The sequence below is a fragment of the Osmerus eperlanus genome, chromosome 25, assembly GCF_963692335.1.
Source record: "Osmerus eperlanus chromosome 25, fOsmEpe2.1, whole genome shotgun sequence".
Taxonomy (NCBI): Eukaryota; Metazoa; Chordata; class Actinopteri; order Osmeriformes; family Osmeridae; genus Osmerus; species Osmerus eperlanus.
The window spans coordinates 7,682,574-7,826,752 of record NC_085042.1 but is presented as its reverse complement, the minus strand read 5'-3'; the positions used below and the strand labels follow the sequence as shown (position 1 = coordinate 7,826,752).

The following is a 144,179-nucleotide window of genomic DNA, read 5'->3' as shown; positions in this document are numbered from 1 at the left end:
GCTGAAAATGCCAATACCTCATTTGTATGCGTCTGTGGAGCCTTCAAAATAACAGTCGATTGCGCAATATGGTTGACAGAATCAGTGTTCTTTGTGCGCCAATCCTTGGAATCAGATAAAGCACTCCAATGTGTTCATGCTTCAGTTTTTGTGTTTCAGTATTACTAATTAGGGATTTAGCTATTATATATGATATTTCTAAGTACCAGAGATGGGCCAGAGATAACAATTATGAAAAATAATACCTTTTTATTTGACCTTGACCTTGGTTACAAAGGGTCATTTTGGAGTCTCCAAAAGACCCTTTTAGAAAATTCCTGGATGTACTCTTATAAAAACATGTGTCAAATATGAATATATTGTGGTATTATGTTTGACTTTTGATTTGAATTGGGTAAGGCTTCAACCTGTGGTCCAATTTAGTCTTCCAGATAATACCTACCACCTCTAGGCCTCTTCAGGCCTCTGTTTTCAAAACAAAATCTAGGCGGAAATAGAAATTTTCACTTTCCTTGTGTTCAAGCTTCTATTACTCAACACTAGAAGGACTGACAGGGGTCCTGACAACAGGGGACATAACTTCAGAGTGTCAGCTTTCAAAAGAGATCATTTACATGCATGTACTCCAAATGGTTCAAGAACAGCTTCCAATTTACTTTGGGTATGCTGTTTAGGCGTTTTCAGGCAAATTTAACAGGAACATGAAAAGGTTAATCACCAGACAAAAGCAGCTATCCATTCTCCTCACCATTGTCCATATGAATAACACACATTCCCAGAAACGCCTTGAGGACAACAGGGCTGTTGTTGTCCACAGTCTTTTGAGATGCATATCATCTATTGGCTAGATTGATGCACACACAGTGCCGTGAAAGGGTAAACAGTATTTGTTTGAAGTCATGGATGGTTGGAACACAGCCTGAGAGAAGCGTCTTCGTTAAAAACACAGCCGACAGTCAAGCAGCCTACAGTTGGGCTGTGTTGATGATCCAGTTTGGCATCCTTATCTGGACCATTTAATCAATGGAATCCGTATCGTTTCCTGAGATTGCAGCAAGATAGGTCCGTCCCAGTCTTTAATTCAATCCTGGAGTTTTGTAAGCTTGTGTCTGCATTGGTGTGGTTATTATTGTGTGATGCAGAAGGGAATGTCTGTACGTGGACGGTGTTTCTCCCCGTACAGTGTGTGTTTAAGTGGGCCCGTGTGGCCTCGCTCTCCGGGCCGGGCACTGCAGAGCGAACAAATGCTCACTCTGGCATGCTCACAACAAAATCATGCTAAACTTTACTTTTCCGTTATGATTGAAACGCAAACCTGCTTCACAGGAGCGGAGCAGGCTGGCTCAGGACTGAGAATGTACTTTGTTCAGCGGAAACAAGGCTTTCGAATTCAAAACCCTGTCTTCCCCATGGTGCAGTTCATCCCTCAACGTCAAGCTACAGTTTGCTGTTTTTCCAGAGCTGTGAACAGTGAGCTCTGACAGTACTTTCTAAGAGAGGCGCGCAATTTCCTGTTCGGGCCTGTGCAACTTCCACCCTAAAGGTTAAGTAAACCCACAACACTAAGAAGGAGGTCTGTCCAACTCTGACCTGCATGGAGATGGACTGTACATACAGGACAGAAAACACATGGGAGAGAGAGGGGAGAGAGAGAGTGAAAGAGACAGAAGGGGAGAGGAGAAAGCGACAGAGAGAGAGAGAGAGAGAGAGAGAGAGGGTTGAGAAAGAGTGAAAGAGAGCAAGGGGGGGGAGGAGAGAAAGTACAGTATCACATTGGATTAGAGAAGAAAGAGGTCTGTAGTAAGATAAAAGCAACCAGCAGGAGAGTATGCGTGATGTCATTTGTTCCAGGCCTTATCAGGGGAGAGAGCTGTGTCTGGTCTCAGCTCACCACAGATAGACCCTGCAGCTCTAGCCTGGAGAACCATCAGGGACTCCCACGTTTTAATGTGTTCTGTGAGCGTTGGAGTAGCCCGACACACAAGGGATGAAAAACGTTCTCGTAGCCTCTCCCTGTCTGGTGTGTTTTCTCCTTCTTGTCTGTATCCACCTCCCAGTGTACACTTTCTAAACTAGGTCAGTTAGTGATTCTCCTTCATCCAAATCTGGAAAAGGTAAACACTTTCACATCCAATTAGAGCTGAGGAGGTACTGGACCAATAAAAGGCCTGTTTTCTTCTCCAAATCTGCTGACTGGAAATCTTCATGCTGGAGGGGAAGAGTGTAATGGCTATGGGGCAATAAGCCAATTAATTTTTACAGATATGGACTGGTTTCAGCCAGAAGACCAGCTGAGACATAAACCATAGATATGCTGAGTTGCACATGAACTCCATTCATCGTTTAAAACTACGTTTTAATGGAATGATATAAAACACAATCCCAACTGCAGCTTTAAACCCTCCAATTGTGACACGCAGGTCTGTTTTTTTACGTTTGATGAAATCATACAGATGATAAATCACTCGCAGACACCGTAGGGTGAAAGGCAGCTCTGAGATAAGGAACACAGATGATCACTGTTCTTCATATCCCTTCTCAGCATGCCCACGAAAGCAGACTTCACAGAAGTATTGCTGCTCAACTGTCTACTTTCTCATTTATTATTACTTGAAGAATGTCAATGTCACGTGAAGGGGTTCTGTTTTGGAATTTGGGCTTGGATCCAGAAGTCTCCACATGGCAAGAACTGAATACGGTTTCATGGTTTTCACTTGGTGTTGTCTGAAATTGGCACAGTTCTAGAAGTCTTTTCACAGACAAGCAGCCAGTCTGACATAGAGGACACTCACCTCAGTTCATCTTAACAAAGAGCGAAAAACAAAACTGAAGTCATATGCTTTTTTCCTCTGAGCCTCCTCTCCACGATTCAGGCTCCCCTTGAACGATTTTGACCTTTAGTCAGACAGAGCTGAGTTTGTATTTGTACTTGAGTGAGAAAGACTGTCTACGGACAGAAAAAGAGTTCTAGAACTTGCAAGAGCTGCATGGAACATTGTGGTGTTCTGGAGGGCAGGGCTCGGCTCTGGGTCCTGGTGAGAGACCTTGTTTGAAAAACCACAACAAGCAACAAGACCTTTCCAGATGAAGGGGGCCACTGTTTCACTGTTTCTCAGCTGAAGTCTGAAAGTTTGAGATAAAGATCACCACTTTAACAAATGAGAGTTTGAAGCCAACAGCGTTCTAGACACTGTTATTCATATGGAATGTCTGTAGGCAGAGCTCATGGTACTGAAGAGGGAGAGGTGGAATCTAAGATCTATTTGCTGTTGCATCATTTAACAATCAGGGTTCCCTTTGCTTCTGTTCCAATGTTGATCTTGGCTCCACTGCCTCAGGCCATTTCCCCTGTGAGAGCGGCAGCCAAATTCAATCCCACCTAAAAGCTGAGAGCCGGTGCCACTGAGAGTCCCTCTGTCAGTGTGAGCTGAATCATTAGACTACTGTATACCGTTTCTACAATCATTCTTCTATTCAGAGCTGTTACACTGTATACCGTTTCTACAATCATTCTTCTATTCAGAGCTGTTACACTTCCCAAATCACACAGCTTTTTAATAAAGCAGGGGGGGGGGTCAGATAGCTGAGCGGTTAGGGAATCGGGCTGTTAATCAGAAGGTTGCCGGTTCGATTCTTGCCGTGTCAAATACGTTGTGTCCTTGGGCAAGGCACTTCACCCTACTTGCCTCGGGGGGGAATGTCCCTGTACTTACTGTAAGTCGCTCTGGATAAGAGCGTCTGCTAAATGACTAAAATGTAAATGTAAAGCATCCACGCTGGCGACCTGTGACCCCGAACCTGTGTGTGTGTGTGTTTGCCGTTCTGTGGCAGGGCCGTGGAAGGACTGCCTGCAGGCGCTGGAGGACGGCCACACGGCCAGCGGCATGTACCTGGTGAAGCCGGAGAACGCCAACCGCCTCATGCAGGTGTGGTGCGACCAGAGGCACGACCCCGGCGGCTGGACCGTCATCCAGAGGAGGCTGGACGGCTCCGTCAACTTCTTCAGGAACTGGGAAACGTATAAGGTGTGTGACCACGGGGGTCAGATGGCTGAGCAGTTAGGAAATCGGGCTAACAATCAGATTCCCGGCCGTGCAAAATGACGTTGTGTCCCTGGGCAAGGCACTTCACCCTACTTGCCTCGGGGGGAATGTCCCTGTACTTACTGTAAGTCGCTCTGGATAAGAGCGTATGCTAAATGACTAAATGTAAATGTAAACACAGGGCAGACCAGTGGTGTTACATCACACACTGAGCATTGACGTGGTCAAGGGGTTGGGGGGGGGGGGGGGGGGGGGCAGGTAGCTTTCACACGTGGTTGACCCTAAACAGATGTGAGGGGATAATGAATGAGGCGGTTGTTGAGGTTTTAGGCGGCTGGCTCGCTCTCCCCTGCTCACTCCCGGGCTATCTGTGGGGCGCTCCACCTGTCAGTCACGGCCACAGCTAACATGAGGAGGGTCTTTGTTGAGTCAGGAAACACAGAGGCCTGATCAGAAACACATGGGAGAGGTGGCCATGCTTGAAACGAAATGCTGCCGTGCAGAAATGGCCCCAACGCGACATTATTCCCTCTTCAGGAAAGTGATTTATATTTACATTACTGCGGAGATATATCCTCAGTCCTCAGAGAGTATAACTGGAGGAAGTCTGTGGCCGGCCGGGACTTACGTTTCCTCTGTACGCTGAGAGGATGTCAAACTCCTCCAACAGGGCGAAGCAGTTGAATAGTACTTCAGCTTTTTCAAATATGCAAGGGTCTTGTTTAAAACCTCGCCAAGTTTAATACCGGAGATCTTTCTAAGACCTTTACAATACACCTTACACCACATGAGAGTCAAAAATGACACGTGTCATAGCTTAAGAGGGGTTTTTCAAAGATTCAAAGCATATGGTCTGCTGAGACCTAGATCCCCCACTGGACTGCAAACTGCTCCAACATACTGGCCACTGAATCCTGTAACGTAGGCCCGTGGTCGGTAAGCTGTTACTCTCTCTGCTGTCAGACAGCGCTGGGAGACAGCGTCACAACAGAGTGTTCTGCAGGGACAGTGGCTTTCAGGGCAGGAGGAAGAGGTCCGGAATTTCAGACGATCACAGTGTTTCGACAGCATGAAGGGCCTTTCCACCATAGTGAGAGTCTTGTCTGTTCCCTCTGCCATTCCCAGCAAGGTTTTGGGAATATAGATGGTGAGTATTGGCTGGGACTGGAGAACATCTACTGGCTGACCAATCAGGACAACTACAAGCTGCTGGTAACCCTGGAGGATTGGTCGGGCAGGAAGGTGTTTGCGGAGTACGCCAGCTTCCGACTGGAGCCCGAGGCAGACTTCTACAAGCTCAGGGTGGGCCGCTACCACGGCAACGCTGGAGACTCCCTCACCTGGCACAACGGCAAACAGTTCACCACGCTGGACAGAGACCATGACGTGTACACAGGTGAGGACAGGCGGCATGTTACCTCAGCTTTCATCATGTTCGGGTTATTAAACCGAAAAAGGTAACGGTGAAAATGAACAATAACATTGTGTATGCTACTCTTCCTCAGTAAAAATCATTGTTTGAATAATCGAATCTTCTGAGATAACCGTGAAACACAATCTTAGCACCATTTTAGGCCAATAGCATCGTTTAGCAGCTTTCAAATGTAATCCACTTCCTCCAATACTAATACTGACAATAATGACAACAATTATAATTCTGTATCGTGATTCTACCCAGGTAACTGTGCCCACTACCAGAAAGGCGGCTGGTGGTACAATGCCTGTGCCCACTCCAACCTCAACGGAGTCTGGTACCGAGGAGGACATTACCGCAGTCGATACCAAGATGGCGTCTACTGGGCAGAGTTCAGAGGCGGGGCCTATTCTCTAAAGAAAGTGGTTATGATGATCAGGCCCAACCCAAACACATTTCATTAGCTTTTCCTTTTCGCTAGCTAGCGCTACTATCTGTAGCTAGCTCTCTCCCGTTTACCAGCCAGGTCTACTTTCATCAGCTGGCGCTCCCCAGGGCTACAGCCCACTGTCCCAATTTCTCCCCTCCCATGTGGCACTGAGGCACCTTACAGCCAACTCACCAGGACAGTGACTAAGAACGTGCAATATCTAAGCCGTTAGTATTAACTTTTGGCTAGCAGTGGGTGTCTCACATCTACTGCATCTATACCCATGCACTGGTGTACTATTAACTTCTGTTCCTGCTCAGTTGTGATGGATTGTAACAAACACAAAGTCTGACTTTGAAGCGGCTGTTGTCGGATGGAGAGGGAGGTTCATTCTAGCACCGTTCATCATGTTTGAAGATGTGTGGCAAAAGGACACGGGAAGTCGGTATGAGTAGCTTTGGGATAGCAAACCTACTGTATACTTATAATACAACAAATAACTATAGATGTTGACACAGGAACATTATCTCCAGTGACTTTTCTTTTTACATTGTAAACAAACTATTCCCGAAAGAAAATTGTAGCAACCAATATTCAAGATGATCCTTCAGATATATTGACAACATCCTGGGAACGAGGCCAATGTCTTTCAGCAATGAAATACTCTTCCATGGATCATCATAATTGAAGACAATAAATCAGCATTCCAAGTTCTGTACTTCACAGTGCTGTGAGACAGGCTAAGGTGACACCACAAAACAACTATTACGAAAACAAGCTTTGCCCAGGTTTTAAATTTGCTTGCATAAAAAAACAAAAAAACAAGCAGTGTATGTACTGTATAAATTAATTGTTGGTATCAGTAGTTCCAACACATTTTGTCTGTACATAAAAGATTTGTAATATAATGTAACTAGTTCATCATGTATCACTATAAAGTTGCAATAAATTATGTACAGCTCCTTTGACTCTCTTTAATGTGTCTTACTGCTACTGTACATTCACATACCACAGTGTATAGGTTGGATGTGTTCACAGACCAAGGTGCGTGTAGACTATGTCAAGGAATGCCAGCCTCAGCTAACCATTCTCCTCTGTCAGCAGACTGGCCTTTGTGGTCTATGGTACCACCCAACTTGTGTTCAGTCCACCAGAACAAGCTGCCTAAACATTTCCATCCCGTAGGCAGAGAATACCCTCTCTGGAGGGAACGTCTGTCTGAGGAACCACAGTGGAACAGTCTCTGTGAGAGAGGACCACAGCGCTCGGAGAGCCCGACATGGAAAGCCTGGAGAACATGATCTACGGTCTCATCAAACATCTGATGGACTCGTGTTTCAGCACCGGCTCACTGGTTCCACGCCAGTCCTTCTGAGGTCGAACGCCATGGACATCTCAGCGCTTCATTTATCAGCAGCTGGAAGATCGGGTGTCATGGCTGTGTTCCTGCTGGGTGCATTTCAGAGCTCCTGCTGGTAGTCTGTGGCTGTCTGCAGAGGCTGGTCACGATAGGTGGGATGAGGAGTGTAATTATGGACATGGTGGTTTAAAGGGATTTTTTACTCTGACAGCAACCACAAGGTTCCAGTGGAGAGAAACACATCTATCTTTCTGTCAGCGCACTCATCTATCTGTCTCTCCCTCTCGCTGTTTTCCCACTAAAGGCTGCTTGGCAGATGATGGTATAGAACACCTTTTCTGATTGACATCTGAATTGCCTCTCTCTTTCACCGTTTCTTTTTCTCACCTTGCATTCCTTTCAACTACTATGGATCTGCAAAAGCTTTTGGAAACCAGCACTGATGTTGCAGTCTCTCCCTTATTTCTGTTTCACCCTGCAAATACAGCAACAAAAAGAAATACTTTGACAAATGACTCTTTGGAAAATATGACCAAACAAATAAACCAAACTAAGAGCCGTTTGTCACTAAAATCAAAGCTTTACGGTACACCCGCAGAAATTAGTAGCACTAAGTGCCATTAGAAATACTGCACCAGAAGGACCCATAAATAAACTAGTTTGGTGCACAAGGAAACAGGCCAACCACAATTCATCATCTACACCCAAGGGCTAACTCTCTCAGTCCTGCTGCTGGTTTTGGGGTTTGAACAAACAGAACATGGATTCTGTTTGGCCTACATCCTGTCTCTTTTATAATTCCCAACATCCTTCAGTTACACTCAAGAGCACAGACGTTACACTGTGCTCTGGCAGTAACAGTATGTCCAGAGAGGAGAGGCAGGTGAGGGCACTGCCATTGGTATCTGAGGTAAAAACCACTGGACCAGTGACATGCTTTCTGCCTGTGACCATCTAAAACAGTTCAAAGACTATCACGTGGCTTCGCCAACTGACTCAGTTGTAAACCTGGTCAGTCTATCACAGACCCAGAGTGTTTGAACAACTCTCACTGTTAGATAGGGTTCAAAGTGACTTATGTTGGGAGGTCAATGAAAGTTTCATCTTCTGAATTCTTCAGGCTGTTTTGCTCATCTTATCTGTATCTTTTTCCACTTTAAAGTTATGAAATCTTATGTTTGGAATTTTTAAGTATCTTTTAAAGTATATTTTTCTGTTTTTTAAAGTTATGAAATCTTATGTTTGGAACATTATCCCCACCTCATTTTGAACCCTGCTGTTGTATAAATAAAACATTATAAAAGTTTTTTTTTTCCTTAGCTTTTATGATGTGGGGAATTTGATTCTAGTATTTCACGACACAGCGGTTGGAACTGTTATTTCACAATCTGTTTTTTACAGCCATGACTGTATATCTACTTTGGCAAAATAAAGACCCATTGGTGTAGTTTAGATTTTATAATGCAATTCTGACAAGTCCTGGAAGATACATCCAGACATTTTCATAGCTGTAACCGATAATAACATACAATCAATTTATATGATGAAACTTAACCCCTGAACAGCATGTCAACATTATCAGTGAGGCAATTGAACTATTACAGCACTGGTCCTTCTGTGATGATTCAACATCACCCTCTTCTGGCTTCTCAGTGTATCAGAAGACTGCACCAAAGACACCACAGGTAGTGGAACAGCACCCTCTGCTGGAATCAAATGGTTATGATTACGTTTTTCAAGATGTTTCAGAATACTGTGCAGTTGTAACATTTTTACCAAACTAGTTACCAGCTACAGTATTGAAGAACCTCCGACAGACCTTATAACACCAACATGAGCTGATCATCTTATAATAGGAATGATTACAATAATAAAAGAAACAATAACAAAGGTTGCCAAATCAGCATCTTTATTTTACAAACAAACGCATTTTTATTGACATTTCTTTGTATCATAAAAAAGCAATTTACAAGCTTAAGAACCGAAATAAAGCAGCACAGAATGATTATGAGTAAAATATATAATTTGAATAAATATATCTTATATTTTCATGCTATAAAATAAATTCATAAATGGCAAGTTCATAGTTACAGCATCAGCTCTAGCTAGCTTCATTACTTCATAGTTGTACAAAACAGTAGAGTTTTGAGGTTCACAGTTGGGTTGTGAGGTTGTGTTGAGAGGACGAACAGGAGATGGGCAGACACCCATGTTCATGGTAAAACTACTAGTCTCCCCTGCGCCCTTGGACTGGAAACTCTGTGCTTTTCACATGCATGCAGAGAGGGAACAGAAAACATGGGCTCAGGAGAGAGCCTTGAGGCAGAATGTTTTGGGAACCACTGTGTGAGGGCTAGCTGTCCCACCTGAAGAGAAGTGCACGTTTCATAGAGGAGCGCCATGCTCAGATACCACTTACTAGAAACCCTGAGTTCTACTTTTTTTTTTTTTTTGCCTTGTCACCAAATGAATGATAGCAAGAGACCGCACGACGTCTGAGACCAGGGAGTTTCACGACGAGAGAAGCGCAGGTTAGCCTGTTTGTCTGATCGGAGCAGCGCTAACCGGCTCCTCCCGATCCCGGCCTGCAGTCTGCAGCCTCACCACTAGAGGGTGGAGAGGAGACCTCAGAGTTTCAGCATGAACAGTTTGACCTTCCCATAACAGTGGCGAAGCAGACCCAAATCCCTTATATGACTTGTAATGCATTCATTTAGCGGACGCTTTTCATCCAAAGCGATGTATACAGTAGGGGAAGATTTCCCCTGATTTGTTTATCTGCAGTCAAATGCTCCTCCACTAAGCTTACTTATCGTCCCCTTAAAACTGACGGAGGTTCTGGACTTGAACCTTGAGTCTTGATCACCAACTCAGCTTCGCGCTGTGGCTCAATGACAGTCATAGGCTTCAAACGCACACTTAGATTATTAGCAATGCCAGTCTGATCCAAGTAGCAATTTCACTCAACTTTTTCAATGTTTCACAAAAAATATAAAAATAAATCAATATCAAATTGTTGTGGTCCTACTTCAGATAATCAGCTCCCTGACATTCGATTTGATTGAGACATGACAGACCAAGGGTTAGCCTAGGTGCACAGATACCAATACACCATTCAAAAAGGTTATTGCTTTTGTTTAATACTGTACACAGTGGAGATAATTGAAGAAAAAAACTCTAAAGAAAAAAAACAATGGAAGACTAAGATTTTTTTTGACAAGTCTATATCAGTGTTCATAAACTACCTGAAGTTTAGTCAGTTTAAAAAAGTAATCGGACGAGCTGAAAAATTCTAAAAGTAGTCCTACTCCTGTAAACACTTTGCTTGATTATTCCTGGTCAACTAGAGTCTGCCTGCTCCTGTTCTATGAAGTCTTGAACAAAGAGTGAATGCAGTATGCCTTAGATTCAGTGAGTGGGTGAATATTGTTGCATTAGTAACTATGGTTCATAAAAGCATTTTACACAAATATCCCCTTCTTTACCCCCCATAACATATATATATGTACGCGTATAGTTATTTGTATATAAAATCAAATTGAACCTGACCTGCCTAAAAGCACCATTGAAGATTAGAAGTTTTCTATTAAGAGTATTTGAGGATGTGCTGAGGAGAGACGATTACTACCTCCTTTCTGGAACAGGTAGGAATCTTAGATCATTTGTAAGTGCATGCCCGTGGAGACTAATGATTGAGTTACAAATAGCCAAGGGCTATTAATGTATGTGGGTGAAAGACGTGCAATATATCTGTATCCCGATTAGACCAGCACGGTTCGCTTGTCAGAACACAGAAGCTAAAATAACAGCAAACAGGTGAAAGTAAGAAAAAAAAAAAAAGCTTGTTTCAAACTAAATTGATGGAAGTTGTTCAATCTATGGAATATCTATATTCATCCTGTGTATAGAATTACTTTTACTGCTATTGGATTCAGGTGAGCCACCTTCTGATTCTTAGATTTCAAACATTTAATGTTGCAACCCAATCCAAAAGGAACCATATTGCAAAGAGTATCGCTTAAGTCGCTTCTCTGAACACATTTCTTAAGATTATCCTCAGTTCCAACATATAACACACGGTGTGCATGTACAAACTTGAAAACAAATGTCCTGGTCTATGAATGTGATTCAATGCTATGCAGGACACCATACAGAATAACATGATACAAACACACCCATCCATCACACAGGTAATGAAAGTACTAGAAGGAGTGGAAACAAGTCCCTAATCCATCCTCCTTTCATCCAATAGGGGCCAGGCACACACACACGTGCTACAACATGGGATTAGATAAAACTGTCGATTCTTGTGGCAAGGCACAACGTTTCCCATCACTTTTTTGTATTTTATTTTTTTACACAAATTCTAAATTTGGCCTTAATTAAATCTCCTAATAATAAAAGATATATTGCACAACGCATGGCTTAACTGGGTAACTGTCAACTGGCATTTGATCGTTTTAAACATTGTTTCGAACATTTTACCGCTTTCGACTGACAGCAGCAGGTTTAACCTTGAATATAAAAGAATCTACGCAACATCAAATGTGTGCAAAGTGTCCCTTTAGTCACCAAATTAATATAGGACTTCATGGTCAATACAGTTTTTGAAGACAGAAGTTTTGCAGAAGTGACTGAATATCAATTTAACTCTTTGGTCTCGTCTGCCATTACAATAATGTACATTAAAGTGGCTGCTATTACCAGTTCTCAAAATAGCATAAAGATGGGGGCAACATGGGGCTTGATTTCCTTGTTTCATGTAGATGTGAAGAACATTTTAGAAATCCAATTAACAAGACTTTACCGAGATGAATCTGCTTGCAAAGTTGCAGTTTTTGTGCACTACCAAAAGAGAAGTGACAACACAATCACCTCAAAGAAACAGATCAATGACTAGTCAATGTCTATGGAGGATGACAGTCAAAATATGGTGGCTTGATGAAGACAAAAAAACAAAACGGAAATATATGTCCTGTTCATTCAAATTAGAGAAATAAACCAGGAGAATGTCTGAGCTCACATTATCGGTAAACAGTCCTTTGCATACTGGACAGTTTCGATGGCTACTGGTACAACAAGACAATGGGTACACAGTAAAACAATGTGACACTTGTATAGTGAGAATTCGCCGAACAAAAGACTATATCAGTGATCAGATACAATATATGGTTGGAAAATCAACATACTGAGAAATGAAACCCAAATCTCAGTGCTAAGATATTCTTCTGAATGAGACTAAACAAAAAGTAAGGACTACTCAGGTTGCATAAAAGAGCACGATTGTATGGATGGCTATTTTGAGTTTAGACCCTATCCAGAGTATTCAAGACAACCTGTATCCAACACGGCAAATACTTTCAGAATTACTACTCGTGTATGAAAAAAGAAAGGCATCACGATGCTGGAAAAGGGGCAAGACGTGAACTGCTAAAAAAAGTGCTCCTTTGGGCCAGGTGATCGGATAACACAGCAATCAAGACTTTAGCCAAACTAACTAACTGGCAAAATGACCTTGTTTGTCCTAGACCATTGTCACGATCACCAAGGTTACACTGTATTCCGTAGTTCCAGCTGGGTCTACAACATGGCAGGATGCCCATCTCCAGCACTAGCTATTCCAACATGCTCAGAATCAGAAAAAGAAAATGGGCAGATCCATGATCCCAATCAAAGCTCCTAAATCGCAGACACCGTCACAGAACAAAATAACTACATTTCCCAAATGATTAATCACCAACTATTGAATCCAAATTGGAAGTGTACATTTTAAGACAGAAAATAATAAAATAAGTGTGTTTTATTTTCTGAGAAATCTGTACAGAAACGTGTGACCAATCAGGCTGCTCTATGCTACTTAGAGAAAGTGCACTCATTACTTTGGATCAAAAGCTTTTTTTTTTTTTCTGTTTTTCCTTCTCCATTGTTTATCGTCGGGGCCTGAAATAATTTAAAACTATACGTCAGAAATGACTGGGAGAGTAAAGGCATTCTCACTGTACATCTCTAGCTCTGCCGCCATGTCTGGTAATAAAGAAGCTGATCTGAAAAATAATAATAAAATGTAAAAAAAAAAGGAAAAAGTTCTCAGTTTGCATATTCTGGGCATTTGGATTACATGCAGATGGAGAGCATCACTCCTGTAGCGCTAGGCTGATGAAAGGGAATTTAACCGTTTAACTACACCTGTTTGTCCAATTATCTCGAGACAAAAACAACTGTTACGTGTATAAAAAAAAGAAAGAATTGTGAGTAAAAAAAACAACACAAAACCAGAATGTAAGACATTTCAGATGGCTTGACTGCAGGAGGATCACCCATTACATGGACAGCCCCTAAACACGCACTTCGGCCATCTTGATATTCTCTCCAGTGATGAGAGGAGGACAATGTATGATGCTGTGTGTTTACAAAAAGCAGGCCTAGATGTTGATAAAAGACAGTGCAGATCATGTCTCTTCTGTTCTCTTACAATACTCAATAGAAGGTAACCTCTCTACCTCACCCTAATATAGCACCTTCTTCCTCCTCACTGTTTCCTGCCTGACCGTGATGCACAGGACATGGACTCATAGCAGAATTCATACAATCACAAAGGAATATTTCACGTCCTAATATCAAGGCTTTGTGTTGAGAGTTCTGCCAAGGTTTGGCAAATGAAACTGACCCTACAACAAACGGAGAACCCTTCGGTTCCTGGTAGGTTCTTGGCTATGAGGTAGAACCCGTCGGAATTGAATAAAAAGCTAAAATACTGCCTGCTATGACTATGTAGTTGTAGTATCATGAGGTATTGTACGGATATGTCACACGAAAGCTTTGCACTGACGGAAAAATCATTCCTTGTGAGTAAGTGACCCCTTTTGGCCACCTGTGCAAAAACAGGTCAGGTAAAAAGGTGATATGACAAGCATCTTACCAGAGCTTTCACATTATCAATTATTGCAACATGCCTATATTACTGTGTAAATATGTTTTTAAAAACATGTAAAGATAAAAAAGAGAGAAAAAGGAGGTCTTGATTATTGGAACCTCCCTCAAATAGTAAGTTGAAACTCCTTTCCCTTTTAAAATAATTATTTTTAACAAGCCCGCCTTGCATTCAACGACTAACAAACTGACAGGCAGAAACCCCCAGATGCACAATGTTAGGTTGAAAGTTTGAGGGAGCTGGTCCGCAGAAAGGTTTCAAATAACATGTCGTAAAGCCTGCTCGACCTAAAGACGGGCCTAAAAATCACATCTGGATGCCGGAGCCTCTTCTGGACTGCACTTTGATGCCTCCTCTATGTCATTGGCCGGTGCTTCCTCCGAGTACTGTGCCTCGAACGCCATCCCCTCCGAGGCGTCCTCTGGGTCCTTCTGCCCGGAGATTCCCTCCGTCCTCTCTGGAGAGTCCATGTGATTGCTGCCCTCCGATGCCCCCAGGTGCTTCTTCCTCAGGTGTTGGTTTAGGGTGCCCTGGAAGGGGAAGCACTTGCCACAGATTTGGCAGTGGAAAGGCTTGTTGTCCGTGTGTCCGCGGATGTGGTACTCCAGCTGGTCTTTCCTCGTGTATTTCTTCCCGCAGAACTTGCAGACGAAAGGGGTGATTCCCATGTGCAGGCGCATGTGGCGGTCCAAGCTGCCCTTCTGGTTGAAGGACTTGCCGCAGTAGATGCAGATCAGCCTCTCGTTGTAGGGGTACCACTGGCTACGCAGGCTCCTCTCCCGGACGTCGTTCTCCAGGCCGGAGGAGCCCAGCCCTGGCTCGCCCTCGTCCGCCCCGGGCTTGATCTGACTCAGCACCTCAGCCGGCACGACCACTGGCCTCTTGGCCCTTGCGCGCCCTCCCCGGAAGCCGCTGAGCATGGAGCGGGAGGGGCTGGAGCTGCTGAGACTGACGAAGCAGGGAGACGACAGTCCTGAGTAGGTGTAGCCGGTGGACTGGATGACTGGACCGTAAGAGCCCACGCTGACTGCCAGAACCTGTTCCCCGTCCACCAGCTCCGTGTGGTAGCCGTCGTCGCCGGCGGACGAGCTGTCCGAGTAGCTTGGCCGGTCGGTCTTCTCCAGCTTCACGTGAACGTCCGTCACTTGGCCGTCCTTCCCGATGAGCTCCACCTGCTCTGTGTCGCCCTCGATGGGCGCCTCTTGCTCGGACACGCCGTCGCTGCTGCCGCGGTCCGACTGGCCCTCCTCCGGCTGACGCCCCCGGCCCGGGGCCTTCCCCGCCAGCTCGGAGCGCGTCTCCAGGCTCCCCGCGTGGCCGTGCCGGGAAAAGTATGGGGGCGAGATCTGGGTGGGGTTGATGAAGAGGCTGCTGTCTTTCACGCCGTTGCGGCTGGCCTGGGAGCCGTCCTTCCCGGGGCTTCCGGAGGCTGGCAAGCTGATTTTGGAGTGGATCCCCTCCAGGATCTGGGTGCACTTGTCGATGATGGCCTGCATCTGCAGGAAGCTGGCGGCCGTCAAGAAGCTGATGACGTCCTTGAGCTGCAGCGACATGCGTCCCGTGTAGCAGAAGGCCAGCAGCTGTTCGAACACCTCGGGACTCTTGATGACGGAGATGGACAGGCCGCTCATGGTGCCCAGGGCGGAGTGGTCGCGGAAGTACGGCGAGCTGGCGGCCAGGACCGCCTTGTGCGCTCGGAACGGCTGTCCCTGGATGTGGACGATGATGTCACACAGCTTACCCTGCAGGCGTAGCTCGTTGAGCTGGTTCAGGACCGTGTTGCTGAACTCCGGCACGTCAAACTCGATGTAGCTGCTGCCGTCCTCCATGACTCTGAGGTGTCGCGCCACTTTGTCCACAGCCTGGTTGGAGAAACGGCAGAATAACAAGATTAAACTACGGGAATATAAGTGAATCTACGATGAATGTTTGCAGCTATTGTATTTCGCACAAGTTTGTTGACATGTGACCATAAAGAGTTGTTGTGAATGATTTTTAAGTAAGTAAGTAAAACTACAGAAATGTAAAAAGACCACTATTTTTCCAGTATGAAATTGACAAGATGTAAAATAAAATACAACAACATGTGAGTTGCTTCGTTCTCACACGAGAACAGGAACAGAAACCAATAGTAACATCTCAATATTCAACCGCTCATATCGCATATCTCATACAGCTTTAACACCTTGAGGCTATTTCAATACACCGACCCGCTACACAAGAAATCTGGAACTCTGAGGCAGAAACCAGGAGCTCCGAGTTGCCTCATTTCACATTCACACAGGAGTGAGAAAACGAACGCTATAGACATCGCTAATGCCAGTTGGCCTCAATATGTAGCAAGTGGAGCCTTACAAGACAACCATTCGTCATGTGACAAATTATATAAGCCTGCAGCTAACTTAATGTTTTCTTGGGTTGATTCAGATAAGAAAATAGTGTGCCAACCATAACCACGCCTGTGTTTGACCTATTTCAGTACAGCCATTAACAGTCACTCCGGAGTTTGCCAGGAGTCAATGCTGACCTGACTTGAGTCTCGTATGAGAACAATCTGGGAATCTCAGCTCAAAATAAGATCCCGCAGCTGGGCAATTTCACAGTAATTTGCCAAAGGAATGAGAGTGTAGATGATATGTAAGAGCTAGTCCATCCAGTACAGGGTTCTGTCTCTGTGCACAAGAGACTTGTAATCTGTGCAAGAACAGAAAGATCTGGCGACCAAAAGCAACAACAAATATAAGCAGATGTTTAATCTGCAGAGTGAAACTTTACCGCACTAACATAGCAGCCTCTATAAACCTTGAAGAGAGTTCACAACAACATGGACTTAGCAGCGTCTATAAACCTTGAGGAGAGTTTAATGCATCACAGCAGATAGCAGAATATGCATCGCTTAACACTGCAATAGAAATAGAACACAAGACTGTTAGGACAATTAACAAACGTGACGACAAAATGCTCATGTCTCTAACAAAATTATTTCGAGATAGGCTAGTTCATGTTTCCTTCATCGAGCCATGCACAGAACTGTGCGAAAACAGTATTATATCCATCTCTGCCCTCTTCTCACCATCTGTCCTTCTCTGCCATCACGCTTCCCTTTACCTCCCTCCCTCCCTAGCAATTCAGCATGATCCTCTGGGCATTTAGTCTCAGTCAGCACTTTCAGAATGTAAACACTTTCTCCAATTGCCAAGGCTTGCCAAGACACCTTTCTCTCAACCCATATGTTCTGGCACAGGAGAAAGAAGGGGCAGGGCAGGCAAAACAGAAAGGTAAAATGAAGCATGGTACCATATTTTCTCTCTGCCCTTACAGGGCTTTTAAATATAGAATGCATATTAAATATATCAACAGTGCCAGCTAGAAAACATACACACAGGATCAACTGCCAAATTGAAAGCCTGCCAAAGAATGCCTGCTCTGTGGCCGAGTTAAACTCAAGGATGAGGTCTACAAGTAAGGATCTGATTGGTCACACCCAAGGGTGAAGTGTACAACCAAGGTTCTGATTGGTCATACTGGAAACTGGAAGGCCTACTGTACATTAGTCCAGCATGTCTGTTTCAAGAACTGAGTGGATCCTTCTGTATTAAACTACCTACGACAATTATCACTGAAATCAACAACCTGGTCTAAACTTCCTTCTGTACTGATGACACTGAGGGTGATTTGACCCAGATTTCAGAAAATAACAACTGAGTCCTGGGCAACATAGGAGTTAGCCCAGCCCTAAGACAATGTACTGATCAAACAGAAATCACTGCACTGACCGGATAGAGGACAGTCTTACCGACCGTTTTGACAGTCCTAAAGAGACTGATAGCGGAGAGGCTAAGAGGTCAATATTATCTGCTCTGAGCCATCATTGACAGACGGGGATGACCGCACTGCAAAGGAAAACTCACTCCCCCTTAAAAAAAAAAAAAAAAAAAAAAACAGGGAATTATTCAACAAAAAAAGCTGTGTCAGCGAACAAGCACTGAATGCCTTCTTCAAGATAAGCTATATTTCGCCTATTTGACTAAAAAGCTAGCTCGGCATCCAAAGCCAAAATTGCTAAACAAGCAGAGCATGCCAGTGCAATATGAGAAGGAAAGGAAATACAGAGACAGACTTTTGGAAGTCGAGGAGATAAAGGTGGAGGGATTATTTGATCTGCTTTGGTGTGCAACTGCAACAGAATCATTATTTTATTCCGATGTGAACTAAAGACGTGTTAAGGAACGAGCAGGCCTTGCTTGGAAGCTGAGCCACAGAACATGTTAGTTTAGTCCGTTCAGGACTCCCAAGGAGATCAACCGTCACGCTTACACTTACACACCAACCATGACGCATCATTCTCCCCTGGCTCGTGAATCTAGCCTGGGTCTTTATTCACAAGCTCATTCGCTCGTCTGTCCTCCTGGCTGTTATTGTAGCTGGATGACATGAGACTACTACCGCTGCCACTCAATCCACAACAGTCTGGGCAATTAAGATAGTTATTTTGACTGACACTGGACAACTAATACCCAGATTGCCTCCACTAAAAAAATAGAAGCACAATTATCATTATCATAGACCTAATTAAAAATGGATTCCCCCCCTCCAATTAGCAGGGGAAATCAGACTTTGCATGAGGTTGACCTAATATGTACAGATAAAAATAATTTAGAGTTGCTTGGTAGACACCGTGGAGAAATAACTCCCTCCATTTTACAATCACACATTCGTAACCAAGTGAGGCTCGAGATGAATCCTGAACTGGAAGCTGCCTTCCTTCATTTAGAATCCATCACTTGATGTGTTCACAGTCTATCTTTACTTAGCTCCAATCTTCTATTAATCATTTAACCCTTGTGTTATCTTCGGGTCATTCTGACCCATCAGTCATTGTGACCCACCGTCGTATTGCGACAAATTTACCTCATACAAAAACAAAGTGAAGCATTTTCTTTTAACTGTCGGGCTGTGTCAGACCCCCCACATTGGAATGGTTAAAAGAAAATTATTTGTATTTGTTTTTGTATTGGGTAAAATTGGGTAAACACAACGATGGTTCGTTATGAACCTTTGGGTCATGTGACCCGAAGGCATCACGAGGTGATCCATACTGCTGTGTGTGTGTTTGGGGGGGGGGGGGGGGGCTTGACATGCATGAAAACATGGGTATCGTTGGTGCCCCACTCAGCATTAAAATAAATATTTGTGTTTGTGAAATGCATGCTTTATATAACCAGGAGGCTGTCCTTGCAACACCCTCATGTGTTATGCTCATGGGTTATCAACTATCGGTTTTGTTTGTCCTTGCATTGCTCAATCGCCATCTAGTAGCAGACAGGGAGGGTGAGACTATTCAGTTTTACAGCTTATCCTGAGGGAACCGTGGTTATAAGGATGCCGGGTTTAATGGGTGCAAAGCCATAATGCCTACTCATGCAAAAGGCTTAATTGGTGTGTCTCAGTCTGTTCTGACATGCCTTTCGGTATTCGAAGTGGTTAAGATGGACTTGCCAGGTTCCCATTAGAACCACAACAGCTGGAAAACACCCCAAAACACTGAGGTTCTGGGTGAATCTGTTGACGTTATTGACGTTTGGATGTTATGGTCATGTATGTCCCAGTCACATCTAACCACAAAAGCGACTCAGGACCCAAGGCGAACTCAAATGCACCGGATGACCCTGTAGCCCTGCACTTTGTACTGCCATGGCAATCAAGTTTGCGGTGTTTACGACATGAAACAAAACGTTGTTTTTTTTTTTACATAATTAATCGTCATTATTGCTTTGTTTAAATTTGTTCGTGCATTTCACATTTTTCCGTAAAAAATGACAGTGTATCGCAAGCCCTTTCCTGTAAATGTACTCGCAGAATGCAAATAACCCGGCGTTTGAACTGACACATTTAAGGGATTGACAATTAAATCGTTGCAGGCTTAAACATAATACCATGAGTAACACAGAAAAGACAACAATGAATCAAAATTAGAAAAAAAGCTCTTGCATGTGAAAGTCTGCCAACGTTAGTGCTAGCTTGGGGACCCGCAAGCTAGAAGGATGCATTATTTGGCATGCACAAGTTTGCTGGAGCCATGAAAAAGAAAGATAAGAACGTTAAGATTAGCTAAAAAAATTATAACAGCAAGCAAACTGTACGTCGTTAGCATAGCTATTTACCTACTGACCATCTGCTCAACAAGTAGACACTGGACAAATTAATCCCTTGAAAATGTGTCTGTCATAACGTTAAATAAAAGTGAAAGCTTTACAGCTCTTGCCACGACGCCCTGAAAAGATTCAGTAAACTGCACTTCGAGGTCGAACTTTGCCGCTGTTGTTGCAATGCACAACGTCCATAGCGGCATTACATCGTTGGCTATGTCCCAGTGCAATATGTTACCTTTGTGCTAGGGTTTAATATATCAAACAGGAAAGTTAGAGAATGCGTAGCGACTCGTGCACACTTCGCCAGCCCTACCCTTCACGGATAACTCGCAGTCCTGTAGCTAACTGTGTTGGCTTGGCTAGCTATGACATTTAGCTAACCAGACAGTTTTTGAGTAATAACCACCAGTATATCTCAGACTACATTAATCTTTGCCATAAATTCATATATTTAGCAAACGTCATTATGACAATATCTTGCGACAGATGACTTTCCCACGAGCGGCTGACCAGGGCTTTTCCAAGCTCGACGTGGGAGTAGGGGGGCTAGCTGGGAAGCTAGCTTGGGCTAGCATTAGCAAGCTAGCAAGATCAAGCTAAAAGCGCTAACATGCAACATTTTCGCCCTCCGGTGACAGCCGCTAAAACGTTTCAAGAATGTTAGTATTGAATCAAAGAAATCAACAAATGAATGCTAAACTCACCTTTTCCCAATCAAACGTCGCCCATTCCCCCCCGTTGTTTTCTTTCGCGTCAGCCAGGCCTCCAGTCCCCCCCACTCCAGCTGTGTCAGAAGCTGCTGCAATTTTCTTCTTTTTTTTTATCAAACGGAAGTGTATCTGTCTTATTGGTCGGCATTTGGTACTGTCGCCAGTTACTATATGTGCGGTCTTCCTGCTTGAAACATAACTTACCCATCACATTTGAACAACAAATAATAATGAATTATGGCTCAGCTATATTCATGTTTGACCTGTTCTGCGAAATGATATGCCACATAATTCAATTCGTGCAGGTAAGCATGTCAATCATCCAATCATGCTGGCGTGCCTGTTGCGTGGACACACACACACTATTATACATCACCTACTTAACAAGACAATATCTGATAATAATGCACATAAATATAAAGTAGTTCACAACAGTATGTGGTAACACAGATCGTGTCTGCTGTTTCGTAGTCATTTTGTTCTATCTGTACTCTGAGGTCAGAACAATGGCATCCTGAATAGTAAGAATTGTCGGTCTGTCTATTATCAGTATGCTTTTAGTTAAACAGTTTAACCACAACGGGGCGCCACACGCTAAACAAAGTGACTCCTTGAATTTTGCCAGCGACCCAGGCACATTTGGAAGGACAACACTAGACTTACAAGTTCAGAAGTCAACCTCGTTGTATGTCTGCTTTTCTAGTTTGCTTATGGTCCAGCGGGATTTGACGACGCTTTTTTAAAATTCGAAATTTATTCAACCCTGACACACACACTGAGAACATATAAGAATGTGAAACCTAGAAACATGCAAACAAAACAGTACAAATTTGAGTGTTAGGCCAACATAGCTTGTACAAGATAGCAAAGAGATTCATAGGTCAAGATTTATTAGAGTGATTTGTAGTGGTGTGCTCCAATAAATCATTGAAGCTACAGTTGTTGCCTAATGCTTAATGTTGCATAACAACATAATATTTTCAAAGCTTTCTCAAATGACCCTTGTCAACTATATCAAATCTATTTACAGTATACAAATGCACACCTACTAAAATGTTGGTTGCATTAATTCAAAAGAAAACAGAAGCTACCTTTACTTTCACGTTTACTTTTTAGTTTCTTGGCAACTGACCAATGTATGCAAAAAGGTGAGTTTGCAATCCTGTGAATGTATGAAGCAATGTATAAAATGTTTATTAATAGAATGTAAATATTTTGATTATGTTTTTTTATGTTACAAAATGGCAAGCAGTGTGAAAAAAATAACTGCATCACAGCCTAAAATATATATGTTTAGCTCATGAGAAATAGACGTTTTGACTCAGATAGTCTCTAGGTTTTGTTGCTTGTAGTATTTATGAAAGACACAAGTGAATTTGAGCCTCTGTGTGTTTTTCCCCTTCATATTATGTGAGTGACAGCTTGGCAGGTCTAGTGAATATCTGACCTAATCTGGGTGGTGCAGGTGGCTGATAAACATAAGAAGCAGAATCGCCTTGTCATTGCACATGCTCCTTGTTAAACAAGTTGCTCCTCTATTCTCAAACAGAAACGTATTCTCTTTTTTTCTCCAAAAGATCGACGCATAACTGAAGGCGCAGCCAAGGTATGGTGATTAGAGATGGTGTTGTTGACCTGTAGGAACGATCGGGGTATTGATAACATTTCAAACAGCCTTGAAATCAAAGGCTTTCCTGTTTTAAGTTGTAATCTTTCTTGAAATGGTTCTTTGTTAGTTGCAGTGGTGTTTGCTCCACCAAGAATTCTTTGGCAGTGAACTAATGGGCTTGGTTTGGAGTGGTGCGGGGGCAAGGATCAGTCTCCAGGTGGGATACAGCAGGGCTCTGGAGGCACTCACCGCTTTCTTTTTATCTCAGGTGACTAAGCAAATTCCCAAGTGTCCACCTTCCAAGAGCCCTGGGGTACAGGCTCGAGGTGATGTGTCTGAAGGCCACATCTCAGGTATCAGAGAAAAGGAATAATGAGATCTGTTGTTCTGTATCGCTACCTGGACATAGTCATTTCGACAGATTAAAGAATGAGTGAGTAAATACATTCATACTGTAATACGTTTCATAATATTTTCACCTTTAAATACTGTGCTTATGTTGGGAGAAAATAGAGATATTCAACATCTTGTAGTCTAATCGTATCATTGTGGACGAACTTTGGCCCATTCATCCATTTGCAAGCCGTTATTGAACAGGTAGGAATAGCTCAGAGGTTGAACATTTGATAACAGATCAAGAGATAGAGGTTCAAATCTTGAACAGGTGGAAGTAACAAACATTAATCTATAAACATGGACCGGATGAAAATGCACATCAATTGAATATGTAGGTGAATAGAAGCCAATGAGAACTTGCCATAGAACATAATAGGACACCATCTTCAAACAGCTTTGATGCTGGTCTTTATAAAATACAATTACTTGATCAGTTATCACTCCATTTATACAATCACGTCCATTTTTCAATTCACATGTATTTTCCTTGGCTCCATTTTCAATTCACATGTATTTTTATCATCTCCATTTTGATACTTAATTCTGTGTATAATGTGTGTATTTGTAATTTGTGTATAATTACATCTGCTAAGCTAAATGATTACATATGAATACATTTTTATTAACGCGACACGCTGAAGATTGTTGACAGTTGGAGGAGATTTAATATGTTTGCCTCCTAATAAGTACAACATGAATAAACCATTGTCCTCTGCATCAGGGGCACCAGAAATACCTGGTCTGTCAGTGCTGAGGGGGAACAATGGCACCCCAGTCCTCGTAGGCCGGCGTGGGCCCGAAGCCCACTGATGGGGAACATATTTCCCAACAGCAGGTGTTTGAGTCTGTCAGTGGCTGGTCCTCACCCTGCCTGTCAGGGAGAAGGCAAGCCCGTCCAGGTGTGGAGGCGGCCTTCTGCTCCTCTCACGTTACTCCTTCAAGGAGTGGAGGCTGTGTCGCAGGATGAGCCGGGGAAAAAATACTGACATTAGTGATTAAAAAAAAGTATGCGTTATGTTTTTATGTCGTCAAACTGAAACCAGTGACATTGATAATGTACTGTATTAAGCATTAAAAATTATCCCCTCCAAGACTTGATGTTTTAGGTATAGTTTGAAAGAAAAAATGACAACAATTTTAGAATAACAATTCCAAAAAGAATCATAACATCATCACATTCAAATCTTCAAACAGTAACATACTTTGATGATAAAGAATTGTAGACCATATCTTAATTCGATCTGGAAATCTACTATACTGCAATCTGAGCTAAAGCTGAACAAAAGCCCGCAAGCTCAATTCAGCCAAATCGCAGCAAGACACGCATGGATACAAACGATAATTACACTCTAAATGCCCTCCCTGTATCATATCGTACTGGCCCAAGAAATAAAACCAAACTGTGAGACATAATGGCCGGGGTTCTGAGAGAACACAGAGGAAAGGTGAGTGACATCTGGCACATCATGAAGAGGAGCAGAGGTGTGCCGTCCGAAGCTTAGGGAAACTGAAAGCCCTGCTTACTGGAGCGGACATCACAATGACGAAGAGGTGGAAGGTTCAGTCTGGAAGTTTTTTTATTGATAAGTCTGTCATCCCTGCTGATATTGGAGCAGTAATGGCAGCTGATGATTAGCCCACTACTGAGCTATTAACTGCATTTCTTATCCTTTTACCGGGTGCCGGGGATAGCCCCGAGACAAAGACATCCTTTATGCGGCAGGGTCTTAAACGCCATCTACCTGACCTGAAAGACTGTTATGTCTTACTGCCAGGCCAAATAAGGTGCATGTCAAAGGTCACTGTGGGCTGCCATTTGAAATGAAGGGGTTTTGAATGACTAGGCTGGTGAGAGATGGCTGTGGCAAAATTATAGAAAATTGGTTGTTTTGTCAACATTTCATCACCAGATTTACAGAAAGCTGACCCCGACCCTGTCTTGCTCCCTCAAGGAGCTAAGGGAGTTGAGTCAGGGGAATTGATTGACAAGTAAATCTCCTCTTGATTTCTCTCTCGCTTTCTCTCTCCCTCTTAAGAAGTGACATTCTATATGATATATAAAAAAAAATGCTGAAGTAGCTGAAATGGCATCTTCTTTAAACATAACGGGTGCAAAACTGACAGGATTTATTCATCTAACCAACCAAAGTCACAGAGCACACCTATGGATTAGGTAGTTTACTCTCTCTTATAAACCTTTCACAAAACAGAAATTGGGCATCCTGTTATACCTGATTTGATTATTTATCAAATCGTAGACCAACAACTACTTTTGCCAGACATAAGTAATTCAACTTGTACAGGAAAAAGCATCAAGTTTGAATTATTGGCTGCCTAGAGGAACACGCTGTGTGTCCGTGTTGAACCAGAGCATTGCATTAACCTCTGACTGTCTCTGGTGTTTCCTGACAGACACCAGTAGGAGCCATGGCCTGGCTAACCCCCCACTGAGGAAAAGCATCTTTCATTAAAGTTTAAACCTCTTGAATAAGATACAGGCTCTCCGATAAGATCTGGGAATGCACCAACATGGAATTATGGAGGAAGAAAATTGACATTTTCTGAATAAGCGCCTGGGATCTCTCGTGAAAGACTAAGGATTATGGAACAGGTCATTCAAGGGAGAGAGAGAACCTTGAAATGGCCTGCAGAACAGAACAGAGATCTCCAAGCTGCAGCCTGATGTAGTTACATGGGAACACTGAGAACCAGACAGTGATCTCAGACCTAGGAAGAAAAAAAAGAAATTCTCTCACAGGGTTGAAAGTAACCCTTATTCTTGGCTCGTAACCTACTGTAATAAATTGAAACTTAAAATGTTAAGATACCACAAAGGTAGTGTAGATTGTGTATGGGTAGAAAGCCTCCATTGACATTTTAAAAAGAAGATTTATTTAGATTTGACATCCTTTGATGTTGAAGTAAAGGTGTTGCTAAAAGTAACTATCTCAATCGAAGAAAAAGAGACCTCACCTTGCCTTCAAACGACGTGTCAGTTGTGACAGTGGTATGTGACATTCTGGCATTCTGACATTTTGATGAGGGAGATATATCGCTTTGCACTTAGACTCACCTCAAGTTCGCAGCCATCAAAAGCGCCCACCAAGCATGCAGGTGTTATGCCTGTAGCACAACCCCACGGAGACACGAACTCAAGCCCAGCCTTCCCTTAGGGCCTGGACTAGCAGAACACTTTCACACGGAAGTTTCATCATGGCGTCTCTAATAGCTAATAGGCTTGAAATGACTGCCAAGACTAGGCGGCTCATTCCGCATTCCTCACCGCACCGGAAAACCATCTGCAGCCGAATATGAGGATCTGCACTGCACTGTCCCTGTTTTCTTTGAGCAAATCTTGATTTCCCTGGCCAGAATGTTAAACAGAACAGATTGACCACAGAGATATCCGTTTGCCAAGTTTTCCATGAACATAATCCCTGTTTCTTCTTAAGTGGTCTCTGACTCATGACTCCGTAAGTCCTTCGAACACAAAAAGCAGGTTAAATGGGGGAGTCAGGTGGCTGAGCGGTGAGGGAATCGGACTAGTAATCCGAAGGTTGCCAGTTCGATTCCCGGTCATGCCAACTGACGTTGTGTCCTTGGGCAAGGCACTTCACCCCACTTGCTTCGGGGGAATGTCCCTGTACTTACTGTAAGTCGCTCTGGATAAGAGCGTCTGCTAAATGACTAAAATGTAAATGTAAAATGTAAATGCCTGCTAATAAGTATTCTGGGGTGAAGAGAACGGAAAGGCAAAAAGGAAAAGAGAAAGAGAGGTCTTATTGTGCTACAGTTGATGTGTTTCTTCTCTGTGTCGTTTTCTCCCCATATCCTCGGAGTCTGGAAGGTTCTCCAGAGGAAGTGAGGGAAGCAGCGAAGGTCAACAACGCTTGTAAATCTTCAACCGTGGAGACTGGAATCAGCCAAGAGCAGGAAAGAAAATCCCTTAACCCTGGTCAAATTACTGCTCAAGTTTCCCACAACGATGAATGTGTAGTTGAACAATTCCAATGTGTTCTTAAGTTTATCATTCAAAAGTCCAACTGATATTTCTTTTTAAAGACAGTGGCAGGAGTAGAGAGTAATTGAGACTACGTATCTTTTCTACACAACAGTAACCTATGGAGCCTTAAATGCTCTTGACCTGTTGAGCTTGTCACTTCACCTGCTCAATAACTCTCGCCTACGGGTTTGGAAAGGTTGAGGGGGAGTGGGCTTGGCAGACATGTTTTCACACCTCATTCCTGAACGATGCGATATATGACATGGCTTTGGCCTTAACCCTTGTGTTATCTTCGGGTCATTCTGACCCATCAGTCATTGTGACCCACCGTCGTATTGCGACAATTTTACCGCATACAAAAACAAAGTGAAGCGTTTTCTTTTAACCGTCGGGCTGTCTCAGACCCCCCACATTGCGAAGGTTAAAAGAAAATTATTTTTATTTGTTTTTGTATCGGGTAAAATTGGGTAAACACAACGATGGTTCGTTATCAACCTTTGGGTCATGTGACCCGAAGGCAGCGCAAGGGTTAACCTAGAAACAAGTATAACACAAGTGCTGTTTTGTCTCCCCCACATACCCCTCTGTTCTCCCTCTTCTAGATCCCTCCTGGAGATTATAGCGTGGAACCGTTCTCGGTGGGTCTACTCTGTAGAGATGTGCTCTGTGAGATGTACCCTGTTGAGCCTTCTTGCATTGGATACATATGTTTAGGTTCCCCCAACAGGACACACTTTGGGGCCCAAACAGCAGGTGTTTATACTGTATAGCAAATAGCCTACAGTGCACATGTTACGGCAACTTTTTTCGCTCCCTCAAAATGTTTTCCTAAATGTTTTGTCAAGACCACAATGGGGGACACTGCAGTGAGACTGTAGAATCATCCAAACTATAGTTTGTATAACAGATAGTAATCAGACACTTTGTGACCCAAGGTTATTTTCTTAAACAAAATAAAAAGATCTGGTTGGTTTATGTCTCTCATCGTGGCATGCAGGTTCTATGGTTTCCAATAAGACTTGAGACATGACAGTGGTCAGAAGTTCAAAACAATATTTATATGTTGGGATTGTGATTAAGATGGTAATTCAATTAGAAAGAGTTCCTGTTTCAGTGTGTGTTTTGAAGTGAAGTCTCACAGTGACCAGTGGAGGCCAGAGATCTGTAAAACTGTAAAACTCTTCCCTTCAGACTAACTGCGTGACATCACAGGAAAAAAACGAAGGTAAAATAAATAGATGAAGCTCTTGTCTTAATAATTGATACAAATTCTGGGACAGCAGGGGAAATCAATTGGAAGCTTGGCCCAAAATCAAGTGGTATTGTTGTGTAAGCTGTATGTGGACATAAATCCATGTAGAGATAAAACTAGTATTGACAGCTGTCTTGATCTGGCCCACCACTGGAACCGGCAAGGTATCCACCATCTCCTCATTGGCTGTTTAACACCTCAGTAATCCCTCCTGCCCATAACCACTGAAGCTTATTTATAGGAAGGCTTTGGCATGGCGAGAGACGACAATGAGAGTCTAAATTATGTATTATGTACAGCAATTGATTTTAAATATTTAGGCACAGACGTGCACAGTGTGCCCCTTTGTCCTTCAGAGTCACTTGAAATAAGTTTAACAAAGACTTTCATCAGTCCCCCGTCCCCCGCCCCCCGTCCCCCCCAAAAAATGGCTGAATGCATTTGTTGAAAATGAATCGTAATCGGTTTTAGAGTCGCCTTTTTTTCCGTCCAGGCAACCAATTTGTCACCCGTCACGACCATGTCTCAGCACAACAGGTTGCTGTGTAAGGTGAAGACAGAGAGATAATGGAGTCAGAGAGAGAGAGAGAGAGAAAGAGAGAGACAGACAGAGAGAGAGAGAGAGAGAGAGAGAGAGAGAGAGAGAGAGAGAGAGAGAGAGAGAGAGAGAGAGAGAGAGAGAAAGGCCAGGCCTGTCATTCTGACTGTCGTATGAAGTGGAGGATTAAGATCGAGGTGAGGGGCCTGATGAGGAGTGCGGTGAGAACAGATGGAGAGAGATAACATGGACTCTCCTGGAGCGCAGAGCGAGAGACATAAACAGGTTGTTGGTGTCGTGCCCTGCTGGTGTCGGAGTTGCATGCCGTTCCAACCCCTGCTCTGGACGCATGCGTCAACACAGCGCCGTGTGAAATCTGGAGAAATTGATTGTTACGACACTAACATGATACCTGTCTGACAGAGAAGATGTTACAGGCATATGTGTGTGTGTGTGTGTGTGTGTCATGTGGCTGAGGATGCTTGAGAGAGTGTGTGTGTATCACAGAGATTGGAAAGAGAGAGAGAGAGAGCTGGGTCTGTCTGTGGAGACTGTCTCCCCAGGCATTCCTCCTCCTTCAGACAGGCAGGCTGGGGGGGCCGAGCCGGGCTCAGGTATCTCCAGTAACCTCCCCTTTGTCCCCCTGCAGAATGGACCCTTTTGTCTGCTGTTTTCTGCGGGTCATTGTGAGGAGCGCTTCTTAGTGTCAGCTTTAATTCTCGGCGTAACCCTAGCCGCGATGCCCCCCCGACTCTACCTTCCGCCCCGCGTGCCGCTCAGAAGACCCCCGGGTAGAACGGGGAGAGGCCGGGTTGCGAACAAGTGCACCCAAGAGAGGACTTGTGAATCCCCGATGCTCAAAAATGTAAATGTCGCTTTAATTGTCGGCCGTCAGACCTCAACCCAAGTTGATCTGATGTGAGGACGACGGGAGGGTGAAAAAAGGATGTGTGTCTGGAACCATCCCGGGATCCTGTCTAGCTAAAATGGCCCCCAGGCCCCTGACTCTCTAACCTCCACAAAGAAAACAAGAACCACGGAGGGAAGCAGACAGAGAATAGAGCTAAAACAGCAAACAGCAGAGCCTAATATGAAGACTCTACTTGGGTGAACCAGTCACTCCTGTCGGTCAGTCTTTGCTCTGAAAGGAATGATGAGATTCATCAACTGGAATGTGTGAGGCCTGTCTGATAAAGTGTTCCCTCGTCAGGTTGGATCCCTGTGAAGGTATGAGGTATCAGGGAGAGGAGGGTTTGTGGGAGCCGGTCTCGGAACAGTACCCCAGCACAGCTCACGTTCTCTGGATGAACCCGTGTTCCAGGGACAGCTGGGCGGCACCATCTCATGTCTCAGGTTGTCATGGTTCACTGGACCCTTTAAAGTGAAGACACCCACCAGAGGCACACACTCACACACACACTCACACACACACACACACACACACACACACACACACACACACACACACTCACTCACACACACACACACACACACACTCACACACACACATGCCCGAAAGGTAATTGTTTTAATCCCATCCACTTTCTATCTATTAAATGAAGACAAACTAGCATACAAATACAGAGAAAGGAAGAGTTTGCGTTTACCTTGCTTGGCTGCATGACTCCACGACTGCATTGGTCAGACAGAGGCAATATTTAGAAAATAATTCAGATTCTTGAAGAATCAAATGGATCCTGAGATGGTGGGAGGGAAGAGTGGATCAGTTTACTGACATGGCACACACCACTGAACATACGGCAGGAGATCAAAGCCCTCCCTCCTGCGCCTACCGCAGTGTGTTCCCCTCAGATCTGACAAGGTACCCCCGTCGAGCGACCCTGACCTGCTACCGATGATGGACCTCGTCCAAAACCGCCTCCTCAGGGCCAGGACCGGTACCTCCGCACAGCCACTCTCACCCAAGACTGCCGACGCCATCCCCGTGGATCCTCACACGTCAAAACCCCGTGCCATGTGACAGCCCGAGTGCTCTCCATCCCACTGCTACATCTACCTACCTGCAAGTCGGATCCCCAGCATGCCTCGCCTAGTGCCCCTGTGGTCGCCATTTTGGTTCATCCCCCTCGCCAGGATGTTTACTTATTGTAAAATGGAACTCTCTCAGAACACCCGCGAGCAGGACGAACGGTCAGGGTTTTGCGAGGAGGTCTGAACCTACATCTGAAGCTGCTGGATATTTCTGCTGACACAGCCCAAGAACAGGATTTGGGTTTCCATGGGGTCAGGATAATTTCACTCCCTCACAACCCCCCCCCCCCCTCACATCTGCCACTAGTCTGAGCTTTCAACTCGGAATGTCCAAGGATCAAAGCTTACAAAGCCAGTGTCCGTTTGTTCTTTTCGCATCCTGACAGAGATTTTTATTTACGTCATTTTTGATAGGAAACTAATGATAAAAATAACATTTTTTGAATATCCTTTCTCGGTAGGGAATTTCCTTTCCCCGACCCCCAGCCCTGTCCTCTCTGCACACTCACAGGGCCTCTCTGTGCCCTGGGGTGGGTTCCTCTCTACCTCCCCTCTCAAGGCTGGTTCTGATGATCAAGGCTGGGGCAGCAGTGAGTGACCCCTCTGTGAACTCCCCTCTTCAGCTGATGCCTGGAACATCCCTGACTCCGTGTGCGTGCTTGCAGACAGGCAGCGACTACAGGCTAGTGATTTGGAGTTGGAGTAATTCTGGGAGAGAGACACCTGAGCTGCGGGTGACTGTCTAACCCAGCCGGCTGTCCTGTTGCAGAGAGGCGGGAGCGTGAATGGGGTGGAATATGTAGAGAAATCAAATTATCCCAAAAATCTGCTCCCCCCCCACCTCCCTCCCGTCCCCCCTGCCTGGAAGAACAGACTCTGAACACACTCCCGCCTTGAACCCTGCCATCTTGCCAGGCACTAGCCTCCACAGGAATTCCGAACATGCGACAAGAGGGTAGTTTCTGTTTTCTGAAGCGTCACTTCCTTATTGTCGGAGACAGGAACCTTGATGAATTCTATGATCTCTCTCCGCGGTAGAAATAACATTGGAATATATTTGAAGTCGTACCTAACTAAATGTGTGTGTTAGATATTAAAATATCAAGAGGTTCCTATCAAAACAGTCTGTTTTGGTTGAGTTTTAAATAGATTTGAAGCCTTAAAGATTGCTGCATGATTTCAACAATTCTTTCACATTGTGTCTGCGATGCAATGATTGCTTTCCAGGGGGCGCCATTGAACTGTCAGAGAAGCACAGGAAATGGCAGGAAAACCCTCCTATTCTGCTCACATACCTTCACAACACATTGGCTTTTGTAGATCTGCAACAACCGTCTTGATCCAAGGGCTTTATGTTAAAACGCATATTTTTGTGACTAATATTTAGAGTCTGGTTTTAGCTTAAGGTCCAATATTTTTTATATATCTATATATATATCATATAAATACACGCTCTATGAAAATATAGTTGCTTAATGTGTGCGTGTGCTAAAATATAATAAATGATGGAATTATATATATATATATAAATATATATTGGGGAAATGATTAAACACTTCAATGACATAGCAAATCAACAACCAAGCCAATCACCACGGTGTCCTTTAAAGACACGCGAGAAGCTTTGTGAACAAGGAAATATTAGCAAACAATATTAGACACATGTTGCTAGGCACCTTTGGGCTCAAAACCAATAATAATGTGACAAGCAGGCGGGCTGCAGGAGTGTGCTGAAAGGACGGGTCGCAGCTGAGCCCACAGTCCTCCATCCTGCCTGCCAGGCCGGCTGAGATGAGCAGATAGGAGGGAGGGAGGAGGAGGAGGACCAGGCTGGGATGCAGATGAGCCAGGCTCTGGGTAGGAGGGGGGTGGGGGTGGGGTGGGGGGTGCAGGCTAGCTGGCTGGCTGGCTGGCTGGAAGGGGGTTCAGGCAGGGTAGGTGGGAGGAGCAGGTTGGGTGCGACGGGAGGGGGGCAAGCGGGGTAAGAGGGAGGAGGGGAGGCTGGATAGGAGGAGGAGGGGGGGGCAGGCTGGATAGGAGGAGGAGGAGGGGGGAGGCTGGATAGGAGGAGGAGGGGGGGGCAGGCTGGATAGGAGGAGGAGGGGGGGGCAGGCTGGATAGGAGGAGGAGGGGGGGCAGGCTGGATAGGAGGAGGAGGGGGGGGGGCAGGCTGGATAGGAGGAGGAGGGGGGGCAGGCTGGATAGGAGCGGGATCCAGGGAGAGGCCCTCTACAGTTCCAGAGCAGAAGCAGTGTGCAGCTGGTGGCTGGCTGGTGTCAGTCTGATGGGCCCAATGCCAGCCTGGCCCTGGCCCCAACCCTCTCTCTGTTGGGCTCTTTGTCCCGTCTGAAGGGGATCAGAACAGGTCTCACCGTAACGTGTTCTACCAACCAATACTGGGCAATGACTTTAATGTCCAATCAGATACACAATGACACACAAACACAGGGAAAACACACACACACGTGCGTGCACACACACATACACACCCACACACACACGGTTGAGAGGAGGTCTTTGGGTCCAGATCACACGCTTGGACAGGCCTAATGAGGACCAGGAGTTGCTGTGTGGGAGCTGGGCTGACCCTGGGGACCAGGTCATGCAGGGTTAACTAGCAAAGATGAGTGCAAACTTATCCCTGTGGAAAAAGCTCGGAAGAAAACATCCCACTGCACTTCGCTAAGCCTTCCAAACTGGGTGTTTCCTTCTGATAATCGATCCAAGACACTGCACATCGATGTTTTGTGTTAAACCAACTTGAAGCTTTTCTGCAGAGAAGAGGACAGGACTTCATGGACAGTGTCCATGAAGACAAATGTAATAATCAACGAATTGTTCAGATGTTTTTTTTACCATGGCCTTTTCTGAAACAGTCATTTGATATGAACAAAAAATACTGTAAGTGTGTATTATAGTTTTCAGCAAAAATACTGCCCATAAAAATGGATACATGTTTATTTCTTTGTTTATAGAAAACTATCTGAAGGAATGAATAAAATATATATGGTCAACCACAGAGAAAATATGATCGTAAAATTATTACAGTAGTTGGAAGGATTTGTGTGGGTATTTCAAGAAAACACCCAGAACATTTGGAAACCACACTGTGATAGACAGTGAAAACACATACGAAAATAGAGACAGATGTAGAAACCTAACATTTAGCTTGACAGGAACAGTGGCAACAATAAACTTGTCTAGACGTCTCATTTTTATTATATGAAAAATTGGCTCTATTAACATAAACTGCTGATTGAAGCCAAATTTTCTCAAATTTGTTAAAGTAATATCTGACTTGTCTTTCTGTAGCTGCTAGATGTTTCTTTCGATTCCTCCAACAACACATACTGCACCAATGTCACATGAGGAGAGGGACCATGCAAACATTTTTTAACATTTAAATACATGAGGAACATGATTCAAAACAGTGAAGGTTGGTTGCCAGCAGTTGTCATCATCACTCTTTGCTAGTGCTTCAAAACAAGCTGCATAAACCTCAGTAGCAAGATGACGTGCCTATTTAACACTGGTGACATCATCAATAGTCGCCCTAGGTGCAGCAGTTCCACAGTCACCAGAAAGGGACGGCATACTATTGCAATAATGACGATGCGGATGTAGCTGCTGATCATGATGATGTCGTTGATTAAGAGGAAGCGGAGGAGGATGATGAAGACAATACTGATGATGACGATGCAGATGCAGTGCGAGACTGACCAAAAGAAACTCTGGGGGTTCTGGCATGTTCTTCATCAGCTGTTCCACATCAGCTGAGAGAACCCAACGGAGAACCCAACGAAGAACCCAACACCTCACCAGGACTTCCCTCAACACCTCCAGTCTGACGGGAGCTTAGCGCTACAGTAACAGGAGTTGTTCCTGCACATCCACCACAGATCGGTGTATTGTTTCAGAGCTGGTCTCCTCCTGCTGGGATCATTAACAGTTTTAGATTGTTTCAGTCCAAACTCGTGCGGAGATACACGCTCCCTGACATCATTCATGAATTAAGTTCGGCTGGAGTGACATCGTTTGCCGTGGGAGGTTTGTCAGGAACACTTAAGATGGCTGGCACCTGTCAACAGCAATACGGCCACACAGACACACAGTCACACGCTTTGCATTTTTATGTCATAATCACATTACGATCCACACGGCCTATTAATGTTGTTCCGTTTCAATTTATGCGGTGACACAAATACGCCGCATCCTCCCCCCCGCCCCCGCCCCCCGCGTCTGGTGTACGTGGCGGACCTGGGCGTTCTGGCAGGCAGACACGGAGGAAGACCGGGGATGCTGCTCTCGTAGAGAGGCAGAGAGGCAGAGAAGCAGAGAGGCAGAGAAGCAGAGAGGCAGAGAGGCAGAGAGGCAGAGAGGGGACGCTGGAGAGGCTGGAGGAGAACAAGTACATTTAAAAGTCGCGTGCACGTGACAGCCTTATGGCTGCCTTCCCCCGACCGTGGGGGAAGGCAGATTAGACTTTGAGAATACAAGCTCGGTTAAACATCTCAACCTGAAGCAACGTAAACAATGTACAGCACAAACTAATTTCCGTCCCAGTTAAAAGGTAATAGCTAAGAAACAAGACCTCATGTCTCAAGACTGGCTGTCGTCACCTCTCTGGTGAGCATATGAGCACTGTCTTGAGACCAGCAAACAGTTTTGATTTGGAGGGTTAATGAATTAGTACATCTCTTTCCTGACACTGACACTGCTTATCTTCCACATTTTTTCCCCAGACAGTTTGAACAAAAACTTGAAGCATAGTAAAGGGAACCCAATGTTCCCAGGGCAAGTTGACAAGACGTGACAGGTACGTTCAAAGCTGCCGCCACAGGCAAGGGGGTTTGTGGCTAGCCTTTAGCTCGGAGCCCTGTCAGCTGAATTTAGGCTGGTGCGGTGTGGGGTGCAGCACTCTGTCAGGGCTTGCTACCTCGCCTCAGAATCCAACTCATCACTGCATCAGAATAAGCCGGTACAGTAAGTCCTTCACACAAGCCGCCGACACCGCCAATGGGAATCCAGGAGGATTCGAATCAATGAAAAACAAGGCTGTTTGCATTCCAGTTAAAGATTGTTTGTGACAATATTCTAACACATTTTGAAGTTAATTTACTGAAAAAAAAAAAAAAAGATTCACCCACACAAAATCTACAAGTTTAGAGAACTCTAAACAGAGCGCTACTTATCCTGTTTCGGGGGAGTGCTTGGTGGTTAGCGCTCAACACCATGCAGCTTCACAGCTCTCTTTTCGCCACAGGAAGCACACAGGGAGTTCTCAGTCAGAGAGGGATACAGGCAGTTTGATGACATACAGGGAGGCAAGGGAGAGGGCCGCATGAACTCATGTACCTTCACGCCACCGAAAGAGGGAACCAGCCAATCCCTGAGAGGAGTCCCGTCCATCATGACCTGCAGTCTCCAAGCCCTGACCGGCATCAGGGAAGTGAAGATCAGGCACTGGCCAAGAAGCTGGAGGAGTTGGATGCGCCCACAGTGAAACCGAAGCATGCCGTTCACACATCCACATGCATACACACACACATACATACACACACGCACACACACGCAGACACACACACAGACACACACACACACAGACAAACACACACACGCATACTTTAAAGCGGTCATAGGAAGGGGTTTTCGACACATCGTACGGTGAAAGTGGACTTTGGACACGTCCTGGTTTCTGATTCCGAGGAAGGTCTCCCAGTTCCCCGAAGCCTCTCCAGCAGAACACAGCATCTGTGCTTTCTGCTCTGCTCTGTGTTCTGTGTGTTCTGCTCTGCTCTGTGTTCTGTGTGTTCTGCTCTGTGTTCTGTGTGTTCTGCTCTGTGTTCTGTGTGTTCCGCTCTGCTCTGTGTTCTGTGTGTTCTACTCTGGTCTGTGTTCTGTGTGTGGTTCTGTAATCAATATCTGCATTTGCTGCCAGAGTCACTTTTGAAGGTCATGACTTCTGGTGACACCTGATGTCTGAGCCAAGTTAGAATACAAAAATAAAACCCCCCACATCTGGCTTCAGTAAAACATACACAATATCATCTGATGATTTTCTATTTTTGGAGCCATTTTCTCATTTCATTTTTTTTGAGGAACAAAAGCCTTAAAGGTCAACATGGCTGTCTTTATTCCACCCACCATCCATCTCCAAATCCATCTGCATTACGCAGAGAGGAAGACCAATAAAGTTCCTCGTAAACCCAACACTTAACCTCCCTAAGCACCAGAATATTGTAAAAGAGCAACAGCACGTAATGACGTGTAAATCCATGACATTTGGGAAAAGACACAGAGAAATCCATACGCTGAAATGTGCTAACCTTTGGAGGCTGTTTACCAGGGGGGGGCTTCCTCCGGGCTCATTATGGAGCTGTCATTAGAGTCCAGGGTGAGGGTGAGGGTCCAGGGTGAGGGTTAGTGTGAGGGTTAGTGTGAGGGTCCAGGGTGAGGGTTAGGGTTAGGATGAGGGTCCAAGGTGAGGGTTAGTGTGAGGGTTAGTGTGAGGGTCCAAGGTGAGGGTTAGGGTTAGGATGAGGGTCCAAGGTGAGGGTTAGTGTGAGGGTCCAGGGTGAGGGTTAGGATGAGGGTCCAAGGTGAGGGTTAGGGTTAGGATGAGGGTCCAAGGTGAGGGTTAGTGTGAGGGTCCAGGGTGAGGGTTAGGATGAGGGTCCAAGGTGAGGGTTAGTGTGAGGGTTAGTGTGAGGGTCCAAGGTGAGGGTTAGGGTTAGGATGAGGGTCCAAGGTGAGGGTTAGTGTGAGGGTTAGTGTGAGGGTCCAAGGTGAGGGTTAGGGTTAGGATGAGGGTCCAAGGTGAGGGTTAGTGTGAGGGTTAGTGTGAGGGTCCAAGGTGAGGGTTAGGGTTAGGATGAGGGTCCAAGGTGAGGGTTAGTGTGAGGGTCCAGGGTGAGGGTTAGGGTTAGGGTTAGGATGAGGGTCCAAGGTGAGGGTTAGTGTGAGGGTCTAGGGTGAGGGTTAGGGTGAGGGTTAATGTGAGGGTTAGGGTGAGGGTTAGTGTGAGGGTTAGGGTGAGGGTTAGGGTTAGGATGAGAGTCCAGGGTGAGGGTTAATGTGAGGATTAGGGTGAGGGTTAGGGTGAGGGTTAGGGTGAGGGTTAGTGTGAGGGTTAGGGTGAGGGTTAGGGTGAGGGTTAATGTGAGGGTTAGGGTGAGGGTTAGTGTGAGGGTGAGGGTTAGGGTGAGGGTGAGGATGAGTGTCCAGGTAGAGGGTGTCCTGACAGGGTGCTGAGGGTTGAATCTGAGAGTCTGGGACAGCAGGTAACAGAAATGCCCATAATATATGGAACACGTGTCCAGTCTGTCGAGCAAGATGCACTAAAAGACAAAATAATGTTCCGATTAACACTGAAGAGAAAAATCATGGCACTGATGACCTGGTAGGTGCAATCTCTGGGGCGAAAGGTCAGATTTCACGACCTCTACCTCCTCCCTGAGAGGAGGCCGGTTACCGGGTCAATAACGTGCAGCCAATCACACTGCAAGGTTTTCATCCCAGCCAGCTGGTCACTAAACCTGTGCTGTAAAGAAAACACATTTAATAGGTTTGTCAGAACAATTGGCCGTGAGCAACCTGCTGTGAAGTGATGACAAGAGACTGAATAATTGACAAGTCATTCTTTTTGTGTGCATTGCAGGGATTGTTTGTGTCTGTGTACCTGTTAGCCTGTGTACTCGTGTTCTCAGACCTAAGACTGCTAACATGGCGTTTCTCTTATGGGTCCGTCTCTGGATTTTAAAACGACAGACAGAACAGGACAGGTTACACTAGCTCTAACATCAGGCTTGCAATCATTACCTGCGTATTTTACTGTTTCACAAATATATTTCGACATGGTGTTAACACTGGGCTAATTTATGTAAACATATCAAAATCTACAAAACAGGCTTGCGTACATAAGCTACTTCTTAAAGACCATAGGCCATGCTTTATTTCCAGAGCTTATTTTCAGTCTGCAATGGCCTCAAGAAAGGAAGCCAATCAAAAGGAGGTACATGCCAGGATAGAAGCCAAACGTACTATTCCTGTCAGTTTAGTTTACCTGTTCTCAGATGGACTGTCCAGGGGTATCTCAATCCTATCTGCAGGCAAAAGCTCTACCACTGAGCTCTCAAACATTTCAAGACGGCAAATAGTCAAATCCAAAACTATATTTTCTGCAGTCGGCAGTCCTGAACCTCCTGAGAGAATGAGTACAGTAAGATCTAGACAACCCAGGGAGAACCCAGAGTGAGACCAGAGATTCCAGAGAGAGACCAGAGGACCCAGGGAGAGACCAAAGGACCGAGGGAGAGACCAGAGAGAACCTCATGCTGAACCCAGAGGACCCGGAGAAAAGTCAGGGAGAAGCGACTCGGTCCTGAGGTCAGCGCTAGCTCCAACCAGTAATCTGATATCCAGTTACAAGCGTGTACGTGCGATAGCATCACAGAGTGCAGAAGACATCAAGCTTTAACAGGATATCGTATGAAACTGATAATGTCTCTCCGTTCTATGCAAACATCCAACATCCAACAGGGAAGAAGACTTCACGAGTAAAACTATAAAATAGGAGCTTTATTTGACTTTTGTTTGCATATGGTCTGAGTAATACGAAACTGCAGCCACACTCCCTACCCAGAGCGGGGTTTACATTATCTAGACAGACAGCAGGGAGGAGACAGCTCGCATTTTGAGTTCCGTTGTGACAAATGCTCATCCAATACAACAGCAGAGCAAATGTTCATTTGTTATGAGCTGCCTCTGTGATCATGTCCTGTTTACCCAGGGGTAAATATGGTTATGTCATAACAGTAAGCACACAGGTATCAGCTTACTGCACATTTCATGGTTCTTAAAATATTCAAAAAGATCAACCAATCTATTTACCCTGCATACAAAGCCAACGCCATGTTCAACAAAACCATGACAGAAGTTAAGACTACAAGTCAGTTTTTCCAATTAAATATTCTATACCAAGGTATCCAATGTCTAGTTCGTATAGAAGTGATCTGAAGTTTCACACGAATCAGTTGGTCTGTCGTGTTTACAGTCGGTCATACCTGCTTGTATTTGGCAGAGACACTAATACATTCTGTGCGTGTGCAATAGAGACAGACTGGCCTTTGTGGACATGTAGACGTCTTTAGTGAACATCTATAATGTTGAGTTATGCTTGGCAAATCCTCTTCCGTGCACTCGAATGTGTTCATGCTAAGAACAACCGAAAAACAACACCTTCAAGTCTGACGGAGGAAGAGTTCACACGCCTGATTGACAGACTGCTATTCTTTGTTGGATTTGATCGTAATCTTCCATGAGTGAGCCCAGGCATGGTGAGGGTAAACTTGCAGTTGTGTCCCAGGCTTGGCGGAGGGCTGGTTCTCCTGGAGGTCACGAAGGCTGGCTTGTGTTAGGCCCTGAGGTCATGGCTACCAGCGCCCAGCGGCCCCAGCCTCACCATCTTCCTACGACTTCAAACACACTCTGCATTCCTCTGCTGTGTATCAATAAGCTCTAATAAAGAAAATGAAAACCAAAACAGATGGTGTCCAATAGAGAGGTGGGAGGCTCCACACCCCTATAGCTTGGAGAGACCAACCAAGACCCCCTCTCTCTCTCTCTGTCTTCAATTCAATTCAATTCAATTGGCTTTATTAGCATTAAGGAACAAATGTTCATATTGCCAAAGCAACGGTGGAGCCACAGAAACAGTATTCATATCATTACTATGGACATCGGTATACTATTACAGCTATTACTATAACAACCAAACATGGCAAATTCAGTTGAAAGATTAAAGGATTGATTACGTAATATATATATACATACAGACATACACATGTCAGTCACACACACAGTATACTCACACTCTTCTCTCTCTCTCTCTCTCTCTCTCTCTCCTCTCTCTCTCTCTCTCTCTCTCTCTCTCTCTCTCCTCTCTCTCTCTCTCTCTCTCTCTCTCTCTCTCTCTCTCTCTCTCTCTCCTCCCTCCCTCCCTCCCTCCCTCCCTCCCTCCCTCCTCCCCTCCCTCTCTCTCTCTCTCTCTCTCTCTCTCTCTCTCTCTCTCTCTCTCTCTCTCTCTCTCTCTCTCTCTCTCTCTCTCTCTCCCTCCCTCCCTCCCTCCCTCCCTCCCCTCCCTCCCTCCCTCCCTCCCTCCCTCTCTCTCTCTCTCTCTCTCTCTCTCTCTCTCTCTCTGAGGTTAGAAGTGTGGGTGACAGGAAAGGAATCCTCTCTCCGGTCTCTCTCTCTCTCTCTCTCTCTCTCTCTCTCTCTCTCTCTCTCTCTGAGGTTAGAAGTGTGGGGTGACAGGAAAGGAACCCTCTCTCCGGTCTCTCTGTCTCTCTCTCTCTCTCTCAGGAAAGGACTCCTCTCTCCGGTCTCTCCCAGCGAGCAGCCTGTCTGGTGACACACGCGCCCTCGAGGCTCTGAGAAGACAACTGAGATAAAAGTGGCAGACACTGGTTACAAGCCTCCCCTACGTAAACCACACGCTGTGGAAAATGCCCACAAAAACACAAAGAGGCACTTCTACTCCGCACGTGGACGGGCTGTGAACTCAGAGCACCACAGCCCACAGACGGCTGATTGTCATTGACCCAGGCTATAATTAATTGGGCTCGGCGCGTTGGGGGAAAAAAAAGTAGTCTTGGTTTAATTTTTGGGTTAAGAAATAATTCATGAAATACATATGAAAGGGCGTCCACAAAGTCATAGAATACGCAGAGAAAACAAAATCTGAGAGGAAAAAATCTGTTGTTTTAGGTCCTGCCACCTTGTGCATGTGTGAAGTGTGTCTTGTAATTGGAGCGGTGGACACGGCGATGGGCTGTGCTGTGTGTGCCGTCATGCTGCGTCCATAAGAGGCTATGTCTGGGAAAACACCTCCCTGTTCATCCGATACTTCTGATAAACAAACAGGGGTCACACTCGCGCTGTTTAACCGGAGGAATGTGGGTGAAAATGTCAAGTGAAAAACAGGGATCACAAGTCGACAATTGTCTCCTAGGTGGAACATGCAGGATTTTGGTAATCTAATGAAAATATTGTCACTGAACTAATTTCCTATGCGGTGCCAGAAGGGTAGAGCAGTGTGTGTGTTTTCAAGTGTGTGAGTGTGTTCAAGTGTGTGTTCAAGTGTGTGTGCGTGTGTGTGGTTGACTCAGGTTTCAGCGGAGGTGTTCTCTCTGAGAGGGGGCAAGGCGGCCATGTTTGGGACCAGGCTGGGATGCAGAACAGGGCTGCATAAAGACCAGGCATACAGACCAGACAAGACTTCAGACCAAAACGCTCATTTTTTCATTACCGAATAGAAAAAGCAAAACCATGGATTTGCTACAGGTTCCTCTGTGAGCTGTGAGTTGATCTAGTCCGACTGGAAGGAGGATAACCTGACCCACCCCTCTCTTTGACGTGCAAACACAGCCCTGTTTCCCGCATGTTTGCTGTGACTAAAGCTGCTTATCCTCTTGTTTGTTGCGTCGCGCACTCCATCATTCTCAAACACATTTCCTGTCAACTCCATCATTCCAGCACACATTGCCTGTCACCCAGCCTGCTACCAGCAACCACTTACAAGCCCGTACAGATTCTCGACCCCCCGCAGAAGTTTGGGCTTGGGGGCTAAGCTGAAGGTCCCTGAATCCACCTCCCCCCGAAAGAGTCAAGACCTCAGTCAGGTGTGTGTGTGTAGAACACACACCTCACTGCAGTCAGGTGTGCACCTGTATCGGTGCATGACACAAAGCTGCAGATAAATAACCAAGACATGTCTATCGGGTGTAGGCGCAGGTGGCGAGCTGTGGAGGTGTAGAGCGTGAGCTGTGAGGTACTGTACGTGACGCTTGCAGGGTGTTAGGTGAAGATGGATGTCTGTGCTCTACCTCCCACCACCTGTGATGTCAGATCTCTGACTGGATAAGGCAGATATACGCAGATATATGGGGAGTCAGGTGGCTGAGCGGTGAGGGAATCGGGCTAGTAATCCGAAGGTTGCCAGTTCGATTCCCGGTCATGCCAACTGATGTTGTGTCCTTGGGCAAGGCACTTCACCCTACTTGCCTCAGGGGAATGTCCCTGTACTTACTGTAAGTCGCTCTGGATAAGAGCGTCTGCTAAATGACTAAATGTAAATGTAAATATACGGCTTGCCTTAGGCATCTCAATGCTAAGTAGCACATACACACACACCCTTTCTCTTTCACTCTCTATCTCTCCCCATCGCTCTCTCTCTTTCTGTCTGTCTTTGATAAACCATAACTGGAAATAGACACAAACATAAAAACAAACCTTGCAATGTTAAGGAAATTCATAAAATCATCAGGAGAAATGTGTGTTGTTTATTCGTTGAACCAATCGACTTTGGTAATTTAGCGACTTTTGAATTTTGAAAATGCACATTGGATAAATTCCCTGGTCTGTAAGAAATAAATAGCACAATTCTGATCATTTACAGCTTGGTTGAAGTGAAGTGATTGTGATGCCTCACAATGATGCTCCATAATGAAATGATGCTCATGTACTTACTAATAGCTTAATTTCTTTTCTTTTTTTAAATAGAGTTTTTCATTTCCATGAGACCTCGTAGAGCACGGTACAGTTAAATAAATAGAAAGCTTTCCATTTTAACATGCACATCAAATTAGCTGGGGAAAGTATTTACATTGAAACAGTCACTACATATCCACCGACATAACTCCTCTTTTTTCTGGACAATTCTCCCTCTCACACACACACTCTCTCAGAAACACACATTCACACACTTACATCATAAGTCTATGCTATTAACACAGTATCTTGTCTTAGGGCTAAATCTATCAAAGGGATCGGAATACAAATGTGGAATGTAGTTTACAGGTTAAACGAGTCCAAGCAACAAACATCTCAACAACTCACAGGATGTGATTTTTTTTTTTTTTTTTTTTTTTTTTTTTTTTTTTACAATGAATTATGAGTTCATGCATCAGAAGCCAGCCTGTGATATTTGGTTTTAAACTTGTCATAAGTTGCTTAGACCTCAAATACTAATTTTCTTGTTGCTAATAAAGAAAGGAGTGGCATGTCTGTGACAGTCAGAAACAAATATCTTAACAATGAACTCTATAAAAAACACTTCCTTTTCTCAGGAATATTTGACTTTGAGCATTTTGAAGTCAGACGTATGCACATTTTCCTGGAGCTGTTTGTAGGAATTGTTGCTCTGTTGGTCGAGGGTGCGGTGTGGAAATTCCTTGAGGCAGAGATGAAAACAACAGTTTCTTAATCCTACAGATTGAGATCTTCATCCTCTGTCTTCATGAAGCGAAGTACGAGTTCTGCATGGAATAGAGTCGGTCGATGGGGTTTCCCACGCGAGCGTGCAGGGAGTTGATTTCCGAGGACGCCATGAAGCAATCGCTAAGACTCGTTAAAGATGTGTCGCTGTCTATGTCATGGAATATTGAATCATTTCCTGTGCAGAGAAAAGGTAGAACATATATAAGGTCCATGGCTCGACAAACACAAACAAATCAAAATGATACAAACACAATCTCAAACCGCTCTAAGAGTTCACCAAACACTTTCTGTGATAACCTTGTAAATCGAAAACTGCCCTGATGGTTAGTGAACGCCATTACAATTTTTAAAACTGTCAACAGAACTCATTTGTTAGTTGACCATTCTGGGACAGAGCCATGGCCTTAGAGAAGGACTACAGTCTTCCTCCTCAAAGACCATCTTAACGAAGAGCTTTTCCGGACGTCATATTGCCTCCTCAAACCGTCTCTTTCTGTTATTATCCTGAAGGGAGTTGTTTACTTGATTACACTGTGACTGTTAATGACGCTGTTACACAACTCAGTGACAGAATAATGAGCAAGAGCTTTTAACGCCTTGCCAATATTGGTCCTCCTCTCATTCTGGGGAAGGATAATGAGACTGGGATCAGGGGTTGTCGCTACTACAAGGAACAATTGGGAGGGTTAGGAAACAATATGAAGCTCAGGATTACAGTAGGTCTCCTTGGGGTTTAGTGAAGATGGTTTATTCAACCACAGGGTCCATCCTTTGGGTGTATCGTTTCTGAATTACAGTCGAAAATACAACAATAAAGCTACTGCCGCAAGTCATAACACATTCCGGAAAGATTGCCGTTTTCTCTCACTACCCCCTGTGATTCTCTCCTCGTCCCACTACTCCAACACTATCTGACGGTCATCACATGACGTTTGCGTCCCGATGCTGCGCGCTACCAAACTCTGTGCTGTTTTGACTCTTGATTCGCCGTGATCCCACTGGATTACGGTCGCGCTCTTTGGATTATTATTACCGGATTACAGTACCACTCTTCCCAGAGCCGGCACTGTGTCCTGTCCCGCAGGATCACGAGCCGCGCCGCCGAAACCATGCGCATGCTGAGAGACGCTGAGGTACTGAGGACTGGAGGAGGAGGAGGAGGGGGGGTAACTGAACATCTTGGGTTGATTTAAAACTTCAAAATAAACCAGTGGCCTGTGAGTATGCTTGTGTCATCTTATTTGGGGAGGGGGGGGGGGGGGGAGGGGGGGGGGGGAGGAGGGGGGGGGGGTGAGGCAGGGGGGGGGGGGGGTGCTGGTGTGAAGTGTGCACACAGCCTGAACCATGGAGCTGTGGCCTGAACACTTGTCCCACTCTGGGGAACATGTGTGTGTGTGTGTGTTAATGTGTGTGTGTGTGTGTTAGTTACCATATGGGTTCATGTGGTCTCCTGGCATCTGGGGAGGGGTCAGGCCCTGCTGGAAGGGGTCCGTACTGTAACCATTCTGCTCCATGGCAACCAACTGCTGTTGGGGCGGGCCCAAGGGCGTGAAGGAGTTCATCATTCCCTCCATCCGATTGGACATCACCTCTGCAAGACAGCCAACCGGGGAGGAGGAATGTTAATGTGACCATTGTAGGAAAAGTGTTGCCATGGCAAAGCTGTGTACAGCAGTGAGTCTGGGAGGCCGCCACTACACCTACGAGACTAACGCAGGGCCCGTCTCCATGGAAACCCTCTCTGCGCTGTGGTGCGGCAGCGTTCTGCCAGAGTTCCTTTCTCCAGCAGGGCTCATCGCTCTCTCAGGGGTGAGTGTGGGTCACACACAGCCCTGAGGCCTGGTCACACACAGCCCTGAGGCCTGGTCACACACAGCCCTGAGGCCTGGTCACACACAGCCCTGTGGCCTGGACACACACAGCCCTGAGGCCTGGACACACACAGCCCTGAGGCCTGGACACACACAGCCCTGAGGCCTGGTCACACACAGCCCTGAGGCCTGGACACACACAGCCCTGAGGCCTGGACACACACAGCCCTGAGGCCTGGACACACACAGCCCTGAGGCCTGGTCACACACAGCCCTGAGGCCTGGTCACACACAGCCCTGAGGCCTGGACACACACAGCCCTGAGGCCTGGACACACACAGCCCTGAGGCCTGGACACACACACCGTGGCATCTCCCCCTCTGCTGCACCTGACTGGGAACACAGCCGCCCTCCTCCACCTTTTCATCCTCCTCCCTTCCTCGTATTCACCCTCCTCCTTCTCTCCCTCCCCATCCTCCCCCTCCTCCTTCTCTCCCTCCCCATCCTCCCCCTCCTCCTTCTCTCCCTCCCCATCCTCCCCCTCCTCCTTCTCTCCCTCCCCATCCTCCCCCTCCTCCTTCTCTCCCTCCCCATCCTCCACCTCCCTCTCCTCCTTCTCTCCCTCCCCATCCTCCCTCTCCTCCTTCTCTCCCTCCCCATCCTCCACCTCCCTCTCCTTCTCTCCCTCCCCATCCTCCCTCTCCTCCTTCTCTCCCTCCCCATCCTCCCCCTCCTCCTTCTCTCCCTCCCCATCCTCCCCCTCCTCCTTCTCTCCCTCCCCATCCTCCACCTCCCTCTCCTCCTTCTCTCCCTCCCCATCCTCCCTCTCCTCCTTCTCTCCCTCCCCATCCTCCCTCTCCTTCTTCTCTCCCTCCCCATCCTCCCCCTCCTCCTTCTCTCCCTCCCCATCCTCCACCTCCTCCTTCTCTCCCTCCCCATCCTCCACCTCCCCTCCTTCTTCTCTCCCTCCCCATCCTCCCCCTCCTCCTCCTCTTTTCTTCCTCCCCCTCCTCCTCCTCCACCCCCCACTAGAGAGGGGGAGGGCAGGACAGAGGTCACAGGTCATCACTATCGTCTCCTCCCATGTCTTCACATGTTGCCTCAATTAACGTTCCCCACAAAGCTGTGGTCTGCAGCCTGGCTCATCCTGGCTTTGTGTTTCACGGGCAAGGCCACGTTTAAACTGGGCTTCCCCTATCTGATGTGTTGTACCTCCCACCTCCACTGCAAACGCACTAGTGCGTTTTGTCCAGTCAGTGTTCGACGTGACGCACCTTGGCCGAGTCTCTGGGTGTTCTGTTGTTCCTGTTGCTGCTGCTGCCTCCGGGCCAATTTCTTCATCTGAAGGAAGGAAGGCATGTTTGTGAGTAACTCCCAGCGTGAACAGGCTCTCTGGGGGGACTGCATGGACAGAGATCTGACTGTGAGACATCAGGGGTTTGGAAGATAACATCGAAGAGGAGGGCGTCTACATCTCAAGACTACAGCCCTGCTCTTTAACTTTACAGAGCTGAAAGGAATGCGGAGAGAAGTTTAACGTCGAGAGGTGATAAATAATTAGTTGACCGCGTTATTGTTGGGTCTGCCCTGTCAGTACTTGACGGAATAGCGCTGCAGTAAATTAACCAATACAGAACAAACATTTTCTAATCACGTTCTACTGTAAATCTTCAGTGTAATTCATTCATTCTTCTAACAGTCTAGGTGGACTTCATCTCACCTTGGCTCTTTGGTTCTGGAACCACACCTGGACCACTCGAACACTCAGCCCCGTTTCCGCGGCCAGCGTCTCCCTCACCTACAGCAGTCAAGACAACACACTTCCAACATCTTCACGGGAACACAAACTCCTGCGCCGCAGATTGAAATCGTATGTGTGCTTTTGTGAAGCCTTGGCTGGTATCCAAAGCGTGGGCTTTTTGCCTCTTTTATTTGCTTTGATTTCAGTAAACGTTGAGTTAATGTACTGGTCTCTCGGACTGCTTGGTTACTGGCTCTTCAAAGCTTTGGAGCGGGCGCAGAGTTTGCTTTTAGGGCCTAGGCTGGGGTTTGGATGCAGTCCTTTGGAGAAGGCAGGCTGTGTAACACAGAACAGAGAGACGCCTCCCACTTCAAAGCACTCCTCGGCCATCTTTTCCAATTTGAGAACTTGATTTGTGAAAGAAACTACTGTACCGTAGGCCTCATGCGGGCATACATTCAAATATCCACATGGCCACTGTTTTGTGATACACGGTAAATACCTGCATCTACCGCCAAAATAAAAATAAAGGGTTTTGTTTGCTGTTTGTATGTCGCTTTCGATAAAAGCGTTTCGTAAGTCGACAAAATGCAAAAAACGTTAATCAATTCCTCATCCAGACCCAGGCAGAGCTAGAAACTGCTGTGGTTTTTAACTCACCTTCCGGCAGGGTTTAGAGGACACCTCGAAGGAAGCCTTGAAGGCTCGTCTCTGCTGGGTGGTCAGGATGGTGCGAGGCCTCTTCGGCCTGCGGGGGTCCTTCCCATCATCCCCCTTCCCGGAGCCCCCCGAGCCCTTCTCCGGCTTGATATCCAGGTCCTCATCATCGCTCTTCTCTGCAAACACAGAATGTTTCCACCCACGTCAGTGCAGGTTTGAGCCGACTACAGACCTGACAGCCTTCTGATGAATACGTAGCCCTGCTCGTTTCAATTCCATTTTTGTTCGCCGTCCGCAAGTGCATCCACAATAAAAAGAGACACATGTGGTTTTAATACTTTGTTATCGGTTTTTTTTTCAGAAATAGAATAGGCTGCATGCATGATTAGACTTTCAGAGAGCAGTGGAATATGAACATTTGTCATTGGCTGGACACTGTTGCTAGTAAGTCACTGCACTCAGCTTTGTCTGATTTACACCAAATCAATCTTAGATAAAAAATCCCTACAGAACACATACACCACAACATGAAAGGGCAGCATGTGCACACATGGTAAAATTAACTCATGATATCGGTGGAAATGTAAAATCTATAAAGCATAAGTCACATTTGTGCGTCTCTGTATCAGATCCTAACAGACGAGGGATATGTTGTGGCTTCACGGTCCTAGGAAGTTCTCAGGAAACGAAGATATCTGAAAAACAGTTTGCGTCAGTTTGATGAATGGACGGGACTGTTCAGCGTCTCAGGACTGGCTTGCATGGGAGGTTTACAATCTCGGAGACACTAAAGTCATGGCCTTAATGATGAAAATAGCCGTGCGCATGTACGACATGCAGTCTAAGTACTTAACAATGCTTTCTAATGAAACGACACCAGAACACCAAGCCTGGGTGGGTGAACTTCCAGAGCCAGAAGTTCTATTCAGTGATATGTAAGTGTATACATGTTTTCCAGCGTAACCCTTCACTGATGTCTTGTGTCATCTGGCTCTACTGGGCCTCCTCTGTGTACGGTGGGGGGTAGATAACAACTCTGCTCTAGCCATACATTTAGTCGGACGCACGCTGAGGTTAACCACTGTTCCTCCATGTCAACATTGCCTCCGTCTCGCGCTGTGGCGCCCGTGGCCCCCGTGATACGACGGGACAAAACGAGGCGAGGAAGTAAAACAAATATTCCTGTAAGTTGACAAAAAGTTGACACAGGCACAGACGCTTCTGATAGATTCCCGTGCCTGTGTGTGTGTCGTTTAAACGAGAGCCAGATGGGGGAGAGCGGTGAGTCTTGGCGGAGCGCCTTGTGGTGAAGAGGCGAGGGGAGGAGCACTCGGAAGATAAGACGCCTGGCGTGGTCGATCCTCCAGCAGAAAGGCCCCAAATCCCTCTGTCACTCACCACGATACTCTGGTCTAATTCTTTCCAGCACGAGAATCCGCCAACACAGGGACGGGATGTTTCATTCGGGGGGGGGGGGGGGGGGGTTCTAGGTTGTCTTACAGCTACCTACTGTCGCGTGTAAACCCTGGCACCCTGCCCACCCCCCATGCCTACTCTCACAGAACAACATAATAATATATTCGTTCAGCAGTTTTATCCAGTCAAGTACAAAGGAGGCCTTAAACCGTGCGACCATCTAGATCTGCAGTCAAACGCTCCACCAGTGACCTCCACCTATCCCCACAGAAGCTCGATCAAACTATACTCATGTAGCACATTTCATACCACGACGCAACACAATGCGCTTCCACAGAGGGGGAAAAATGGGGGGGGGCGATACAAACAGTTATATTTTACCCACATTTTCCAGAGGGAAGCTAAAAACCAGCTCCAACCTTCCCTGAAGCCGTGTGTTCAGACTTCCTGGGTGGGAGGGGGGGGCCTCTAGCTGAACCGTCTGCGAGCGTGACACCCCGTGGGGGGGAGGGGGCGGTGACCTCACCTGAGTCCGAGTCTCCGGGGCTGACGGAGCCCAGCAGCTCTTTCTCCTTCTCGTAGTCGCTCTTGCAGAGCAGCTGGCCCTCCTTCAGGACGAACTCGTCTCCCTTCCTCAGCGGGCGCTCGCACACGCAGCAGCAGAAGCAGCCCAGGTGGTACACGCTCTCCAGCGCCCGCATCACAAACTCTGTGGGGGCGATCTTTTCCAGGCAGCCGCTGCACTTGGCCGCGAACAACCTGGACGGAGATGGACGAACACGAGCGTTATCTTTTTCGTTTGTCACGTGTTTTAATGACATACCAAAGAGGGGGGGAGGGGGGAGGGGGGGAGGGGGGTTGCAGTTGTATGTTCTGCCACTGAGCTGTTCTAAGACAAGGTCCTCTGGTTAGAGAACCTTTACCATGACAGATCTACAAAAAGACGCACATGACACACATCTTTTTTTCTGGGATCGGCTAGTTTGGCCTGATCGCCATGGCTGGGTTGAGTAGGAGACAGTTTCGTGAAGCAGCTGGTGAGCAGTCTCTGTGATGAGTCAGAGAAGGTAAGATGGCAGGCAGTGATAGCGGATCATCTGTTCATCATTCCAGTGGGGCTTGAAGAGGTACATGTCTACCTCATCTCTTCCGTACCTCGGCTATATAATGGAGGGAAGTCCGAGCTGAAACATGCTGGCTCATCTCCAACAGGGATTCTGTCTCGTGGTCCAGATGCCTGCCAGCCATGCTCTGACAACCCTTCCTTCTGCTCTTATTTCTAAATCAGGTGGGTGTTTCTGTTGTTTTACGAGTGGCTGGGAGGTTTCCCCCTCGTTCTCTCTGTGGTTTATCTTGTCCAGCCCTATAAAGCTGGGTGTGTTAGTGGGATCTTTGTTTGCATTGGTTTGGAGGACTTGGATCTGCTTGTGGTGGGCCTCTAATTTATTATGCAAAGCGAATAGAGGCAGAGTGTCAGGAAGAGGCAGAGAGGGAGGGAGAGGCAGAGAGGGAGGGAGCCAGGGAGGTAAGGAGGCAGAGAGGCGGATATGGTAGGGAGTCAGATAGGCAAAGAGGCAAAGAGGGTAGAGAGATAGGCAGTGAGAGGCAGTGAGAGGCAGGGAAGGCGAGAAACAGGCAGGCAGAGAGGCACAGAGTCAGACAGCACAGTAACTGACATCATCTGCTAGTCCTGGACAGGGATGAGTGATAAACATGACTGTGTGTAAATACAAGTGCATCGCAAACCAAAGGCAGGTTTTGTTGTGGTAATACAGCTGCGAGGCGCACACTGAGACATGACTGGGTGCGTGTGTGCTGCCTACACGGCTTCAGATAGCAGCTGAACACACTGCACAAACCACGGCAGCTTTGCTTGCTGTCTTTGCCTCACTGTGTCATGTCTGTGTGCTGGCTGTCACACTGTTGTTGTGAGAGCTCTGGCACCAGGAAGTGCACAATGCTACCCAAGAGCCATCTTCATTACCATCAGCCAAAATAAACATGGGATTTGGGGAATTGTTTTATTAATATATAACTGAAATACAGGCAAGATTACTGTCTGTTATAATCTAGTTTTTGATTATTTATTTTAAATTGGCCCAAAAAGAGTTTGGAGTTTATTACAGTAAACTCAACAATTTAAACACCTCAAGGATAATCTCTTGCAAAATTACTTTTTGCAAGTTTAGCAAACAAGAAGATTTGTCATGTAACCCTGACAAGCTGATCTACTAAACAAGTGACTAACTGTGACTACTTCAACAAGACATGCAACTAACACAAAATAATACCTAGAAAAAAAACACAGCCAGATGATCAACAAAAGGAAATACACAAAAAATGTGGGTTTAAAAAAGTAGTGCGACTCTGTCAATACTGTGTATTAATGTAAACTAAAGTAGACTTGGTCGAATGCAAATAGGCATCCCTGGCAGGTCTTACTGCTCAGTGAGAACAGCAGAAGGTTAGGAGTTTGTGTTGTCGTCACTTTTAGCCCGTTTTCCAAAGTTCGCTCAACGCCGAAGCCCTCCGGGTTATCCAGAGATGTGTTGAGACTGGGGGGACATGGGACTGATGATGCTGTCACCATCCCACAACCTACGCTCTAATGTCCAGCTAATTATTAGTGGTTTAGTCTAAAAGGCAGAGGAAATGACTTGTTAGCATGGTATTGATATGTTCTGGATGGCGCATTCACCAACTACCGGTTCCCCTCAAATCTTCTCACCCAGATGAAAACGTTCTCATTCAGCCTCCGTTTCCCCTTTCTTCTTCCTCCTCCTCGCCCCCTTCTAATCTCGTAAGCCGTTATTTTTCTATTTCCTCTCTCTGTCACTTTGCATTATTTTGGGTGCTGTAATTCCCATTGCTCCGTTCTGGAATCTTCCTGTCCCCGCTTTGTGTGGAGTTCTAATCCGGACTCTTTCCCCGTAGTCGGCCCCTGTTCTCCCTCCTCCCCGGGGCTCGGATGCAGCATCCACGCATGACGCCACCTCTATGGCAACCACTCCTCCACAGGAAGGCCAGGGCCACTCCTCAGATGGTCAGAGAGAGCCTTTTCAGAGGCTGGCTGCAGAAATAAATCCTTCTCTAAGGAACAAGGGGAATTAGCAGGGAGCAGCGGACTAGGGATTTAACCCTACCTCTCTCCTTTGAAAGGCGCAGTCATGCCGACTCCCGTAGCTAGCCACAATCAAACAGGGGAGGGGGCGTGGGGCGGCGTGGGAGGGGAAAGGGGGGAGCGGGAGAGGAGAACACAGCCCCTCTGAATGACACAAGCGCTGGATTGTGAAGCGGGCTAATCCCACTTTAATACCTTTCCAAGTTCAGCTCCTCAAGAATGCTTTAAAACAACAGTGTGTGGGCAGCGAAGGATGACCAGGGGGGAGGCATACCATTCAGCCTCCACAACATGACCTGATGAGAGGGCCGAGGGCCTGGGCCGAGGGCCTGGGCCGAGGGCCGACACGCCAGCAGAGCACCAGGGGGAGAAGATGTGGAAGGCTCACTGGGCCTGATACTTAGCCTAGCATAACAAACACACAGACAACCGGAGCAGTGCTGACACACCAAATGGTGACCGAGCGCCTCCCAGACAAGGGAGGGTGACGTGACTGAGGTGGAGGATGCGGTCACCGCGGTGGTCGTCGGCTCCCCTGGTCCGGTTTGTTTACTCAGGGCAGATGAGAGGACGGGCTGACCAGCAGAGCCCGGGGGATCCATGTCTCCTCCCTCCAACACCTGAGCGTGTGCATCGAGCAGAGAGACACTCCTGTCTGGATCAATAGTGGCGTTTGAGTCAGCTCGACACAATATTTACCCAGCCTCCCATCCACCGGAGCTCATAAGCAGAGGAAAAGAGCTAATCTCAGCAGATACCTTGAAGAGGGCTCCAGAGGGAACGATTATCTCCTTCAAATCCTTTGTTCACACACTCCCTGGCTTCAACCAGACGCTTCCTAGAACTCTCTCGTTCGCCGTGTCAAGCCACAGTGCGTAAGATGTTAAACCGTACCTTAATAAACAAAACAGATTGGCATCACCAGACCAATCCACCAAACTTCAATAAGTGCAACAACTGAATACACCTTGCACCACTTTAAAAGAAATACAGCTCAAAATGAATAATACCTTTTTGTCTCTGAGCAAATCTTGTTAGATGAAGATATGCATATAAAAATGATTGGTGAGAGGCTTAGCTCAGAGACACCTCCGGTCGTTTCCACTCCCCTCCTCCTCCTCCCTCTTCCTCCTCTTCCCTCTTCCTCCGTCTCACAAAGACTCTGGAAGAGCATGCCCTTTCCCTTTGAACAGATTACAGGCAACTTAAAGTGTGACAACATCTAAGCCTTCACCACATGGCGCCGATGATTTCCCACTAAAGACATTACTCTCTGCGCTCCTGCGGCCGTGATAAGCATCGGCAGGGCTAGGTGACATGAATTAGAGGCAGCCGAGCGAGGCAGAGGGAGGTACGGACGAGCCCCTGGCCCTGATAATCACGCTACGTTTAGCAACACGCGCTCCTCTCTCACCTTCTACCCCCTCGCAGGCGCTAAGCACTCGGAGAAATACCGCCAGCAATCGGAGGAAGGGCAGCCAAGGGGTGATGATGTCACCGCATCCACCAACCCCCCCCTTCAAGAGACAGGCGGAGGATCGGGATTAGCCTCCAAAACAGCTGTAAACCATCGCTTTGAAGATGGCCTCCCCTTGTTCCATCATGGACAGCTACGATCCCCTGTCTGAGGACGGCTTCTGGACGGAGCAGAGGAGCCGTGCGGTAGTAGCCGTCAGTCGGCGGGGAAACTGGCAGCGTGGCAGGAGGCTGTCTGGTTTACAAGCCGCGGCGCGAGCCTGATCGGTCAGGACAGGCGGGGAGCTCCCGGGGTCCTGTGAGCGCGGCGGGGAGAACGGCCTGTCTGAGGTAGCGGCTCGGAACAGGTCCGGCTCGCAGCGGACACACATGGTAAACACACAAACATTTGACGCCCAGATGTGGCGAGCAGATGAATGAAGGCCGATTCTTTTCAACTTCTTCTTGACGTTCTGAAAATTGACGTTGGGAACGTGGAGCAGAGCTGACCCTTAGATAAGGTGTGCTTGCGCACAGACCCGAAAGAAGGGCGTCCCAAACATGCCTGCCTTAACACGGCAGTGTTTAAGTGTTTGCAGTGACTCAAAGGTAGAACACGGGGGGGCGGAAAGAGATTAGCCATGAGATCAAGCCTTCACTAACCTACAACTAGTTGTTTTTCTTCTGAACAGTAAGTTAAGATAGCAGACCACGCGTCACAGTAAAGACGATCGTCCCAATAAGACGATGTCATGCTCTCAGCATCTCCAATGTGCGGCATGCGTAACAGTGGCAACTCACGAGGCCGAATAAAACACTTTGTCCCTCCCATGCCGTGGATGAGCCGCACTCCGCTTTAAAAAGCTACTTAATCACCCCGGCTCTCTCACAGCATTAGCATAGTAATGGCCTTTAAATAGAGGCTCTTTGTTTTTTAATTAAACTCCCAGCAGGTTAAAGCAAAGCACATTAACAGGAGATGTCCACACCAGAAGATGCCTGTTCTCCTCTTTGAGGCTCTGAAGACCAGTGTTTGCTGCCGAGCCGTTTTCCACCAGAAACGTCGAGAATAAAATGTCTGTATATCAGTTAGATTTGATCCGGTTAAATTCTATTTTTATTATTATTAATGGGAAGCAGCCATGGTAGGCCCTGTGCAGTCACTCTCTAGTCATTCATCGTCAGTTGGATGGATCTCATTTCACCCCCATTGGTAAACATTTGATCACTTCGTCTCTATGACAGCATTACTTGCTATGTGCTTATTGTTCTCTTTAGACAACTCCAGCGTGAACTAAGACTTTAATAAAAATCTGGATCAATGAATACTGAGCTTTGCTGGATAGAGAGATTGATGTTGATCAGGTTTGTGTGTCTGAGCTGCACTATGAGTGTACTGGAGGACTCTGTCATCGTCAAACAAAAATCTCCACTCTGAGCAAACAGGCAGGACTAAGCTGGTGTTAAGGTGTGTGTGTGTGTGTAAGAGAGAGAATGTGTGTGTGTGTGTGTGCTGGGCAGCAGAAGAGGCTGGGTACACAACTTTACAGAGTAGAGAGAGAGAGAGCAAGCAGATCTGCACACACTGTGTTTAGTCAGCTGTACTCTCTGAGAGCGGGTCCTCAATGCTACACCAGATCTAAGCCCTGGCTCCATGTACACAATACCATCCTTCACTCCTGGCAAGAGTCAACACGTAAACACACTGTAATTACTCTGGCAGAACTAAGACCACCTGTATTAAGCGTGTTAACAACAAATCAAATTGTGTTTGCACAGCCCTGGCAGTGTCACTGGGGGATCCACAGATGTCCACAGATCAGCACCTCGAACCAAACTCTCAGAAAAAGAAAAAAAAATATTCTCAAAGAAACTTGGAGAGTAGCAAGACAGTGACGGAAAGCCCTTCTCCAGAGATGGTGACGCGGAGAATCGCAGACCATTGGCTGACCATATTCAGGCTTCATCCATGTTGCCATGCTATCATGCTATCATGCTATCATGTTAGCAGACCTCTCCGTTAGCTTTGTGGCTTTTCTCAACCGAGCTATTCTGGGGAAGAGTGTGATGTGCTGTAGAGCTAAAGGCACACAATCAAGATGTTTTCTGGAGCTAAAGGCACACAATCATGATGTTTTCTGGAGCTAAAGGCACACAATCATGATGTTTTCTGGAGCTAAAGGCACACAATCAAGATGTTTTCTGGAGCTAAAAGGCACACAATCATGATGTTTTTTGGAGCTAAAGGAACACAATCAAAATGTTTTCTGTAGCTAAAAGGCACACAATCAAGATGTTTTCTGAAGCTAAAGGCACACAATCAAGATGTTTTCTGGAGCTAAAGGCACACAATCATGATGTTTTCTGGAGCTAAAGGAACACAATCAAGATGTTTTCTGTAGCTAAAAGGCACACAATCAAGATGTTTTCTGAAGCTAAAGGCACACAATCAAGATGTTTTCTGGAGCTAAAGGCACACAATCATGATGTTTTCTGGAGATAAAGGCACACAATCATGATGTTTTCTGAAGCTAAAGGCACACAATCAAGATGTTTTCTGGAGCTAAAGGCACACAATCAAGATGTTTTCTGGAGCTAAAGGCACACAATCAAGATGTTTCCTGGAGCTAAAGGCACACAATCAAGATGTTTTCTGGAGCTCCAGCTGCCTGTAACCACCATGGCCTCCCCGTGACAGTGGCAGAGGACTGGCTCATCATCTCCGGCCTCTTCTTCCCAGCGCTCAGCCTCAAATATTCATGAACTCACACAGCCAACGTGCAGAAGTATGGTCTGTGGTTTCTATGCATATAGCTGACGGATTCCATTTCGAAGCAACCGTCGAACAACAACAGTAAAAAGTACAGATAGTTTGGTGATAAATTCTTCACAAATCATTTGGGAGAAGTAGGAGGAAGTATCAGATGTCCTGCCTCAGCGCTGAGACGGTTAAAAACCAACATTCGGAGCGGAGGGCTTTCTAATTACTGTTGACCCCTGTGGGTCTGGGACTAAGACATAAAACAAACAGTCATATGAGGTGATCTAAACCGGAGGCCTGCAAATATGCAAAGGCTGGGTCCGGCATGGAGCATCACGTAAAGGTTTCTTCTCCCAACATCTAATCTGTGGGCCGACACAATATTAAGATGGCTTTGGAGCCACTTGTGACCCAGCTGTTCACTAATGAAAAATTCCAGAGCTCCGCACCCCCTTTGCCCGGACCCTGCCCTGTCCATCTTGAGTTTACCAGGCATGAAAAGATACTGGATTCAATAGGTGGACAAGAAGGGGGAGAGAGGATCTGGAGGAAAGCTTGTGTGTTTAACCCCTCCTCTTCCTCCCATCCTTAGAATATTGGTGTGCAGTGGAGTGTTTGCAGAGGGCTTTAATGGGCAGAAATGACCGGGTGATTATTGTGGTGGTGGTTTGCTAGGTAAGGGCTTCTGTTTGGTCAACAAATATTCAATCCAAGCCTAAAATGAGTCTGGAGAGGAGTGTCTTGATTTTAAACTATGTACAAGAGACATAGGCTTGTGTGAGCTTCCTTTTCACAAATTCTCAGATTGCATCGATTGGTCTGAAACCATATTGACTAAACTAAGGCTGGCCCATTCAAGGGGCTATTTAATAAAGTACAAATAGGATATTCTGAATCTTTTTCAAAAGAAAGTTTGAAGACGGTCCAAGAATAAATAAAAAAATGACATTAACTTCACATGAGTCAAAGAATGATTCGTGGACAAGCATGTTTCTAAGTCTTAATGGGAGTTACTGTTTGTGCCAGAAGTCCTATGGTGAGATATGTTTGGCTAGGGAGCCTACATCGACCAGAGATGCCTGAGATCCTGTAGAGAGGAGGATGAGGAGAAGGAGAGGTGGAGAAGGAGAGGTGGAGAAGGAGGGGTGGAGAAGGAGGGGTGGAGAAGGAGAGGTGGAGAAGGCAGGGTGGAGAAGGAGAGGTGGAGAAGGCGGGGTGGAGAAGGAGGGGTGGAGAAGGAGAGGTGGAGAAGGAGAAGGAGAGGTGGAGAAGGAGAGGTGGAGAAGGAGAAGTGGAGAAGGTGGGGTGGATAAGAGGAGGAGGAGAGATGGAGGAGTGGGTGGAGGAAAGGAGGGGGCAGGGAGGAGAGTGGAGCAGGAGGGAGAGAGTCAGGGAGGGAGGAGGAGGTTCATCCTAAATCTCCAGGAGAAACCGATCACCGATGGACCTCTGGGGAGATGAGCTCTCTGACAACAGATCATAAAAGATCTTCCCTGCGGGAATATCAATATCAGATATTCTCCTGAATAGCCACAAGCTTAGGACCTTAGATGAGCACCACGAAGGAACACAGAAGGAAAGGGAGAATGCCAGACAATGAGAAAGGGAACGCAAATGAAAAACAAACACTCACATTCAAAGACAGGATGTTTAAGCACCCAAAGGCCAGGGATTAACACGGCGATTATAATCAGAGTAGTATATTTGAATTTTTCTGACCAGCAGGCCCCTTCAAAAGGCCTTAATCCAAGATTAGCAGGTGTTATGCTAAAAAGCTTCTTTTTTTTTGTGGACGTAGTTACACTAGCCAAACAAATATGTCTTTGAGTGTGAAGAGCTGGCGAGGATGTATGGCCGTAGTCATGGAGACCACATGGTAGCTGGGAGCAGGGAGGGGCTAGAGGAGAGAGGGGGGGGGGGTTTGGAAGCCGTTGTTGGAATGTGTCACACAGACAGAGGGACGCGGACCACAGAGCAAACCTAAAACCTGCTGTTTCACAAAAAAAAAAAGAATAATCTACTCAACTATTCCACTTAGCTGGAGACCACCTATAGCTAGCCTCCCGACCTGGAGAAAGGCCATGGTGAAATCAAAACTGCTTTTCTGATCCGTTTAAGAGGGAAAGAGGCAGAGGTTGACCAACAAAGATTCATTCATCATATATCGACATAAATGACAAGACACACTGTTCAGTTATATGCTGTTTGGTAGGCCAGCAACGGCGATACTGTACTACTCCTTTAAGGAAATATAAATGGCAAACTTTTAAAGCCTGTAAAATAAAAAACAACATCAAAGTATATCACTGAGAATTAGCAGTATACATACAATATATGTGAACTCATATTTGAGTATGGTGCCAGAGTTCAATGTGTTGCTGTACGTAAATGCTCCAAAAGAACAATACAGAAATTGTCTTATATTTCACATGCTTGCAGAAACTTGTATGTTGTGATCTTCATTGGAGGTATTTTGTGCGTCTAATCTTGAAAGGGATTTTTGTTCTCAATGTTACCATCTTACATTTCAGTGAATCTATTCTGCATGTGGCTGTTGGAGATCTGATGGTCTGATCCTACGCACACACACACACACACACACACACACACATGCACGCACACATCAGGTATCCTGTGAATAACCACACAGCTACAGGAAAATCGTTTGGAGGTACAAATTCAAGCCATAGGCACATCACTCGTCCATACACTCCTCCGGGCCCTCCTCCCCATACACACACTCCACACACTCTCCTCCCCACACACACACACACACACACCCACTCTTCTACACCCTCTCCTCCTCATACTCCTTCACACACTCATCCACCCAGTCCTCCTCTCCAGCTGCCCACGCCTCCAGCACTCAGCTCCCCTCACCTTCCCACCCCCCCTCCCGCCCCTCCCCCTCCCTGGGGAGATGTGGGATCACATCACTGCTGCTGGTATTTCCTCATCTCTCTGGCGCGCGGCGTCTGAGCGACCAACTCTCCATCTACCGAGCCAAACGAGGCGACTGCTAACGATGCTAAATGCTAGAAAAGAGCTTTGGAAAAGCTTAGCCAGCACCCAGTCTGATCTCTGCATGTCAGAGACAGGGAGATCAGCCCTCTCACACAGAGACAAGGAGAGCTTTGATCGGCAGATTTGACACTTCCTTCAGCAGCTGAAGTCTCATTGTGTTCCAGGGCTTCGCTCACGTCCTGGCCCCTGCCTGGTACGAGCTGGCTCTGACACACTGAGATTAAGCACACTTACATCCTAGTTACAGGAACATTCAGAAAGGGGGATCACTGATATAGCCAGAGGGTATCATCAGGATGTGATGTCAGGATAACCGATCAACATTTCCCCACCAGTCCCAGCTCAGACCCAGGGGAGCCCGGGGGGGGTTACGGACCCCACCTCCAGCATGACCTGCCGCTCCCCTGTCCTCAGGGCGATCACGCTGCCCCCAGCCTCCCTCCTAATGACAGAGCCCTGAGGCTTCAGCACCCCCCTCTTCCCCCCTCCTCCCTGCTGGCTGACCCAGGTGCCCGTCACAGAGCTGTCTGCTCCATGGCTGGTGTCACCCACCACATAAAGCCCCCCTGTGCTCCCCTCTCCATGTCCCCAGGCCCCAGCCTTTCATTCTCAGGTCACTGGCACAGCTTTGCCTCATCCAGGGCCCCCGGGCCCCCCAGCCAGGACCATTGTCTGGCCTCAGAGAAAGACTATTATTTCAACTCAATTTACTGCGAGTACACACTGAATGATGAGTCCCCGCCCCCCTCCTCATCCTTTCCCCTCACACACACTCTCTCCTCTGCGATTGCCCGCGCCCCCCCCCCCCCAACCCTTACTTCCCTAACCATGGGCTGTGATATACGAGGCTAACGAATCACTCCTCTTGTCCCCCGTTTCCATCGCTAGCGTCAGAGCGCGGCTCGCTAATTCCCCTTCCGGGCCGTGAGGAAAGAGGAAGAAGTAGACGAGCGGTGTGTGTTTCACCATCCTGCGGTACGCCAGAGCAATATTCAAAGAACTATAAAAACGTACTGAACCAAGTCTGTGTGTGAGCTACGTCCCATTTTCCCATTTCATCCAAAGCAAAATGAATAAAATATAATGCAGATGTCGAACCCCCGACCCATCAATTGTGGGATAAAATAAAGGAACATTATCTCGGTGGTTAGAGTCAAGGAACGGAACGCGTTTATGTGCGAAGACAAACAGCCACCACATCAGGTTCCACTGACCGGGGGAACAAACCCGACGGGGGTCTTTGTGTCTCTGTGACAAAGGACACAGCGAGCCCGTGGACGCCCAGCTGCAGGGGGAGAGAGGGACGGCGTGTGTCTAATGTCGTTAGAGCCGTCTCCACAGCTAAAGAGAGAAAACGACCGGCTGTGGAACACTTCCTGATTGACACGTCGGGCCACGACCCAGAAGACGCGGATGCTGCATATCCACGTTCGAGCGACTAAGCTTTTACATCGTTCTTTTTTTTTTCTCCCTCCACACAGAAGTCTGTGAAAATGTGTCACAGACATCACCGCTAGGAGGAACAGTCTATCCTCCTCTCACCAAGGAGACTACATAAGTCTTAATTATAGAGAATTATTAGGCAGCTTTAAGTAGCGTTCGTTTACACTGCCTCGGCCCAGCAGAGGTAACGCAATTATCTGGAGCCTCTTTTATCTTAGGCAAAAGGGGGCTGACACACCAGCACAAACTAACGTGATAAAAGCTCTTGCTATCACTGCTTGATTCAACAACTTTAAAGGTAAGTGTTTATGACAAGGTAATAATGCCGCATGCAAAAGGCTGGCCTGTAAATTGCTTAGTTAGGCTATGATGGATGAGGCGGACCCTAACCTTGTTTCCTCTAAAACCTCTTGATTTCTAAAGCCGAGGATAATGAATTTGATTTGCCCTCCTTATCTAATTAAGAGTTTAAGAAATTTGACCCTGCTTCGAGAATCAAAAATGAATACGTCGAAAATACAAACGTAGCTAAGATACCTGCCAGGATCATTTTTCAACTTCTATAGATTTAAGTTAAGTTTTTTTTTTTTACTTATGTTTATCCTCATCTCTGAGAACTATACTTCCTCAAGCTTTTGGTTCCAACAGCTCTGTATATGGACATAATGACAGTCCTGCAACTAACAGACCAGGCTTGAGAAAGCTAAAGACAACCCAGAAAGATGAATTAATCTGTGATCAATTTCAACAGAGAAAACACATCCTTATAAAACACCAGCCCTCGACGTTTACATCTAGATTATATTCGACAACCTATTCTCGCCTGTGAAGCTTTGACGGCTCTCTTGGCATCCGTCTCCTGAATGTGACCCTTCGTGGGGAGAGACGTCAGTCCTCCATCCCAGCTAGAGGTCTTACAGACACACGCTGATCACTGACAGTCCGTCCACCATCGTCTTTGTACGGCTCGACACACAGCCCCACAGCTGCTGAACAGGACTAGAACATTCCGGATCCAATTACTTGGAATACACACTTCAGTTTATCTCACTCCCAGTCATTATCTGAATTGTCAACATACCATTAATGTACCTGCTTGAGAAGAGTGTGTGTGTGTGTGTTTGTCTTCTAATAGGGCCCAGAGGGACAGGGTTATTTAGTAGGAAACCTCTGCAGGCTGTAGGAACTCTGCTTCGTAACTGCATTCCAAACACAAGCAGGACCGCAGAGCACGTCGCCATTAAGCACCCAACACAACGCCCCACTCAGGGAGCGGAGGAATCAGGAGACTAATGATGTGATCGTGGAGACGGCAGGACCAGCCAAGCCCACCCTCGGCCTGTCCATTTACATTGTCATTTAGCAGACGCTCTTATCCAGAGCGACTTACAGTAAGTACAGGGACATTCCCCCGAGGCAAGTAGGGTGAAGTGCCTTGCCCAAGGACACAACGTCATTTGACACGGCCAGGAATCGAACCAGCGACCTTCTGATTACTAGCTCGATTCTCTAACCGCTCAGCCACCTGACCCCCAGGACATGACTCCACTCTCCAGAGCTGTGCAGGAACCTGTTGGGCTCCTGACCAGCACAGGCCCCCTGGTCACTGAAGCTACATCAACTGTCTCCAGTAATGCTACTATTACTCCACCTGAACAAGTTAAAGTGCCGAGTCTCACACACACACACACACACACACACACACACACACAGGGGTTCATAGCCCTTCTACATAAAGAGACTTTTGGAGACTCGGGGGGATGGATCGTGTTAATTGTGCCAAGTTACATCCGAGTCATATTGCGAGTGTGTCGAGTGTGTCGCGTGTTGACAGTCCCTGAATGAGACCAGGGTGTCTGACTTTGAAACCTTCAGTAGACTCTTCTTACACCAGACAACCCCTACAATGCCTCCAAAAACTGTACACGGACTGTTTTAATTTTCATAAATCCTCGCAATTGCTACTGGGCCAAGCCTCTTGATGAACGCTGAATGAGACCAGGGTGTAAACATCCACAATTACAAAGATCCTCCAATATCGTCTGAGACCGAAAGCAGACTCTTCTCACATCACGACTTCAGCCAAACGGATAACGTCTCCCATCCTTCTCCACGCGTGTGAGATGTATGTAAGACACGCGTGTGAGATGTATGTAAGACACGGGGCCCACTGAGAACGAGCAGCAATTACAGGAAAGGTACCGGCCAGAACCTCTTCTCCATAGGGAACTTCACAAGCAATAACCTAGCGAGGGAGCGACAGGCGGCTAGATTAGATCCGGAGTCGGTTCGACTGACGGAGATCAAGTCGACGCCCCCATCAGCCTGTGTGCTCACAGGTCAGGAGGGGGCTCATTTGATTACTGTGGGTGTCCCACGAAAAGACAAGTGCCACTCACAACCAGTGACAGAGAGAAAGAGTAAGCTGTTGTGTGTGTGTGTGTGTGTAGGGTGGGGGTTAGGAGCGATGGAGGGGTTCGGGGGGGGGGGGCTTGAATAATTATGAATCACGTAGCTTAACCTTATGGGGAGTTAATTTGAAGAGTTCCAGGGCTGGGGTTAAGGGACTGGTTATTTCCCTGGGGGACCCCTAATACTATTGTGTGGGAAGGGGAAGATCAGGAGGAAAAGCAATATTGTGTCTGTTAGGAGCCATATGAGGAGCTGACCCCAGCACACTGCCCACAGTCACACCTGCCATCGATGAGGATTGTTAGTTAAACATCTCAATACAGCTCCTTTCTCCTCCAGAGTGGTGTATTCATGATCAGAGATGGTGCTGAGCGACTAGACTGCACACACACGCACACACACACACACACGCGTATTAGACCGAATTATCTACAACAGAAACCTGTATATAAGAGAATCAAAACGCAATAACAATAAATGGCTCAGCAGTTCATGGTTCGTCCGTAGACGACACGCCCTCTGCCGTATATCCTGACGATATCTCTGCTCTGTATAAATGAATAATGCCGCGTAGGCCTGTTTATGTGATGGTTTTAACTTGGCTCTGAAATCTTTTCACTGATCCCTTGTACACGCAGTGAGAGATGAAGACAGAGGAAGGGAGAGGACAGGGGTGGGAAGTTGGGGGGGGGGGGCGTGCAGACACGAAGCATGGGTTCGATAAATCACACCCATGATGCTTTGCAGCCCTCAGCGTGTTAAGGGGGCGCTTGCTAAAGCGGGGGCCCTTCCCTGGAGCCTACACAGTCTGCTGTCACGCCTGCGGCGGGGAGGCTGAGAGATGGGAGGATGGAGGGATGGGTGTGGGAAGGGTGGTGTGGAGGAGGGTGGAGGACAGTGGGGAGGGAGAGGTGGAAGGATGGGCGGAGGGGGCGGCAGGAGGGCTCTGGTGTTGCAGTGCACGGCTCTGGGTTCTGGGACCGTGGCAGTGCGAGCCCAGACATCTGGACCCAGTTTGCTGGGAGCACAGTCAAACAGGGCTGACTCTGCCAGGGGAATCTCATCCCTTTGATTCCTACTCCCAAGGCTCGCTCTAATTGTCATCCCTCATTATTTAGTCCAAGGTGCAGGGATGAATCATAAACTATTACGGAGGAGACAACCGTTTCCTCTCCCAGAGAAAACCTCCTCCTTTCCTCCTCTCTTCCCCCCCTTTCTTTCTTCCCCCTCTTTTATTGCCTCAGCTGATAACAGAAGAAGGTTCTTACTCGTTTTTCTTCTCGTAAAAAAAATGACTAGACGATAAACATTGCTAATCTCTCTCTGTTCCGTTACACTGGTGAGGTTCGACGGAGACGGACTCAAAGTTCTCAACCGGAGCCCCTCTCCAGACCGCAATCGACGCAAGATGAGAGTTGATGAAGTTACGGATGATTTAATGACGGCCTTCAATTAAAAGGGGCTTCATCTGTCAGGACTTACTCAACACAATGAGGAGGCATTCTCCCCAGCGAGGCTTCAACCAGTAGCAATTGTGAGGATTACTGCGAATAAAAACAGTGTGTTTACTGTTTTTACCAGGAATTGTGTGGGTTGAACTCATAGGAAGAGTGAATTGTTTGCATGAATCATCTGCAAACTCTATGGTGAGCAATGGGACTATAATATTGATGTAATTTATAGCTAATGGAGACAGAATTATGGCAGGGAGTTCAATGACTAGAAATGGGCGAGGTTTCTTCAGTCTCTATAAATCTTATACATCCTCAAAGCTAGTCATACAACATATCTGTTTGCTTTGCCAAACAACTATAACCTTCACATCTCACAGTGCAACCCTCTGGTACAACACAACTCCATTCAATTCTGAATATCCAAGAAATTATTTTCTGATTCTCTGGATGAAAGCAAATAGATGTGTGTATGCTACTCTGTGCATTAGAAAGAAACTTATTTACATTTGAATGACCAAATGTAACAGTGATGATAATGTACATTATGACTTATCGAAATTCATTTCAAGGAAGTACGTTCAAAAATTAATATCTAGGGCTGAGGTGACTCTACGTGTGAAATGATCCCAGCAATGGCGGGTATGTGAGTGTGTGTGTGTCAGGTAGACACAGTGACAGCAACCGTACAGCTCCGAACAGGGGAGAGATCTCTTCTGAGGTCTGCCTCGTTTGCTACGGAAGCAAAGTCAGCCGTGAAAATACAGCGTGCCTGTTTGTGTGCAGGTGTGCATTTCCACGCGTGTCTGTGTACGTGATAAGCCCTGCTCCTCACCCCAGAAGAGGTATGTTACTGTCTGCATGCAACGACACATGACAAAGGCCTCTTGCCAGGCTTCCTAACTTGCTAGTGTGTTCTGTAAGCCTCAGGCTGTGCCGTCAGCTCCAGGCTCAGTGGAGTGTTGTTCCAGTGAGCACAAGCCAGAAAACCACCAAGAGCATCCATGCTTGAAAAGGCCTGAACATCATCGATGATACATCTAGCGTCTGTCCTCCTGTTCCCAACATTGAACTCCACTCACATATACACTGCTGAAAGCCTAACCCTCAAAGTTCCTGTACTTTGGAAAGTACCAACCCCGGAGCAAGGACTGTTTTGGTTTCTGCTTTTTGCTCTCTAGAACTCCATTTTAAACCCTGGTTCCTACGGTGGAAACCCAGTGAGTTCTGGAGGGGAAGTTCTTTGTTCAGGGGGGAAAGTTCCTGCAGTGGAAGTGAGACTTAAACGTTTAAACAAGTGCCACTTGCACTCACAGGCATATTGAATGGTTCAAAATGAGGCGGAAAGATGTATATCAGAGCCGTCTCTCCATCCCTGGCCTGTTGTGTATACAGTAGCCATCACTTGCTCACCGCAGGTTGGAAGGGGTTTTGTGCGTCAAGCATACCATCAGATTAAAGCAGGCTCTGATTTCACCGCTAATTGTGCTCGTCCACTTAAGAGGATGACAGCCCCTCGAATGGGGAAGCGGGCCATGGCACTCATCCATCATCGCCCCTACCGATCACACCCCTCTAAAGGGCTACACGCTAACACCATTAGCACTACCGCTGGGCATCTAACCAGCACATCACTCACAGCGCTACATGCTAACAGCATTAACCTTATGCTGAGCCCCTAACTAACAGATCAGTCTTAGCTAGCGCTAGCTCGTGTTGCTAATGGTTCGAACAGTCACTGGAAACAACAACATATATATCTCTGCAACAGTCATCTAGTGTCTTGGAGGCACTAGATGAATCACTAATTTCCCAACTACGTATTTCCTTGTTTGTCTGCGGGAATTCAACATGTTGAGGGGAGAACATTGTTTTGGTTCCTCCCCGTTCTTCTCCTGCTTGATTTCTGTTTCCTGGAGTAGATTCAGTTTCTGTTCCTGCTTCTCCATATGACTCTCACACAGACTGGGGAGGCACCATTCAAATCTTATTATCATTTCATATTTCACTGTGACAGCGAACCACAAAAATGATTTTTAATTAGAAACAGAATCAGTAAAAAGTGAATGGGGGAAAAGAGACAATATAAAAGAGGAATGCATTCATCCATGGGAAGCTTATTCAACTGTGTTTAAGATGAGTGCCAATGTGCTAACAGCATTAATGATGTTATAAAGAATTATGAGAGGAAATCAAATTTGCCTCGCCACTTGAGCGCCGCAAAAATGCCAAACAATAAACTACCAGGTTGCAAATTAGATCAGTAAAAATATCAAACACATTGCAGTGGAAGAAAATCCATAATTGCGTTTAGCGGCTGGACTCTCCGGGGAGGCGAGGCGGTCGGGATCGTCAGAAGGCTGCACGGGGGCCTGTATTGACAGAGCAGTAAAAATCGACAGGCTAACTAAATAAACACTCCAGGCATCGTTAAATATTCAACAGCTGAGATTTGACTAGGGCCTCTGTCTCTCCCCATCGCTTCCACTGGCTCCTCTCTGCAGCACATGTTTGTCATCCAACGCCCCCTCACCTCCCTCCACTCCCTCCCAGCCCACCTGCCCCCCACCACAGAGCCCCTTCACTCAGCCCCCCTCAGCCCCCAGTTTCCCACCACACAGACAGATCTGCAGCCGCAGAGCCCCCCGGCAACCCCACCCTCCCTCCCTCCCACCTTCCCTACCTCCCTCCCTCCCTCCACAAGCCTCCCGCCCCTCCCAAACTGATCCTTCCCCCTGTGACTCCTGACAGCAATAACTGATGTGGGGCCTGGGGGGCCGATCCAGTGGGGGCCCTGGGTGGAATGGGGGCTGGGGGGGCAGAGGAAATAAAGAGGAGGCAGCCTACAAGAAATACACATTAACTAAGAACTGAGACACACCGAGACCATCCACCCATCTACTCCTCCCCAGACTGCTTGCACAAAGGCTGGACGTCACACACACGCACCCATGCACACACACGCACCCATGCATGCACACACACACACACACACACAGAATCTGACTCATTGTGAGGATATGCAACACAACAGCTAACATCAGAATCCAAGTGAAAATGATTTGAGTATTGGGGAACGCTACAGCAAAACACCAGGCAAACCCTCCATTACTCCCCAACAATGACCTGCAGGTGGGCCAGGGTGTGGAGGAGGTGTGGCCAGGGTGTGGAGGAGGTGTGGCCAGGGTGTGGAGGAGGTGTGGCCAGGGTGTGGAGGAGGTGTGGCCAGGGTGTGGAGGAGGTGTGGCCAGGGTGTGGAGGAGGAGGTAGGGGCTTTCCAGTGTTAAGTGGATGAGGCAAAAGGCCAGCTAAAGGTTGAGTTACACATAACAAGATCAATACTAACATTTACCTACCCCTGGAGAGCTGCCCACCTCCCCTATAGCTCGTTACACATGTGTAATGACCTATAGCGCCAACACGTTATTACAAAGCAGTTGTCGCGCAGACTACAATTGGGATATTTAAAATCTCGTACCGTCAGTCGTCGATCCCGATCGGCACGGTTGCGAGCGAAGCGCTCGCGTCCCCGAAACCTTGAGGCTCTCGCAAGCACCTGCCCCCCCCCCCTCTCCCCCCGCCCCTCCCTGTGAAGAGAGCGCCGTTATGCAAATGAGCTTTCGGGTTATTGCGTGAGGAATATCAATGGAGTAATTACTGCTGGGCGTCAGGCACGGCCCCCAGTACAGCTCCTCATCCCTCAGACGCACTCCCCGAGGGGGGGGGAGGGAGGGGGGGGGGGGGGAGGGAGGGGGGGGGGGGCGCTCTCGCCCGCAGAGCTAATAACGGAGCGAGGAATCGGGCACGGGTTAGGCCACCCCTGGGGGTCCTGAGCTGCAGACTTCTAAACATGGCCAGCGGTCTCTGGAGAGCCCCTCGCACCAGACAACATGATTAAAAACCTGAACTGTCTGTCTGTCTGTCTGTGTGTCTGTCTGTGTGTGTGTGTGTGATGGGCTGTGTGTGTGTGTGTGTGTGTGTGTGTGTGTGTGTGTGTGTGTGTGTGTGTGTGTGTGTGTGTGTGTGTGTGTGTGTGTGTAAGTGTGCGTGTGTGTACGTGTGTGGGAGGGGTCAAACATACAGTGCTAATTTATGGTAGGCTACAACCTTTAACCTCCACAGATGACCCATTCACACTCACTGAACTCTAGTGCATATTGAGTAATAACACGGAATGTTAGTTGTCAGTACAGCACATCACTAAGACGGCAACGCAAATGGATAAAATGCTAAATAAACATTTTAAATCATTCACTGCAGTAGAGTTGAAGAAAAAACAACACAATTCTTTACAATGACACTGAAGACAAAGATTCAGAATGTCAGTTTTGGCAGCTGGCCAGCAGGAAAAAAACACTTACATGTGTACATGTACATGTAAGTGTCTTCTAATTTAAAGTAAAGATTTGTCTATCGGCTCAAACGGTACTCATCCAGCTATCAATCTACACGCAGCATCAGAGACAGCCTCAAGAGCTGTGATATGTCTTCCTCGTTCCTCTTCACACATGAGGGATGATCTAATATATAACAAGGTAGACGGCAGAGGAATGGTTCGCAGAAGGAAGGATAGAACGAAGAGGAACTTCAAAAGAGAGAGAGGCTTGCATGAGCCCTCGAGCAGTGTGCTAACATACCAAACCCCCTCGGAATGTTCTCCCTCCACATGCTCTCACGAGAGAGGGAGAGAGAGAGAGAGAGAGAGAGAGAGAGAGAGGAGGGAGGGGAGAGAGAGGGGAGAGAGAGAGAGAGAGAGAGAGAGAGAGAGAGAGAGAGAGAGAGAGAGAGAGAGAGAGAGAGAGAGAGAGAGAGAGGAGAGAGAAAGAGAGAGGGGAGAGAGAGGACAGAGAGACCGAGAGAGAGAGCGAGAGAGGACACAGCACCATCCATTTCCTGGTCAGGTGCACATTGCGCCCGTCTGACACCTCATATATCTCTGAGAGCAGGACCACAGTTATCTCTGCGCTTATCTCACCAGTAATAAGTCCCACTTAAAGCTGCAAGACCGGACAGGGCTGGAAACTGGGTGGTTGACCCCTGCTCGGGGCTGGAGCAGCACCCCTCATACACACACACCCAATCAACACACACGCCTGCGCTATCTGTCAGGGTGTTTGGAACCAAGATCCGATTTATGAAAATGAGAGATAAACCAAAAGAAAACACCACACACCAAGAATAAAATCAGTTTCAACGTTGTAGGGTGCCCCTGTAGCTTTGGCATACAACTGCAAAGCTCTGGAAAGCATTAAAATGGTTTATGTAACGAAAACATAATAAAAAGTGAAGGACCATTTTAGCAATTATAAGATTTAAGATTTAAGAAATAAAATCATTTGTCATTACGCAGAGCTCAAGCAGTCAGGTCAATTAGTTTCCCCCGGTGGACACACAGCAGAGAACCAGAGAGCAGAGGACTGGAGTGTTTTAACAGCAGAGCAACGTGGCTACACACAAGGCTCATGTCTGACACTGAAACGTTTTATTCACAGTCTCCTGCTTCATGTCAGTCAGGTGGCTGAGCGGTGAGGGAATCGGGCTAGTAATCCGAAGGTTGCCAGTTCGATTCCCGGTCATGCCAACTGACGTTGTGTCCTTGGGCAAGGCACTTCACCCTACTTACCTCGGGAGAATTACTTACTGTAAGTCGCTCTGGATAAGTGTCTGCTAAAATGACTAAAATGTAAAATGTTCATGTTTCCTTACAAAACCAGAAATACATTGAGAATGAAAATGCTGTCAAACACCATTTTCGTCCAATCAGTGCTCCGTTTCAGTCCTGGACAAAAGAAAATCAAATTATACTTTGCTATAAAAAACGAGCCAAAAACAGAATTTGTCTGTGGTGCGAAGATTCAAATGTTTTCAGAGAGGTTTTTTTTCCACTCGCTTTTTTTTTTATTGCTATTGTTCCTGTGTTTTATATTTCTTTCCACAGCAATAAAGAACAATACAACACAGAAATCCGTCTCTCGTAGCTTCTCACTGCAGGATGAGCTATATATCTGATAGCGTGATTAACCGAGCACAACAAAAAATTCTTTTTTACCCCCCTCCTGTTCCCTCATCTAATGTCCTTTCAACAAGGCTTTGATCCCAGTAACCTCATAGATCTTCACCATAAACACGTACCCAGTGATGACACTTTTACCACCCTGCTGGTTGATGCTGGGCATCTGCACAGAAGCCCAGGAACACATCCTCACAACCAGCCACAAGGACAAGCAGCACAACAGACTCCTCTATTAACTCGCTCTCAAACATTAATTAATAACTGCTTCATACTGACAGGGTGACAAGACTTCCCCTGTGCTAATTCAAGCGTGTTCTGCATGTGCATCACAGGCACTGTGTCACTTGAGATCTCATTATTGTGTGAGATGCCGCTCCACAGAGCGGGCATGAACGAGCGTCTGACAAGGTTTTACATGTCACCTGTTCAGTGAAGGAACATGTCCTCCCTGTCAAAGAGAACACCACCAGGAGAGACGTCACCGGGAGATCTGAGGAGATTTTGAAATTGGCCCCCGAACCACACAGGGAGCTGTGGGGCATGTACCTAGATTGGGTAAGGACAACCTAGACAGAAGAAAGTAACATCATGTCTCCTTAAGGCTCCGTTTTGATCCTACCTACTGGATGATTCTTCTTAACAGTGATGACCCCTGACCTCTGCAGTCTTTGGTGAGATCGTCCTCAATACTTCAAACCCATATTACCATACTATATGAAAGCTGCATTCAAATGCGGACTATTCGACTGTCAGCTTTGTTTTTCATACCTTTCTCTAATTCTCCTTCTCTCACACACACACACAGACGCCACAACAAGAGAAACACACAACGATCGCAGATAAAGAGTTCCAGGGAGCGTGAGACCACAGGAATTGTTTATCAGATGGGATCACAGCGGCTAATGAGAAGCAGGCCAGGACTTCTGAACCTGTTACACGTGGAGAGCTTTCTCCATCACACTCGGGGGGGGGGGGTAACAGAGGTGGAGGAGCAGGCCAGGCTGCCCCCCCCTCCCCCCCCTCCCCCCCCCTCCCCGCATCCACGTCCCCAGTCCCGGCCACAGCTCCAGAGACACTCTGAAGTTGCTCTGCTGCCCTCCTCCACGACCCACCAGGAGCCTGAAGCCCAGTGCGAGGGGCACCATGACTTACTCAACACAAATGTTCCCTTTCGTCTTGGTTTGTTTCCCCCCATCCGTAATCTTAATAATTAGCAGATAATGCTGCTTCTTTCCTCTCTCTCAACCATGAGTTCTTGCTTAAGTATATCAAAGACACATACTACTACTAATAATACAGCTAGTTTTGAAAGAGAAAGAGAGATCTGTAACCAGAAAAGGCAACCAGCTAAGGGAACGAAATGTGATTGCTAGGCAAAGTAAGAGTTTCCATTAGCAGTTGCCAAGGCGCCATTAAATGTTATGGGCACATCGAGGTCCATAGACTCGCTGGTCAACTCAGTGGGAGCATGACATCTTACACTGAGCAGATCTCTGCTCTGGAGCGAACAACAGGCTTCAAAAGAGCCGAAACATCAGGGAAACTGAGTCGGGAGGGTTATCGCAGAGCCTGGCACTTAAAACACACGAGGTAAACGATGCACCAAGAAACCTTGTGTTTCTGGAAACTTCCGAGATGTTTGTCACTCACACAGCAGCTTAGCCTAGCACGGTGTGAGCTAAGCGGAACATCTAGGTCATGCCCGGGAGCTGGCATGTGGTAGCAGCATAGACAGATGGACAGACAGACGGACTTACCACTACTGGCCGTGAGGGATGTTTCAAAACCACTTTATTACACCCCTGAAATATCTGTAAAAGAAGAGGGGCCATCGAGCGAAAAAGAAAATCGTTTTCGGGATCTCGGGGTGTAAATCTGTTTTAATGCTGCTGATCGCAGCGTTCAAGGCTCTTCCAGAGACCACTGGCTGTTTTCTCGCTCGCCGCACTCCCCTCATTACCCCTCGTCTGGGAGGGAAGGCCAGCACTTACCTCTCGCTTCTCAAATCCCGCACATTGTCAGCTGTTTTCAGAGTCCCTACACAAGCATGTCTCTCTTAGGGAGTCAGATGGCTGAGTGGTTAGGGAATCGGGCTATTACTCAGAAGGTTGCCGGATCGATTCCTGGCCATGCAAAATGACGGTGTCCTTGGGCAAGGCACTTCACCCTACTTGCCTCGGAGGGGAATGTCCCTGTACTTACTGTAAGTCGCTCTGGATAAGAGCGTCTGCTAAATGACTAAATGTTAACGTAAGCCGGGTCCTTCTAGAAGCATGGCTCCGCCAGGAGTCTGGCGTTTTCGCCCTCAGGGTAAAGAAGCAGGGACGCTGAGCCAACGACAGACCAGGTCGGAGGATCCACCCTGGGACAACCACCGTGTCACCACATGAACCCTCCAGGGCACAGGCCAACTGCACTACCCAGAAACACATCATCAAAACCGCATGTACCTGGATGACCAGAGTCAAAAGCACCCCTGAAAGGAATAAGTTGTTATTCTTTTCTGTGCCTGGTAAAACGCCAGAACGTTCCCCGACTCTAACCACCAAGTCAGTTTCACGCTGTTCTTTTCATATGCACTTTTTTTTCGTAAGTCGTTGCGGATGAAAGTGTCTGCTAAATGAATCAAAGGTGACCTGTAATGCGTGCACCGATGTGTAGACCCGAGGAGGGCCCCAGGTGAGGTTGGAGAGGGGTGCTTAGAGGAGAACGCGCCTGCTGTTCTTATCCTCCTGACGTTTCTCCGTGGGACCCGCGAGTCATGGCTGCTCTCTCTGGCTCCAGAACCACAGGCCTCTCCTCAACACAGCATGAATGTGTGTGTGTGTTTGTGTGTGCATGTGTGTGTATGGGTGCACATGTGTGTGTGTACATGCACATGCGTGTGTGTGTGTGTGAATGGACGTGTGTTTGCATGTGTTGTGTACATTATCCCCGACTGAAACCTTTGCCATGATATGCCAATGACTCCTGCCAAAAAACGTCACTTTCTGTAACGATGATCCCATGAGAGCCGGCATTGAGATCCCTATATGCCGCACATAACACAAACTGTAGGCTAAAGAATTCCAGTCATACAATCTCCAATCCTATACCACAACTGCAGATGTTACCAACGAGCAGGAATAATAACAAACAGTATTCAAAACGGCAGCACTGACGGACGGGGCTAAACCAGCGCGAGGCTTTCAGGAAAGGGAGGGGGGGGGGTAGAGAGAAGCGTGAAACAGAAAGAAATATTTTCCTTTCAGTTTTCTTTGTATTCCTTCCCATCTTAAGAGTTGTGGTGAACTTAAAACCTAGAATGAAATAATGAACAGCAGCGTGTGTAGATGATCCTTCTTTGAGACATACTTGTGGCAGCAAAGAAATACACAGGCCGTTCACTCTGGAACTATATTTCATGCAGGAGTTTGGAGGATGTTATTAGGGATTAAGCCGTACCTTAGCTAATGCACTTCTACTACACAAGGCCAAAAGAGTTTTACTGTCTTTGAAAGAAACTACTATGTCGTCTGCCAAATAACACTAACTTCATATTCCGTTATGCCCACTATGAATAAAGCTTTCTTGGATTCAAATATCCATTTAGAGTAAATGATGAAAAACAGTATGGAGAGATCGATAATCTGGCTCTCTCTATTATGGCATGGGTCTTTTGGTTGTACGCATGGAGAACTGTGGTTACTGCTGCACAGGGGATGCCATGTCGGGGGGGGGGGGGGTCACACTCTGACCCCTCTGACCCCCCCCCCCACCCCCCTCTGAGATGGGCTTCTGGTTTGTGTAACTGGGAGCCAGCTGAAAGCTTGAAGAGATCTTCATGTGTATGTTATGTTTCCAAGGAAAGATGGACCAATTAATCTGATTATGGTCACAAATCCTACAACATGTGTAAGCGTGTCTCTGAGCATGTGGGGTACAGATGTCTGCATGCCTGTGCGTGTGTGTGTGTGTACACTTTTACATGGCGCACACACATAAATATACACACACCTGGATCAGGAGTCAGTTTGCACAATACAAAATAAATCCCGCACACCCTCAGGCTGTAGGAGTTTATAAAACCATCCGCTGGACTGACGTTTTGCATGCATTCATCATTTGTCCACCGGATAATATCTGTTTAGGAGTTACAGTAGAGCTACAACCGTATGTAAATCCAGATTGACGGTAAGCGGGTGTCCTTAAGAAGCTTGGTAAAAGCAAAGAGTCCTGAAATGAAATACAGAGTGAAATAGTAAACCAACTGTCAAAGCCTTCTCGCTCTGTTTGATAACACAACACCAGAGCACTTAAGGGTTTTCAAACAGGGCCTTTTTTACTGGCACGGTCATGAATATGCCTATTCTAAGGGTAATGCTTTCATTTTCCGCCGAGATATCTTACTGGGTCTCAGCCCCGTCTTCCGGACGGGTGCGTTTGTTGTGCCACTGTGGGCCGTGCTGAGGGGTGAGAGGAAGGGGAATGAGGAGCTGACAGACAAGGCCTGATACTGCACCTCCACCACAGGCGAATCCCCAGCTAACCCCTGTGCTGACAGCCAGGATGTAGCACTCATCCGCGGGGCTACAGGCCCAGGGCCTGGGGCCCAGGAAAGGGAGGGGCAGCCTGGCTGCTGATGATGGAGGGTGGGGGTGGGGGTAGTGCTGGTGGTTTGGATGGCACGCACCGCTTACCGTCTCCAGAGCCACAGACGGAGGCTCCTGCCAACAGCGTGTCCAGAGACTGGCTGAATGACAGAACCTCTACTCACACACACTCACACACACATTTACTAAATCCCAGGCAACACACCAACCCTCAATCTCACTACAAGGCCTACTGTAGCTCAGCATAGTCTCTCTCATCATTCAGCCTCTGATGTTTCACAATAATGAACACGTATCTGTAACAAGCGCTTTTTCATTTTGTAGCAATACGGTGCAAGGCACAATCTGAAAGCATTACACACCGAATGATATTAAGTGCTGTGCTCACTACTGGAAAGGGGTCAGGGCAGATGACTGACTCCTGTCCTTTTCCAGAGTGAGGCAGGGAGACAAGGAGGACTGACTCGGTCCCATAGGGAAGCAAAGAGGACTGACTCGGTCCCATAGGGAGGCATAGAGGCAGAGAGGACTGAGGCAGAGAGGAATGATTCAGTCCCCGGTGAGGCAGAGAGACAGAGAGTGCTGCCTCTTGTGAGCCAGGCTGCAGACAGAGCTGAGGCCCCTGTTCAGAGCCCCTCCAGCTGGGATCTCAGCGCTAGATGGAGGCTTGGGTTTCAGGGCAGGACGGCGGGCTGGGGCCAGGACGCGCGGGGGAGGGAAGGGGGGAGAGTCAGCAGCCCGGCGGGGCAGAAGAGGTCCCGCAGGGTCCAACATCAGACAGACAGACAGACAGACGCTCCGGGGAGCGGGGGGCCCACTGCCCCAGCAGGAGGAGACAGAGGCCAGCACAGACACAGTCATGAGAGACAGAGGCCAGCACAGACGTGAGAGACCGAGACCAGCACAGACACAGTCGTGAGAAACAGAGGCCAGCACAGACACAGTCGTGAGAGACAGAGGCCAGCACAGACGTGAGAGACCGAGACCAGCACAGACACAGTCGTGAGAGACAGAGACCAGCACAGACGTGAGAGACCGAGACCAGCACAGACACAGTCATGAGAAACCGAGACCAGCACAGACACAGTCGTGAGAGACCGAGACCAGCACAGACACAGTCATGAGAGACAGAGACCAGCACAGACACAGTCATGAGAGACAGAGACACCAGTTCAGGAACCCAACACTGATCGATATTCTCCCGACCACAAGTTTGCCTATTAACTGCTTTCATGGTATTTGCATCTCAGAGCGTTACGGTCTAAGTCCACGGGACTTTCCAGCGAGGTGAAACAACTGCATCGGAAAATACTCAAATCTAATCTAACGATATTACAGAGGTCCAGTAAAATGGTTTGATGTGGATAATGTTTGAGGACAAGCAAACAGAGCACCTTGTGCTTGGTACACTAATCATTGCAAAGTCAATGTTTTAGAGTTTGAACAGTCTGTGTGCGTCAACAAAACAAAACCTAGGTTCATAACCAGTGGAAGGAATTCCCTTCACACACACCCCTCCACACACATACACACATACGCACACACACACATTTGTGAAGGGGAAAGCATGCATCTTCATTAAAGCTGCACAAAATATAACAAAATCATTGCTTATCTGCTTTTGTAAATCTTCCATATTTCATCCCCTCAGCGAGTGACTTTCTGAGGCACAGGATCATCTTCCAGCGCTCGTGAGCGCAGGAATTTCCCAGCAAGATGTATTGTGGCTGTTTTCTGGGAAATATTAGGAGAGCCAGCCAGCAGGGGCAAGGTGTGTGTGGGGGGGGGGGGGGGGGGGGGGGGGGGGGGGCAGACGATAGGTATCACGGTCCCGGTCTCCCATGAAGAAACGAGTCTCGTGTCTCATCTCTCTGTCACGTTCTTCCTCCTCCTTCTCTCCCCTTCTCTCTCTCCCTCTGCTCGTCATGGCTGCTGGGTCCGTCCTGTGTTTCTAGCATGTTCAGCGTGGGTCGGTCAGAAACGAATCCACCGTGGAGACCCCTATCAACCTCCAGCCTCACGCCTCGTTCCCTTTGCCCCTCCAGAACATCACATAAAAACCTGCCCTCTCTGGGCAGACCCCTCTGGAGAATTTGCACACGGGGGGAGGGGGGGGAGTTGTTTTTCGAGCCGAGACAGCTCTCACCAATCAGCACTGACCCCTGGTCCGAGACCGTGTTAGGGGAGCACTGGCCAGTTTACAGGCTGTCCTGGTGGCTTGCTCATACGCCCTCCCCCCCCTCCTGCGCCGGAGAGAGGAGGAGCGTTTCTGTTCCTGACAGCCTGCTGAGCGTGGAGCCGGGATGAGGCCCCGGGCTCCGCCGCCCGGCTCCCTGTGATGGAAGGAGAACACAAAACAGCTTCTGGTTACCAATAAAACAAACCTGTTGGTCTTGCAGCGTGACACCTCACGTGCCGCTGTGGTCCTCACTGAAATACGGCCCGCTGGGCGAGTCAGCCAAAACAAGTAGAAAAGGGAAACATAACAGTCTGCCAGCCCCTGCAGTTCGCCTGTAAGCTCTATGGGCTGAACGGTGAAGTCAGTGAACACTGCCTCAGCACTGCCTCACCTGCCTCTGGTACAGACACCTGACTTTGCTTTAGGGTCATAGTGAATCGCTAGCATCCACAAGGAGAGGTGTACCAGACCTGGCCATCATCCTGCCGGGATGGTAACAGGCAGGCCGGCCTGGGAGGACAGCCACTGGGCCCACCTGTAGGAGCCAAACGCCGTCAGTGATGTAACAGAGGAGAGGAGGGGAGTAGGGGAGAGGAGAGAGAGGAGCGGAGAGGAGTAGGGGAGAGGAGAGGAGGGGAGAAGGGGAGAGGAGGGGAGAGGGGGAGAGGAAAGAGAGGAGGGGAGAGTAGAGAGAGGAGGGGAGAGGGGGAGAGGAGGGGAGGAGAGGAGGAGAGAGGGGGAGAGGAAAGAGAGGAGGGGAGAGGAGAGAGAGGAGGGGAGAGGGGGAGAGGAGGGGAGGAGAGGAGGAGAGAGGAGGGGAGAGGAGAGGAGGGGAGAAGGGGAGAGGAGGGGAGAGGGGGAGAGGAGGGAGAGGAGGGGAGAGGAGGGAGAGGAGGGGAGAGGGGGAGAGGAGGGGAGGACAGGAGGAGAGAGGAGGGGAGGAGAGTAGGGGAGAGGAGGAGGAGAGGAGGAGAAGAGAGGAGGGGAGGAGAGTAGGGGAGAGGAGGAGGAGAGGAGAGGAATCTCCACTGCTGCTGCTTAAAGTAATCCCATTGGTTTCACTGCATCTGATCTGCAGTCTAACAGACTTCCAAACAGTTGAATGAGTAAATAAAGTGCCCTGAGGGACTCCCGGGAGAGCAGGATTACCTTAAGGGCGCTCACAAAGGACTCTAAGCCCCACAGCTCTGCCCCAACTGCAGACAAAAGCCAAAGTTGGGCCTCTACCAGGGAACCGGCAAACTTGATTAATCTCATCCTGGGCAGCACCCCCTGTGGTGAAGAGCCAGACACTCTCATGCATACAGACACACACATTCAGGTGTGCGCACGGCACTCAATCACACACAAATGCGTCGACTGTACACACAAGCACGTGTGCACATACACACAAAATTGCATACACTCATAAGGAGACACACATGCACCTACACACATCCTCTCTTGTCCCCCCCCCCCCCCCCCCCCACACACACACACACACACATTTAAGCTTGCCATAACTTCCAGAGTACGGCTGCATAGGCCTCATCAGATCCATTTCATGCCCTCTTGGCTGTGGGGGACTGGGGGGGGGGACTCAGGGGGGACCCTGTGTCGTGGTGCCCCCTGCCCCCCCTGGGAAGGAGGAGTCAGGGGGCTGCGGCGCTGTGGTGCCAGTCCCACCCCAGCCCATTCCTGACACGAATAATAGGATTAGGAGTCTTGTTTCCGTCAAACCCTCCATCCAGGACAAAGCTCTCGGCAGCTTAGTGTCACACATCGTCATGCAGGTCTCTGTCAGTCACTCTGGGCAGAAACAGCCGTGTTGGGAAGCAGAGGTCGTCTAGAGATGAAGAAAAGCTTCTGAGGACAGACACAGGAGGGCACGGAGGCCGAAGAACCAACACCATCCACCTCATGTTTCTAATAAGACATTTAGGTTGTCCTCACGTTTTTTTCCCCATAGGTTTATGATAGTCTTCTAATCTATCTAATATGTCTACCTACAGCATCTAATAGTATAGTATGGTAACCTATAGTATAGCATAGTGACACAGTATACGGTCTTCAGTGAAGTAGGGACATGTAGAGAGTAGAGAGAGGTAGTCAGGGTGAAGGCAAACACTCAGCTAGAACCACAAGCCCATATTTCCCACACGGCAGAAGAATGTGTGAAGCGGCTGCGAGAGCGAGCCTTGGGCACACAGCAGTCTGGCTGCTGCACTTAGCACCACGGTGCGGCCCGCTCCAGAGCGCCCGCCCGCCGGGGACCCCACGCGTCGGACGAACATTCCAGAGAAGGATGCCGTTAAAGAGGGCGGGGTCTGATAACCTGAGATCGCATCCGTGCTCTGCTGGGTCTCCGCTGAGCCGACAGGGAACTCCTCTGCTCAGCGTTGTCAGACACAGAAACAACCTCTTGTAGCCATGTTGGGACACTGCTGTTTGACACATTTAAAACGCACGTAGTGAAACGTTATCCCTTTCCCCAATGTTTTGCCTGTCTTTCTGATTTTCAAAAGGCAAAAGTATGCACCAGTTCGCCTACCAGGTCCTGCCTGTCAGAATCGATATTTAAGTCGCTGTGAAGCGTCCGTACTGTGAACAGACGACGATCAAAACAACAAAGAACTGAACAAGGTCACGATAACTCTCTTTCATCTTTCACATGTTGCTGTGTTATTTATGTTAGGCGAACAGTAACGGTTGTGTAAATGTGATGGCCTGCAGAATTATAGATTATCAAAATGAGAGAGTTCCATTTTGCTGGATGTCTCCCCAGTGTCTGTGGTGATGTGCATTCCTGACTGAGTAACTGACTGACTGACTGACATATTCCCCTGCTTAACCGCAGGGTTGAGGGGGGAGGGTAAACTATAGAGACCAACAAATTGCATTCTTGATTTCCTGAGCACTCCTCTGCTACCACTCTGGGTAATGTGAGCACACCAGGCTGAACACAGTTCTAACTCCTCCCCTCTGCGACCACGCTGGATAATGTGAGCTAACCAAGCAGACCCCAGAACAGTTACAGCTCCCTCAAACTAAGCCCCCAGGGTGTCCTCCCACACCCCTATCAAACCCTCCCCAACACCACCCTCCCCAACACCACCCTCCCCAACACCACCCTCCCATATACCACCCTCCCCAACACCACCCTCCCCAACACCACCCTCCCCAACACCACCCTCCCATATACCACCCTCCCCAACACCACCCTCCCCAACACCACCCTCCCCAACACCACCCTCCCCAAAACCACCCTCCCATATACCACCCTCCCCAACACCACCCTCCCCAACACCACCCTCCCCAACACCACCCTCCCATATACCACCCTCCCCAACACCACCCTCCCATATACCACCCTCCCCAACACCACCCTCCCCAACACCACCCTCCCATATACCACCCTCCCCAACACCACCCTCCCCAACACCACCCTCCCATATACCACCCTCCCCAACACCACCCTCCCATATACCACCCTCCCCAACACCACCCTCCCCAACACCACCCTCCCCAACACCACCCTCCCCAACACCACCCTCCCATATACCACCCTCCCCAACACCACCCTCCCCAACACCACCCTCCCATATACCACCCTCCCCAACACCACCCTCCCCAACACCACCCTCCCCAACACCACCCTCCCATATACCACCCTCCCCAACACCACCCTCCCATATACCACCCTCCCCAACACCACCCTCCCCAACACCACCCTCCCCAACACCACCCTCCCCTACACCACCCTCCAATATACCACCCTTCCCATCAACCTGAGCTGCTATCTGGTGATGGGTGTGATGCTGGCCAAGCCTCTGGGACTTCCTGCACTTGCCTGCTACATTCTTTCTTTCCTAAAAACGGCATCTGTCACAATAGGTGTGGACATTTAAAAAAATGTTATGTCATATTATTTATCTACCTTAATCTGACAAATTCTCCAATCTCCAATCGAAAGTAGGTCAGAGGTATCTTATTTGATGTCTTGTCTCGTTTAAGGTGCAACCAGACATGCCATTAAGAGCTAGAAATGTCCTGAATTGTAAATGAAACTGTGTAATTCCACGGGGCTATGCATGTACAGCGGAAACAGGAAAGGCAAAACAAAGCCAGTTTTTGGTACAGCACTCGAACACCCTCCTGACGGGCAGGTTAACACGACCCTGCGTTAGGGGGGGAAGTCAGGGGATTGCATCATGCTATGCTGCTGGGACAGGCCAGGCGATGTTGATACAAAATCCAGTACTTCCCCCTCAGAGCGTGGCTCGGTTCTGCCCGGTTCTCGCCACGCAAGCTGAAGAAACGGGAGTAGCGTCACACATATGTGATTCTGAACATTCCAACCGACTATTTTCCGATAGACAAAAACTATATGACAAACGCTATAGTATGGCTTCAAAATTTACAATTAGGAGGCTAACAAGTAACACTAGCAGGTAGTAGCATTGCTACGAGTATTATACTAGGTTGCTAGGTAACGGAAGCTAACTAAAACTAGCTAGCTTCCGTTTTGGAAAAATAACTCACTCCTTAAAAGGGGCAGCTAGAGTTCCATTAGTCTTCCAGTTGGGGCCCTGCACTCCCAACCAGCACAAGCAACACCTCTTCTCTGCCTTCTCTGTACGCATTAGGTAATATACGAGGGAAAGAATGCAAACCTTTTGTAAAATGCTCTAATGGATGAAAGAGACAGAGCAGGGGTGGTTTCTATTATGCAGTCTGTTTACAGAAAGCCTAGCCACACGGGACTGTCATATGTGGTACACAACACCCAGGGAGCCGGAGTAGAAAGCCAACCATCAGCATGTACCCGCCTCCCAGCGTCCAGAACAAAGCTAATTAAAGAACAACATTTCACAGAAGGGCCCTCCTAACACTTCTAAAACCCAGCTATCAGCACACCGGGGTATCGTCCAAGCTGGAGAATTATGAAAGGACGCAGAGGGATATTACAAAGGTGTTCTTCTGTTAATATTGCTTTCTTCTTGCAGACAATGTCAACATGTTTTAAACCGTGTAAGGCAGGCAATTGAATGCGTTCACATTATCTTACTCGAGTACAATTTTTCTTGTTGAAAAATAGGAAATAAAAAATGTTTTGTATCCAATCTTGAAGTACTGCTTCATTAATGTAACAGTCTGGACTACAATTTTTGTACGTGTCTTATCGAAACAGCTATTATATCCTAATTGTTAAAAATATAATACTAATTATTACATTCCTAAAGATTCTCTCTCAATTTGTCCCAATCATTTGTCCTCAGAACAGGTCTTTTCAACAACAACAAACTTTCAGTAACACCATTTCAAACAAAACAAAGCATTTTTCGGTACAAAATCTCATGAAACCCCCCATATGCACATAAAAACAGTAAACTAACTGCACCAGGGGGGTGAGAATGAACGTTTGCCAATTCCCTGATTTATGATAGATGATAACTGGTCTGGGATCAGTCGCTGGAGGAATGTAATCACCTCCACAGTGAACGGCCAGCAGTCTGCCACTAGCCCTGGGCTCTTAGTGAGCTGACAAATGCATCTTAAATAGGTGTCATAAAAGTCAAAAAGGTGCCAATTACATGTCTAAGTATCCCATCAATGCGAACAGAAATTACACATACAGATACCTGTGTCAGTGTGCCCCCCCCCCCTCTCTCTCTCTTTAGTCGACCTGGGTGATGGTAGGTGAAGAAACAGTGTGTGATAGATAGTGGAGGGGTGAGAACACAATGGAGCGATGCAGTTTGTTTCTGTGAATGTCCTGGTTTACGGCCAAAACCCAACACCCAACTGTCCAGTATAAACGAAAAGCATACTTAGAATGCATCTAAATCTAAATTAGCCGCGCACACACACACACGATATACAATATTGTATACATGGAAAGTGAAAGTGGTATTTAAGTGAGCCTTTCTGTGTCTGTGAGACTTGTGTTTGTGCTTCACTTCAAAGAGCGGCTGCTAGGGCATAATCACAGTGATCTGTGAAGGCCGACCGACACGTCGCCGAAGCTGGACGAACGGCCCATGAAACACTGATGCTGGAAGCTCATTGTCTGACGCACGGTGTCTCGCTGAGAGCTTCAATGACCCAATAATTGCAGTAGTGTTACAAAGCACAGATACAAAAAGCTTAAATTTAGTGACAAGTCGAAGAGCAGTCATGCGGAACACGGTACGGTCCAAAGTACGGTCTGCTATACACGGCATCAACTGACCTAATTAGATGAATTATCCTACTCTTCATTCTTTAGACGCAACAGCATAAATAATAATAAGAGCAATAGTAATAATAATAATATGCGTGTCTAATGACTATAAGAACAATAATAATACTAATGTACATCTTAATGTAATTATTTAGGCTATTTAATACGTGCGATCCATAATAATGTATGTGTAGTTGCTTTTGTTTTGGTTGCAATATTGCAGGTTAAATTCGTTTTTATTAATCTGTTGCTGAATTTATAGATTGTATTAATATTATTGTGGACGTCATTATTTTGTAGCCTAATCCGTAATTAATGCCGTTGTCGCAAAAAAAAATATAGGCAAATTTAACGGACAAAACTTGTGAAACCAAAATAGTCTTAAATAAATAAGTCTCTCACCACGTTTTATTTGCTTGAATGCGCGCGTCTGTCTGTGTGTGTGTACAAGCTACTTCAGTTTTGGTTGGACCATGTCCTCATTAGAGAACGCACCTACAATATGTTCAAATATATAAATAAATAGCATATCTCTGTCCGGCCGTCAGAAGCGCACTGGCTTGCATTCGGCGAGTTAGGCAACTTTTTTTTCCATGGGGGACTTTTATTTTTAAATGAATCATTGTTAAATCTGTTTTGCTTCCTGGCAGGATTTTTTTTAAATCAAGTAACTTAAAACCTATAGGGAAATTATTGTGCTTGGTGGAAAGATACAAAATTCTACCTACAGCCATTTCCTTCACGCCGTTCAAACTTTCCTTGTCCTCGGTTACAATCGATTGAACACACATCGAACAGGCTATACATACGGAATATAAATATTGTCCTTACTGTTGGTAGTCGTGTTTGCAGTATAGTTTCCTATCCCTTAAATAACAGCTGGTAGACAGAGGCTGCTGACAAACAGTGCAGTGCAAACACTCCTCGTGCCATGACGAATCGTTGACTCTCATCAGGAAGCGGTCAGAAATTGGACGCTGGCATCCTTCACAAACAGACTGATGGTGGCACTCCGTCCCTGCAGTGGATGGATACATTAGTATACAAGTTTCAATTGTGTATAAATTTGTTCCTAGATCCATCTATGTAATATAATGACTAACGGATAATGTAGGTTACACATGGAGTATTATGCTAGCACGAGTCCACATAATTTATAACGTTGGGTTAGTAACTTCACAACCTACATGCTGTGTTAATTAATGTTGTCCAAATGACAGACATCCTGACCTTTCGAGTGATATCATATGTGGAGGTTGGAACTGTCAGAGCAGTGTGATTATAGGCTACTTTTTCAAAAAACATAGTTGTGAATGCAGGCCTATATCGGCGATCAAAAAAAACAAACAAAAAAAGAATCCTTACATTGACACTTGTTTCTCTGTGTTTCAGGAGACTTTGACAATGTCATCAGCTTAATGGACATGAATTACTATATTTAACCCTCCAACAAATACCACTGGATGTTGTCAGCATTAAAAGCATCAGTGTAGCATTTACTTGCAGATGTTTATTTGTTTCATTTGGTTTGTCTTGGGTTGTGTTTAATCTTGCTAGCTAGTGAGGACTTTAATATGGCACAGTAGCATAACTGTAATTAAAAATAGATTTAAGTTAGTACACAGGCCTGCACAGACGATATGTTGTACATGTAAGGAAAAGCCTCAGCACGCTTTGGTTTTATTTCCGGCAAATGCACCATTTACTTAATGATTTCGACATGGCATGATCAATCAAATTGTTGTTATTAATTATTTTCTTTGTTTCCAATAGTGTTAGGACTCACCAAGCCTGACTCCGATAGCTTGACCCGATCGAAGTGGCTGGTCTTCAATTTTTATGCCGTCCAACATCATCGAGTATTTGGAAAGATTTCTCCCCGAGAAACCGCGTTCCAGAAACTCAGGACCTGTTGCAATATCCATAACAATATACGATCAGAATTGTCTTCGCCTCTGGTGGACAGTCCTGTGTGGTTGATGAGACTAGCCTACATGTAGATGCACTCAAGTCTGCTCTTAGGCTACAATGTGTTCCGAGAACGCTTTCAGTTGGATTCATGCAAGAATAGCCCTAAAAGTAGTCCTCAATGTTATGACTCGCCGCCTATTTTACAGCTGTTGTTTTTGTCCTAAAACAAAATATCCCTAGGCCTTTAGAATGTAGCCTAATGATTAGAAACGACGATAAAAAAACTGCAAGAAGTCACCTGTTAGTTTGTTAGAGCAGGTATACGGCTACGGCCAACTGCGTTTTCTTTGCAAGCGCCCGGCTTTGCACGGGATAACGTAGCCTTGGTCTTTTTCTAATAGGCTATTTACCGTATAAACAGACCTACGAAGAAAAAGCACTACAAATCCAAAAAATATGGGCGAAATCTTCCAAAAGTTCTTCTTAGTTGTTGTATGCTCTTCGGTTCCCTCTCGCTTGAAAAGTCCAAGACCGACACTGAAGCGACTGGATCCTCCCACAACGAGATACTTTTTCAGTCTGTTTACTGGCATTGGGATGCTATTGGTTGCACAGCAGTGCCCTCAACAGAATAAAATTAATTCCGCCCTGTTAAGGCTAGAAAGAGCGTTGATATAGGCCTTTACGAAAGAAAAATAAACAAACATAGGCTACAGTCATGGCCTACGTCATCATATCACAATTTGATTATTTATTAGAATTATTTTATGTTTTTGTTTTTTTATGTTAACTGTTATAGGTCTATTATTTTTGCTATTATTACACAAACACAAATCATAATAGGCCTACAAAGGCTTTGTTAAATGTAGCCAAAGCTATTTCTTTATATTATTAGGATTTACTAGGCTACATGCAGTTGAAACAGCTTAGTCTAGGCTCACAGTTCCGAATCACTTTTTAGCCTACATTAGTTACACCGAAATATGTTGGCTGCCGGATTTGGGGTAGCTTGCCTGATCATCCAAATCTAGATCTTTCAGATTTATTTTCGTCTTTCGCATCTTTCCCATTAGGTTTTCCGTAGGCTACGCCTATTTAAAACGAGCACAGGAAGGCTTTAGGGGCACTGCGCGTTAGAAGTTTGCAATCACATTCTTTGTTGCATTGCCTTGTCGGCCATAACATTGTGACACCGTGCACCTGGCGATGGATCGCGATAACTGAGCTCTGCGCGAACAGGACAGTAGCCTTAACCCGAAGGTAAGATGTGTGTATAGCGCCGTGACAATTGTTTTGATATATTGATAGATCAGATATTTTTAATTGTTCTGCGTAATTGGCCAGCAACCGCTGCTGTAGGCTATACGGCCCTCAGACAATAGAAGCAGGCCTATACAAATGTGCAGCTTTTCTTCACTGAAACAGGTAGGCATGTGTAAAGTAAATCTGGACACTTTAAATCCAAGTGTCAGATATATAGACACGAGACAGATATGCCCACATATTGCCTGCATTTATTTTTTAAGTCATAATTTTGAACGATATATCATAATTCAATGTAACAAATTCAACCACATGGGATTTGACTAAAAGCACAACTCAGACTATATTCACAGGGTTGAATCGTATTGTCCCGGCATTAGACCAATAGAGACAGTTATTTCATCTAGGCCTATGTTTTATCAATTGCACGACACGTGTCCTCAATTGTGGCTGAGATGTGTTCTATAAACCCAGATCCATTGGTACAGGGAAGCAAACCATGATTCCAAACGACAAAACATAAATTTAAGATCTGTATTTTCATATCACACGATTACATTTCAACGCGTGATTGTCAAACTCCGGTCTCCATTGATAAGGTCGGCAAGGTGAGGAACGCTGAGTCGCCTGTAGATAAATCCTAAGACGCTAAACATTATTTGTCATGCCGGCCCGGCTCTTGCTCCTGGGATGCCTTGCCCAAAAGGCATTTCAAGCGCTCTTAACAGATAAGCAAGCTGTGGTCAATTTATAAACCCGGCTGTCTTCATGCAGGAGACCCAATAGGCTTATAACGTATAGTCAACGTAACAACTAGCCTAATGGTCTTCTAGGAGGAAAATCCCACGGTGTGATTTTAGTTTCGGGTTAATCAAGCACAACATGGGCTAAGTGAAGCAAGTGAAGATAATTAGGTGTTTAGATCGGCTATGATCTATTTATCCCCCAATGTGTAGGCCTAAATCCAAATTACGAAGTTATGTCAGTATATGTAAAACATATAATACATTGTCTAGTTGGCCTACATCAATCTTAAAGCGGTCACCGAAATAAATTAGAACATATGAGCGGGATTCTGCAAACTCAACAATTTCAAAAGGCCACGACTCACTATAATGAATCCACTTATTCTGACATTTAATCTTATGTTAGTAGGCTACGATATTTTAATATATTATGGCTACATTCGATGATTCGATCCGATATTCGCCTACATTCCACGGTCTTGTAAACAAAATAACGTTTAATTAAGGCAGCAATAGGCAGATATCCCGCACATATATAGGCTATAGGTTAATAATTAAACTATGAATAGCGACACGCGAACAAACGAAATAAATATGAATAATTCGGATCATCATTATTATTCTAAACATTAGGTTAATGTTAAATTAATTCTAAAATAAATGTCAATTATACAAAGCTTGTTGAATAAGGGAGCATAGCATATAGGCTATATAGCTTGAATGAAATTACATGTGTTTTGCCGAGAAAGGTCTAAAAGGAATACAACTTAATTGGATGTATCATATAATGCAAGCTTAGGTTTTAGTTACCTCCTATCCATGCGTGGTGTTGATATCTTTAGTGGAGCATCGGAAAGGTAGTTTGGCTCCAGTGTGCAAGCACCGCTCTCTTTGCCCTCTAGTGTTCTGAGGACGAATTGTTCGGCTGATGCAAAAACCTAGACGGAAACAGCAATAAATGTATATTTTCTTAAATGTCACGAAGAGAAGGAAATAAAGCAAAGTCTGGCGTATGCGATTAAAATAAGTTGGATCCCAATCAATTAATGAAAGCATGCAACAAAATCATCATATGTTCTCCCGTGGTTTTAATAGAGGCGCCTTCTAAACTTCGTATGCAGCAGGTGTTACATGGACTTTAGATGTAAAAAAGGTAAAACGATTTTGTATAGCTTAATAACCAGTGGTTTCTTCCCACAAATGCAGTATTAGAATATTGGATAATATTATTAAGATAAATATTGAAGAACAATGAACAATTATGTTTTGCTTGTGAGGTACTTTACTATGTTTGAACTTAGATTTCTACGTATTAAAAAAACAAAACAAGTAGGCCTGGTCTAGGTGAAACTCAGTAGGCTATAGGCCATCATGCGAAGAACATGTGTCCGAGTTCCGTATGTCAGTAATAAACTGACCCAAAACTAACGATTGTGCAATCTATGGATCGAATTCTGTTAAATCTGATTTTACATATGGCTTACAGATAAAACTGAGAATTATCTGCAAACTATGAAGAACAATCAGGCTGCCTTCTTTTTATCACTAGTAGCCCATGTTTGCCTTAACAAAGTAATCTTTCCTATTTTTATAAATTAAGTGTATTGGTTCAAAGAATTGCTTTGGCCGAGTGGTTATCCATATTCGAACAGGTTTACGATTCAATATCTATGCACACGCATACATAATATATTGCCTTTGTTGGCAATTACTATTTTGCATATGCCAGAGAGTACAGCACTCGAGAAATAAAAATGTCTAGTAAACTTTATATTAATCACATACAGTGGTTGTAAAATGAAAGGATTCCAAATATTCCTTTAAAATAAACTTATTTTTTCATTGTCCAACAAATAATTTAGGAACACATTTTATAGTTTAGGCTACATTTCCTACGTTTGCAACATGATCAATTTAAAGGAGATAATAATTAGCGTACCTGTACATTCGTTCAATAACTTTTTGATTAGAACTATTTCAATATATTTCTATGCTGTGGATAACATACCTGTTTGGCTAACGATATATATGAAAATAATTACATTAGTCAGTATTAGGGAGTCAGGTGGCTGAGCGGTGAGGGAATTGGGCTAGTAATCCGAAGGTTGCCAGTTCGATTCCAGGTCATGCCAACTGACGTTGTGTCCTTGGGCAAGGCACTTCACCCTACTTGCCTCGGGGGAATGTCCCTGTACTTACTGTAAGTCGCTCTGGATAAAAGCGTCTGCTAAATGACTAAATGTAAATGTATTAGAATATGAGACCCATGGAAAAACTGACGGCCCAGGCCAAAACACAGAACACGATCAATTGCAGTGTTTGAGGCCTTTGATGATTAAAGTGATTTCATTCACATTTTAATGGGTTTGCTTCCTCGAGAGCCCGTGTAAAATAAAAAAAAGGTTACGTTTCCCACGTTTAAAAAATATACCTGCAAGTGCAACCATCGACTGACAATCATTTGATAAAAAATGTGTGAATCCATCAATTAGTGGGCCTATACCAATAGCGTCATAAAGATGAACATTCGACGCGAAAGCACCTACTGCATGCAAATATAGTCTGCCTATAGCAACAAAAAAACATTTTGTACAGTAGTAAATACATACCCAAAAGACAAACACACTGCTACTCTTTAACAAACCACCACGTTCTTATAATGTGAATATATGACTATCAGCTCTATTTTAGCGAAAGACCCGAAGCCTCTTCTCAAATATATATTTGACAATGCATTCTAATACATTTAGAACAACAACGATACCCCCTGCTGGTCACTAGAATCGTTGCACTAGATCGTTTTATAAGGAGGGGAAAAAATGCTTTGTCTTTAGTGCCATGGCTATCTCATCTCTTCTCTGTCTGGTGACATGTCCAGAGAGCACAGGGCAGCACCTCCACCCAGAACTGTGAACACCACTCAAAGGGCCAGAAAGATTCATATGGATAACCATGCTACTTCTATAACTCAGGTCCTACATTGATCTGGGGCATTACACAAAAACTGTATTTAAACTGTGTTTAAAAGGCTTGTGAGATCTAGGTTTCGAACGGATCTTTTGCACATCTATGAGCCGGGATGCCGAGTCTGAAGGGGACGGATGAACGTGGCCAGAGAAGGGCTCGTACGAACCCTGTTTCCCATCATCTGGAGAAGTGAGCAGGCCGGTGAGGCTGGAACTGTGTTTGTGAGAGAGGACAGACAGACCAGACCTGACTGCTCTGAGCAAACAACACAGATCTCATCTGAACAAACCTTTTGAATTCTATAAGAAATGTGTGAACATAGATGAGTTACAGATGATTATAGAAACGTATGTGCGCAATGTGTTTTTGGGCTGATTTTAGTGTCTACAATGGCAAGAGTCTGAACTCAAAACGAGATTTATTGCATTTTTCTTTGTTTCTTGAAACATACTGTATCCCAAGCACATACGCAAGCCTGCATGAGGCTCTCCAATGATCTTAGGACATGTGCCATTCACAACAGGCATACACTTATTTTTCTCATGTGGGGCGCATAAATGATGTGTGCGCTGTCTAAATTACATGTGCCTACAGACCTTGTGGCTACAAGAACTAAAAGACATTCTAAATAGATCTCCAGGCTCCTGGCTGTGTGTGAAGCTGTAGGACTGCTGAACGCTGTTTAATTACATGTGTTCTCAATGCTCTGCATGTTGCTATGGGTAAAATACTTTTTATTACCGAGTGGCTTAAGTCCTTTTTCATCATCAACACTACTCAATGGTGAATCGATCACAGACGGCTCTGGAAACACTAACCTCAGTTCAACAGGCATGAACATCCATTGCATGTTATGGGAACCAGGGGCCAGATACCAATCTCAGAACATTGACTTACGTGTAAAAAAAACAAGTAAAATTAATAACTGCCAAGTAAACAATGAAATCAAATAATTGTAATTGTTAGTCATCATTTCATTCAGTAACTCCAATAAAAATGAGTATATCACTGTGGATTTGGGGACCAATTTTAATGAGTGTGTGTGTCCGTCTGTGTGTGTGTGTGCCTGTGAGTGGTTGTCCTTGCATGTGTGTGAGTGTGTGTGTCCATGTGTGTGTCTGTGCGTGGCTGTCTGTGCACGTGTGTGTGTCATTAAGAGGCTGGACTTCAGAGAGAAGGTAAAACTCCAGCAGATGGTTTCTGGGCGGATCTGGTGGTGAGGATCTAGACAGCCACTGTCACCAGTGAGGCGTTCCAATCTGTCCTGAACATTAGGCAGAGTCGAGCACCCCTCTCCCCGCCACCACCTCCACCCCGCCCACCTTTCCCCATGCCTCCCCCCGTCTCAATCACTGCCCTAAACAGGATGTGCTGACTACATCTGCTGCACGGCCTGTAGCTTCTCTCTCCTATCCAGACTGAAGGGGGAGACCCAGAGCAGGATAAGCCGGGGACTGACTGACTGGCCAACATGCTAGGAGGCTAACTATGAAAGCAAATCAGTGACATAATGTTATAATCTTTAAAGGAATTGAATACTTAATACTGAAGTCTGAGGTGAAAAAATTCTAGGCAAAAAAAAATCACATTGAATTTGAGCAACTTGAATTTCCGAACCTTGAATTTTTGGATCAGATTATTTTTACATTTAAATAAATTAATATTTAAATTTTAAAGAGGTGAATTCAAAACCAACAAATTCAGTGGTGTTTAGATGTCAATATTAAGTATTCAATGGCTTTTAAAATTCAAAACATTATGCCTAGAAGGCTAATTGGCTAACTGGCTAGCAGGCTAACTGGCATTATTAGGCAAGCCCACCTGGGGCTTACAAGGCTTTGAACTCGTGGTCAGGAGGAGGCCACAGCAAGAATAATAATTGACTAGTTTGACAAGTTAACCAGCCAAATGTTAGGAGTAAAAATGTAACAGCTAAACAGAAACATATGAAGACTAATTCATACTAAAGAAAAAATGTAATCAACTTCCAATAAGGATGTGTTATGAATGTTGTATGGTCACACTGAATGTTATAAGGACAAGAAGAAAGAAAAAACTCCCCCTCAGGTGTAGGTGTCAGAGAGAGGCTGATCACTGGGATCTTTCTGGTATTCAGGAATTTGTCCCACCACAGTCCCTGGGCCTGGTTACCAGTTGGAGAACCTGTGCCCTGACCTCTGTCCTCCCCCTGGTCCTGGCTGGAACCAACCCCCCCCCCCCCCCCCCCTCCCAGGCCTCCTGGGAGTGCTCCGACTAACAAGAAAACTGCTGGGCCAAATCTCTCAGTACGGCTCAACGTTTTCCCCCTGGACCACTTTCAACTTAATAAACATCTTAACTAGCCCGGTGTCCCTGGGGAAACAGATCCTGTGGGCAGGATCTGTGGGCTCAGGAGCTGCCGGCCTTTATTGCTTCCAGGTGGCCGGGCTAAAGAACGCAGGCCAGCAGTAAATGTCCAATAAAATGTACATGGCACCTCCGTATGTGGACAAGGTCACCGCACCTGTCTGTGGAGCAGGTCGACCCTCTCTCCTCTCTCCAGACGACCTAGCGGGCCCATGTCCTCCACCTAACCCCCCCCTCCCCCCTCCCGCCATGCCTAGCCACACCTTGGCTGGCATCCCTCAGGGACGGTGTGTTGGACCTACGCTGTTGTCAGCCTCAGCCTCTTCCTCCTGATACCTCCACTGAGAAGGGACCCATTAAAAGTTCGAACCAATCACATCAGCCTTGTTTACGACAAGCTGCAACATATGAGACCTGTGGCAGCAGCCTGCCTCGGTCTGTCCAATCAGAGCGCACCGTCCTAGCCGGGGATAATTGACTAGCAGGTTGTGTAGAGGTCTGGACACAGTGCAGAGCCTCTTTGATCTCACTTGAAAGGAGTTAATTGATCTGTGTGTTACCGGCTCCTCAGATTGTAGCGCTCCCAGGAGGGCAAAAAAAGACTAACTGGTCATCAAACGAACAGAGATTTTTAGAGATAGAGAGAGAGGGACAGAGAGAGAGAGAGAGAGAGAGAGAGAGGGAAAGGGAGAGAGAGAGAAAGGGAGAGAGAGAGAGAGGGAAAGGGAGAGAGAGAGAGAGAGAGAGAGAGAGAGAGAGAGAGAGAGAGAGAGAGAGGGAAAGGGGAGAGAGAGAGAAAGGGAGAGAGAGAGAGAGAGGCAAAGGGAGAGAGAGATCACTTCACGCCCCGCTCCATCCTTGCTCAATTACAGTAATGCAGCTCACATGGCCTTGACAGAAAGGGAAGGGAGAGAGGAGAGATGTGTGGGGAGCACGAGAGAGAGAGAGAGAGAGAGAGAGAGAGAGAGAGAGAGAGAGAGAGAGAGAGAGAGAGAGAGAGAGAGAGAGAGAGAGAGAGAGAGAGAGAGAGAGAGAGAGAGAGAGAGAGAGAGAGGGAGGAAAGGGAGCAAGAGAAAGAGAGAGGAAGGGAGACGGAGCAAAAGAGAGAGGGAGAGGGAAGGAGAGAAAAAAGCAAGACAGGGAAGAAAAGAGAGAGAGAGGGAGGAGAGATAGAGAGGGAGCGAGAGGGGAAGAGACAGAATAGCCGTGGCTGTTTGAGATCACTCACCGTGCTGCCTGCTACACGGTGAGACAAGATGGTTCTGATATCCCCGTTCCCCCGGAGTCCTGTTGGGCCTTGTTAAAGTGGAGGTGAAGGCAGGACCACATGTCCAACCTCTTCCTACAAGCCTCAGTGGGTTGTTCCCCTGCCGGACGACATTACAGAACAGCCAAGACAGCGCCAGTCCACTGGTCCACAGCAGCTGAGAGCTAACAGCCTGTTAGTGGACTAACCGTCCCACCACCTCCCCCAACACTGCTCTGGATGAACCTGCAGGCTCGGCCAAATCATCTTAGTTGGTCTCTGGCCCTGGTCTCTGACAGACCTCCAGCCATCACCCACTACCTCTCCATCCCAGGTCACCACAGAGGGGGGAAACGGGGCTGTCAGAGGCAGAGTGAGGGGCTAAGCCAGTCTTAACACAGCTCCTCCAACCACCTCATAAATATAGCCTTCCTGTTCCCCATTCCCAAAACAGCCCCTCCAGCTCGCTCTTCATGCTTCCACACTGATCCATGTCATGCTCACGGGTGTGAGGTTAAAAATGACCCTGGTACATCTGGCTGACTGCAGCTAACACAGGTCTGAAGCACACCCAGGCCCGCGCTGTGCCGAGTGGGACAGGGTCAGGGGTAAAAAAAAAGTAACGTCTCATGCCATGACAAACGACAGGAATAGCGAGGGAGTTTTACGCAGGTGTCCTAAAATAGATGAACATGTGTTGTGCTTACATACACAACATGCCCCCGCAAAAAAACTCTCCTCCACTAAAATGCACATGGGCAAGTCAGGCCTTTCAACTTTTTAGCAGGGCTTACACAAAACAGAGGGCCAAACGCAAGCCCTCGCCGTTTTCATTTTACAGTGTGGTCTCTGAATATCATTATTCTTTTCTATATCATAAAGTGGAACTCGGGGGGGGGGGGGGGGGGGGGGGAAAGTGAAACCATGTGAGGCGGCTTTTTGAAGGGTCGGGCGTTGGGCATGGCTTGTGAGGGAGCTGCGGTTCTGAGAGCTCATCTGGCGGACCGGGCCCTTCTCCCTCCTGCTCACCACCACAACGCCCCCACAGAACCGGGCCAGAGGACCAGCCACAGGCTCCGGGGGACTGGCTGACCTGCCCAGCTCCCAGACGGCAGCACCCGGAGACCCAGGGACAGCAGGAACCTCCCCACATCTGCAGGAGCAGTCAGAATGTGATGGATCAGGTGAAAAGGGGTTTAATGCTAGTCAAGGTGTGGGACAGGAGATACTGCGGAAAACTAACGACTGACACTCACAAAGAGGCGGGGGGGGGGGGGGGGGGGTGGAACCAGCACAGTAAGAAAGAGAGAGAAAGAGGGAGGAGTAGGAGAGAGGTTATGTCATTCCCTCGTTTTGTAGGCCTTGCTTTTCTCAGCCTCACTCTGAGGAAGAGCTGGTACGGTTTTCAATAAGAACGCCTATTCTTGTAAGAAGTCAGTGTGTGTGTGTGTGTGTAGTATACAGGCAAATGTATGTGTAACAGTGTGCAGTTTAAGAGTACTGTAGAGAGGAATACTGTCAGAGGCTGTCGCTGGCTCCTGGGAGATAGGTGTCACCCTCATGAACGAACGTAGAACAGAACAGGAGGATTCAGGGAATGTCTGACTGCATCCAACAGAAAAGAAGACAGACCATAATACTCCCAGGGTTGTCATCTGTTCTTCACATCGCTACACACCTGTAAATAACCAAAAGCCAAAAGCCATTAGGAATTTCAAGATATACCAATGCTGTCGACCGAATTAGCAAATTCACAAAATTAGCAGGCGTGTCTAATGAAGGATGTGGAGATGATTACATGAACGCCATTTTCAAACTAATTGGTTCTACTAAGGTGGACAAACAGGTTCTGATATCTTCATTAGCAGAGATTTTTTCAGCAGGTGTTAAGGTACAAACCAAAGACTTATAGTCTAACCCGAAGAAACATTAGTCTCACCAAGCACTGTGAGGTTTTTGAGAGTAGGTTTCTGTGTGAGCGTGTGTGAGTGGGAGAGATAGAAAGACAGAGATGGACAGAGAAAGAGAGAGTGAGTAAGAGAATGAATAGAGAGAGAGAGGGAGAGCCAGAGACTGACAGAAAGATAGATGGATGGTGTCGTACATCAGGTAGTCTATATCACTGTAGCTCTTATTCTACCATATATGGACACCTGATTCTTAAAGAGACACATACACAAGATCACTTTTTTTTTTAAGTAAACATTGTAAGCTGGGAATGTATTTTAATTATATATTTAAAAAAAATTATAAAATTTTTAAATAAAAGTATAGATACATTTAAGTGTAGCACCTTAAAGGCCATAATTTGGCTAATAATTCATATAATAATTAAACACATTGTTTAACCCTATGACACATGTCATAAATCACAAAACACACAGCACTTCTCATTCATTATTCTTATAAATTAAAACAAATAATTGCTATTGTAAATTCACAATAAAAATAACTGCAGTTCCTCTTGGAAGTGTTATCCATGTTGAAGGTGCTTTATGTCAGGAATGTTGTGTCAGATTCCCGTATGGCTGGGCGGGTGGAAGGAGATGCCACCTGGGCAACACTGTGCTCCATGCTGAAGTTGTAGTAAAACTGCAACACAACACAAATCCAGAAGATCATTAAGACAGGGGGGAAACATATTACTCTTCACACATTCATGCATAGTACACACACAAACACAGACAAGCCTGCATACAGGCTTTTTGACTGAGTTCAAACTTTGTTGGGCCAGTAAATGGAGTCTGAAGAAGAAATATGGGCAAATACTGACCCCTAGTGGACACATAGGATCATGACACCAGTGAGAGGGAAATGCCTAGTAGTCAGTCAACCATTTATTTACAATTTCTAACTATATTTCTTCTTTAGTGGACAAACAAAATCTCAGAATAGAAGGTGTGACTAAGCTATTAATTTTTACACTTGAGTCTGTACTAAAGACAGTAAATCTAAAATGATTTGTCTTCCCGTTGTCTTACATGCCCTTCATAAGGGTAAGAGCAGTCAGTGACAATGATCAGATGAGAATTTTTTTATATAATATTAATACACAAACAAACTGCAATACTGAATCACAACACTAGGTGATGCTGTGAGATCACTGAAACTGCTTTTTGAAATTCGCATTTACGTCTTCCAACATGGCAGTGATTGGAGAATAAAGCACCACCCTCTCTATCTCTTATCTATCTGGAGGAAGATTCAAGTTACACAGAAGCATCACATGTCAAAAGCCAGTTAGTTATAATGAAATTCAGAAAAGACACCTGGCTAAAATAAATAAATAAACAGGTGTGTGTTTGTGTGTGTGTGTATATGTGTGGATGATGGATGGGGGACTGGGGTGTTATCAGGAAGAGCATGGATCACTGTCTGCCACTTTTACATGCAGGCTGACAGGACAGTGACACAGGAGAACATGGGCGGCCCGTCCCCTAGATGAGCAAAGCTTCATTTCCTGTCCCTGCTCCGCCGCCAAAAATATTTGACATGTTGTCTTCATTAATGCCACCTCTATTTGGAACTCCCCCTTTCAGACTCTCTCTCTCTCTCTCTCTCTCTCTCTCTCTCTCTCTCTCACTCTCTCTCTCTCACTCGCTCACTCTCTCACTCTCTCACTCTCTCACTCTCTCACTCTCTCTATCCTACACACACACACACACCAAAGGGTATCTCACTCTTTCTTTCATACTCACACACACCGACACACACAGTCTGTCTCAAGCCATCACTTCATACATTCACACCGACACACACACACGCACACAAATGCTGAGACGAATACATGCAAAGGTGTTAATGAACACTCTTGTCACGCACCTTCCCTGTGCCGTCCTCACTGGTGCTGCCGCTCTCACACGCTCACTCTGAAAATCATTAGCAACCCGCCAACAACAACATTTCTCAGCCGTGCGAACACTACATAGAGACGTCAGCTCAAATCGCTTACTAATTAACACTTAAAAAGACACAAATTAGATATGCGTGGCTAAAAGCAATTATAATCTCCGCAAGTTTTTCCGAGTCATTTGGGAAATGAAAAGAATGCCTAATTGCTGGAACCAACATCATCTGAGAAATGGCTTAAGTGATGCCTGTTAGGAAAAATTCTTATCTACAACACTGTGATTCACGCAGTTTTCCTCAATTACATGTGCATATGTTAAATACCACCTAGAACATCTCCTTTATGTATGTATTTTTAATAGAATTAGAAATCCGTCAATTAGTACAGTAACAATCTGTCCTCCAGTAGTGTAGACAGAGGGAAGAGACCTAACAACAGTACGTTGAACTTCGCTGGACAACAGAAGGTACAGCAGCGACTGTAACAGAACCTACGTCCGTTTACCATTACCATGACGTCCGTATACCGTTACCATGACGTCCGTTTACCGTTACCATGACGTCCGTTTACTGTGTCCTCCAACAGAAGGTACAGCAGCGACTGTAACAGAACCTTCTGGACTACCAGAGATTTGTGATCCTAACCATGCCATGTTTGGAGATCCCTACCAACAAACCTACCCTGAATTACGACCCGAATTCTTTCACTCGTGCAAAAATACAATCCCATAGGTCCATAACTATTTATATCTTTAAATTATTATAGTATTTATGTAAGGAAATAAAAAATTCACAAACTACATTTTCAACATCTGGAGTTTTAGTGTGATAATAAGGGGAGAGAAGTAAAAATATCACAATGGTAAGGGATGTTTCCTCCTGGAAACTAATTATCAAGCTAAGCTGAGGCTTCATCGCCATCAGCCTGGCCCCACCATTAATCTTGTGCTGTCGTCCACTTCACTAAATCCTGCGTGTTACACTATCTCACATTTACTTCATCAGCTCCAGCTCGGCAGTAATTAATGGTTCCTTGTGCCCTTCCCTCCCTCCCTCCGTTTTCTTACCTCATTCCCTCCTGCCCTTCCTTCCTTCTCTCCCCCCCTCCCCTCCCCTCCTCTCCTCCATTCCTTCCTTCTATCCTTCTCCTCATTCCCTCCCTCCTTATTTCCCTACCTTTCCCTTCCTTCCTCCATCCCTTTCCTTGCCTCAACATACCATGTGTTCAGGGGGCTGGGGGAGGAAAGGAGGGGAGAGTAGAGGAGAGGAGGGGAAGAGAGGAGAGGAGAAAGGAGGGGAGGACAGGGGAGAGGAGAGGAAGCCTGTGGGATGAGCTGCCAGGTTGTCCTGTCTTCACCATCAGCAGACCACACCGGACGACCACACACGCACACACACACACACCCGCACACACAGTACTACCTGAGCTGACAATGAGCATTCTGGGTGACCAAATGACAAGATGGCAACTCTGTGTGATTTCTATACCATGTGACAGCAGATAGAGCCAGGGTGCAGAACAGACACCAGGTTTGATGAGGGACTGTTTGCTCTGTAACACATCTCCAACCCAACAGCACCTGTTCCCTTACATTGGTCTGTCACATCCTGCCAGTCGTGATACCTAGATAATGCGCTAATGAGAAAGAAGGGATGTCACTCTCTTTAATGCACACACACGCTGGCAGTACACACACACACACACACACACACACACGCTCAAATGTATGCACACACACCAACACATTCGTACATGCACGTATACACGCACACACACACACATTTGGCTCAAAGGCATGTCGCTATTTCTATCATGCAGGTAGCTCCGATTTCTTCCCCCTAGCAACGAATGGCTGCAGGCTCCTTCGTTGGTAACAAGGTGCTGTGTGTACTGACTGTATACCCTGTTTTTCCTCATGCTGAGTATGTCGTGTGTGCAGGCTGATTGCAGCCAGAAGCAAGCGTCACTGTTTACCAGACTACATGGCATTCTGACTTCCTGTTCCCCTAGAGAGGTGAGAGGAGGAAGGCCTTAGAAGCCCGCAGACAGGAGCGTCTGAAGGCTCTCGAGCCCTCAGACAGGCTTCCCCAGCCAGGCTGCGGCCCTCCAGTCCAGGCTTAGCAGGGCCAGACGGGCCGTGCCGTCTCAAACACTTCATTACAACCTTCCCCAGACCTGTTCGCTTTGCATTCTGGGCCGGCAGCGCCCAGTGTCAGCGGAGCGTGGCGCCCTCCACTCACCTCCTCCTCGATCTCTGCCAGGGATTTGATCGTAATGCCCATTAAATTGACTTGCTGCATCTGAAATCAAAAGCAGAGAGCGAGCGAGAGAGCGAGAGCGAGAGCGAGAGAGAGAGAGAGAGAGAGAGAGAGAGAGAGAGAGAGAGAGAGGGGGAAAAACAAACGCCATGGCGATTAGGCTGATGGCTAAGTAAGCCTGGCTTTAATCCTATCCTTCTCCATGTCAATACAAAAAGGGGCTATAGTGACAATCCCAGCTAGCCAGCCAAATGGACTGAGCCAGCTCTGCCCGGCTGCACACTACTGTTTCACTCAGTCTGGAAAGGAGAAGAGAGAGGACAAGAGGGGACTAAGACGAGAACAGGGGACAGGAGAGGAGAAAAGTGGAGAGGAGGGGAGGAGAGAGGAGAAGAGTAAAGAGAAGAGGAGAGAAAGGGAGAGGAGAGAGGAAAGGAGAGGATATCAGGCCCAGATACAAGCAGTGTTAGCACAAGGAGGAGGACAAGACTCTGAGGTTCTTGTTTACAGAAGACTAAAATACTCACTTCTCCGCGAGGGCCGGTATGTTTGTCAGAAACCATGAAGGGTATGTCATCCACGACTGGAAGGAAAGGAAAAACAACCCTGAGTTGATAAACCCGATCACTCCCCATTCTGCATGTGAAACGTTTCAACAGGGCTGAATGTGACAATATTTAATAGCAGTGCAGCTCACACCCCCCCCCCCCCCCCCCCCCCCACGAGCAGCTCTCAATGGCAAGAAGATGAAAGCCTTTCTTATCCTCTACTGTAGTTGAGCTCCTCCCCCCTCCCTCCCCCCCCTCCCTCCCCCCCGTCCCTTCCACTTTAATTACTCTTGATTATTCCAGATTCTGTCTCGTCGGGGAGATGCGCGACTCCAAAACAAAGACACACTCACACTCGCGCCGAAAGAGGGGAGAGGACGGAGACAAAACAGACACCGGATATCAATTTGCATGAAAATAAGCGGCACTATTCGGCAGGCGAAGAGGAAAAAAAAGTGGATTGAAACGAGGACTTGCCAAGAGCGGTGGTGGTATAATTAGCATTTGACCAAACAAACGAGCTTCAACAGAGCTATAATTAAGCAGGGCTGTAATTAAGTGTATGCCCTTTATCATAATGATCATGGTTAAAACGGTGTGATGGCTACTGTTGATTATTCATGGTGTAACCCCTATACTGAAGCAGTCTGAGCATGCTCAGGGTGTCAAGGCTGACAGGCTAGAGAGCAGGCCTTTGTTTATGAAATACATTAGAGCCCAAATTACCGACGGGTGACAGGGGACACAAAGGCTCTCTGTGGCAGAGTGAGAGGGAAACCTGCTCGACTTCAATTCCAAACTCCAAATTAAGAAAACTCTCTGACTTGCTCTCGCTGTGGTGCAAACACCGAGAGAAGCTTCCAGAAGCTGGCCTCTCATCCGCAGTCAGTCAGCCTCCTGGCACAGGAAACCGAAACCATAAACGTATGAACAGGCTTCTTATGAGACGCGTTTTGGAACTGATACTGCAGTTTCGTAGGAAATATCACGCTCCGTTTCAAAAGGATTCTTCATTCGGACAATTTTCGACTTTCCCCCTTCTCGCTTCAGATTCATGGTTCCTCTGCTTTCCCCTCGTGTGGATTTCTGCTACAACGAGATCTTTGTGGTCCAGCCCCACAGCTCTCAGGACCTCAGGCCTGCAGAGCAAAGACTGACTCATTCAGTCTCACCACACCGACCCTAACTCACACCTACAGTAAATCAGAGTACTGTAAAGTGCAGAGCCAGGAAGGCCAGAAGGATCCTGTTTGGCTGCCATCTATGCACCCTCTGTAGCCTCCCTCCCCACCACCCTCCACCCCTCCCCACCCACCCCCCTCCACCCCTCCCCACCCACCCCCCTCCACCCCTCCCCACCCACCCCCCTCCACCCCCCTCCACCCCTCCCCACCCACCCCCCTCCACCCCTCCCAACCCACCCCCCTCCACCCCTCCCCACCACCACCACACCACCACCATCACCACACCAACATGATCCAGTCTGGGTGTGTCAGATCCACCTCACTCGGAGCTGCTCAGGCTTCCTGTGTCTCCTCCGCCTCGCTCCTGCCTGCTCCAGCAGCAGTTACAGCTGAAGGGGCTCTTCGGAAGTGCCCGGCAGCAGTGATTGGCTGAATATGATGGCTTGTTTAAGCCCCATAAAAACAAGAGAATAAACATGTGTTCGCATGTCCCGGCGACCGCCGTGGGGGCTGAGAGGTAGGCGGGGGGGAGGGTGGGGGGATACATTTGAATCGATAGCCAGCAAGCAGAAGCTGGAGTCTGCAGATTGCGGCTTGTGATGGATCGGTGTCGCAGGCAGATGAAGCCACGGCTGAAGGCTGGCCCCGCTTCTTTATTGTTCAAGGATTCCATTCTAAATCAGATCTCACTTAGTATTCCTCCACCATCTATACTGGAGGGCCCATCTCTCAGGAGGAAGGGGGGAGGGGCAGATTGTCCAGGGGCGGGAAATGGATATGGCACCATACCAGCCACGGGTCCGGCACTGGAGAGGATTGAAGTCATGTGAGTCCAATCTTCTGTCCCGAGGCTGGTGATATGAAGCGTGCTCTGCCCTCTCTGGCGACCCGGGCTGGAGTCTGTTACGGGCACATCAGTGAAGTCACAGGCCAGCGTCAGGGATCCTGGGAAAGCTCTCCCTGGTGCAACAGGCTGGGTATGACAGCCTGGGTATGACAGTGTAACGTATGCAGGGGGAAGCGTATGCCTCCTGGAAGGATCTGGCACATTGTGAGATCACAATTCCCCCCTGAGCAAAACATTTGAGAGGTGAGTATGATGACGGCAAGCGCGGAGATGATGATGATGATGACGGCGATTACGGTCAAGATGATGACAGTGGCGGTGAGGGTGATGATGAGGAGGAGGACCACAGCGGTGATGAAGATGCAGCGCTGACAACGTGGTCGGCGGCTCGCGGTGGTGACGGAGGGGGCGAGGGTGGGTGTTGAGGACAGAGGTGCTCGGCGGCGAGGGACCCTATGGTCTGACTGATGGTGGCGTAAAGAACAGAGTCAGCACAGGGCCCGTGTGGATCATTGCCTTATTAATGGCTCTGCCAGGTGCGATGAGGAATGGCCGCGTTGTCATCCCCAGTCCCTGGGCTCAGACGGATGACTGTTTGAGGACGGGGCAGAGCTTCCTCGAACGCGGGCGCCGAGCCCTCTAATCCCTCACACATCTACCGCTGGATACACTGTCACCCAGGACCCCAGCCGTCCCTGTATCAACCACGCCGGGCGACGCACACACACACCTGCGCGCGCACACAGGTACACCCACAGAGACCCACACAAACCCCCTCATACACACACACACACGCCGACACACACACATTTACGGGGTATATTCTGACATTGACGAATGGAGCGCCCACGCGGGAGTGATCAAGCGAGCCTCGCGTTACCCAAACCTCACCTCCGCACCAACAACGCGAAGAATGTCGATGAACTTTTATTTGGGCGCTTCACCGCCCCTACAGGATTGCATTGATCTCTGTCCACTGTGATTATCCAGGTGGATCTGCGCGGCAATCCCATCGGATAGCTAAGCAGCGCTCGCATCGTAGGTGACGTTTATACTGCGGCCGCATCCGGCTTCTCAACAGGCTAGCTCGTGGAAATACTGATTGTGTATTTCCTGTCAGTGGGCGAGTATTAGTTTGGAACAGAAACCCCAGGCAGAGCAGCGCCAGTATAGCACGTCCAGGTCGTACTGCCTGTCAGTCATCAGGATAATGGTGGAGGCTCCAGAAGAGGCAGGCAGCGGGAGGAGCCCTCTTGCCCACTCACAGCCCTTAGCCCCTCTCCGACATGAAGAATAGTGCCCGGCCCTGACAGCATCTCCCAGACATATTGTCGTTTACTTTGTCGCCGGGGCATGCCATCTGTGCCGTTCCAGGAGAGGCTGTGTGGCGAGGCTGCGGCAGGAAAGAGGAGAGAGAGAGGGGTGGGGAGTGGGGAGAGAAAAGAGGGAAGAGAGGGGTGGGGAGTGGGGAGAGAAAAGAGGAGAAGAGAGGGGAGAGAGTGGAGAGGAGTGGGGAGAAAGGAGAGAGGGGGAAAGAGACAGGAGCCAGGGTGAGAGGAGAGGGGAGAGGAGCGGGGAGAGAAAAGAGCAGAAGGGAGAGAGAGGAAGGAGGGGAGATATAAGAGAGGGGAGAGAGGAGGAGAGGAGGAGAGGAGGAGAGGGGAGAGTAGCAGGGAGAGAGGGAAGAGAGGAGGAGAGGAGGAGAGGGGGCCCTCAGTAACTCTGCTGCCACGGCAGGTCATTAGTCAAATTGCCTAATGAGAGAGAATACAAATGGCCCCCTACCCTGACAGGAGGAATTTTGGAGGTGTCAGAGTATCTGACCCGTGCTGTGGGAACAGATGATGGCGCGCTGCTATTTTCAGATTATTTTAATGACTATGAGCTCGATGAATTCCATTCTCTCTTTTTTTTCTTTCTTTTATCATTTTTTTTTCTTTCTTATTATTATTCCACAATACCTCCAGAAATAATAAGGGGAGACTGAACAATCCTCTGAAGAGTCTCGAAACCTCCCACTGACAAGAGCTGTTACTTCTCAAGGGGATGCAGAAAGGTGTGGAGACAAACAACCGAATCCATTACCTCCACGTGTCTATGGTCCCTCATAATGCACACAGAAACACACCAGGCTGCTTCGAAAATGTCTTCCATTAAAACCGCTCAATGTTTACACATTCTGCCTAGTGAAACAGATTAACTTTGAGCAGCCTGAGGAGCCTCTTAAACTCCTTCCTGGTGACTGATATCGGCGACTTTAGACCGACTGTCCGGTTCCTACAGGATGAGTACGAGAGGTGCAGGACCTGGGGGTCTGTGCGGCTAGCTGCTAAGCAGGCTCGCAGGTTTACTGAGAGAAAGAGAGCTGAGGGAACGCAGAGGAGTATTTAGCAGGGAAGGAGGAAGTTATTTTTCCATCTGTGTGACAAGCAGCCCTTGAAATCAGGCGGTGGGTAGAGAGCCAGGAGGAAGTCCCTGTCGGGCTCTGGTCCATCAGTCTTCTAGAAAGTGGGCAGAACCAGCGGTACCTACCGTGCTGGCCACAAACATTCTGGCACCACAGTGAAGGTTTTGAAGAGGCACATACTCATTTCCGACAACATTACCTATGCGGGGGCAACATTTCATCCATCCAAGCACATGGCAGTAGTCGCCAAACAGACAGTGGAATACTTTTAAGAATTGGAATCAACCCAAGTCATTAAAATATTCATACCCTATTAGATTACTACTAATATATAACCAATATTACTGAGAAAGTATCAGAGCAGTATCTACAGTGATACACTGCGATTTCAACGGCAATAATCCCCAAATAAGAATCTTAATATTACAGAGTTGGCTAACAACCATCACTTAGCACAAGTACGGGGATTGGAAAAATACTAAGCGTTTGATAAGTAGCACATTGTCTTTTAGAACTTAGCAGTGGCAGGGTCCCTAGCTGAGTGTGCTGGTAAATGTGCTGCAGGATGTGTGTATAAGAGTATGCCTCTCTGAACAGGGTTGGGATCTGGCACGGAGCTGACAGTAAATTGCGTGCACCGGATGGGACACAGCAGAAGGCATAATTACACAAATCCCCTCTTAATTAGCGGTTCTGTGGGCCTACTAACCCGTAATGATGCGAGGGATGTGGCGAGCTAAAAAAAATATATATACATAACTAGAAACACTCCCCACCACTGAAGCCTGGGTCACATGACCACACCGCTACCCCAGCCCCCCCCCCCTCCCCCCAGGCCCAGGCTGACATTTGATCTGTCATGATCATTGACTTCACAGTTACCCACCATGCTGCCCCCTCTCCTTCACCAGTACATCAGTGTTAGGTGATTCCCATGCCTCCCTCGCTCCCACCCCCACACCCACACACACACACCCCCACACCCACACCCACACCCCCACACCCACACCCCCACACCCGCACGCACGCACACACACACCCACACACCCACCCCCACGCACACACACACACCCCCCCACCCACCCCCACACCCGCACACACACACCCACCCCCACGCACGCACACAGACACGCACACACACACACACACACACACACACACCCCCACCCACCCCCGCACACACACACCCACCCCCACGCACGCACACAGACACACACACACCCACGCACGCACACACACACACACACACACACACACACACACACACACACACACCGCACACACACACACACACCCTGAGCTGTGAGCAGCCTGTGGGCTTTGAGCTGAACACCCTGCAAGGGTTCGGGGGGCGTTATTAAGTCCTCCTCGCTCGCACTACCCAGAAACGTGAAGTGACACCTTACATGGTGAGTGATGAACGCTACCATCAGGGAAGCAGGGGGGATGACAGAGGGGATGACAGCCAGAGGGGCCTGCTTGGCAGCCACTAAACCAGCCCGTCACCTATTCATCACCCCCCTAAACCAATCAACCAATGCCATCCTGCCATTTATTATGCTAATAAGCCCTCCACTGGCCACTGTTCTCAGTTAAGTGAGTACACGTCCACTTAACTACGTCCACTGTAAATCTACAGATTCTATTTAACTGCATTAGTAAGTGTGTTCGAACAAGGTATTGTTAACTGTGCTGCGGTGGGGGTATTAGTTAGTGGATGTTTAAACTGCTCCTGGTGAAGAGTATGAGGAGAACTTGTAAACGCAGCCTCAGGGAGGCCCCGGATGCCCTTTGCTAAAATGACTTCATTTCCAGAATCTCATTGTGCTTTCTAAATCACACTACAGCATGTATTAGAAGATCATTAATTACAAACTGAACAAGTCAGCACAGCCATTAAAAGATCTTTAAGGCATATTTGACCATAAATCTCCCTAAACTAAATTTAATGACTGGATTTGGGGGGGGGGGATATTTTTTATCAAGTTCTAATTAGATGTGTGATAACAAACCCTGCTGTATGTGAAGAGAGGAAGAGAGCAGTGACAGGCTCATCTGTTGAGGATGTCCATGTCTGTCCATGGAGAATAATGGACACCATCTTCCATCACAGGGAGCTGCAGAGAGCTATGACAAATGAGGCTCCAGAGTCCAGCCTCCGAAACCATTCAAAGCCACTTATTTGATATTGATATTTCATGGATAACTATAATAGATATAGCCAAACTAGGTTTAGAAGTAAAAAGATAAGGACTGCTAGGCAGTTTTTACAAATGCAGGTGACAGTTGATTTAGAAAAAAAACTAATTGCTATTGTGTTGTGAATTTTTCATAAGTTGATGATCGATATATTTAGCTTAACTTAGGTTATTGTTTTCTTGGCCAATTCAAAGAAGGAAAAGTACCTGCTCATAAGTATCAACAGTATCCAAAACCATTAACCTAATTAGATTTCCATTCAAGATTGACTTTGTTTATCTCTTTGAACATGGGTCAGGGTTATATCAAATGACTCACAACGGTTTTTCCAGTGTGCCCTTCGTTCACCACCAGAGGTGCCATCTCCTCGTGGCATGGAAAAGTGTTTCTTTAGTGTCCTTAGACGGGAGCTGGCGTTTTTTTAATCCCTCAGATAAAATTATTCTGTTATTCTAAAATACGGCCCCACCAGTTCAGTAGCAGCTGAGATCCATCATGGTTTGAGATTAGAGCAGAGGACCGACTTAGCCTCTCTAGGCCCGCACCAGCGCCGAGCTACACAGGGAGATAAGATGGAACTTTTGTTTGAAACCTGATGAGAAGCTTCTTAATGAAAGCGCTGGGCCAAAAATAATCTTTTTTCTCTGTGTTAGTCAATCAAAAAATGGTGTAGTTGGGAAAAAGAAGAGAAAGAAAGTAATTTTGCATAATCAGTGAGCACCATCTGGAACAATTAACTGAATTCTAGTGAATTCTGAGGATCCGTCATATTGGCTTATTAAAGATCCAGAATTATACAAGTAATAAATCCTTGGAAAAACCATGCGTACCCCTGCCTGTCACAACTATTTTAACTTCAAATACAGTGGAATGCTTGATAAGGCTGAAAAGAGGAGATTAATATATGCAAATTATGTCAAGCATTTAAAAGCCCCCCTACAACTGTCTCGTTTTTTTTCTTCTTCTTTTTCAGTCACTTTATGTTTTATTCATACACCAGCTCACCTGTCATTTCATAAGCTATAATATTATGAGGGTATTATTAAACAGCATAAAAAATGCTTCATTGCATTTTCTAATTATTTGGACCAAATTAAAAACAGATGTGAATAGTCTAATGTGGATTCTAATATCGGTTCTGGAAAATCTAAAATCATTGTCTCCTTGCTGCTGTGGTATTTTGCAAACCCAAGTTAATTTTGAATCTTCCTTTTTATTTTTTTCTTCTTTTTATTTTTTTTCCTTCTGCAAAGGATGAACTGTCTCCCGTCTGTTAATTGAACTTCTTTTAATGGATAAGGAAATAATTGCTCTCCATATTACGTTATATCAAGACCGGTGTCAAGATCCTTTTTGATTAATTCAATAGATATGTTAATGTATTACTTTTTATTAGGTTTACCTATTTATCAGGAGGATGGCTGCTGAATACTATTAGCCTGTTCGATGCATAATTTTATTAAAAGCCTGCAGCATAACAAGAAACCAGGATTTATATGCATTAGGTCCATTTAACTTGTTTAAATAGAGAAGCATCTAGTCATATTAAAAGAAATAAAGAACACAATTAAAAAAATTATAAAACTTGACACATTTCCTCGACATTTATTTCGTAAAATGCAAAACATAGCTAAAAAAAACTAAAACAATAATTGATGCTTTTTTCACTTTTTAATTATGTGGAGAGATACCCTGAGCTTCTGTCAATTGCATGAGTAATAATTGGTACAGAAATTCACCATAAGATCAAAGAGCTGCCGGTAACATAACAGGGTCGGGGGATGCTATGAAAAAGCTCCCTCTCTCTCTAAGAACTAGCTTGAGTGAGGGTTGGAAATACGTGGATTTGTTTTTAATATTCTGGTAATAAATGTCAAAGTCCCTGCACATCACAATGGTACATAATGTGACTGAAGATGACAGATTTCCTCAACTTGTTTCCTCTCCTCCCCCCGGATCATTCTTTTTGTGTGTTGGTGTTTTTTTTTTTTTGTTTGTTTTTTTTTGGAAGTGACGGAGGGTTTAATCAAGAAAACAGGCAATTCATCAATCCTAAAGAAGGTGCCCGCGCTGGCTTGACACAACCCGCATGGTTTTAGACCATCTCGAACCTGGCCAGCTGTCAACACACACCACACACACTCACCAAACACACACTCACCACACACACACACACACCACACACTCACCACACACACACTCACCACACACACACTCACCACACACACACTCACCACACACACACTCACCACACACCACACACACACTCACCACACACACACACACCACACACACACTCACCACACACACACTCACCACACACACACACACCACACAGCTCCCGGGGAACACAACTCCGCTGACTGCCACGCCCCCACACTCTGGTGTAGGCCGTCACTTTGCTAACGAACACGAGGCTGCCTCTAACCCTTTGAATGTGGGGCTGGATGAGGGCTCTGCCTTTAACCAAGGACTTGGAGGGATTAAGTCGCCAGTCCCCTGGTCGCCAGGCCCCTGGTCGCCAGGCCCCTGGTCGCCAGTCCCCTGGTCGCCAGGCCCCTGGTCGCCAGGCCCCTGGTCGCCAGGCCCCTGGTCATACATGACTCTGGAAGACTGCTGTATTAGCCTGCTCTTCAGTGCCACTTGAAACTCTGTTCAGACAAAGCATGGCACACAGGATGACTCAAATCCTTTGCTGTCCTTGTCTACCCTTTCAAGGCTCCCCCCATACCATCACCTGAATTGTAACAATACCAGCATATTAACATTCATGTAATTCATGTAAAAAAACATGAATGTGTGATTAACTATATATTCATGCATGCATGATATCCTAAGAAATCCTATAAATTACAGGTGTAAAACATTTCAACTGAAAACAAAAATGTTTTAATGAAGATTTATCTCCAAATCACTGCTTAGAAACACACATTGGAAATGCATACCATCATTTATTAAAGACATCTCTATTGCTCATGGTCTAAAAACCATGTGTGCTCTGACAGGCTGGTAGATAGTGTCACCTATGTGTCAGGCCAAACAGTAAGCAGGAAGACAACCAGAGTCTGACAGGGATAACTGGGATCCCAGCATCGCCCTGACAGTCCTCCTCTCTGGAGCAGGGTGAACCTTCACCACATGGTGTCTCTCTCCAGCTGGATAAAGGCTGCCTTCTCTGCCTCCTCCGCTCTCTACACCTCCACTAGCCAGCCTCCCACCTCCGCTCTCTACACCTCCACTACCCAGCCTCCCACCTCACCTAGACCAGCTCTGCCTACCCGCGCCGCGGCATGAAGACTAAACCCTGGCTGCCTTTCATCAAATACTTTTCATTGGTTATCATCCCAGGGAGCGTTTAGCTTCAGTCTCGACCACACGAGGAGTAAAAGGAAGGGAAGGTAGATGTGACGATGCCATGCGTTGGATCATCTTTGACAGCTGTTAAATGTTCTCGTGAGTGCAGTGGTGAAGCCCTCTGGGAGGCAGTGTTCACTCTTTCAGATAAGCACCGCTCTGTACACGCCCAGTGATGAAAGACACACACACACACACAGTATTTGTAGATCAATTACCACAACGGCTCTTTTCACACTGGCAGAGATTAAATACTTCCATAAAGACATACAGTACAGCTGTACACGCTCTAGAGCTTTGAGTATTAGTCTATCTCGAGTCATACGATTTAAGATGCAGCTTTAAGCACGAACATCTCAGAAAGAAAGTTACGCGTTTCGATTTTACCAAGGGCTGGGCAACGTCTTCCACTGAAACCTCAGAGAGAGGCTCGTCATAAGTTAGAGTCTCTGACACAAAAGAGGGGAACACGAGGAGTCTGTTGACAGGATATTTTACCTGACATGGTGTAGAGGCCTGAGGTCTGGTGCTGGTAGTCAGGTCTGCTCGAGGTCCTTCTGTAGAGGCTGTTAGGGTCCTTCTCTGCTGGTCTGGAACAGATAGAGGGAACAGCATCACATGCTAGTAATCCGAAGGTTGCCAGTTCGATTCCCGGTCATGCCAACTGACGTTGTGTCCTTGGGCAAGGCACTTCACCCTACTTGTCTCGGGGGAATGTCCCTGTACTTACTGTAAGTCGCTCTGAGAGTCTGCTAAATGACTAAATGTAAATGTTCAGCACCTTCACAATGTTTCGGGTGACATCTGTCTGTCTGAGATTTACAGGAGGCCACAATGTGGATTATGTGTCGGATGGATTCACAACAGAAGGAACAACCTGTTCAAGCCTGTTATCCTCAGGACCCCCAACCCTATACCCCCTCTCCCTCACACTCCCTCTTTCCCTTCCACACTGTCTCCCTTCCTTCCTTAGAGTTAGCCTCCTGGCCTTCTGGACGTGGGACTGGTTAGCATCTGGTTAGCACACAAGGAAAGTTTAATTCTTGGGAATTGTATACTGTATTATTGAAAACAGCACACAGTGTACTTCATGGGAAGTCGCAGCTAGCAAACAAACATGTACGATTGCAATCCTCATCAATCAAGCTCTCATGAGTTACACCCCGAGACTCATTAATCGATAAAGCCAGCCAGAGCACTAGGAATTTATCAAGCTTCAGGATGGATGCATAACATGACTTTGCACATGCTTTGAAGTTAAATGTCCTCCGACCGAACACTATTATTAAATGCATCTTAACTTTGGGAAATCTATAAAAATTGCTCACAAAACATTCTTATAATAAGAACCCGACATTGTCTTTGCCAAGGCCAAGGGGATTGGATTAAGATGTGTTTTGAGAAGTTGCATGTGAAACGGAGACCTGCATATGGGGAGGGAAAGTGAGGTGGAAACTGTGGATGGAGAAAGATTACATCTTTCAGATGACAACTTTCAGAAAGTTAGAGGATGAAGTGTCTCTGCCTATGCATGTGTGCTATTTTACATAGTCTGCACTGTTTATGGCTGTCATAGCAACTATTAATCTTAACTTTAGGGAGCTTGAAAATAACTAAGATCTGCATACTGTGAGGACGGTACTACATGAGTTGTGGATATTCTATGTTCCTATCTATTTGATGGGATAAAAAAAAACACAATAATTTCCATCAAGGGCAGTAAAACTAGCCTCCTGACAGCTTGTTGTATTTATGATCAGACCAGTGCAACTCAGATTTATTTGCAATGATAGGGTCGACTTTTCCCCTGTTCATTTACATCAGCATTTGGTCATGTTAAATCCCAGACAATGCTGAATTTTTAAAAGGTTGGCATCAATCTTGTTGAACCGATTGCCACATTTAATGAAGACTTCCTTCAGCCTGCAAAGGTTGACTCCACATAAGAGACAGAGGGGTACATGTCTCCCCTAGAATTGAGACATTTTACAAACAAAGATAAAATGAAAGGAGATAGTTTTGATGCTCTTTTATAGAAATCAGAGCTGAATGGCTGAGTTTATGATACAATATAGAACAATAGGCATCTTCACTTAGATTCACAGATGCAAATGAGTCACCCAGGGAAACACTACCTAAGACATCTGCTTTGTATAAATATTATCCATTTGATAAGGTCAACACAGTGATAAGTGTACAGCATAGTCCTTTGAAAGCAATTCCACGTAAAATAATGATTAGTGAATCAACAAAACCCAGATGAGAATGTATGTAGCTTGCTTAATCCTTCGATACAATAAAAACAATATTTTGGGAAAAACATGATTAGTGCAGAGTGCACATTTTTCAGCAAGTTTTCAGAAAGCTTGCAATTAAGGATGAAAGTTTTGGACGTAACTGTTACTATGTACATATTCAGCAGCTTTAGACACAAAGGAAAGAGTCTCAGCCTAAATTCTGTGATTTTTGGTGCACTGGGGAGGAGAACATATGGCAAATTAATTTTATGTCTAATTCTGAAAACGGGGAAGCCAAGTGCATTGCTACATAATCAACTGCAGCGTTTGGGCTCCGATTATGTTGGCCACGGGAGTTTTCACTACAATTAATCATCATTTCAGGCAACGAGAGCCATATTGACACATATTCCTAATTTGAATATTTAATTACAGTGTAGATCCTCATTAAATTATAGCTAAACTGGAAACATGGACTAACGGATTAGAACAATTACAACACCACTCAAAAGTTCTTTGGCCCAGTGACATGAAAGACGCATAAAGCATAAAGTAACAGAAGATAATTTATTTATTGACATTCAGATGTTAGGAAAAAAATTTAACATATCAATTTGCATATGTAAAATAAGAATTAATCACTTAATTTAAGCGCATAGTGAGGTGTATGATGTGTACCCCTTCCGTGAGGTTTTGGAAATAGAATGTGAGAAAATAAAATAGAGCTGTCTATCCAAGAAGCAGAGAATCACGCCTGTTATCTAGTGGACAGACAAGTGGTATTCTACCGAGAGATGTGGATAAAAATACTAGCAGTGACGAGCCGTATCTCTAATACAGAGGGTTAGGAGCTCTCGTTCTGACACTCATCCTGCTTCCCCCATGACAACATCTCCACACCTTCCTCAACGTGTAGACAGATGTGCTTTGCAGGCTCTGCTTTCGCGTCCGTCATCATCATCCTCTAAGCTTTGTGTCAGGTGCTGATAAGAATCTCGGTCTGGATTCACAAATGCGATCTTACTATTTAGCTCTGGCGTTTGTGGCATCCCTTTACTCCACATTTACTTGATTTGAAAACATACCTGGAACTTGAAGGATTCCGCAAAGTTTGTTGGTAAAAACTAAATAAAACAGTGATTATTTTATTACAGTCAGGACTTCTGTCAAACCAGGACACGGTTAATGATGCTGTTCCTCTTGATGGTGAGAGAGGGCTGGTTGACCAGGGTAGACTGCAGGGGACGGACCTAGTGTCAATCCCCAGTCAGTGATAAAGAGCGTCTAAGCCAGAGGGAAAAACTATAAACATCCAGTGATGCATGCTAACGTGACTGAATTTATTTGTTCTACCACCTGACCTGATGGAAAATAATACCCACATTTACAATGTGCAAAAGATTAATCTGGGCCTTACAATTTTTATTTGCATTCCCTTCAATTTATAAAAGTATATATACAAACACCAGGCTATTATTCTGAGACCAGAAGTCTTGATTATGAGGGAGAACAAAGTGAAATTGCAATATTAGCACAAGGCTAATATATGCCACCCAGAGGTCAGGGATCTGCCTCAGTAATGACAGGTTTAGCACACAGTTGGCAGCATAGCCAGCGAGCGAGGCAGCCTTTACTCTGCACATTTTAAAAGCGGGACTGGACATCACAGGTTCTCCACATTAGGCAACCAGGAAGTCAGGAACCCGTGCCATGAAAATGGCGCCAAAAAAAAAAACATGCCGTCAAAACATGAATTAAAGCAGATCGGGGTAGCAAACTGCAACAATTAACCATGTAAACTAAACGTCACTCAAGCATACACATGTGAGAGATGAAACAGCCCCTCTCTGGTTTAGCTCCCACTTTAAAATTAAATAAACGCATAACAATACAAATGATGTGTACTACACATCATTTGTATCTTCATAACATAAACAACCTCATACAGGCTGAGCATGGAAATGACTAACATAAACACCCTGTCATAACTATAAAATCTGCTTCTGTGGTTCATTCAAGGACACTCCTCGCTCTTGTTGCCCGAGGCAACGCACGGCAGTGTTTGAGGGAACACCAGGATTCAAACTTACAAGGGTCGTTATTGACTGTGTTTAAAACATCTTTTCCACTGACTGCAAAGCGCACTTAATTTTAAAGGGTGCGATTTTCCAAGAGCCATAAAGTTGTTAAACTGTAGATAGCCTCAAGGAGACAGAATAAACTCATGCTGAATATGGATGAAGAAAAGTATCTGGCTGTGGAACTCAGCCTTCACAAGATTCTCAGTGCATTGTTTAACAAGTTACCATGAAACACACACACACACACACACAATCACAGCTGTAGTGTCCCAGATACACTCCCTATGTGAAGCCTGGAAGGTGGTAAGGCTCATTTATGCCGGAGCTTGCTCAGGACAAAGAACTAGCAACTGTCCCTTCTCCCTGCTGGATGTCTACCTGTTTAGAAAGAGGATTCTGCACTGAGGAAAACTACAGCCAATTAAGAAAGAAATTGCAGACCAAATTGGCACCCTGCTTTATCTGGCGGGAGTATCTTCATCTCACCTTACTGCCCCTGCAACCCTGGAAAGTGGATGGAAATTCACTAAAAGTAAGACTGCCACGATGTGGCATGAATTTTAATGTTAATACGAAAACAGGAGTCTGTGATCTCAGCAGGTGATGGAAGGGTGAGGTGGGGTGTTGCTTCGAGATGCAATTTATTCTCACTCCAACGCCTCAGCAGCATGAAAGTGGGCTTCAAAAGAGCTAAGAATTACTGTTCATAGTTGAAGCGCTTTTCTCTATCATTTCAATGTATCAAACATTACTAATTACCTTCTCCCCAAACATGCAAGATTCCCTTCCTAAACTCTGGTCTGGGTTCTGTTTGTAAAAAAAAAAAAAAAAAAAAAAAGGGGGGTTATTTTTTTAATCCTAAAAATTGGGAACTTCAGAGGTCCTTCATCACAAGGTTTGTCATCAGAGCAGTGGAGGAATCGTCTTGCTAGTCTCACTCCGCCCTGAGCCCCAAGAGACACTATCCACACTCATGTACCAGCCCCAAACACAGTCCTAAGTACAACTCTGGCAACAGCGCCACCTCACTGAAGGAGACTCCATTGTTTATTTACCATTTTCTCAGGAAATCCCCAGCACTTCATCACAATAAATAATTGAGCCGTTGGAGCTGGAATGAGTACAAAGCCATGCTGTTCGCTCCACAGGCCCAAGGGCAGGGGAAGACAGTACAGCAGAGGCTGGGGCAGGGTACAGCCAGGCAGGGCTCTCTCTCTCCTCTCCTCCCCTCCTCAGCAGCTGTCTCCCCCTCTTCAGGCTACACCTCTTCCCCTCAGTCTGCTCCGTGCAGCGGCGCTGCAGTCACCACAGTCACCGAGCCTTCCTCCTCCTCCTCCTCTTCCTCTTCCTCTTGGGACTATGCACTAGCAGGAGTTTAGCCCTCGCTGAACCCGCAGTCCCATTCAGGGGGTCCTGTCGGGGGGCTGGGCACGCCCTTGCGCCTTTGGGTCCAGCCTGTGTCTGCTCACATCCCGTGGTGGACCTGTCTGTGTGTCACTTATCTGCCATGGATCCTCGACTACAAGCACAACACTAACAGGAAAACAGGGAGAGGACTATCAACATCCCTAACACTGATATTCAGTGTCTCGTCACCAACACTGACAATGGTAAAGAGTCTTAGTCTGTGACACAGGAATGATACCTTGTGTTGTAACCCAGGAACGTCAAACACCTTGCTGGGTGGTGTGTTGCTAACGTGGTGGGAGCTACACCTTCTGGGCTGGACTCTGCTGTGTCTGCTGTGTCTGCTGTGTCTGCTGTGTCTGCTGTGTGTCTGCTGTGTCTGCTGTGTCTGCTGTGTCTGCTGTGTCTGCTGTGTCTGCTGTGTCTGCTGTGTGTCTGCTGTGTGTCTGCTGTGTCTGCTGTGTCTGCTGTGTCTGCTGTGTCTGCTGTGTCTGCTGTGTGTCTGCTGTGTCTGCTGTGTCTGCTGTGTGTCTGCTGTGTCTGCTGTGTCTGCTGTGTCTGCTGTGTGTCTGCTGTGTGTCTGCTGTGTGTCTGCTGTGTCTGCTGTGTCTGCTGTGTCTGCTGTGTCTGCTGTGTGTCTGCTGTGTGTCTGCTGTGTGTCTGCTGTGTCTGCTGTGTCTGCTGTGTCTGCTGTGTGTCTGCTGTGTGTCTGCTGTGTCTGCTGTGTCTGCTGTGTGTTGCCAGCTCATGTTACAAGTCATTGATTGTCATGTGCACAACAATGACAGCAAAGCAGTCACTGGCAATGAGAATCATGAATCTGAGACTCTCTCCAATAATGTTTGAAAACTGAAATAAAAAGTGTATCGGTGCAGAGGTCAAGTGCACAGCGGCCAGCTTGAGAGCTCAAGAGGTCAACAGTATCGGTCTACTTTACCTTGTTGGGCTGGAGATGGGAACATCGGTGGACTCTTCCTGGTGCACACTGCCCATCCGATACCATATCCCCATACCGTTCAGCTCCCTATGGAAACAGCACACCAACAGAACGTCAAAACAACAAAAAGGACATTTCCGAGTGGATAAACACGACAATCTCCATGGAGACTGCTTCTACGGGCCGGCTACACTCACCCTATACAAGTGTAGTCAGCCGGTGTGTGTTTGGCCTTGGAGATGATCACCATGTCACACACAGCGGTCTGGGCGTCTCCGCGAGGGCAGAGCTTAACACACAGCCTATTCTTCCTCAGGGCAATCTCCTCTGGGAGGCACAGAAGAGCAGCTTCTCTCAGTCCTGGTCCTCTGGTACCCCCCCCTGTCCTGGATGTTCTAGATGTTTCCCGCTTCCAGCACCTCAAATGAATGGGTTGTTCCCTTCTCCTGAGCTTGACCCATTCATTTGAATCAGGTGTGTTGGTAGAGGGAAACATCTAAAGAATGCAGGGCAGGGGGTCCCTGGGGCTAGGACTGAGGAAGGCTGCAGGAGAGGGTCAGGTCAGGGGGGAGAGGAACAGACAAACACACCCAGACTTGTGTGGAAGGACAGTCATTTTCAAGCCAGAGTAAAATGACAGAACACTCTTTCCAGGTATTGCTGAGACACTAAAAGATAGTTTATAAGTAGTTAAAATCCTAAAACACTGACACATAGTGAATGTTTACAACTGCTTTCTCCAAATCTGTTTCTTGGTGGCCCAGAGCGCCGTCGTCATGGTAACCCCGTTAAGGTCTTTAATCCTACAAATTCTTTTTTGGAACGGATGACGCAAGTCAGTCCCTAGACAACTGAAGTCCACATCTGGAAAATATAAACTCTGTATTTTACTTAATATTTAGGGTTTAGTTTAGAGTTGAACTTCATACATTTTGTCAGATGTATAGTGTACATTAAACATGGAAACACACACAGTAATAAAACATTACATTTTCCTCACTTCGTCTCAGACATCGCTATGCACAGCCATATTACTTTTCAGCCTCAGTCATTTATATCCGAGCAGAAGCAAAAAGTGCAGTGTAAATGATAAGTAACATAACAAACAAGCTGTCTGGCTTCCCGACACCAAAATATTATTGCATTTTCAAGGCATGGATAGTGAGGTTAGAAATACATAGCACTGAAAAGGCACTAAAGCACCTGGGGATGCATTTCATTAATATTAGATAAGCCCCATCCACTCGTCCTCTTCCCAAATAAATACATAAATAAATAAGCCCCTCATAAAGAGAGGCCGGCTCCAGCTGAGATAAACAATGACTCATGATTCTCGTCTCTTCTACCTCCGGGGCAAAATGTTTATTTTATTCCTACAGACCATCATAAATTAAACTAACCTGCACCGATAAAACGTTCACTCTCTCTCTCTGGAGCTCAGCTGCTCTGGAGGACACTAACACTGGGTCAGGGAACGTGAGAGGAAGAGGAGAGGCGTGATTAAAACCTTCTAATTGTTGGTTGGCATGAACCTGTGACTTACGTGTATCCAGTGTTTCTGAGAGGAGTGTGAAACCCTCTGGTAAGGTGTCCTTCAAATCAATCAGCCTCATGTCAACAACAACATTGGCTGTTTGGCTCTGAAAGGACAGAGGAAAACAACGGTTGCAGATTCGAGAATCACAAACGGACTTTTTTCACGAGGAAGTAAAGGGAGAAACGGGTTATTTCGTTTCCGGAGGGCTCTCAGAGGAAATCGTAAACACAATTGAATCGATCATTTGCTAAAAGCTTGGGATGCCTTTAAAGAGAGTACACAATGGTGGAAGTAATTACTTTATAATAGCTTATTTATTTTTAAAAATGCATCTGTGAACTTGCAATCATTGTCAGCCCTTGGAGAGGAACAGAGAGGTTGTGGGGGGGCAGTCCTGTTCATCATGGAGGGAATGTTTAAAAACAATCAGGGATTGTTTAGTTGACATTTTCAAGCATGACTCTTCTCAGGCGCTGAGCCTCCAGTCGTTACATTTTCATTTTTCCCGGTAATAAATTGCCGTAATACACGGCGCCAGTGCTGACTAGAGTGACCCAGCCGTGACCGAAGGCGTCTGAAAATCTGGATTCCGCTGCTACTGTTGCCCAGTAGTCATTACCATTAGAGGCATTTTTTATTCATAGTTTTTATTCTGACTTAGGGTAGAATATGGATGAATGTTATTATTATGCATGAAACCTTTTTTCAGCTTGTTTCCCCCTCTTTTGCAAGAGAGATTTTTCCCATCAGGACCTGACAAGAGGGGCCATCTACCTCCAACCTGGAGGATGATAAATAACAACCTGTTTACTCCCCTCCACATTATTCACCGACTAATTTTGCAGAATCTGTTTTTGTCAAAGACAATTACTGTTGGGGCTATATTGACTGGCAGACAGAATAGCCTTTGTTGATGGCACTGCCATGTTTCATTTGTGTCAAGTTGTTTAAAACTGTGTGGACATGGATTTTAAGATAACACACAGGAACGGGAAAAAAGTTATTTGTCTGATAAAAACTAAACTGTGGACTCGATCGAGACAATGGTCAACCAAAAATATAACCATAACCTAAACGTGAGGTGAAAAAAAGTTGATAACTTGGGGACGTTTTTGTAAAACGGGCATTAAGACAACTTGAAAACTACTGCAAATGGAGAGACAAGTTAAGGATTGCATTGTAAAGTAAAATATGCTTCTTGTTACCAACTTTCTACAGTTTAATCTATACACTGTACATAATCTATTCAGAATTCAGTACGTGGGAGGAATGCATTCAGTGTGGAAATAATCCTGGCTGCTGACACAAACAGCAGGATCTCTCAGAGGACAGAGAGGCCTGTTTTGAACCATATTGAACTATCCTTTTGAAGTGTCTTCTCTTATAAAATAGGTTTTTCATTTTCAGAATTCCAACATTTTGGATGTGTGCATCACCTTTGAAGAGTGGTTAGCAGGTATACACAATTTCCTTGGGGACAAGGTTAATAGAATAAATAGAAATAAAAGGGATAAAAGCTCATTGTAATCTCATGAATAATAATTAATAATACTCTCTTGAGGACACAGACACGCCTGCAGTATAACCACAGAATCCCACTATGGTAGCAGACAACATGACATACAGATCTCATTTTCGTAGACTAAGTTCAAGCTGGCAGTCCTTTTAAACCGTACTTTTAAAAGTCAAGGGAACATTCTGGGTCAGGGGTCGACAAACACAGGCTCCAAAAAAAAACAAAAGATAGTTTATCCCTGTTCTGGGATCTTAATCATCAAAGCGCTTTAGAGAGATGGGGAATCATGAGATACAAAACCACAAAAACCAGTTGCAAGGTAAAAAACAAAACAAAAGAAAGGAGTTGGTGATGAGGTTTTCCTGGAGCAAGAGATAGGGACAAAAAGAAAGCCTCCATTTCCACTTACATTTCCTGTGGAGAAACAGAGGTAGCGTGTGACCTTGGATTTGAATAGGCCGTCCTTCCACAGGTCTGCGTCGGAGCCATCTGTTGTTTGTGCAACCTACGTGGAAAAAAAGCAGGGAAAAACAAGGGGAAGGCTACAAGGATGAGGTGGGATGAAGTTAATGTATGTACGGAGGGAGTGTGCTGCTCTCGCCTCTTCCCTCGCATACTTGCCTTAATTAACGCTTCCCTGCACCGGCGCTCTGTCTCATTAGTGCCCTATGTTGGTAAAGAAGGAGCCTTAGCCTCCAAAAAGGTGGCTAAATATATCCTCTCCTGAGACAAGCCTGATTAAAGACAGCCTGACAAAAAGAGCTGCTCTAACAAGGAAGAACCAAACCTAAACTTTCCGAAGCGTCTGAAAGATCCTGGTGTGGGGTGTGAGGAGAACGTTGGTTGTTTTGAAGAGGTGGAAGTGGTGTTAGTTCCTGTCGTCCCTGTGCTGTTGACCTCCAGTCACAAACACACCAAGAGGACTTGTACATTCCCTGTTCGTGTCTGTTGGTATGTATGTATGTATGTATGTATGTATGTATGTATGTATGACGAAAGTGTATCTCCAACCGTTGTAGATGAGGATCCGTTAGGGTTGAGAGAGTGAGTTCACAGCTATTATCGCCCTACCTGTTTGTGAACGAGTAACACTTACATAGACCAGCAACCAAGCTTATCTAAAGAGTTGTCTTATCATCAAAGAATCAGTCAAATGAGTAATTTTCTGAAGGAATCCTTTACAAAGAAGAGGCTGTGTAATGAGGTTCACTGAAACGAAAGGAGTCATAGATCTGCACACCCACCCGCTCACATCACCTCACCTTCCTGACAATAATGATGAATGACCCTGGTGATTGGAGGGGGAGGAGGGGAGGGGGGGATAGAGACTCATGTTAAACCACCAGTCAGTAGACAAGATGAGAGACAGGATGAGAGAGAAGGAGAGAGAGAAGGAGAGAGAGTGAAGAAAGAAGAGAAAGAGATGGACGGTGAGAGAGAGGAGACACAAAGAGAAAGAGAGAGAGAGGGAGAGGGAGAGAGAGGGAGGGAGAGAGAAGGCATCTCCACCATGCGCCACAGTGAAAGGTCCCAGAAGGGAGGCTATACATCACACCCCCTCCTCCCTTCATCCACCCTGCCCTCCCCACCCACCCCCCCTTACAAGACAACCCGTCTTGGCCAGTTTTTCCAGGTCAGTAGCCAGCGCATCCTGTCAGCGTAAACAAAGGGCTGCCTGTGTGAAACCCAAAGTCAAGGCGGGGAGTAACGAGGGCACGGCGCTCAGAGGAGGCCCCTCAGGCGTCCTCCTGCCAGCGCGCCAGCAGCAGGGGGCGATGCGCCCGGAATGCCAAACGACCCCAACCTCGGAGGGGCAGAGAAGGAGGGCGAAGGGTACGCTCTCTCTCTGCCTCCTCCGCTGCCCGCGAGCCTCCGTCTTCAAACGAGCGTTCCCGGCGCGGCGCAGCACGGTCGTACCTGAGATCTCACTTGACATCAATCGCTGCGTGTTGTCACTGTGATGTCGGGATGAATCACTTCCCGTTTGATTTGAAAACAGATGATAGACTGATAGATCCAACTGTCAATTCCAAAAAGCCTCACCGTGAAAATGATCTAACGACTACTAAGGAGTCCTGGAGGAGTAGTGGGGACTGTGAAGAACCTGGTTGAAGATTTATAAAGAGATACTGAAGAAGTAGAGATGTCAGCCAGGAGGAAGCTGAAATAAGACACGACTTCAATACATCTGGTCTTTCGAGACTTAGGTCTAAGCAATCAAAAGCAAACACTGGCAGACAAAAAAAGCATCATTTCAACACAGAACATCTCATGGAAAGAGCAACTATAGCTGGTGCTGAATTAGTTTAGCCAATGAACCTGGAGGTGAGTCCGAAGGGGACTAAATCCTATGGATAAGTACAGTAGAATTACATTGAGAAACCGTATGACATTACCTGGTGACCCTACAGCTCTCCCTACTGGAGTCATACCAGATCTTTCTGTGGAGCAAGAGCCTTGGAGTCTTCTCCACAACATCTGTGAAGTTGGTAAACTTACTCACAGGAAGTTCCAGCCAGTAACAGGATGTTCAGATGAGGCTAGCACCATTCTTCCTCAAACGCATGTATGCTAGTAGGTTTATGAGGATTGTCTGTTATCAGGGCTGCCAACTTTTCCAAAAACCTTGGCGTGAGATTTGGTAGCAACCCCCCTCCCCTTAGGCGAGCTTTCGCGAGCTTCACTCCCCCCCACAGGCGAGTTTGAACGGCTGTTTGCGCGTCAATGATGCTTCACTCCGTTAACCTGCGCCTCGTCCGTTACTGTTTACAACGTTAGCTTGGCTACTTGTTTGGCGTTGCCTTTTCAGCGTGAGGTATACAATGTGTGGCGTGAGAGCGTGCGAAATGCGTGTGTCACACGGCGAAACCGTGAGAGTTGGAAGCTCTGTATTATACATAGGAAAATGTAACACACAGATTCCCTTAGCAGTGTGTGTTTGTGTGTGTGTGTGTGTGTGTGTCAGAAGCTGCTGATGCTTGAGTACAGGACCCTGATCCCAGTGGAGCACCGTTTGATCTGGGCTGCTCTCCGCTGCCTCAACAACCTGTTAAAGTTCAGCGTCGCTCAGAGACGAGCTCGTGAAGAGCAAAAGAGTTAACGAGCGCTCCTTGATCTGCTCTGCGGAACATCGTGGCCTGCTTTAAAAAAAAAGAAAAAGCCTTCAGTCGTTTCCAAGGAGGGTTCCAGAGAGGGACCCCAGCTGGTTACGTGAGGGAGGATGATTTCGCCATTACCACAGGACTACGTACAGAAGAGGGCATCCCTGTAGGAACGGTTAGCGTGTGCCGAGTGATATGTCAGATCAACAGACACACAGGTGCATGCTGGGATCTCTCCCTGTTTTTTCACCGCCATGTGGTGGAACAAGCAGGTTTAGCGCCAGGGGGGGCAAAGCCTTCCCATCTACATCCACCAGAGACTACAGCGGCTGAGCTGCGTGGGGTGGGGCAGGAAGAGAGGAAGAAGGAGATGGGAGGAAGGAGAGGGGGGATGGAAGGAAGAAAGAGAAGAGGGGGGGGGGAGGAAGAGCAGAGAGATTATGGGAAGATAGAACAGATATTGGCCCCTGAGCCTACTCTGGGCGATTATGAATGTTTGCTTTGTGCCTTTGTTAGAGGAACAAAACAGATCCTTCTCTCCATCTCTCCTGCTCCTCTCACCAGATCAGAGAACATGGCTCCCATGGGCCAGTAGTAAGGCTGCCCTACTTTCCTCCTCACCCAAAGACTCCACCACATTACTGGGGGAGCCAAAAAGCCTGCAACCCCTCTTGCTTGTGAGAAAGCGAAACAAACAAGGGGACACCATGCCAGAGCACTAGGGGGCATGCAGTACAGTAGGGCTTGTTACACCATGGCCTCTGGTGAGCCAGATCAACACACAACAACAAACAAGAGGAGCAGAGGGACAATCACAATCATCAAAGTAAACTCCATGAATTAGTTATCTGATGTCGCTCCCTAACTCTCGACACCTCTTACGAGCTGGTCTACATTGAGATGTGCGATACTGTAGGCGCAGCATTCAATGAGGATACACAGTGTTTAAGAATTGAATCAGCTCTTTGTGTTTCACTACAACACTTGTACTCACAACACGGTAATGAGCAGGTGCCTTGCTTTGTGATGTCACCACTCCGACGGCAGTGATTGGATCAGCAGGTGGGCCTGGAATCTCTTCGGTCAGGCTCTGGGCTTCAGCCATGATCCTGGCAATCTGTATACTGCAAAGAACAGCAATACACCATCAGCATCATGATTGAACTACTTACATCTTCATTCCCTAACAAATACATAGTGGTATGGGAATGGTTCCCACTGCCACAGGGTAAAAAAGTAATCAGGAGATCCGAATTACACTGAAAATCAGTCTCACTCCTTTGAACTGAAGCATTAATGGTAGAGACTTCTGTATGAACTGATAGATATTTCTCTTGACTAGGATCATTCTTTATCGAATGTCAAGTGCCCACCAATGTCTAAACGCAATTAGAGACTGAGGTCACTAAATTACAGATAAAAAGGAATGGTCACGTATTTTCAAGCAAAGTGATCATGCTGTGTATCACTGGTGTTTAGGCATGTGCGAGACTTTCACAAGGATAAGTGGCGTTTGCCATTTGATTAAATTATGTTTTAAATTAAAGCATCCTTGAAGGATAAGTGGAACAGTTAGTGCATTCAATCTAAATTGTTTACTGAATTGTTTTTTCTCTAATTAAGTTTATCCTTTTCGGGAATTAACTGCAGAAATATCAATCTCGTTTATAAACGCTAGTTAATTTACAACAAGCCCCAAAATGGTACGTTTGGGGTAATCTCGTCGCCTTCTTGCGTTTATCTGTTCAAGACATACCCGTTTCCTTATGGCGATAGTGGCACATTAGCAAACATGTACTGTAGCCTACGTTAGCACAATGTCTGGCTGGTCTTAGTTCATTAACATTAGGTCCACATCAAAACACAGTAAAGCAGATGGCCAAACATGTTTTAGGTTTTATGTCTAATGTTTCTTTAACGGAGCCTCAAGATTACAAACTCGAACTGCATTGATAATCACTTAAAATTTGGAAGTTTTAGGTTATTCTAAGACAGTAAAATGTAATGAAGTTGTTGTCAGGCACCGAGATCAATTAGTAGACAGGTAATATATTATATAGTCTATAGTCCTGTTTTTTTTAGGTTGTCTTACCCTGCGCAAAGTGAAATGGCAGCAGTTTACTACTGCAAAATATAGTCGTTCGTGACACACAGCAGTTACTGCCTGTGTTTTGTTCCATGAATCGTATCACGTTTGGCTAATTATTTACTAGGTCATAGGTTACGATTGCGTTTCTGTCCTCTGGTTCATTCCTACCGTAATCCTCCTAAAATGCCGCTTTTTGGTCTTTCCTAATGTTGTTGAGCATCAAAGGTTAACCTAATGAATGAAAGCCATAATATTTGTATACTACAAGGACTGTTGATAGAATTCACAAATAAATGTGGGTGGTGGGGCTCCTATATGAATCAGGATCTCGACTGAATGAGATATGGGACCAAGTGGTTGTGGGTGGGAAACAAAGGGCCAGCATAAATTAGAAACCCAGCATCCCAGTGGAGTATATAACACAGGTTTGTTAAGGCACACATTAAATAAACAAGATTTAATGAAGATAATAAGGTAATGAGACCTCTTATGACCATCGTTATTCATGACTAACTGACAGTCAGTCCGTGTCCATAGCTCACAGCAGACTGCTACTGTACATGTGTCAGAGAGAGAGAGAGTGATGGTGGGCTGTTGTTCACACTGAGGATGACGTGGAGTCCGGCTGGCTAAACACCAACCGACCCAGACCACTGCATCTCAGCGACAGGCAAGTGTGGCTGGTGATTCTTTACTTACTTTATTTACATCCTCGTCTCTAATCAACATTGGATCGGGCTGTCTCAGATTGTTTTCTGCAATCTGGCAGCGTTGTAAACCACGGTGACAGGTTATCTCACTTCACGCTCACAATGCGGGGAGGGTGGAGATTATAAAAGAGCGTTTCTGGTGTCGAGGCACACCTGTTAAAGTAATGGTCTAATTATGGAAAAGGTGATGAAACACTCAACGCAGAATTCTCAAGATAGTGAGCAGCACATGCTAACTGAGAACACCGCCAGCCATTACAGTGTTTTAATGTACTTCACAACGCATGCTGAGGACTGTGAGGGAAGATGAATGATGGCCTAGCTGGCACCATTCTGGGGGGGAGCAACAGTGGCGCAAAGTATGCATACCATTACAGCCGGATCGGGGAGGGCAGCATTAAAACTGGGGTTTCATTGTTGGTACTATTCTATGGCATTATCCAAAGGATTAAAGCTCAAGCACAGATATGATTACCTGTAATTAATAGTGATCCATGTCTATATCTTCACTATGACCGTAGCGTAACTTCTGGGCCTACCCCGTGAGCTTTAGAACAGATTTAAGCGAGGTTGTGTATTTGCACTGGAGTTGGGGTACTTTTGTATTGCACTTTAGTTGAGATGTTATTGTTATACGGTGGTAAAATACAAACCGTACCTTCCTCCTAACCATACCACCGAAATACTGTTTGAACTATTACTCTTTTTCTAAATGCACTATCGCTGTGGATAAAATCATCTGGTAAATGAATAAAACGCAAAGATATTGTCAATCCTCGGTGTTCCATCCCCCATGATAGCTTCTCCAGCGATGCTCCCCTCACTAGAAAGGTCACCTGCAGTGGTTTTTAATTTGCTGACACTAGTCTGGGGACTTTAAAGATGGAGATTTCTGTTGCCACCGAGATTAATAATATCCCTCTCATCTCAACCTGGGAAATCTACCCAGCCCCAGTGCCCCTTATCACCCTGGTGAACCCATTACTGGCTGTTCAAACCTGCAGGTCTCCACTCAAATATGATTTCCTCGCTCTTCTGTCTACTCATAGAGAACCCCTGAATAGCTTATAATAACATGTTTTAAGAAGCCTACCCTCAGAGCCCCCAAAGGATAGAGCCCTGGACCACTATGTAATATCCACGCTTTTCTGCGTGTAATTAAAGGTCAGCATGGGCTGGTCCCACCGTTGCCATGGCTGACAGATCTCCACTGCTTTCACCCCTCTTCTGAAACATGGTGGCCTTGACAAATGTGATTAAATCTTTCTTTTAAGCCATCTGTTTTCCTGGCACCGAAATGCACAAGTCGTACCAGAAAACTTAGGAGTCTCATCAGTAATGTGGATGTTTTAGATGTTGGTAATCAGGTTTATGTACAACGCATTTCTCAAAAATGGTCAAGGTTGACCTCATCCTAACTTTATACAGTCGATAAGACCACTCATTGTTTCAGTAAATAAGATTAGTTATCACCTTCACTGTTTAGGACACTTTTTGCATGCTATCCCTTCACAAAGCAGTTGACAAGTTCAAGGTAACTTGTCTATCTGGTTGCCCTCTCTTTCTCGCCATTTACTATCGCCTTCATCTTTAACACTCTCTCACACACACACTCCCTCTCTGTGTACTGTCACCTTAATCTTCAACATAATCTCTCTTTCTCTCTCGCTCTCTTTGTCTCTCGCTCTCTCTCTCTCTCCTGTTCTCTCTCTCTCTCTCCCTTTCCCTCTTTCTCTCCCTCTCTTTCTCTCGCTTTCTCCCTCTCCTTTTCGTCCTCCCTCTCTCTCCCCCGTCTGGCGGGGAGTCTGTCCTGCTCCGACTGACTGCACCCCGCTGCCCTTGTGCAGCGGTGTGCCAGTTGTGCCGTCCCCCATTGCTGTGAACACCACCATCTGGTGTTCCACGTGGACATCATAATCTCTCCTTAATTACATTAGCAGCGCAATCAGTTACTGCATTACAAGGCCAGGCGAAGAGCTTTTAAATCTTGGAGGAAATCATAAATAATTGCACTAAGTACCCGGCGCCAGATGCGCGTGCCAACTTGGCTGGCACGAGATAAATAGTAACCTCGACCACGGTGTTCGATGTAACTCTGCGAGCATTTTTTGGACAGTGTCATCTTTTTTACCCTTTGGTGTTGCCTCCTCTAGGTCCACACCTCCCTCGGTCTGACTCGCTCTCCGCCACAGCTGAGGAGAGGATCATCACCGTGACGTCCGGAACATCCTTAACATCCATAATATCCGTAACACAGATGACAACATCAGTGTTGTACCTGTCACTCCAGAAACACTAAAGGACTGTGTTTATCCATAGGTGTATACAGTAGTATCATATACTCCGTACCAGATCACTTATCACTTATCTGTTTCTGAAAGTATTTTACCCCCTGTGCCCCCCCCCCACACACACAGATTTCCACTTTATGGTTGTAAGACATAAAAATAATGTTCAACATCACTTGAATTATTTAACATACCTGTCTATAAAAAAACGGGTTCAAAGCACCGAAAACACGGAGTGAAATAATAGATTAACTAGTATTCAAATCTCCACGTTAATAATTATGCGTGTTGTTTTAAAAACAGGAATGTCTGCAGCGTTCATCATATTCAAATGAGGCAGCTCTAAAATAATCGACGCCCCGGTGTTTATAAACAGGCATTACAGCTGCAGGTCTTTTCAGGAAGAGATTTATCTAACACGTAAATGAGACACAGGCAAACACACACACGCAAACACACACACGCAAACATTCCAAAATGTGGTGATCTATATATTTGATGGAGTTTTTGATGTTGAACTATCACATGCCAATTTCAATTTGGTCACAATCTGGACACCAATGAGCTTTTATTTAAATGAAAGCGTGTTATTTAATCACTTTTTATTTGATCTAAACCTTGTGAGAATGGAAACAGAGGGTCGTGAAGACTGAGAATTACAGGTATTGACTAAATATATCTTACCATTTATCATAATTTCTTCATCCACTTTGTCGCAGCTTCAGTGTTTAAGGAAGATGGATGCCACAAGATGTTGTCCTCTCTCTCGCACTCACTCTGCTCTGCGAAGTGACTCCAATATGGTCGTGTTTAACTCCGCCACTGTTCTCTGAGATGCGTTTGTCACAATATTCCCAGTCAGACTGTTATTTTACCAGATTTTTTTTGGACCATCTTAAAATGTTAACATGGCTCCATGGATGACACTACACCATCATTGTTTCTAGTTACAAACATTTTCCTACAAACTGGATAGGACTACAATACTGTGGGGTCAGACTATGAAGTATTTCATTTTGCAGAGCTTTTTCTCAGTTTGTCGGCTATATTATGCACATTACATTGACACCATCAAATCATAGCAGTGTACAAAACATATCTTTTTAATGATCTGAAGGCAAGCCTTCAGACTACAGGCAGGCCTGTGGTGTGGGTGCAAAGGGCTCCCCTGGTAACCTTAGCGCAGGTCTGAATGAATCTGCTAATGTGGGTGATCATTAGGAGAGGGGATTTTGAAGGGCGTGGCTTTTCCTGCTCTGAGTCCCTATAGCCGTACTGCTGAGGTGGTCTGGTGAACAAGGACAGCCATTAATATTACAGTGGGACAATTCCCAAGGTGCAGCTGCTCTCTGGAGAAGGTTCTGCTCTTCGGTGTAACACAGACACCTATGAACACAAAAGTTCACAAAAGCGCTGACATACTCATAAACCTAATCCCAACCCAACCATCTGCTAGCTCTCCGACTGTGCGAATGGCGGCCTGCACATTTGGTTCCGTTTTGTCGCCGGGGTGGTTATCACGTCGGTTGGAGTTCTGTGGTTCTAGTAGGCCTACTGCTGAGGGTGTGATAGTCTGCTTTCTAATATACTTCAATGTCCCAGGTCAATATTTAACGCACAAAGAGGGGAACTTAATTACTGTGACCAACCTCTCAGTGTTTTGCGATAGCTGCAACACTCAAAACATTTGGCAAATCAAGAGCTCTATTTTACACTTGGATAATGTAGAAATATCTGCTCCACCAACTTGCCTCTCTCTTGGTGGGCGAGCTATGTCTCCAAATTACCCTATTTACTCATACAGATACAGAAGATTTAAAGTCAGCCTTGCATGTAGAGAGTTATATGTTTAATAAGAGAAAACAATATCGTTTAGGTATCACAAAGCCAGGGTTCCCTGGCCTGTCGTGTTTTGATTCACTGATATGCACAGCCATGAAATACACGCAGGAATTTGTCACTCAACTCTCTCATGTATTTGAATGTTGTTTGGCCTTCTCTGGTGATTTAGCTAGAGCCTTTTATCGCTGCTAGCCAGCCTGGCCTGGTCTACTGGGAAAGCCATGGTTTTATACCCGTATAAATAATCAATGACGCAGCATCAGTAAATGGCCTGTAATGCAGTTTGTTTAAGTCCCTGTAGAATGGCCTGTTTGCTTTACAAACAATAGAAAGCCATATTCATGACTGACTGAACGAACAAAGTAATGTGTGTTTCCTCATCTGGATTTTCCATCCTGTTCCATGGCTCCTCTCCTTTCTATTCTATCTCTCTATAATCTCTATTAGATTACTGTGTGATTTGGATTATTTTCAAGTTATTTTCTTATTGATGTGATATTTACTAGGCCTACATAATCATTTGAGACTGTAGGCCTAACTGTGTAGCAAAATGTTAATCGGAAGTAGTCACTACTTGTTTGGGATTTCTGGGCCTGTCAGAAAAACTGGCAGGGCATTATCGGCCAGCCAGTTGTCATGGAAACTTTTGAAGTTTAGTAGAACAATAGGCCTACTGCATGCTTACATCAGCTACTGTACACACACACACTCTGACACACACACACACAAACATGCACGCACACACAAACACACACGCATAGTTTAGGCCGTGTCCCCTCCTCGAAATCTCACCCATGAGTCTCTGATTTACATTATTATTAATATCTGCCTGTTTTTCGGCTCTGTCATAACGTGTCGACCTAAACTACAAGAGACAATCCCTTATTGATTACTTTCCCAGCAGCCCCGGCTCGTGCCCCAGCTGATCGCGCCTCTCACACACCGACAGCTCATGCATTTCAGATAATAAGCCGCTGCTCCGGAGTTGAAACAAATTGGATGTGCAGTCAGTCACTGTCCAAGTGAATCATGTTGCAGTCTGTCAGTGGGCTAGGTTTGGATTATCCTCTTACCCAGCTGAGGAAAAGATAGAGGAAAATGCCACGAGCACCTGCCACGATGTGACGATGGTATACCCCATCTGTAAGCATGTGCACGATTGACATTTCATGGTTTAAGATGTTGCTGAAATTTTTGTAGGATTATTGACTGTCCTGCGTTCCGTTTGTTTCATGCCTGTTTTATGGGAGAAGTAAACGTAAAAAGTGAAACTGAAATCCTGAATGTCTAACAGGAAACCTACGTTCATATTTTATAGTTATTCATCTTTTTGTAATTTAAGATTAAACAAATAACTTCATAATATTATACTTTTTGAGAATGGTCAGCACATCCAATTGTCAGACAGTCTTGCATTTCAACTTATGTAGACTTATGTATCTAGATGTACAAATCTAGGTTGTCAAACATAGTTCCCCCTGACTGTTGCTTCTATTACAAAACAATGCTGCCAATACCAAACCAACTAATGTTGCTGTTTGCTTTCTGAGACTAAGAGGAAAGAAAACTGAAAGACTTGCGTCTCAGTGGACTGCATTTGTATTAACTTCAGTACATTTTCAGGTTAAATCAGGAGGGAACTTTTTAGCAATAGTTGTGGGGCACACAGGAAGATATGATTAATAATACAGCAGGATTATGGAGCACAGTCTGTGCAGCTCTGACTTTAACAAGCCCACGGAGGAGATGCAGTACCAGACCAAGAACGCAGCCAACCCCATGTGCCTCTTGGAAAACAAACAAAAAACATCTGCATTTGTTTTTTTAGTTTTTTTTTTATTGTTGTTTTCTTCGTTTTTCTTCAGAAAAAAACGGAAAACTGATAATTGAGTATGGGAACTGTGTTCCAAACGTTTCTGATTGTTGTCGTATTTCCTTTGTCCTCTCAGCTGTCATCTGCTGCAATGTCGACGAAAAAAACTCTTATTTGAAGGAGCCTTACCTACAGCTACTGTGCCTCTGAAGCCCTGAGTAGAGGAATAATTGGCACCCTAGTGTAAGTCTGCCCATGTTAGGCACCAGCTGTTTAAAATATGGATGATATTGTTTTCGTTGTTTGGGTTTTATTGGGTTCTACCGAGCACGTGCAGCATTATCCATGGACTCTGACCTTTTCTGGCTGGTGAGAAAAACAAATGAACACGGCAGTGATGTGTTCTTTCAGTCACCCAGAGAGCAGAGCAGTCTTTATGTTGATCAGCAGAGAGGAGAGAGAGAGAGAGCAGAGCAGTCTTTATGTTGATCCCATTCAGGTGTCCGCAGTCTGGAAACCATCTGAGATCCTGAGAGAGAAAGAGAGCAGACAGAGAGAGAGAGAGAGAGAGAGAGAAGGGGAGAGAGAGAGAGCGAGAGAGAGAGAGAGAGAGAGAGAGAGAGAGAGAGATAGAGAGAGAGAGAGAGAGAGAGAGAGAGAGAGAGGGAGGAGAGAGAGATAGGGGGAGGAGAGAGAAGAAACAGGAGATAGAGAGAGAGAGAGAGAGAGAGAGAGAGAGAGAGAGAGAGAGAGAGAGAGAGGAGGAGAGAGATAGAGGGAGGAGAGAGATAGAGGAAGAGAGAGATAGGGGGAGGAGAGAGAAGAAACAGGACAGAGAGACGGGGACGAGAGAGAGAGCAGAGAGGGAGAGAGAGAGGGAGAGAGAGCAGAGAGAGTGAAGAAAAAAATTGATTGACAGCTCTGATCAGTACATCAACTCTCTATTGGCATGGATCCATACTAAAGATAGACAAGCAATGTGTATAAAACACATTTCATGGCAGCCATATTTCGTTTTTATGACAGAAGCCCTACCTACAAAAAACATACTTGACTCCCTGAAAGTCCACACATGCCTGGTATGTGTTTTCTGACATATTACAGTACTTTTCTTCAGCATGAATTATTAACAATAGTATGTCACAGTTAAATCTTTTTTTCGCAGTGTCAGGCCTGACAGGGTTTCATCACAACGGTGCAGACTTAATGCATGGTTATCACGCTAATCCCAGTCTCATTGCTTTACCCTATTCCGTCCATCCATTGTTAACTCTTGCATAAATACATAGATAACAGAATTATTAAATTAAAGGCGAGTTCCGTCCGTTGAACACTGTCGTCTTAAATCATGTATGAATGTGATAATTACCCGGGTTAGGCCAAAAGGGCCCATCACTGGCACTTTTAATCCAATAACCACTACGACCTGATCATTATAATTGACCATCTATCAGGGTCATTGAGGAGACTACCATCGTTACCTACTGCTGAGAATCCCTCTTGATCATTGCTAATTACAGATACTGGGAGAAACCAATATTCTGCCCTTCCACAGACGGCTGGAAGCAGGCAGCCAGTCCCGATGAGTGAAGTCGGATAGCCCGCGACGGGATGTCTCCCGGCTTGAGAAGTGACATGTTTATTGTGATTCCTACATCATCAAATAGAAATTAGAAAGCGTGGTGTTGTTGGAGTAGCTGTGAAGCAGGGACGGTACCTTGTCAAGCTGACTCCCAAGTCGTGGCCGAGCCTTCGAGCCTACATGCTGTTCTCCTTTCTCTAGACAGGCTGGGTGCTGTCTCTCAATGGGCTGACGCTCATTGTGTCGGTCGCATTTTTACCGTGCATGTTCTGGTGGCGTTCTGGAATCGCTCAGCTGACGAGAACTCTGTAGGTGATTGTACTCTTTAGGGACAACACGAACATTTGATACAGAGAAATGGACAACACACTTTCTGTTAGGTTATGAAACAACACAATCGACACACCAACAATGTGATATTTCTTCAGTTCAGTTATGCATTATTGTATAAACCCTACTGTATGATGATCTACTTTTGCTATTTTAACACATATATCAATCACTGTTCCGTAAAGTTGACTTTTTCAATGCCTTTATCAATTGTTGTTCGGTGTACAGAGAGAAACTTAGATAGTAATACTGTATACTTATGTTATACAGTTATGATACCAGCTGAATAGCTCAAATGTTGTTGCAGTGTCCTTGCATGTTACCAGAGGATCTGTTTCTGATTCCACAGTTGTGGTGATCTTTATTCCAGCCAGGACGTCCACTTACCCCATCCCAGCATCCCCACTGCAACTATGCCAACAAGTCATTGAGAAAATGCACAATTTATTGAAGTTTTATGAGTGGACCCTTACCCCTTTTCACCACACAATTAAGTAAAAGCCATTGAGGCCTCGAGAACCTCTTTTTATAGTAATGCATTTATGAGCCTGGTCACGGAGAAGAGGACTGGCTTGCCACAAACACCCTAGAACTTGCTTTGGTGGTGTGATGACAGAGTTAAAGGACCCAGTCGCCCCTCCTCCATTCCTCTTTCCTTCATCAGCACGTCATAAAACAGACCGTATCACACTCGAAATGAACTCGTTTCATTAAAAAGTAGAACTTTTAGTTTTTTCTCTTCCCACAATAATGCGGGGATTTTTTCCCCTGTTCGCTCTTTCGACAGTTTTTTCTTGATGAGAACGACGCCACCCTGATTTTGCGTGGGTAAACTTGTTGACGTTTTCGTGCGAGCGTGCGAAAAGAGGGAGTGCAAACGACAACAACATAACAACAGGAAGTGTAGCACAGAGGACCGAACAGGAAGTTGTACTCAGTGATGGGTGTAATGTTCTGAACCCTCGGAGAGTTCCGGAACATTAAAGCCTTGTTCTTCTTCCCGAACAGCACAACACTTAGGCAGCATACCACTGTCTTTTCCTACCATGAATATGGCTCACATCTCTTCTTCGTAAAGCTTGAAAAAGTTGTTCAGCCGGCAGCTCCTTCTGGGATGGGAGCCCAGATATGGAAATGCAAAGGATTTGTTTTATTGGAGGGTTGCAGACAAATAAATCTAAATATATATTATGGTCATGTTTGGATGTCCTGAGAGGGTTGGAATGATTGTATGACATAAATAACCACACTGTTGCAGGACATCAGATCACACGTTTCCACAAACACAGTATTTCCCAGAAAAGAAATCCCTCTCCTTCTCCCCTTTAGCGGTGAAGAGGGAGAAAGGCACATTCTCACACAGAGACAAGCTGCATCTCCAAAAAGGCACAAAGCCTATTAATGACAGATGAAAGTGCACAGGGATGTAAAATATACATACTGGAGTGGTTAAAAGTCATGGCAGTATTGAAGCCTGCCAACCAGGCACAAATCAACCTGTCCGGAGATGGGTTGGCTTGGGCCACCCTCTTAATGAAATGGTTTAGACCCACTGATGCGCTTGAAAGAAAGTCAATGGGAGGTGTCAGTGAGAAGGAAGGGAGGGGCTCCTTCAGTCACATGACCTATGATTGACATGTTCTAAAATGGGGAGGGAGTACTGGCTTGGAAGTCACCATGGTGACCGACATCAAACAGCAGGGGCTAGGGACAGGAACCTGCTAGACATCCCATCCCGGTCGCTCGTCACCAGTAAAACGTCTCGCTGGGATGATTTCATAGAAACATACAGCTCAGAAACAGGCATCTCTCACTAGGCCACACATTGCACTGCAGTAGACATGAACTGAAAAACGGGTGCTTAAACTTTTCAGTGGAACCCTGATGCTTTGAAGGTAGACCGAGCTGGTAGAATAAAAACAGCTGTCCTTGGCAAACTAGTCTTCTGAGGATTTGGCTGTTTATTTATTTATTTTTTTCTTTCTCCCAAAAAAATTCCAGTCTGCGATTCTTGACAAGCCTGCTATCCTGCTGCACAGAATTATATCTGTGGCAACTAATTATTTCCTTTCAACTCGGCACAATAAAAGACAGCCTGCCTTCCTCCTGCAAGGAAGGGAGTGGCAGCAGAAGTGCCCTCCGAAATATTCCCTCTCATGGCTCTGACACGCACATCTGTCTGCATGTCAGCATTGCAACTTTCCAGACATCCCAGGTGTCAATGGAAGATCTGCTACACTGAAAAGTGAGCTCTGATGTTGTATCAATAGCATTGTGCAAATAAAACCCCTCTTCATCTCTCTCTCTCTTCTTTTGTCTTTCATTACATCTATACTTCTCGGTTTCATGCCGTATTTAAGATATCCTGTTATCTTAAAGACACAGAGCCAACACAATTCACAACACAATCGCCAAGCCGTGTGTCCATATCACGTTATGAGCAGGAAATATCTGATAGCTGGAGACCACAGACACACAGTACGGTCAGATAGATCGTCCTATTTACATTCAAGGATAAATTACAGTACGTGCACACACACATACACACACACACAAACGAGTGGCATGTAAAGAAAGAATAAGAGGATTTTTTTTTTTCTACAAGAGCATGGATGAGGCGCTACACACCATGCCTGCTGCTGTCTGACGAGCCGGAGGTTCAGCGCCCGTCTCCTGGAAGAGCAGGCAGTGTCTGCTGCAGGGCCGTCACAAGGGGGTAGCATTGACACAGTAGTCCCTCTGCTCGGAGCCGACTGCCGAACAGAGGGACGAACCGCCTTTGATGTAATTGAGGTCGGAGACCTTTTAGAAAAGCATATATTGGTTTGTATGGTGGAAATGTTCAAGGAACAATGGATTTCCATAAGTGGATGTAAAATTGTATTTAGTGCATCTCTGGCATGCTAACGGCTCTCTAAACAATAGGGGAAAGGACTGGCTGAGGATGAGACTGGTAATTCCACAGCACTTATACGCTAGGAACGTCAGGGAGAGGGGCATTAGGATTAAATGTGTGACTAAAGGATGCAGACCTGTCTCCTTCTGCCTTCCTTCCTGACTCAGTCATTAGAACACACACGCGCGCGCGCGTCTCTCCATCCCTGGACTACAATGCACACGACCGAGGGCTGCCGCTGGTCGTGTGAAAGCCTGTCTCCCTCCTTTCTCCTGTCATTTGACTTTCCGAGCAAGGTTTTTGTGTTGTTGTTTTAAAATTACCATTCGCTCTGCTCGCCCATTTGTTTTCAGATGTTTCCCACATCCCATAAAACTATCATTTTTTATTTGACTGTCAAGGTAAAAATGACTCCGGATGTAGAATTATGACTTGGGTACCAGATAGATTAAGTTGTTAATTATCAATCATGTTGTGCCCACACAGGCCGCCACCTAATAAGCATGGGTATCTATGCATCATCTTCTCCTGGGTTATACTTAAGAGTAGGAGTCTGGCAGAGACTCATAAATAAACGCAGCATATTAACATATTCAGTTTACCATGAATATTGCATACTCTGGACATAAAAATTCAAATGTAGTGTTTATGAAATATGATCATGCAGCCAACACCACATGAAGAGACCCACATCACAGTACATTCATATAGAGCAGCACTGTGCTGCAGTCCAATCGCTCATTTTCTGTGTAATAAATACCGAAAGAGACATTTGACCCACGGTCATAATCTGTCCTTCAAAGGCTTTCTGTTTTGTAGTTGTAGTTATTGGTTTCAGAAAATAATGCAGTGTCCACTTCCACTTACAAGGATTTTAAAAGCTTGAGCAAAAAGTTGGGATCTGATACCAGTCTACCCAAGATTCTAAAAGCATCAACATCCTGTTAAACCAGAGACGTATTCAAACCCTTATCCCATGTCTAGCTCACCCGTCTAATAACTCAGTGGAAAGTAATGACGGGCGTAAAACAAGCCTGGTTTACTGACTTGTCTCTCAGTGGTCAGCTCGTTGATACTATGTATGATTTAACATGAACATGACTACTGTGCAAAAACAGAAAACAAATCACTTCCTGTTGTCCATGAGTTGTAATGCTCTGAACTCAGCTCTGAACCTGTGGTTTCCTGTGGATGCTCAATGAAATGAGCACAACACACACTCACAGACAGACAGGCTGGTGCTGTGCACAAAAGCATCCCATAGACAAAGCTTCCACGCGGTAAAGCCAGTTTGCTATCACAGAAGAACTAACACGGCAGAATGAGGCTCATCTCCTCACCATGAACTAGTTAACCTAAAGAATACCATCTACAAATGTGTCCTCGGCGAAAGCAAATTACCTGGGCTCCACGGAGGGGGAACTAATCTCTCCAAGCATGACACTGGACAGGAAAGGCCCCTCAGTGTTATTATGACGCGTCGCCTCGTGTTAGATAGAGGGCCCTGATGGCCGCATCAAGAAGACGCATCAGGGACCACTCTGCCATGACAGCCCTCTGATGGATGCTGAGGGGGGAGGAGGAGGGGAGGGAGGGAGGAAGGGAGGGAGGGGGGGGGGAGAGGAGCCTTGGGAGGGGGGTGGGGGTGGAGGGGGGAGGTCTGGTGGGATGAGTTTGGAGGGGGGGGGGTGAGCAGGCAGGTGGGTGAGGGTGGGGGGTGAGTTAGGGAGGTGGGTGGGAGGAAGGAGGATGTGGGAGGGGGGGGTGAGGTGGTGTGGAGGATGAGTGGGGAGGGGGAGGAGGGGTGATGTCAGATGGAGAGGGGGGGAGGCAGCTGGAGTCTGAGCCCATAAGTTTAAGGCTGCATCAGCCCGCATGGTGAATTCCAAGCCAGTAGACATGTCATTTGAAAACGTTTGCATTGTATTGGTGTTGCATTGTCTGTCGTGGGACATTAGTTAATTCTATCCTACTGTACTGTATCTTTTTGCGCTATCAAATAATACCATTTACAATGATCACCACACGTGAACCGTTTAGCTTGTGTTATATCTCTCTCACGGTTATTTCCACACACATATACACAGAACCTTCAAAATGTCAAAAATGTGGATGTTGAACATTGACTTAAACAAGTAAAGACAATATCCTGTTCTCTCCCAGCTCTCCACTGCTCCCTCGCCTGGCACAAACTGGGCACGAGGAAGACTCTAAGTGGCACCTTCTCCCCTCTGAGATGATCTGAGGCGATAGGACCGGCCCAGCACACTGTCACACAGATCCTTTTAGACTTTCCTCTTTTAGCCTGGCTGTGAAACATCCAAGTGTCTGAGCAATCGAAACAGTTTTTACGACCGTGGTTTGACTGCAACTCAGTGTAATTGAATAGAAAGCACTCGAGTAGCAAAGTTGTTTCAATGCTGTGCATTGAAATGTTGAAATGCACAGCATTTGATGCAGTGGGATGTTTTGAGAAACTGTTAACAAGTCGGTTACCAAGCCTCTACTTTACTTTATTAACCTGCATGGAAATTACTGTTACAGTTGATAATATAGTTTTAAGATAATACCGGTTTGGTTGGGCTCGTTTGAATCGTGGTCCGTTTCCTGTGGGCTGCTAGCACTGAGGCTGTGCGGTAGTTCAGTGTGACAGTAATGCAGTCTTTTAGTGTGGTACCTGCGCTGTCGACAGGCGCTTGCGGGTGCGTCTCAATCCTGCTTGTGGGCGCATCTCAATCCTTTCGTTCTGCTGCTGCAGGGCCGAGGACAGACGCCTCAGATGTCTGGAGCCGAGGAAGCTGTGGAGGCCAGGCTCACCAGCCGCATCCTCGCTGAAATATTAATGCTCATCTTCCCCCTGCTTCGGCAGCCTCTAATTCAATTCCTGCTTAAGATATGCGGGGAGTTTTGGGGCCGTGCTTTTCCAGGAAAACACCTCTCAGGGGCCCCCTCCCCGCGAGGGGGTCTCCCGGGAGGGGGGCTTGGCGGGGAGGGGGGGCCGAGGAGAGGGGAGCGGTGCTCCTCCTTGGCCTGGTAAAGATTGGGGGGGCCGACGCACAGCAGGACAGGTGCTGGGAGCTGCTCACAGGGGAGTCTCGTGGGCCCTGGTTCCTGGCCTACATCCATCTCTGTACCCAGGGAGATAAATAGAGAAAGGCGGCCCAAACCGTCCACCATCGGAGCCAGGGGCGTTCGTTCTGCAACAATGGGGAGGAGACTATCCGCTCACCATCATCACTAAAAATGAGGAGCGCGGCACAATTAATTCAGACTGGAAGAATGGATGTATATAGAACGTTGTGGCCCAGACGAGCCGTGGATTAATAACACAGAGGTCCGTGATCATTTGATACCTCAGCTGCCTAACACCGATATATGGCCCAATACTCGCGGGCTCGTTTTTTTTGATCAACACTTTTTTTTGTCATCAAGCAAATCCTAGTTTTCAGCCTTTATTGTACAAAATGGTGTGATCTTTAGACTGCCCTTTGTCTTGGAGGAAAAATTAATTCTCATTTGCATTAGCACGTCTGAATGTCAGCTCTGGATATTTTGTTAGACATTAGTAAAGCTGGCAGGGAGAGGCACGGGATAATTGCACTCAGCCTAGCAGAGGGATTTACATAATTTCAGACAGCAATTAAAGAATCCTTGGGAATTTTCTTCCTGGCCTCCGTCTCTCTCTCACTTCCCCACTCCTTCAACAGCACAAAAGGAGCATTCGTTTACATTAAGCTCCATGCTCCGTGCTGTTCATTTGCATGAAATTAAAGGTTTTCATGATCTTGAACAGCAGGGTAACATTTAAAATGCTGTTTTAAAGGCCTCACCTTGGAATAATAAAATGCTCCTACAGCTTTTTCCGAGGCGGAGGGAGTTCAGCGACTGCCAGTCCGCAGCAAAACTTTCTTATTTTCCATTTGGCTTCAGAATAGTGTATTTAATTAGAAAAAGATGATTATGACCTTTCTCACTTCTCAAGGTCTCAAAGCCCCAGGTCTGACAGTTTCCGCCCATTCACAACCTAGCTGAGATACTGACCCTGTCTTAGCTGTAGAATACCATAGAGGGTTCTTGGATTATGCATACTTTGATGTTGGACGGATGATAAAACTGCATGTTGAGAGGTGTAGTGTCGTGCCTGAAACTCGAGCGTTGGTCTCCCTGTTTGGTGATCCAGAGCTAGCTTCAGTACTCGGCTCATGAGGAGATGGTACAATAGTCCTCATGTTCCTGTGGTCAACACAAAGACGCTATGAGAGCTCAGTCTGTGAAGATAACCTCGTGGTTGACTGTATCTTTAATTAGGTCCCTGTGGGTCTGACTGTCATCCACCACGCTTGATTAGAATGAGTTTGCCTTCGCCCGTACTCTACATCCAGCCCTTGCATGCGTTGGAAAAATCCTATTTGGGAAATTTCAATGGAAAGAAAAATAGACCAGACTTCAGGGTGCCTGGGATACATTTTTCTTTATTTCGCTTTCATCTTTAAGCCAAATAACTCCAAGCCGAATGCTCTGATCAGCCAAAGCCATCTGACTGCGCTGGGTTCTCCAAGACGCCATGCCTATTGTCAGGGTGGTGTGGACGACACATGGATGCCAGTCCAGGGCTTATCAGCATTAGCTAAACCCAAGCCTTCTATAAATAAAGAGCATCATCAGAACAATAGCCTCCCACTTCCTCCTCGGCTCTGTCTGTCCTTAAGGACATCACAGAGCATTTTCACACTGGTCTTCTCACCGCCGTGAAATAAATTGTGACAGTAACTCAATATGAAGTGAAATAGCTGAGAAAGCTCTGAGTTCTCCGGTCGCTGACAGTGCTGTTTAATTCCATCCCGTGCCAGCCTGACATTTTCTTCTGCCACTAAATATTAAACATGTATACCCGTTTCATTTGCATGTGGTAATGAGCGGGGGAGACACAGCCTGACTGGTCAAGCCCCTGTGGTCGCTCGGCAACTGGGCTCACAGGAGTCACATGGACAGACAGAATCTAACAGCCATGTTTAGAGGCAAGAGGTGGTAGGAATTGGAATCCAAGATAAGAAGGATTGAACAGTACACAGACAGAGCAGGCCCGAGTGTGTGTGTGTGTGTTTAATTGCATGCATGTGTATGGTATGTTTGGGATACATTTACATTTAGTCATTTAGCAGACGCTCTTATCCAGAGCGACTTACAGTAAGTACAGGAACATTCTCCCCGAGGCAAGTAGGCTGAAGTGCCTTGCCCAAGGACACAACGTCATTTGACACGGCCAGGAATCGAACCAACAACCTTCAGTTTACTAGCCCGATTCCCTAACCGCTCAGCCATCTGACTCCCTGGAGGAAGTGGAAGGCCCTGGATGAATGATAGTGTTGCCACACGTTATATGTTGGGTAAGAATGACCCTACAATAGCATCCAAGAGCTTGAGTCCATCATTTCAATATTTAATGTTGACTCAACCTCGTATGTAGATGAAACCCTGAGAATTTGTCTCAGGAACGGTAGGAGTGATGAAACGCTATTGTTTGCCTTGCTTTACTTTTTATCCTGAAAAACACAGAGGCCCATGTCTCTCTGAGCCACTGCAGGAATATAAAAGTGCTTCAAATCAACCACTGAATTCTGTTTTGTCTGTCAGAACCTGGGGGCGTTGTGCGCCTAATCACTTTCAAAAGAAATCATCTGTCAGGGACAGGTGTGGAGAAACTTTACAAATTAATTTCACTTTTGAGGCTCTCGTTGGCGTGGATTTCATCTTTTCTCTCCTCTCGACGTGGGAATGAAGTGTGTTGCTGTTATCGTACTCTACTGTACGTCCCTCAGCAAGTCAGAAAGCCTGGAGATCCCTTCTTCTCCTCGGAGGAGCTGTGTCTCTTTAATAACATCTATCAGATATGTCACGGGAAATCCAACCCGGATAAAAATCAAAGCTGACTTTCTAAAAGAAACAGGTAAACATGAAAGAGCACAGAGATGGAAGGGACGCAGGGAAGGAGGAGGGGGAGGGAGAGGTGTAGTTTTTCCCTGGTAATTCTTTCCGTAAGTGCTGTTAAACACAGACACCAGTCTGGGAGGACGGGGTCCACCGGTGGGGCCCCCGGAGGGACTGCATGTCCTGCGCGTCGCCACCGCCATCATGTCTCGTCCCTGTCAACAACACTTCACGCCTCCCGTATCAGCCGAGGGAAGCTGAACCCAGACATGGAGCTGTTTGTCTTCTCGTGGTTCTCCCTCCGAATCAGTCACATGTGGCCGTCACCTGACGCCGCTCTGCGTTCCTCTCAGAAACACGGCATGAAAAACAG

The 144,179-nt window shown here is 46.3% G+C and overlaps 4 protein-coding genes and 1 long non-coding RNA gene across 14 annotated transcripts in view; 2 read left to right on the top strand and 3 right to left on the bottom strand.

Moving 5' to 3' along the window:
- angptl2b (angiopoietin-like 2b) overlaps window positions 1-6,850 on the top strand; it is a 14,254-nt gene extending 7,404 nt beyond the window's left edge. Inside the window, exons 3-5 of the mRNA XM_062451855.1 lie at window positions 3,832-4,025; window positions 5,169-5,439; window positions 5,722-6,850. Of these exons, the coding sequence (XP_062307839.1) occupies window positions 3,832-4,025; window positions 5,169-5,439; window positions 5,722-5,921 (665 nt within the window). The 3' untranslated portion in view covers window positions 5,922-6,850. The remainder of the gene's footprint in view (window positions 1-3,831; window positions 4,026-5,168; window positions 5,440-5,721) is intronic.
- A 2,288-nt stretch (window positions 6,851-9,138) lies between these two features.
- On the bottom strand, window positions 9,139-21,188 carry zbtb34 (zinc finger and BTB domain containing 34). The gene is made up of 2 exons (XM_062451897.1): window positions 21,035-21,188; window positions 9,139-16,040 (listed from the first exon to the last, which is right to left on the bottom strand). Exon 2 carries the CDS (start codon window positions 16,005-16,007, stop codon window positions 14,478-14,480), a length of 1,530 nt encoding a protein of 509 aa, XP_062307881.1. The 5' UTR covers window positions 16,008-16,040; window positions 21,035-21,188; the 3' UTR covers window positions 9,139-14,477.
- An 8-nt stretch (window positions 21,189-21,196) lies between these two features.
- Window positions 21,197-23,077, top strand: LOC134012220 (uncharacterized). The gene is made up of 3 exons (XR_009928538.1): window positions 21,197-21,345; window positions 22,618-22,646; window positions 22,918-23,077. It is a non-coding gene; the product is annotated as an uncharacterized LOC134012220 (long non-coding RNA).
- A 20,082-nt stretch (window positions 23,078-43,159) lies between these two features.
- Window positions 43,160-86,943, bottom strand: lmx1bb (LIM homeobox transcription factor 1, beta b). 3 transcript variants are annotated; one of them, XM_062451892.1, is made up of 9 exons: window positions 86,596-86,943; window positions 86,173-86,295; window positions 85,218-85,404; window positions 50,260-50,492; window positions 48,318-48,493; window positions 47,637-47,714; window positions 47,191-47,257; window positions 45,535-45,696; window positions 43,160-44,280 (listed from the first exon to the last, which is right to left on the bottom strand). In XM_062451892.1, exons 2-9 carry the CDS (start codon window positions 86,240-86,242, stop codon window positions 44,123-44,125), a joined length of 1,131 nt encoding a protein of 376 aa, XP_062307876.1. In that variant the 5' UTR covers window positions 86,243-86,295; window positions 86,596-86,943; the 3' UTR covers window positions 43,160-44,122. The 3 variants fall into 3 exon arrangements, with proteins under 3 accessions (XP_062307876.1, XP_062307875.1, XP_062307874.1); XM_062451891.1 differs by having other exon boundaries at window positions 86,708-86,943; XM_062451890.1 differs by lacking the exon at window positions 86,596-86,943 and having other exon boundaries at window positions 86,173-86,311.
- Window positions 86,944-97,075: 10,132 nt separating this feature from the next.
- Window positions 97,076-138,992, bottom strand: mvb12bb (multivesicular body subunit 12Bb). 8 transcript variants are annotated; one of them, XM_062451750.1, is made up of 12 exons: window positions 138,976-138,992; window positions 126,421-126,449; window positions 126,016-126,069; window positions 125,323-125,452; window positions 121,637-121,732; window positions 119,718-119,814; window positions 118,372-118,501; window positions 118,175-118,261; window positions 112,011-112,102; window positions 101,501-101,556; window positions 100,956-101,015; window positions 97,076-97,457 (listed from the first exon to the last, which is right to left on the bottom strand). In XM_062451750.1, exons 4-12 carry the CDS (start codon window positions 125,431-125,433, stop codon window positions 97,359-97,361), a joined length of 828 nt encoding a protein of 275 aa, XP_062307734.1. In that variant the 5' UTR covers window positions 125,434-125,452; window positions 126,016-126,069; window positions 126,421-126,449; window positions 138,976-138,992; the 3' UTR covers window positions 97,076-97,358. The 8 variants fall into 8 exon arrangements, 7 of the variants coding, with proteins under 7 accessions (XP_062307734.1, XP_062307735.1, XP_062307733.1 ...); XM_062451751.1 differs by lacking the exon at window positions 126,016-126,069; XM_062451749.1 differs by lacking the exon at window positions 138,976-138,992 and having other exon boundaries at window positions 126,421-126,502.
- Window positions 138,993-144,179: the final 5,187 nt, after the last annotated feature.

What these genes read in the sequence shown, in the direction of transcription:
- lmx1bb (XM_062451890.1), bottom strand. Translation starts at nt 86,311, where the DNA reads ATGGATATTGCAACAGGTCCTGAGTTTCTGGAACGCGGTTTCTCGGGG. An exon ending in CCCCGGAGACTCGGACTCAG is followed by an intron (nt 48,494 to 50,259) that starts GTGAGGTCACCG and finishes CTGTGTTTGCAG; the next exon opens with AGAAGAGCGATGATGAGGAC. An exon ending in AGACCACATGAACCCATATG is followed by an intron (nt 44,281 to 45,534) that starts GTAACTAACACA and finishes TTCTCTGCACAG; the next exon opens with GAAATGATTCAATATTCCAT.
- mvb12bb (XM_062451750.1), bottom strand. Translation starts at nt 125,433, where the DNA reads ATGGCTGAAGCCCAGAGCCTGACCGAAGAGATTCCAGGCCCACCTGCT. An exon ending in CTCAGAAACACTGGATACAC is followed by an intron (nt 118,502 to 119,717) that starts GTAAGTCACAGG and finishes TGTGCCTCCCAG; the next exon opens with AGGAGATTGCCCTGAGGAAG. An exon ending in AGGCCTCTACACCATGTCAG is followed by an intron (nt 101,557 to 112,010) that starts GTAAAATATCCT and finishes CTTTCCTTCCAG; the next exon opens with TCGTGGATGACATACCCTTC.
- zbtb34 (XM_062451897.1), bottom strand. Translation starts at nt 16,007, where the DNA reads ATGGAGGACGGCAGCAGCTACATCGAGTTTGACGTGCCGGAGTTCAGC.